The 144179-nt window shown below is 37.9% G+C and overlaps 1 protein-coding gene across 2 annotated transcripts; it reads left to right on the forward strand.

The window, feature by feature from the left end:
- The first annotated feature begins 8821 nt into the window (after positions 1 to 8821).
- On the forward strand, positions 8822 to 77058 carry SH2D4B (SH2 domain containing 4B). 2 transcript variants are annotated; one of them, XM_031602573.2, is made up of 8 exons: positions 8822 to 9005; positions 23925 to 24084; positions 26332 to 26479; positions 35377 to 35521; positions 42887 to 43097; positions 46322 to 46449; positions 72024 to 72244; positions 75115 to 77058. In XM_031602573.2, exons 1-8 carry the CDS (start codon positions 8822 to 8824, stop codon positions 75205 to 75207), a joined length of 1290 nt encoding a protein of 429 aa, XP_031458433.1. In that variant the 3' UTR covers positions 75208 to 77058. The 2 variants fall into 2 exon arrangements, with proteins under 2 accessions (XP_031458433.1, XP_090000736.1); XM_090144610.1 differs by having other exon boundaries at positions 46346 to 46449.
- Positions 77059 to 144179: the final 67121 nt, after the last annotated feature.

Here is a 144179-nt window from a genome sequence, read left to right on the forward strand (position 1 = left end):
GAAAAATAAGAGTGTGAAGAACTGTGTTGAGTGGCACTGCTGGAAAAAGCTGAGGAGTTAACTGAGAGTATGGTGAGAGAAAAGAGAATGAGGAGAAATAGAGATTTTTTTATTATTATTATTATTTTTTACCTCACGTATATCATAAGAGAGTGATGGGGCACATCCCCATTGTGAAACTTGGATCTGTCTTGATTTTGCTCAGAGCTTTGAAGCGTGTGTTCTCTCAGCTGAGTGAATGGAATACAGGCAGGAATGCCAGAGCTGCTAAGTCTTGTATTGTGAAAATGATTCAGCAGGCTTAATCCAGGTTTTGTAGCTTGAAACTGTGGAGATGATTAAAGTCAAAAAAAAAAAAAAAGAGGTCCCAACAATGTTGAGCTGTTCTTTGTCCCACAGTCCATGACAAGAATGGAGAAGATCTTAAAAAGGCTATGAAGTAAAAGAAGTAAAAGAGAAGGATTTTCAGATAAATTTGGTTCCGGTCTTTTAAAACTTTTGCCCAGCACCCAAGTGTCAGAACATGGAAAGGGCTGAATATGACCTGCAGCAGAAAGCTAGGGATCTTGTGGCAGAGGATTTTCCCTCTTACGGGATGGGCAGCAAATGAAGCTGAAAATCACAGAGCGTTTTAAAGAATAATACAATGAAAAAGTGCTTGTGGATATATTTGACATCTGAAAACGAGAAGTAGTCTGACTTTTTATGTTGAAATATGTATTTAAAAAAAAAAAATGACAAAAGCAACAAACAGAAATGATCACAAATGGCAGCTAGCTTGTGCTATCTGAAATGTTGATCAAGTCCTGAAAGAAAAAGTCCCGTGGTTATAGGAAATCCTGTCCAGATTGCCTTGTGTAAGTCTGTAGGATTTTATTGCCCGCAAAGACGACAAGAATAAGAAGTGGCTTAAATTATCAAAATTCTATGTCCTGCAGGAAAATCACTTGCATGATGCCACTAAGGCAAGAAAATACATATGTAAAGCTGATGAGTCATTTAAATGATTAAAAATTCTCCTACCGGTGGCCTTCAATTATACCAGTAATCAATTTAGCTGCCATAATGCAGTGTCTAATATGATGAGAAGTTGATATGATATGACTGCTGCATTATACATAATGCAGATAAATTGTACCAGGGAGTATATTAAAGAAAATTAGGCCTCACATGATACGTTTTGATGCACTTACAGTTAGATGGAAAAAGGTGAATTTAGCAAACGTCTTCAAAAGTTAATATATATCTGAGAGAAGAAACTCACATAATTTAGAATGTGGTATCTCTTGGGTAGCTTATTGTAATGGATTTCATTGAAAATGTACCAAACTCTGGAATAATTTAATGTTGTAATTGGGTCATGGTATTCAAAGGTCTCTTGGGCTTTGCAGATACACAAAGTGAATAATTCATGTGAAGGAGAATACCACATTCCTTCTTAAAGAAATGAATCCTGTTGTTGTGCAGCCATGTGTATGCCGAGGGGTAGGGAAGAGAAGAGCTGACAAAACCAGTGTTTTTAGGAGGATGTCTGTACTTTAAGTCCCACCTTGGTTTAAGAGTTCATTACAAAGAGAGGTGAGTTCACTGTAGAGAGGTGAATAAGTAAATAGAGAAAAAGAAAAGATGTGCAGGGTCTTGGGAAAAGCCTATCGATCCTGAGTTGAAAGGCAACCAATTCTGCTCTGAAGAGCCACGGATGGCCTCCCTCAGCTACGGAGACTTCTGCTGAGAAACAGATGGACTGATGCATTTTGTACTTAAGTAGCACCAAGCTGAACTGCATCATGCAGGGGAAGCACATGCTACATCTAATACAGCGTGGTGTAACATCGGAGTCTGACATAAGCAAGAAAGTGTAAATACGGGAGCAAGGGGCATTGTGTTCTGCATATATTTTTAACTAAGATGTTCCTTGGAGACAGTTGCCCTTGGGCCTTTTAGTCTACTTAAGGCCAGAACAGATCCCTGCAGACACTTACTGAGCTCTAATTGCTTCCTAAGCAGGACCTGCTGTCTGCCAACCAAGTACACCCTGCTCAGAGCTGAGGGGCTGACCTGAAAAGCTTAGTTACTGTTTTGGAAATGAGATATAACTGCAAAGACACCAACTGAATTAGACAGCACAGTGCAAGTGAGAGGACAGCGTTACACTGAGAGCTGTGATTGGGTTTGCTGCAGTACAAGTGTTTTCCCTTCCTCTTTACCCCCTACCCCGTGAGTTAAATTTTTCCAGTGCTAGGCTTATGGGATGGGACCTTTGTTGCTGCAGGCCAGCAGACCGTGTTTTCTTAGGGTGACTCTCTCAAAGAACCATGACTTTTTTCTGTTTGGTTTACCTTATTAGCTTTCACTCGGAATAATTTTTATGGGGATTTTTCATTCTCCAGTTGAAAAACTGTGGTGGGACTCAACAACTCTTTGATACATCTCGTTGTTGTGAGTGTATTAATAGCATAAACATGCGATGTTCTAGTTTGGGTTGTGTCCATGTCTAATACCATAGAAGCATTAAAGTTTAAACAAGACTAAGCTCAAGAAAGTTGACCAACTTGTGTTAACCTCTGACATTGGTGACATAGGTCGGAATTTCATATATCAGCTATCAATTTGAAAAAAAAAATTGGAGTGCTGCCCTTTCTATCCGGCTTCTCAAATCTTTGATAAATTGTGCTGAACCATGGAGGCATTTTGGGCTCCAGTGTAATTGTGCATACAACAGCTGTAGCACAGAAGGCAAAAGGAGAGCCTGAGGTAATCTTGCTCGGTAGCATTGCTATGCTGCTAGGCAAAAAATCACTGATGTGACTTCTTCTGAAGGCTAAGAGGTGTTGCAGAGTGCAGAATTAACCCTAGGGAAGTGATATAATGACAGATCACTCTATAGTCTGCATCTATGGACTGCTCTCTCTGGATTAGTTTCCATCCCTCTTCTTTCCCTATTGTCAGTGCCATCTATCTTTGGGATTGTCTATTTTTTCTGCAGAGGATGGAGTTTTAAGGGGGCTGTGGCATTGCCCCATAGAAATACCAATCTTGAACCAGTAAAGAGGTGATAAGCATACAGAATAAGTTCATAGTCCAAAAAAACATTGCTAGCTCAATCTGGAGAAGGAAGGCCTGGAAAACATTCACTCATCTTTATTCCCTGTGATGCTTTGCAATGAACAGCAGCTTCAGGGGAATGATCTGCTGATCATTCTGATCCCTCTGCAGATCACGCTGTAGACTTCGAGCCTTAAGAGTTTGTCCTGAGTCCCAGCTTGTTTTAGCCCTTAGAGGGAGCCACAGACTTGAATATGGAAGTGGAGGAGAAAGACACGTTTTGTTACATCCCATCTCTGATGGAGGAGGTGGGGAAGGGATAATTCTCAGTCGCTTATTTCTAGTTTTTAATTGGCAGCAATATGCATACCAAACGCAAGACCGGTTTGTTGTGGTGAGTGGACTAATGTACTTAATTTTCTAGTGACAGGTTTGTTCGTGTTCAGAAGGCCTCATACAAAAAAGATTAATTTTACCTTTCCCGTGTCACAGTCAGCTCCTTCCTGCACTATTCAGTTCCAGCTTCTTCTCTTCTCGTTTTGATGCTGACGCAGTGGGACTTGAAAAATATAGGTACTGTGCACTGCTTCATCTTGGACGGGGGGGGGGGGAAATAAGGGGGAAGAAAAATGTGTTAAAAAAGGTACAAAACACACACTACAGAGTTCAGCCACATTTTTTTCTTTATGCTTTCTTTCACAATTTCATTCCTTTCTTTATGGACGGAGGTGTATTACTCCTGCACTTCTCTTCGTAGTATGTAGGTTATAGCTGAATATTTTTATGTAAATGACATGGCTAAAGTAGGTTAGGTAGCTGTGTTATAAAATCTGAAAGAAAATGCTCTTCTGCTGGTTCAGCATTCATCAGCATTGCCAGTGAGCTGTTCAGCCCAGGGAATAGAGGATGCATGTGCTTGGAAGAAAATGGATGAAGAGATGAAAAAGCCCTGGCCAATTAAACACTTTACCCTTTTCTTGAAAATGGGGCTAAAACATCTTTGTGTGCTTCTTCTTCTTCCTTACTTCCCCAGCAGGTGAATTCTAGTGACAGTGCTGAGCATTGTTTAGCCAGAAAGATGTTATACCAGAGGCTGTGTGTCTAGTCCCACAAGATGCTGTTAAAGATTAAAGGAATCTCCAGTCTTAAATTTTAAATAGCTCTGAGCTCCTTTCTGGACTAATACTAATTAGAGCATCAAGTGGTATGGAAGTTATAATAGGGTAACAACTGCCAACAAAGATCTGCTCTGATAGTTATCTTCTATTTTGTTCATAGGTTTTTTGAGATGTAATCCTTGTGTAATTATTTTAGCTTAGTTTGGAGTGTTGCGGTAGGGGTAACCAAGGTGAAAGGGTAATGGAGGAGTCATTGTCCATATAAATTTCTCAGAAAGGCTGGGGCGATGAAGAATGCCCACAGTCAGTCATCCTTTCTTCAGTTCTCCTTGCTCTTGCCAGTCATTAATTCATCTATATCGTAATCAGGTCTGAGACAGGATGGAAAGAGAAATTTTGTTTGTCAGTAGGAAGTTTAATTTCATGTTTTCTCTGAATAGCTGTCTTCTTCATTTGAATTGTCTGAATCTGCTGAGCCAGGCTATTTCTAACTGTGAACTAATCCTGGAAAAGGGAAAAGTTTTTAATACTGGATTTGGTGTCTCCTCAAGGTTGCCTTTTGAGTTTCAGACCTTGTAAGGTTTCTACATTTTCTCAGAAACCAGAAGAAAAGATTGAGGAAACTGGGCTTGTTTAGGTTGGAGAAGTGAAGGCTCTGGGGAGACCTCACTGTGGCCTTCCAGTACTTGAAAGGAGCATATAAACAGGAGGGGGAATGGCTGTTTACGAGGGTGGGTAGTGACAGGACAAGGGGGAATGGTTTTAAACTTAGCCAGTGGAGGTTTAGTTTACATACTAGGAGGATGTTTTTCACCCAGAGGGTGGTGAGGCACTGTTCACAGGTTGCCCAAGGAGGCTGTGGATGCCCCATCCCTGGAGGCATTCAAGGCCAGGCTGGATGTGGCTCTGGGCAGCCTGGTCTGCTGGTTGGCGACCCTGCACATAGCAGGGGGTTGGAACTAGATGAGCATCGTGGTCCTTTTCAACCCAGGCTATTCTGTGATAAGAACACATGGTGATTTCGTAAGGACAATTGAGACTTAGTTTACCAATTTGGATTATTTAAGATCTGTTAAACTATATAACAAGATCAGTATGTACTAGGCTAAAAATTCAAGGTTAGGTTTGCATAGGTGAATGTCTCACATACTGTCAACAGGTTCACTGAGGTAGTCAAGAGAGAAGCAGCCCTTGCATCACTTGAATAGAGTCAGACATCTCTCTTAGATGTTACTGTTAAGCAGTCTGTGAAAAGTCTACTTTTAATGATCATCCAGGGCTTAATGTGAGAAGAACATCAATGTCTAAAATGATTCCAATGGAGAAAAGAATTTCTGGAAAGATGATTCCAATGGAGAAAAGAATTTCTGGAAAGAGTATTGCTTAAAAATGTTCTCTTCAGGACATTCTACTTAGACGGAGTGTCAGGTTGATCAGCAAGACGCGGGCAACAAGGCAGCTTTGCTTCCTCTTCACCCTCTTACCTAGGGCGATAGAAGTCAGACTAAACTAGAGGAAGTTTAGTGGTTTAATTTCTGTACTTATAAAATAACACTTCCAATATGAACTTAAAAAAAAAAAACAACAAGCAACCCAGAGATTAATAAACTAATTCCACTCTTATTTGGTTAGTGTGTTAGTGTTCTCATATGTTTTGAGTTAATAATCTTCGGATAGTGGGTTATTCATGAAGTAGTTATTTCATCTCCTTGTTTTTGCTGTTTTTGTTGCGATTGATCATTAAACATTACCAGTAGCTGCAGAAAACTTATTTGTGTACTGTTTTGCATCTCCAGTCTCCATCCTGAGCTACTTCTGTAGCTGAATGCTGTTCAGAAACAGCTCTTGCTTCTTATCACGCTGAAGCGTACGTAATCCTTGATGAAGAGTTTGTTCTTTGCACTGTGATAGCTTGTGATCACAATTTGATTTTTGTTCTGCAAAGTCAAGTAAAATAAAATTGGAAAGATGACAAATGGTTAGAACAGCAAAACTGCTTGCCCTGAAGCCTTTACAAAGGCGAGTCTTTTTCAATTAGTGCCAAAATGTGAAGCCACAGTTTCAGTATAATTGAATAAAAGCAGAGAAAGGAAGGCCAAATCCCCCAGGCTCTCCTCTTTCTATACCTGACCAAGAAAAATAGAAGAAACAAATAGAAGCCAAGTGTTTCTTCCTCTAGGTATTTTCTTGCCAAATTCTATTTCTTTAAGGAAAACAAAAATGTACAAACAAACAAAAACCAAATAAAATTGTAGCATTTTGTTTTTATGAGACAAAATCTGAGCATAAGAGATAACCTGAAGCGCAGAGTGAACTGGACTCTGTACAGAGCAAACAGCTGAAGGCCTTGTTCGAGGAGAATCTTTAGATTTTGTGCTTTTACGTGAAACAGTCTCTTGAAATTTAATTTAGATCAGAAGTATTTTCTGCTTCAATTGTGATATTTTGTTTACTTCAAAGGAGTTTAACATGAGTTAACACAATAACAGTGTAAATTTTTGAATATGAGGACCGTGAAAGCCATGTAAGAGTTTAAGACATCTATAAAGCTATTTTCTTTGTGAGGAAGAATGTATCATATCATGCAGTTAAAAGATAGTGTTGTTAAAGGCAAACGGAGCTGGGACACAATTTCTTTCTAAGTAAACTCAGAATTCCTTGAGTGTTTGTTTTAACTTTGTGTGACTGCATATGAATGTCACTAAGGTAAGTGATACTCCACTTTGCAGCATAGACAGCTGCCACTGTAATTGGGAATTACCTGCATTAACAGGGGAAGAGAGGTCACTGACTGAATACAGGTGGTTAGTAGGTTGTGTTGAGACTGGTGAGTTTGTGTTCTTGCCTTCTAATCCTTCCATTTAATTTCTGGAACAAGGAAAACAGGGAAGAACCCTGAGGAGTAGGGGAAGGAGGAAGCAGACTCCAATTTTGTGTCCTTTCTGCTCAGGAATCGGTGCCAGGGGCCAGAGGAACTCTACAGGAAGGCACCTGCATGTGAATTTCCCTGGTTTGTTTCTCTGTGCAGGAGGAATGCATCATTTTGTGTTAAGTGTCTCTGTCTTGAGTACTGTCTTTGTAGCATCGTTGTGAGAAGATCTTAAGCTTTAGAACTTTTCATTTCTGGTTTGAGTGAGGGCAAGCACCAGGAATAATTAGTAACTCAATACTAATTCATTAAGTGAGCAGGCATCTTCTTGTCACCTGTTGTGTACGCCAGAAAGGAGCCATTGCTGGTGAGGGATGGGGTTAAGCATATTAGCAATAAGTGATAGTATCTAATTTGAAAAATGATACAGGTGTATGGTGGATGGATCATCTGTGTTTCTCTTCCCTTGCAGGCAATCTAGTGCTACTGCAAATTAGGTATCTTGCTTCTGAAAATCGTTAATGACAAGGAGTGGAAAAATAAGATGACTGCTCTGCCGTTCTGCTCCATGGCAGTTCCATTGCCCTGCTCTCAATGCCACGGGAGTGACACTCCTATCCCTCTGGCAACACAGCATGTGTCTTCCCTGTACAGTGTACCTTCTAGTGGTAGACCCTAAAAGAGATAGGTTGTGCAAATATCATGCAATGGGGTGCTACAGCCTGAGGTGTGTTCTTCATTTTGTTTAAACTCAGGATGGCCCCATCTTCTGTCTTCTTGGACAGTGCCCCCTCTCACGGCGTGATGCTGCTCCTTGGAGGAGTGGCCAGGGAAAGCTGGATGTGGAATTCAGTGTTTACTTTTCTCATCTAATTTAGTGGCTCTTGGCCCTGTTGCTGAAATATTATTTTCCAGACTATGGTAAAAACTCTGCTGAATAGCAGCGTTATATCTTTCTGCAGTCACAAAGAGGAAAGTGAATTGCCAGCAGGATGTGCATGGTCCACACGAACTGCTGAGAACTACCTCTTGTTTAATTAATATTAATTTACTATTTATAAAGTGATAACAAGATTCTTGCGGCTTTTATTACATCTGCTTTTAATTTTAAAGACATTTTAATCACTTGCATGACCATATTTGTCAGCACCAGGTAAATATGAGCTGATATGACCTACCCTGTTGAGACCAGTTAACAGGTTACACTGGGAAATAATATGCAAACTCATTTCTTCTCTCTTATCAGAAGAGATCAGTTCCCAAAGTGACATAGATATTGTTGGTGTAGGTGATACCTTAAACCATGACATCACTTTAAACCCCCAGGGCAACACCAGCACCCTTGGGAGTGTATTATCGCTTCAGCCGAAAGTCTCAGACTTTCATTATATTGAATTTCCTTCTACTCGAGGGAGCAAAAATGATGGGTGCAGTCAAGAATCCCTTATTTTTACCTGTTTGCAGTCAGGAACACTGAAGGGTCTTATTTCTTTTGGTCTTTTCATTTATTTCCTCATCATTCTCTATTCCTCCCCCCTCGTTTCACTCGACACCTGTCGCTACCTTTGGTGGATGAGATAAGCAGAGAACCCTGTCAGTGTAAGAGAAGAGGAACAGAATATGCCTGCAAGAAGAGCGACAGGGCGAGAAGAATCGAGGCTGTGCTGGGCTGGCAGATGAGGGAGAATTCCTTTGCTGCAGGTTGCTTTCTGGAGCGCTGTAGGTGGGATCTCCTCGCTGTAGCGAAGGTAGTTGGGAGCGAGTTTCTCTCTTCGCTTTTGGAGTAGTCATGCTGCAGCAAATTTTGCGTGATATGTATATCGACCCCGAGCTCCTGGCAGAGCTGAATGAAGAGCAAAAGCAAATCTTGTTCTACAAGATGAGAGAAGAGCAGCTGAGGCGCTGGAAGGAGAGGGAAGAAAAAGCACGAATGGAGGAGGCTATGCTGACAAAAACAGCAAGGCGCAAACAAAGTAAGCTTGTAACCTCCTCCTATGCTTGCTCTGGAGCTGGGGGAGATGGGCATGCAACTGGCTGTGATACAGCATTTCTGAAACAGATTACAAGGAAGCTTGCCAGCTGTCCCCATAGGCAAAACAGGCTTGGGCAGCAAAAACACTTTCCTGCTCTTTGTCTCTCAGGGCTGGTTCTTTCTCCAGGGAGTAGTTTAGCGTGGGAGCTAAGGGAGTTGTTTCAAAGTGACTCTTTCAGACAGAAATCACTGCTCCCATTTTCTCAGTGGTAACTGGAGATTACCAGGTCTCCCACTACTGAGGCTTTTTTCTTTGCCTGCCATCCCTTTACTTGCTCCTCAGTCAAGCAGAAGCCAGGCTTACCTATGCTGTTGAGGTTTCTTAACTTGGCACTAATTGTTTACATGTGACTGGATCAGAAGATAGATTTTTGAATTGGAGCTGCTTGGGAAGGGTTGACTACAAATAAGGTGTTATGTAAGAACAGCAACACCATGTGAGTTTAAATGTCCAGCTATACAGTTTCGAATAGATGACAGGAAATAGGACAAAAACAGAGAAATTGTGGGGAAAAACCCACAAAGATGTGTTTTCATGGAATATGTAGTGAAGCTGCAGAGCTCCATCCTCAGCCTGTTATGAATGTTGAATGTCTGTTGGCTTAGAAAGCAAATGAAATCATGGGGAAAAAAAAGAAAGAACTTGGTCAGTACTGAGTGTTTGATCTTGGGTTTGAGTGGTTTAGAATAAATAGAAATATTTCCTTCTTGTCCCTTTTGGGTAAGTGGCTTCCAACTCTTTCCTCATCTAGTGGATGCATGATAGAAAACAATTTTCTCATGAAAATGTAGCAGCCATTCCTCACTCAGCAAGGAGATGTCACAGAGATGTGTCAAACACTCCCTGTGAAATGCTAAAGATCTCATCCAGTCTTTAAATCAATTCAAGTCTGAACATTCAAAATCACTAATAATCCTGGGTAGCTGATTACAGCTGCAGTCACTATGTAAAGCGTTGCTCCTGTTAGCTCTTAGCCATAGCAGAAGGTTTTGCTTTGAGCACCTCAATGCAGATACGTTATTGGATTCAATTGTCAGACTTCTTAAAAAGTTCAGAGCAGCTGAACCTTACAAAGTAGTGGGTATATCCAATCAGATACTTAGCAATTCAAACACTGTGACTAAAGAAATGTATTTGAAAGCAAAAGTAGTTTTCAAGACTCACTTGAAAGCTAGGGCCTTTATAAAATGACTCCAGGGTAGGAAAAAATGGTAGCCTAGAAGTAAGTTGGGGAACATTAAGAACAGCCTATTTACCTATAGTGAGTTTGAAGTGTCCCCTCACAGATGACAAGATAAAAGTTGGGAAACCAAATTCTGTTTAATTTCTGTTTTCTTCATCTTAGTGTTCTTGCAGTGAATATCTCTCCTCTAAGAAAGATGGCATCAGGATCGCTTCTCTCATACAGCCCCGTAACTTTGTTCATCTCGATTGATTTGTAGCTGGAAAAAAATATTAAAAATGTCTTTCAGATCCTTAAACCAAAACAGCCGTTTATCATTGAGATAATCTGCATTATGCTCATTCTTTGGGAAAGACGAATGCAGCAAACTCTAGCTGCAAAAATATTTATGTGATGATTTGTCACAGTGTTGACATCTAAATTTCCATATATAAACTATGCATTAAACCTGTTCAGCTTCCTACTACAGGAGACTATTTTCTGGGTAATTAATTTTCTGATTTATAAAGAATTAGAGGAGGAGGAGAGGAGCAACACAGTAACTTGTAGACTGTGTTTGTACTGACAAAAATGTTCACATTCGCATAGAGTAAAATGTCACATCAACACCTTTCTATTTCACATTTTACAAAGACTGCTCTGAAAGTAGTGCCTCGTATTTTACTCTGTTGTCCCACAATGTCAGAGGCAGATGCTCATAATGTGGCAGTAGAGGTTGAAACTTCCCACCGATACCAGTTAGGTGTTGTTGCCACGAGACAGATGGCAGCAGAGGGGCAGTCTGACAGAATGGTGTCTGACATGGAAGGGCACACGTAGCAAAGATGTGTCATTCAATTCTTATGTGTGGAAAAAAATTGCAGTTGACATTAGTTGTCACCTGCTGAATACTTACGGAGACCAAACAATGGATGTGAGCACAGAGAGGCAGTGGGTTGTGCTTTTCATCAGTGTTACAGTGATGTGAAAGACGAGCCACATTTCATACACAGCTGTCACACCACCAAATGAAGAGCGTCTTGATCAGCTCGTCCATATGAATTGATAGATTATGATAAGAGAACTATGGATGGAGAGGGATATTGGCTTCAAGGCATTGGAAACCATGGTGGCAATACACAGGAAGAAAAAGAACACCATATGATGTCTGTGAGAACCTACTGAACTAATAGGAAGTTGCAGATAACAGTTGCCTGAATTATGTCATAAGAGATGATGAGATGTGCTGTTACTAGTATAAGCCACTGTCAAAACAGCAGTACGTGGAGTGGCTACATGGGTTCCCTGCTGAAGAAGTTCAACACACAGCCCTCAGTGGGTAAAGTCGTGTATTGTTTGGGATAGAAACAGGGTGATTCCTCTGGATTTCCTGAAACTCACTCAAACCATCAACTCTGACTGCTACATTGTGACCCTGACTAAGCTGAAAGCTTCGACTTCCAGAATGTGGCAGGAACAGAGGATGACCTTTCTCTTGCAGCGTGATGATGCCAGGCCCTATACTGGTTTGAAGACTGTGGAGCGCACTGCCAGTCTTGGCTGAACTGTACGACCATGCCTGCTGTATTGTCAGGATTTGGTGCCTTTGTGAGTTCAATCTGTCCGGGCTAATGAAAGTTGGACTGCATGGGCAACGTTTTCTTAGCAACAACGCCATAACCACAGCTGTGAAACAGTGGGTCACTTTGCTAGTGCGGATTTTTACAAGTGTGACAGATAGGCTCTTGTTTATTGCTGGTGAAAATCCATAACTAGTGATGCTGACTGTTGAAAAATAGTGTTGTGTAGCTGAGAATGTGCTCTCTCAAATAGCGTTATTCTGCTCCGTGTATCTGTTGTAGTTTCCACGGAAATGAATAGGAGGTATTACTTTTGGAGTGACCTATGTACCTTCTTAAATTAACAGTTTGAGTTATCCTTTTTGTTTGACTTAAGATAAAGCATACCATATCCAACAGAACTGTACCAGAGAACTGATCTTACAGTAGTTTTTGAGAGAGAACTATTGGAATTAGAGGTTGAGGAAGTCAGGCATTTGGTTCCACTGAAAATATATCTTAACTTTCATGATCTAATGTTTCTAATCTAATGGTTCTTCCACTTTTCTCATAGGTGGAATATTTACTTATGAAGTCCATACCCTGTCTCTTTGGGAGGGAGTAGAGTGAAACATTGCAAAAGGAATTGGTAATAGTAAGCATTTCTTTAAAAGTGTTCCAGAAAGTGCTTAGGCTTGAGCTGCAGTCCTATGCAACAACAGCTACAATTCTCTTCCAGTTCAAGAGGTCACCTTTTATTACTCTGCAAAATGAACAGCAAATCAGAAGGGGTGCATTTCTCAAAATTTTGCAATGACGGTGAATGCAATTTTGATTATTTTGCATTACCTTAATGTCTCTCCAGGAAGATCTGCTCCACGATCTTCCCAGGCACAGAGCTGAGGCTCACCAGCCTGTAGTTCCCTGGCTCTTCCTTTGTCTCTTTCTTTAAAATGGAAGCGATGGTACCAGGGGCTTCGCTTGGCAGCCATGACTTTTCAAATATGATTCAAGTTGGCTTGGCAACCACATCAGCAAGATATCTGTGAAAATGAGAGTGTTGATGTGAGGTGAAGAGTGGTTACACATACCTAAGAAGGTTTCTGCTCTCTAAGTGCAGGACTCAGAACTTACTGGAGAAGGCTTACAGGAGATGCCTTGTCTGCTGCAGGCTGCTGGAACCACTCCATTCTGGTTTGCTTGGGTGTCATCCACATCAGCTCTTGCTTGGAAGGTTTGAAGCAAAGCAAGCTGCACTGTGTAACTGACTTGCCATATAAGGCAAGATATGTATCTTGCAGAAACCACCAGCCCAGAGTTAGGGAAGAAAAAAGTGGCTCTCATAGGCCAAATAAAACGATTACCTTTGTTCTCGAGTTAAAACCACCCACAGGTTTAGGGAATGCTACTCTGTGTGATAACTTTTCAGTTGTTGTGGAAACTAACTAGCAAAGTCCCAAGGCCTACAATGATTTGTTTTTTTTTTTTGGTTTTTTTTTTATAGGGACACCAAAGGATAGAGATTGTCTTAGATGTCTTGTTAAATGCTACGATGCTTGATGTAAGTTGTTGAGAGAGTTTAGCAATAAAAACAGTATAGCATTCTACATGAAATCAGTCTCAGTCTTTGTGTCTGAAGAAAATAATATTAGCCTTCTTCAGTAACAGCTAAATCATACCTGCTTTTTCGTTTGAGTTGGTTGGTTTGTGTGTCTTGAGAAAAAGGTCACAATTGAGATTTATATCAGACTGAGCCAATGTTAAAGATAGTATTTCATTTTGAGCGTGAATGAAATGTTTCCGTGGTCTTCAACAGCTTAAAATTCCTCCCTTTTAAAAATATAAATCAATGTGTTAAAGGAATACTATAAAGGCGTCATTTCTTTGGGATGAAATATTTCCTTGAGCTGACAGTGAACTGCTCTGATGCTTTTACTGTTTCTACCAAGCCTGTGTTGGTACTTTCTCTAGAACGTATTGGTAGAATTTGAGCATTGCTTCGGGGTCCTCCCAAAATTACAGTATTTAATGAATTTATTCAAAGTTAAAGGAGTTATTTTGTAGCTTTTATTACGACTGATGGCTTGTACCAGAAGAACTTGAAAAAGGAACAGAGTTATTGGAATTTAGAGGTTGTCTTCTATTTATAAATTATTTCTCTGCTGAATCTTCCAAGGATATTTCTTCATTGTAATAAAAATAGGTTGCCTTTTCTCATTGTGCTAATAGCGCTAAGGGAAGCCTCTTCAAAAAGTCAGGATTCCTTTGGGATCTTCTCAGCGGACTGACAGGCAGCTTTGCAATTTGCAATGAAGTGCATTTATGTCATTAGGCAGGAGCCCTTTAACCAGTATAGTGGAGTTGGGACTAAGCGAAGAACGCTGCCAGTTTGGATTTTGACTCGTGCTATCCAAAGCTGTCAGAATACCTAACATGAGGTTTCAAAGCCTATTGAGCTCTAGGAAGCTGAAGAGCAGCCACGTGGGAAGTAAGACAGTGTGGGACTGCTGCTACTTATGCTGACATTTACTCATTCTGAACTGCAGCTCAGGATGTTCAGACAGCAGCTATTTGTAAACTCTGTTATTTACCTGTCTTTAACAAGCGTAGCTGGGAGAAAATTAGGTAGGTTTATCACAGCATGGCTAGAAAATAATTTCTCCATCTAAATGACATTTGTGTTGGAAAATCATTGGAGAATAGATGAAGCAATTTGAAAGCAAGTATTTCAAATGTCACAAATGGATAGTTGGAGGATAGATCACTGTTGCAGGTGAAGACCAGCGAGTGCATGTTTCAGTGTTTGCATTTAAGGGTGCCTGGATGTACACAGTGACATTCCTCTACATCTCTGTACTCAGGAATGTATTCCTCATTTGTAGTAAATCTTCTCCACGTCCTGGGCTTAGCTAAGGCTTGGCTAATGCTACAGAGGCTTGCTCCTGGCAGCATTCTTTGTCCTGTTTGCTGTATAGCTGGATACAGGTCTAACCAAAACTATCAGGCTTGAGTATTTCCAAAGTTTCTGGCTGTATGTGGTCTTGAATTCTGTCAAGTTTCATATTTGTTTTGAAGTCAGAGAGGACTGAAAATGTAACGAAAACATTCAAATAATTTTTATTAGGGATCTGAGCCAACTAATTTGAAATTGTTGGAAAAGCTTTGATGTAGTCTTCACAACATATATAGCAGCCTGTGATGCGATGCAATGTTTTTAGTATTAGATACCTCAGGGCAGAACTCAGCTGCTCGGGGTTCATGCCGAGTGTGGCTCTGTACTGAGCTGTGCTTAAACAGTGGCTTCTAAATGTTTCTAGCCCCAGCTTGAGGAAAGCAAACATCTCTGTCCGCCATGTGACCCAGATATGTACCAGATGGAACAAATCCAGAGGGACTTCTCTGCCCTCCTTGGATTAGCCCTTAAGTCTGTGCTTTTTAGTCTCATCCTCTGCCCTGCAGCTGACTTGGCTGTTTTGCAGAAAACATAAGAGCAGAATATTGCTAGCTACCTAGGTCTTATTTCAACCAAGGTTTCTCTTGCATGTGTGTTCTGAGAGGCTTCTGGGTTAATCGAGTCATTGGCAGGGAGACAATTGCTGTGTTCCTTTGCTGCCCGGTGCTGCTGAGCCTGCCGGGACACAGTGGTGGTAGACAGGCTTTCTTGTACACTGTTGTGCTCTGGTAATGATATGAGGTTGTGACTGGTTGCAAGCTCATGAATACTTGATATGGGAATAGAGCAGCACTGCAGCCAAGGGGAAAGTGAGGTTTGCCAAGCTAATTCTATATTTTCTTGCAATTTGTCCATGTTTTCAATGGAAGCACTGGGTTTTGAAGGCAGGATTTGGAAAAGATAGGAAAACTTGATGAGTTCAAGCGAGCGATGGGTTCAGTCAGACACTGATGATGGTTCGTTAACCTCCCAATGCACTTCTGTGCCGTGATGATGGAAAATCTCGCTGTAGTGGGATACCAGAGACTTTCCATCAGCCTTTGAAGTAGCCATGCGGACTTGCTGTAATTTATTCTGTAGTAGCAGGTAAACTTGGATGCTTTGTGATAGCTCTTAGTGAGAAATAAGCTTTGCATATAACTTTTACTGTGTATAAAAGATAATTGGGATTGGGAATCAGAAATTATAGTGTTTTTTTCTTTCTTTTTTTAAGGAATGGAAAATAAATGAATGCTGTTGATGCAAATGAGTTCATAAGCTTCTTCTCTGATCTCATGTGCATCTGCACTCTTATTCCATTTCTAATGAAAGGGACATAAAAATGGACTGATTTGAGCTTGCTGCTAAACTGTAATTCACAGAGTTACAGCAACGTCTTTAAGAATAAGCTCTGAATGTTACTTCCCAGTTGAAAGTGGGCAAAACATAAAATTAATAGGCATTAGGGTGCTTTGCCCAAGGAGCCAAGAAAATATTTGGGGCATACTGGATAGAGATCACTTAAGTGCTATTTTATTTTTCATTTGTTTGCAGTATTCAAACGTTGAAAATGTATTATCTGATATTGCAAACCCATTTACCTTTGAGTGTTATGCATGGATATTTTTGCCACATTTGTTAATTACCGAAGTCTTATTTGGGTAACTGTTTCCTCGCTTTATGTTTGCTCTCTTGCAGTCACTCTTCCTTTATTTAATCCTGCAGGGGTATATTGCAGCATAATTATTTCCATGGCAACAGGCTGTAATTCCATAAACATAAGATTGGGTTTGTTATATGATCAGAAAGCAGCTGGAGAGCCATGAAGGCTCATTTTTTCAGCAGTGTTGAGATCCCGCAACCCTTGCTGATAAATTAATGTAAACTAGCTGAATTTTCTTGCTCCCCCCTGCAAATCCTCCTTCAAATAGGAAGGCACACAACTCAGTGTCGGAATCAGACAGCGTCTAACGTGAAATGCTGGGGGGCTGCTTGAGAAGTTTAGAGTTTTTCCCCATTTTGTTACTGTTTCAAAGATTAGTTTGAAGCAACAGAGCTCTTAGAATGTATTCTTGGAAGAGATGCGTTCGTGGCCCTGTGACTGCTAGCAGGAGTGGACCACATAATTAATTGTAGTAGATCTGCAGTTTATTGTGGGATTATGTTACTTTCACTGCTTTCATCATTACCAAATGCTAAGTCGGAGCCTGAAGCAGTGATGGAGCACCTGGTGGGAAGGCAGGGCCAACCCAGGGGAGCTCAGGTGCACACAGGGTAGCTGAGTGACCTATCCACACCTTACAGACCTCATTTAAGGGTTGGCAGTAGAGGTGAGGGTTTCTTGTTGGAGATCTCTGCCTACCTGAGGTCTTCTGAAAGTAAGCAGCTTCTTTCTAACAGCTTGTAGCTGTTGTGTTTGAACAAATTCTTGCTTGTTGCAGCCTGGGACCTTGCTGCTGCGCTGTCATTGCTGTGCTTTCCCTTGTGTTACACCACCTAGTTATTCTATATGTATTTTTATGGATCTACAGATGTCAGTATTCAGGAAAGTGCATTCTGTCATTTTATAAGTCTTTCTGAAGCAGTCATAGAAACGTGGATTGTCTTTTCCCCTTAAAAACAAGGGAAATAGTGAGATGGATTTTAAAAAAGCTATTCATAAGATACTTACAGTGAGTAGGCACAAGAAACTGGTAGCTCAACATCCTCACCTTCATCTTTATCAACGTGTTTCTCTAGTATATGCCTGGTACCTCATAAAACTCTGAGCACAACCTTATGTACTCTGCTGACTATGAAAATGCAAGCGTCTACCTTAAAGTTGTAACAATTGTTTTTTCAGAAAGCCAAGGCTAAAATTTTATATAAAACACATAGTGCTCAGACTGGAGTATGCCACATATCTGCATTCCCAAAGAACAACAACAGTGAAAGTAACCCCACAAACTGCATTTATCTCTGACCAACGAACGCAGATCAGACCGATCAGCTTGATGTCAGCAGTGAATGCTCATGCAGCCTATTTCAAATGCAGAACAAGATTCAGGAGAATTCTTCTAGTGCAGAGTGAGAAAAGGAATACTTTAAAAGAGAGGGTCAAAAGATATTTATCTGACTACAAAGCTTTTCAGCTAGTGAGGAAATCAAGTAATTTGCTAGTGCAGAGATCTGTAGCTTCCAAGTGGGAGAGCTGTGGTGGGAAGCCAAACCTTAGAGAAACAAGGCTGTTCATTGAAATAGCAGGCTGTTTTGAGAAAGTGACTTTTTAGCAGACTTTGAAAGCCCTTCTGTGCTTCTGAAATTATAAATCAGCGATCTTTCCATTTCCTCAATTTGCACTTGACAGAGCTTGTAATATTCCCTGTGCTACAAAGGCGAGGGGGATTTCTGGTGCTCCTTGTTTGGCAGGGCTGATTGGGCAGGTGTGGGAAAGTAACAGCACAGCTGGGAGGCCTGACACGGAATCAAGCCTCTGGGCCTTTGAACTCCTCCCCTGAAAACCATGGAGATGGATCACAAATAGGAATTGTCAAGGGTGTTGTAGCTGTTAAAACAATAATGAGTGAGCTCAGAGGATGGAACCGACTCCAACGATATCCTGTTTGCTCTAATTATTGCTATTTTTAAAGCCCTTTAATTGCAAGCGTGTTTGAAAATGAAGCTAGATAAAACCTAACTCATTAAAAAACCAACTGCGATTCTGCTCCTCCATCCTGATCAGCAGAGGCGATGAAAGATGGAGATTTGTGCAGTTGCATTTGCTTTAAGCCTCAATCACTGCTTGGAAGCCTGAACTAATGCAAGCTGAAGCCTGGTTTAATATAAGCATTGCCTACAGTGGAATCCCTCTCCTTGGCCCCTTCCCCTGATGGCTTTTACTCTTGTCTAATGTGGTTGCTAATGTTCATGTTCTCTGGTTGTGCTCAGCTGTGGCAGTAACTATATACTGCATACACAGAGGATTTCTTAAGGCAGGCTCAAAGGGCATCCTGTTGTGATGTACAGCCCAGCCCATGGTTGAGCTCCAGCTCAGCACGTATGTGTATGTGAGATTGGCAGTATTGCTGGTAGAGACTAGCTGTTCTTGCAGGTGAGACACTTGATTGCTCTGTAGGATGTTGTTTTATGCTTACATAGCTTTTTTGCAGTTGACTGAATAAATACAAATAAATAGAAAGATGATTTGGTATCATTTTTGATTGTGTGTATGCATTTGTGTTTATAAGTGCAATTTTATGTTGCTGTTGCTTCAGGTTGTAGGTCTCAAAGTTTGCACTGTTATCTCTTTGTGCTGCAAATTTAGCATACTTGATTTTGCGTTTGCCTAGTGTAAGTGGTTGTATGCAGAAACCTGTTTACTGATCTTAAAGCAGTATAGCTGCAGCTTAGGGAGACCTCAGTAAGAGATGCTCTTCCGTAGACAGGTTAAGAGAATTGCAAGAAGTTGACTTGATGAGTTACTACAGAGTTGATTTAGACAAAAACCACAATAATATTCTATACCTTTACAAATGGTTGTTCTGAGCAGTAGAGCTAGAGAACAATCTTGGTGAATTATTTAGTACATTTTCCTGATAAGGTAATGCTTGTTTCTAAAATGTTTTTGTTTTTTTTTTCCTGGCTTTCTCATCTGGACTAATCTTGATGTCCAGTACTTCCTAACGATAACTATTCACAGCCTGCCACAATCTGCAGGAAAAGAGAAGTATTTCTGTAATCTAGCACCAGGCTGAGACTCAAGAGATATGATTTTATTTCCTGATTTTGTATTAGGTTTTGTTCCTGGGCTCAGATGTCTCTGTTTCTGAGGAAGAGAAATGAGATTCCCTGGCTGCTTTCTCACTTAGACTTTAAATTCATTTAGTTAGGACCTGCCTTTCCCTTTTAGACTTATTTGAGTTTCTCTATTTCAAATTTGTTGCATTTAGGAATAAATTGTATGAACAGGATATGTATATTCTGAAAAATGTAATACTTTAGACGTGTCTTAAAGTATAAATTATTTTATTATAATCAGCCCTCAATGGTAGTAATTCTGCACTAGTGAGGCAGACAACGCTAGTTTCCTAAAAATATTGAGGAAAAGAGTTTTCTGTGCTCTCAGCTCATATCTTGGAATTGGTTCTACAGGTTGAAAATGCAAGCTCAGTATGGTTGGCCCAAAAGGCCTGACACCATGAGCTTGATCTTGAGGCTGCAAATGCCTCTTGTATGGCAGGAATTCCATTTTCACAATGTCAGGTCTTCTCCCTGACTTATTTCTTTTCCTGACCACTCATCATTTTTTGGTTGTTATATTGCACAAGGTTTTATGATCTGGTTGTGCAGTAAAGCCGATCTCCAACTTTATGGGGAATGAAGCTCAAGTAGATTTAAGTTATGATTTGCATGGGAGTCATTTCTTGACGTAAAATGGAGGATAGTTGAATTTGAAAGTTTTTCTCATGCTCTAAAGAAAAAGGTGGATATAGGTATATGTGCTCAAGTTCAAACATTATAAAATTGTATGTGTAGAAATCTATCTAACACTGGAACTTCAAATTGACGGATTGTTTGATAGTTCTTATCTTTCAACTTGAACTATGTCTGTCTATATAGCAGTATACAGTACTGTAAACCTACAGTATATTGCACTGATTTTTTTCAGAATGCTTTGAATCTGTTGTCTGTAGATTTACAAGACAGATTTATTGTTTTAAAAGGAAGAAAGAGAACAATATCTCAGTATGTGTCTACAAATCAATTACTTGTTTTAAGTGGCTCGGTAATTATGGTTGTGTGCCTGAGAAACATATTAGAATCTTAGAATCACAGAATAATTTGGGTTTGAAGGGACCTTAAAATCATGAGCCACCTTTTACTAGATGTGGAAGCCCCCCACGCTAGCATTGAGCATCTCCAGGAATGGCACATCCAAAACTATTCTGCACAACCTGTTCCAGTGCCTTGCCACTCTCATAGTGAAGATTTTTTTTTTCTTATTTCTTATCTAAATCTACCTTTTTTTTTTTTTTTTTAAAGCCCTTATCCCTTTTCCTATCACAGCATGCTCCTTTAAAAAGTCCCTCTTCAGCTTTCTTCTACCTCCCCTTTAGTTAAGTACTGGGAGGCAGCAGTGGGTGTCCTCAGAGCCATCTCTTCTCCTGAGAGAAAAGGTTCTCTGAGCCTCTCTTTGCAGGAGAGAGGTCCTCCAGCCCACTGAGCATCCTCATGACTCTCTTCTGGACATACTCCAACAAGTCCGTGTCTTTCTTGGGCAAGGGGGGCCAGGCACAATAGTGCGGGTGAGGCCTCATGGAAGTGGGGCAGAGGGAGATGACCACCTTCCTGACCTGCTGGCTATGCAGTTTTTCATGCAGCCCAGGACTCAAATGGCCTTCTGAACTGCAAGCATATGCTTGCTTTGTCATGCTGAGAAAGTAGCTGACACAAGTGCAGGATCTTGCACTTAGGCCTTGTTGAACTTGATGAGATTTCTGTGGCTCTGCTTCTTGAGTTTGTCATAGTCTGTCTGAATGGCATCTTCCCCTTCAGCATGCACAGTTCCATTTGGTGTTGTCCACGAACTTGCTGAAAGTACTCAATCCCACTGTCCATGATGACAACAGAGATATAATTAGTGCTTGTCCCAATCCCGATCACTGATGTCCACCTGGACGCTGAGCCATTGACTGCAAAAACTGTGAGTGATACCATCCAGCCAATTTCTTACCCATCAAGTGGTCCAGCTGTAAAATCCACATCTTTCAGATGTAGAGACAGTATTCCTAGGAAATCATTCTGTACTTCTCAGGATGTGAAATGCATGAAATGCAGTATCTGACAGCCTTAGGGACACATACTGATATGACCAATCTGTTCTTGGTAGATGGTTTTCAAATGTTGTGTAGGAAAAAATATAATGCTAACAGAACATAACAGAACTGCAGTAGAATACATTCACATTTGTATCCTGAGACATAATCTGATAGACTGTGAAAGGACAAAGCGTTTGGGGGTTATTGAAGGAAAATATTACTAGCTTAAATTTTTCCACTCAATGAAGTTAGTACCATTACGCCAACAGAGGGAATTCTTACAAATCACATTTCAAATTTGATGTAGGATATCAGCTTTCATTGAGAGATTTGATATTTTCATTGCCTTCAGTTTGCATTGTAAACATTTATGAGTGTGGCTTGGCACTGGCATGGCCTGCTGCCTACAGCCCCGCTTCATTCCCTTCTGCACTTTCCTCTCTTCAGTCTGGGATCTCAAAAATATTATTGATTATACACTGGGAAGCCTTAATCTGGTTAAGTGGACGTTGTCTTGTTGTAGAACAGCAGGCAGTTGAAGATGGTAGGAGCAGCAAAGGTAATGAAGTGGAGAAAGTTGTAAAAAAAACAAAACAAAAAGCAAGCAAACAAAAAAAGTGAACGTTCAGTTAGAACCAAATTTATTTAAACTCCTACAAGATTGATCAGGGAAAAACTAGCTAGGAAAATGTGGGCTGTCCAATTCTTCGTATCTTGAAATGAGGCAGAATGCCTTCTGGAGAGTAATTAGTGGCCACCAAGAATTTACTTGGCCTCAATATGAAGGCAAGAGGGTAAAATCTAGTGGAATGTATGAAGTCTGCTCTGAAAGTAATGCCTTTTATTTTATTATGTTGGCCCACAACCTCAGAGGTTGGTGTTGGTGGTATGGCAGTAGAGGCTGAACCTTCCCACCAATATTCCATTATGTTTTGTTGCCGTGTGACAGATAGTAGCAGAGGGGCACTCTGACAAAATGGCTTCTGTTATGGGAGTGCACTTGAAGCTAAGATCTGTCTTTGAATTTTTCCATGTGGAAAAAATGGCACCCATTAACATTAATTGATGTTTGCTGAATGTTTATGAAGGCCAAACAATGGATGTAAGCACAGTGAGGCAATAGGTGGTGTGTTTCAACAGTGGCAATGTTTGGTTACTTCTACTGATGCAGATTTGTACAAGCATGGCATGCGGGAGGCTCTTGTTCATCACTGGTGAAAATGCATAGCTAATGGTGGTGACTATGCTGAAAAAATAGCCTTTGTTAGCTGAGGATTTGCTCTCTAAAATAATATTATTGTTTTCTTTATCCGTTGTCCTTTCCATGGAAATAAATGGAAGGTATTACTTGTGGAACAACCTGCTTAATATAGAGCAAATGAGATTAATTGCTGATCCCTTGTGGCCTTTTAGTCTGTATTTTTTTGAAATGATTTTCATTATCTATCTTGGCTGTAGTGTTTGTGGTAGAATGTTCTTTTGTGAAGGACAATTTCAATAAATCAGCAAGAAATAAAAATGGATGCAAAGGGTGCTTCTGCTTATTCCTTCTTATGAATTTCTAAAATGCATAGAAGTATATGAATTAAATGTACAAGAGTGAGGTGGTGTATATGACTTAAAGTTTAGTCACATCGGATCTAATCAAGTACCCTTTGTTCTCAGCAGGAAGCCTTTCGCAGATGTTTTGGAAATGAATGCTTGCCAAAAGTCTGTATTGTCAAGAGTGCACAAGCTGTGTTGGTGAAATCCCTCTGCCAACACAGCAGCCATAGATTTTTGCATAGTATCTTTCATGAAAACTGAACCAGAAACTTAATCCCCGTGAATTGCCTATTGGAACAGCAGTGCTTCTACTGTTGAGTGGTGTGCTCTAATGTGTATGCTTTCTGTAACTCCTCCTTCACACTCTGGAAGCAGGGAGTTCCTCAAATTTTGTGAAGGTTCAGCTCAGTCTCTGTATGCCCGATGATCAGAATTCCCTGTGGGCTAAAGTATTTCTGGTTGTATAATGCTACTTGTTTCTATCTCTCCATCTCTTTTTCTCTTCCCTTTGTTCATCCTTCGCTGAATTAAGCAAGACAGTATAATTTCTGCAATTAAAAAGGGATCATAGTCCCTAAATTCTGGGGAATACATGTCAGAATTTTTTTTTTCATTATTATTTTTGGTAGGGCAATGAGTCTTTGAGGATTATATGCTTTGAATTGTACAAACACTTTCTTCCCCACTTCTAGCATGGTGGATTGGTCAAATCTACAGATTTCATCATGAAAATGAAATGTCTTATTCTGAATAGTAAATTGTTTCTAAATTATGGTTTTCTGGTCTTTCCCTCTATATTTATGTAAGAATTTGAGCCTGCACTTACATGCTTGCATTTTTCTTTTTTTTCCTCTGCTGTTGCAGGTAATGGCAAACACGTGCAGTGGCTGCGTGGGAAGGATGGTGAGGTCTGGGTCTGGGTTATGGGAGAAGCCCCAGGTGACAAGCCATATGAGCAGATATCAGAGGAGCTAATAGCTGAACGCGCCAGGCAACAAGCACAGAAGGAGGCAGAAGAGCTATGGTGAGGATTTAAGAATCTGAATTCAGGGTCCACTTGGCATTATGGGACACCATAAAAGGTGTGAGGTAATGGTGGGTAAAAAATGGTAAGTATGTCTTGTCAACATTTGTTTTCATTTGTTTTGGTGATTTTTCATCATATGAAAAATTGAATTTTATTTTAATAGTTAAAAAACAGAAATCCTCTTGCACAGAAAATTGTAGTGAACATTCTTCTGTTGGATAATTTTGCTAAATATTTGTCCAGTTAGAAAGTAAATAAAAAAGAGGGAACTGGCAGAAGAGATTGCCAAGTTGCTCTCTACTGACTTGGAAAGGTGATGGAGAATGGGAGAGATGCCTGAGAACTGGAGGAAAGCCAATGTATATCACTCTTCAGAAAGAAAAGAAAGAGGACTCACCTGCATCTCTGGGAAGGTGATTTTTCTTAATGTCATCTCCAAGCAATGTCATATCCAAGCAGGTGGATGAGAAGCAGGTTATCTGGTGTGTCAGCATGGATTCACCAGGGGAAAGTCGTGCTTGATGAGTCTGGTAGCCTTCTATGAAGTCATGATCTGCTGGGTAGGTGTGGGAAGAGCAGTGGATGTTGCAACCCTTGACTTTAGCAAGGCTTCTTACACTGTCTTCCATAATATCCTCGTAAGTAAGCAAAGGAGGTGTGGGATAGATGAGCAGACAGTGAGGTGGATTGAGAACTGGCTGATTGGCAGAGCTCAGAGGGACCTTCAACAAGGGCAATTGTAGAGTACTGAACTGAAAGAGGAATAATCGCACACATCGGTATGGGTTAGAAGCTAACCTGCTGGAGAGGAGCTCTGCAGAGAAGGACCTGGGTGTCCTGGTGGACAACAGGCTGGCCATGAGATAGCAGTGTGCCCTTGTGGCTGAGAAGGCCAACGATAGCCTGGGATATGTAAAAAGAGTGTGACCAGCAGGTTGAGGGGATTAATTCTCCCGCTCTGCTCTGTTGAGGACACACTTGGAGTACTGTGTCCAGATCTGGACTCCCCAGATGAAGAAAGACAGGGAACTGCTGGAGGCGATCCAGTGGAGGGGCCCAGAATGGCTGGGGAACTGGAGCATCTCCCCAGTAATGAAGGACTGAGTGACCTGGGGCTGTTCAGTATGGAGAAGAGAAGACTGAGGGTGGGTCTTACCAATGCTTATAAATATTTAAAGGGTAGAAGTCAAGTGGATGGGGCAGATTCTTTGCACTGCTGCTGATGACAGAACAAGGGACAACGGATGCAGGCTGGAACACAGAAAGTTGCACCTGAACACTTCTTTACTGTGACAGAACACTGGAAACAGAAAGTTTGTCCTGCCTCAGCTTTCACTGCAGCCCCAGCCTGTCCTGTGATTCTGTGAAACAATGTGGTTTTGAGATGGTGAAATCAGAAAATATTTGTTGCATCGCATTGTTGCATCTATGCCCACAATAAGGATTTTTTATGTGTAACGCTTTTTTTTTCTTTTCCAATTTACTTCATGTGCATACTGTTTGTATTAGTTCTTATCCCAGCAGTTCAGAAGCTGATTACTACAAGTGCCATGCTGGTGTTTCCAGTAGGGCTGATTCCAGCTTTGGTAAAGATTGAAAAGTCTTTTGATGCTCGATGCTGTGATGATGTTGGGATATAGGCCACCTGCTTCCTGCACTTAGTTTTGCAGTTCAGTGCACAGAAGTAACACATTAAATATCAGATTATTCTATATTATTGCTTTTCATATCAGATTGTTCTTGCTTATAATGATTGTATATTTAAGCAGGGATTAAAACTTCACCCTGTGCTCTATGCTCCTTTTAGGCTGTCGCTACTAATAAATGCTCTACTGTTAGAATTTGGCAGACATTTTCATTGGTATTTGAGAGAAAACAAATTCCCACAGTTTGCTAGATGGATAGGAAAAATCTGTTTTTGGCCAAGGAAGACAGGGCATGACTGGAAAATAATACAAAAAAAAAAAAAAAAATTGATCTCATTTAGAAGATGCTGTATTAATGGGACATTTATCGGAAATTGAAGAAGTTTCTTGTCCGGATGGTTTTCTGAAATCAATTCCTCACAGGTTTCTTGTTAAATGTGTTTTCTTTTGTATTTCCATACATCTTATTTTAATTATTTGTTGCAAATAAGGATCTACTATTGACTAGAATTTGATGTTCAATTAAAAAAAAAACAAACTCAAAAACTGTGCCTTAAGATATCTTCAATCATTTTTATTTTCAAATTCTTTTCTGAAGGAGACAAAAAGAAGCTGAAATTACAAAGAAATTCCGGGATGCTATGGCTCAAGAAAAAGCCAGAATAGTAGCAGAAAAATGGAAAATAGAAATGGAAGATCGAAAAGCAGCAAAATTGGAGGAGGAAAAGATTCAGGAGGATCTGAAGGTTTGCACAATCGTATTTAGGCTTTAAGTGTTCTTACATAGATTCAAAATTCTTCTCAGCTTTGGTGCATGTTTATTAATAAGTTTTAAGAACCCAAGTTGTGTTTTTTCATCCTGGAATATGCAAGAGCTACATGGTGTTCACCGGCACAGCTGGGTGAGTGATGGGGAAAAAAATTACATATCTCATTTGAAAGTGTCGGGACAATCGTATGGGTTATTCAGCTCGCACACTGATGGAATTGTTTAGTCAGCTCAACTGAGTGAATCATACTGGGGGAAAAATGTTCAATTGTGGAACCTATCTTTTTAAGCTAGTCCGCTTGAACATATTTGATGGATTTTGTGTGCATTGCTCATAGATTTGACTTAAAAATTCTCTTGCCGCATTCATTGAGGTAATGAAGAGCGGATCTTCCTCCTACTCAACATATGGGAAAAAGTTTTTTTTCATGAGGTTCATTTACCTGATTTTTATTGACACCATTGTGAATTTTCCATAAACTTAGTTACAGTATTTTAATGTTGGTTTGAAATACTTTTTTCAAGATTCTCTTGTCTAAGATAATTTGAAGACAAGACAGGAAATGGAGGTCTCTGTTACTTTCAATTTATTTTGTAATGATAAAAACAGCAAAATACAATTGTCTTAGTATTATCACGACTTCTGAGACTGAGATGTGTACTGTGGGACTGCACAAAATTGATGCAGCTGGGTTTCCATGGAGAAAACCTGTAGCAAAGTATGACTCCGAGGAGATCTGCATGCAGTCACTTCCATCTACGCCCCGTTCACTTTACCCAGCTGACAGTTTGCTAATGTCATTTTTCTCTTCTTGGGATGGTGATTAAATTCCTGGAAACTGTGGATGGAATCCTCACCTTGTCCCTCTGTAACAGGGCAAATTTTGAAAATCTCAGTTTTTATTTGTATGATTTGATTCCCAACTAGAGTCAGCAAGTTACTTGTCTCTCTATAAACCGTGGGGCTGGGATTTGAGGATGGATATATAGCAAAAAGCCTCTGCAGCACAAAGTTGCTGATTTACCTTTGCACAATTAATTTGAACTCATAGGAGAGAACAAGGCTTTTGAAAATTGATGTCAATGAGTAATGAAACTATACCTTTCAAGTAGCTTTATTAATGTATGAATAATGAGCAGAGCAACTAATTAAATTGCTTCCCTTCCTCTACTTTCCAGAAAGCAAAGCGCTATTGAACTAAGACTGCTGCAGGCCTGTTCACTTGTGGCTCTGTGGTTGTCTCACAGTGCATTTGATGGTCTAAATGTCCACAAGCTCACTGTTCTTCTGTTTCAAAGAGATTTTTTCAACAAGCTGAATGAGCAACTTATGAAAATTCAGTGGCCAGCAGTTGCATTCTTTTTAAGGAAAACTAGCCTTCCACGATTTGAAAAGAGTGGCATTAAATTCTGCTCATTGTACTTTGCTTGATGAGAAGGTCATGTCCCAGCAGCAGCAGCTTCTCTGTCCATCAATTTATTTAATCTCTCTCGATTCCCTGTTGGGGAAAAAGATGAATTTATCAGTTTTGTTATGTATGACTGCAATCATTGAAATCAGGAAGAAATGCACCTTTCATGAATGATTCAGAGTGTGGAATCAAATGCAGATCAGTTAGCTAGCCCACTTTAGCAGGTTTAAGATATTTAATGTGTTGGTAATCATCCTGCTGTGATAATGACCAGTATGTAGTTAAAGCAGTCCCCAAAACCTCAGTGTCTGCTCAGGCTTTGTTCTCTTGAAGAATTTTGACTTGAGAGATTGGAACTCTGTCTGTTCTGCTGATATGTTTAATTTCTGACCGGACTGTATCACAAACTCTCCTTTTTAAAACACTTTTATATTCTTGACCTATCAGGGGACTTTAAGGCTGCCTGCGCTAGATAAATGATATCTCACATATCAAAGTGAATGATGATTCCTGTCTCCTTTTTGTAACACTATTGAAAAAATATTGCATTCCTTGGTGTTTCTTAAACAGAAATGCCTTTAATTTACGATGCTAGAATGTAAATGTTCACTGCTCTATTTTTGCAGTTCAAGAACTGCTATTCTTTTATGCATCTATTGCAAAGGACAAATAAGAGAGCCAATTACTATCATTAATCTTTTCCCAAATTCACAAAGGCTATGAGATCATAGTCATCATTTCCTGCTTTTATCTGTCATTAAGAGTCTTGAACAGTGTACAGAGCTAGGATAAATTAAAGATGTGATCCTCGGTGAGCCAGAAGAGGAATAATATCCTTCAGCTACATTTAGAATTGAGAGATACTGTCTCAGTTCTTTGTGGTCTCCATAAAGCAAGAAAATATTAATAGTAAAGTGCTATCTGTATGACAACATCAGATACCTGTCAAATGTGATTATATAAGCACAACTGACAATAAAACTGGATTGTATCTTGTAAAAATCCATGGGTATTAATCAAAAATTATGTATCAGGTTTAATTGACACTGCGTGTCTTCATGTATAAAAAATATTTAGTGGGACTTTTAATGACAGTGGCACTTCTGGAGAAATAATGCTTATTTTTATCATAGGCAACAAGAGGGGAATAGCGTTACAATTTCCTGCCATTATTTTAATTTTTATTCAAGTGTTTATGACTAATTCCTATTGGGACCGTGTTTGAGTGAAGGGAGAGTTTGTGTGTCCTGCCTGTTTTCATTCTCATGGAAGAAGGCAGGTTTACAAACAACCTTCTGAGAAGAAAAAGAGTAATTAGTGCTCTAGTTCAGGAAAGTAATAAGGACCACTTGTGCTTAGTAGACAGAGCACACTTCTGTTCCACTGGCTTGGATGGGCTTTCAACACATGTTTTGTGAGTGCTTTCTTGTGCCCAGAATGCTGTGGACCTGTTGTTTTTTTTTTTCAGGTGGTTGCTGCCAGATATAGGGATTAGGAATACAGTAAAATGTCACAATATCCACTTACAGTACTTTGCACTTCTTACGATCTAGCAATGAGCATTCTGTCCTACTCTAAAAAGAAAAACAAGTTGTCTCCAAGTAAATATCAGGTAATTAAGTGGGCCTGTTGTTATCTTTAAGTGCAAATAAGCTGTAATTTCAGCTACGTGCTCTGTGCCAAGAGAACACTGAACTCTTTCCCAAGGATAAAATATAGAGAATGCAAGAATAAGACAACAGCTTCTTGACAGTATTTTGCATCTAACTCGTTCTGAAAATCCTTTCAGTACATTCAATACCAATTGCAAGATTTTGGTAATGCTTCATTTCTGTGGTTTTTTGACACTGTAGTTAAGTTTTTTTTTTCTATTTTTTTTTTTTTTTCCTTTTTTTTTCTATGTAGATGTTTCTTTAGTGATACTGGAATGAGGTTGGTTTTTATCTTCAGCTGGGAAACAGATCTTAAAGCTTTCCTATCCTACATGCAATGAATTGTGACATTAACTTTAAAGAAAAATCCTTTCCCTAGTAACATGGGTACTGATTGTGTTGCTGAAGCTGATGTCCTTATTCTCAATGCAGCATAAATGTGACCATTCCCGTGGGTAAATGGGAACATACGAACCACCCGATGGGGATAGTTGATGTACCAGTATTTTGAACTGTGAAAAACAAACAAGCCATTAGGAGATTCTGCTCAAGAAAGGTCTGTTCCAGCACATCTAATAAATCTCAGATCCTTCCTAATCAGAATTAGTCCTCACCTTTCTTTTGTACTTCATCTAAAACATGGTCTTTGCAAAGCAGAGCGTGATGTTGGCACCTGCCCATACGAGCTGTATGTGAATGGCATGCCCTGGGGCTCATCTGTTAGTGAAATGTGAATTTTACATAAGGCACAACTGCACTGATGGCGTTTGTCTTCATGCAGATGCGTGCATGGACTAGTGAAATGATGCAAACCCCCTGTTCCTCTTGAGACACTGATAGTAGAGAAAATGATATGTTTCTGCAAACGTTTTTCTTTCTGAGGCAAGTGGGAGGATTTTCTCAGAAAAACGTTGGGAAGTGGTTGGACGTATTTCTGCTGATACGTGCACGCAGCTCTGCTGGAAACTGCCAGGTGGGTTTGTGGAGAATGCTGATCTCTGAAGTCAGTCCTGCTGTTCCAGCTCTGCTAACAGCACACTGTCCTGGAGCTGAGGAACCTGGGTTTTTCAGATTCTCTTACTGAGAGCTGGGAGACCTCAGGCCTCAGATGTGAAGATGAGCTGTGCTCGCAGTACTCTGGCAGGTGGCCTGGACATCTGCCCTAGCACAAGGCTGACTGCAGGGAGTCGAAGTAAATGCAGAGCAGCTGTGCTGCAGCAAGCTGCCTTCGGCTCTCAGGCTGCCAGGGACATTTCCTGACAGCCTGAAGTGTGGAAGGAATCCCAGGTATCCTTTGTCTCAGAGAGGGATGCTGTAACAAACCCTCTGTGTGGGTTTTGCCCCGAGCAGAGCGGCAGTCGTTCAGCTGCCCTGCGTCCTGTAATGCTCCCGAGAGAAGCCCCGAGAGCTTCAGCAGCCAGAAACTCCATTTTCCATTGGAAAACAATGAGGTGATGTATTTGTCTTGTCCCAGGGCATTTTAAAAATCATTCTGCAGCAGAAACTGAATACTGACCTAATCTTCTCTCATCCGCGTAGGACTGAAACACCTGAAGCTAACCCTTGCTAGGATTTAATATTATTTAGAGCTGGCTGAGGTAGCACTATCAAACACTGTGTGATGCACATTTACAGTAACAAGTTTGTGGTAAATGCTCAAATGCCAGGGGCTAGATAAGATCATTTAGCATGTTCACATTCTTCAGTGGAGTTAAAGCTGTAGAGGATTACTCCTGCCTATTGAATTGCCAGCATGATTTGTTGCAGCAGGTTGGTATTTCTTGGCAAGTTGTAACCATGCACTGAATTGTCACCTTCCTAATTATTCTGGGAAGACATGAAAGGATCACTGCACACAGTGCAGTCTCTCCCAGCTGCGAGGCAGAAGGTGATGGTTGGAGATTATTACAGCTCTTTTCTTTCAGCTCTATGGGAAGGATTAGGTTCCCAGGGAGAAGCAGATAAACTTGGTGCTGTCCTTTTTCAATTGTTCTAAGTGTGAAAAGTCCAATTGTTGTCCATTTTCAATAAAAATTCACACATTTTATTCATACTTATCCAAATGCTTACTCATCTTTCCTATGTTGTGCTATGAGTTGTCATTTCCTCTCAGACTGTTGGGGGCTGTGCCCAAATATACTCACACATGCATTCATGCACTAATTTGAGTAAATGCTATTTAAAATCAAACTTACTCAGAGATATAAAATGGTGCAAAATGAGTTTTGTCAATTCAGAGTCAAGTGCTAACGTTGAATGCTTTTGTTATTATTTCTTCTTTGACCTAGAGATCCTTGTTCCCACTAAAAAAAAAAAAAAAAAAAAATCTACACTTAATAGCCACTGCTGCTTTCCTTAAAGAGCCGAATTGAGTTCTGTTTTTTAGGGATTTTCATCTTTATACTACAAATTCTTCAACAACAGCTGCATTGAAAACAAACTTCTGACAAATCCCTTGTGTGATTCAGGGAAATTGCTAAGGTGGATTCTTGTGGGTTTTGTTCTGGTAGTTTTTGTTTGGTTTGTTGGTTGGTTTTGTGGTGTAAGATGTTGAATAGAAACATTTTGATAATTGAGGATTACCTCTATGCTGATCTGCTTTCCTGAAAAGATAGCCTCCATGCGGTGGAATTTTTTTTTAAGCAGTGCAGTTTGGTGGATAACATTCACCTCATAAGAATAAAGAATGGCTGCTTGGATGCTTTTTCCAAGAAGAAATTAAAAACATTTGCTAGCAACTGAAATAAGAAAGTCTACATCTAGGAGATGTAAAAGGGATTTTTTTTTTTCTTCTGAAAAAGCTTCTGGGCTTTGAAATCAGTGCTTCATAAAAGCATTGACATTTCAGAAATAATGAAGTGTCCACTCAACTAATCTTCTTAAGACTCAGGAGATAACAGTGCGAGGACAATGTTAGAAATAATCAGAGAGTCTGGCATTAATATAAGAAAAATTGAGTGAAGAACAATACTGGGCTTTTCTTTCTCAGAAATAATAAGATCAGCCTAATTTATTGTTCATCATGTGTGCTATAAAACCCCTATTCATTACGCATGTACATCACTATCAATAAACAGTTTTTCAGGTCTTTTGATTTACTTTAGTAGGATCAAGGGGACCTCCTCTGCTTGTGTTGTAAACTCGTGGTGCTCAGCTGAGCTAAATGGAGAAATGTTGTTTTCATTTACTTGAGGAAATGGAAAAATAACAGAATTCTTTCAAGGGCGGAGATTTGCATTTGTTCCATTTTCCCACTCTGAAAACGATGTTTGATTGTTGCTGCTAAATTGCTTACTATTTCTCAGTCTTTTTTAATTATCAATGGACAAAAGCATTACAGAGCTGTGTCAGCTGTCTGACTATTCAAAAATCAAAGCACCCTGGTGAAACTCAAGGCATCTGTCCTTGTTTATGCACTCTTATTTCCACATTCCTGTGGCTACAAAATGTCATTTTTACTTAAACGTGCCACTGTGTCATTTCTAACTGAAACAACCAAACAGTATTGATTCTTTTTGCTGCGTTGGGTCTTCATTAAGCTTCCACAAGTCACAAATGGCGAATATTATTTGCTTTGAAAAGCTGTCTTTGGAGAAGAAGTTGAATCATACTCCTTTAATTCCAGGTTTTCAGTTAACAGCAAATAACTTAGGCAGAGCTGGAGAGAATTAAAAAAGCAAACCTATGAACAAACAGTAACCCTTGCCATTGTGGATAAAGTTTTTCTTGATTCTCAGATGAGTAGTCCAGACACGTGTTTCACCACTGGAAAAACACAGATGATGGTCACTCTTAAATGTGCTAAAAAGCAACGTTGTCTGGTAACACCTTCCAACAGGAAGAACCAAAATGTGGAAAATTAGATGACTAAGACACTTTTTTGCAGGATTAACAGCAACATCACTTCTTGAGCTTGGCTGTGCATCTCCTGATGCAGCCTGTGAGTTTAGAGCATACTCAAAGTCAGGTTTTTCATCCATCTCGCCACTTGTATTTGTAGTTCCTATTACGATAGACCACGTATTGTGTTGGTCGTGCTGTGAATCCTGCTGTGCTGAAAATTATGAAGACATCTGTTTTCAGAATTGTAAAGTATGGCCTTCCAAAAAGTACACAGTGCACAAACAGGGTGTGAAGGAAGCTAAATATATCTGATTCCCCTTTGAAAGAAGGAGCGGTCTCATCGGAACTTAGTTTCAGACTGTGTCTTAGGGAAGAAGAAGAAATAACTCATGCAAAGCCCCGTAGTTAAGATCTGCTTGCTGAAATATATGAGCTCTGAAAATCGATCAGTCATGTTGGTGCATTTGAGAAAGTTGTTTTCTGGTTTAATCCTATTTTTTTCTTTCTCTGTGCTGACCTATTGCCTGTCTCATTGAAATTAAACATTAAAATCCCACCCAAAAGGGAGAAGTTAGGAAACTTCTGGCCTTTCACAAACAAAAAAACCCCACACACAATTGTTTAAGGAAGACTGAAGTATCTCTCCCAAGTCCCTAATGTAAAAGCAGTTTCATCATAGTTTATTCAGCTGGATCAGTTGCTTGATGCTAGATATTTGATAACAATTTACAATAACTGACAGTCTACCTGGGCTGCATTTCTAATTTGGGTTGAGTTTAGCTGAGTTAGTAATTGAGGGTGGCTGAATACTCAGGGGCTCCTAATTAAGGTATTCTGCATAAGTTTCTTATTGTTGTGGTTATAATGGTTTTGCCATTATTCATTCAAGATCTATGTTCTTAATGAGATAATTATTTACACAGCACAAACTTCGTAGTTTGTAGTAGCAGTCTTCTTAGTTCAAGAAAATTAACTTACTTCTCTTCCTAAAGTAATAGTGAAAAATATAGAAAAAGAGATGTGGATTCCTATTCCTGCACTAATTAAGCACCCCAGTTATTGATAGTATGTAGAAGGGTAGCTGTAATGTAATTCTATCAGGTTTCTATCTCTTCGATGCTCTTCTTGCACAGGAAATTTCCGTGTGTTAAGCTACATTTTGCAAAGTGTTTGGCATATGCTGGAGGATCTGGCTTTTCTTCTGGAATGTAATGGTCTTGATATTTGAAGAACATTGTTCTCTGTGTTGGTTATGAAGACACATGCTGACAGTTGCTCACGCAAGAACAGTAGTAAATCTGATTCAGAATAGTACAGATCTTAGAAAAGATGTTGTAGCAGAAATGCTAAGTCTGGGCTTGAACCAGTGACTGAGCACCTGGTGGGAAGGCAGGGCCAACCCAGGGAAGTTCAGGTGCACGCAATGCAGTTGAGTGATTGGAAGGGCTGGAGCCAGGATCCACCCCTTCCTAGCTCTTACTGAAGTGTTAGTAGTAGAGGTGAGGTTTTCTTTTTGGAGATCCCTGCCTACCTGAGGTCTTCCAAATCTCTTTTCCTTCATTTCTGTTTTTTGTGGTTCCTGCATTTGTGCTCCTTCTTATTTGCTGTAGCTGAAGACTTTGCCACCTTGCTGTTATCATCACATTATAGCATTACAGATGTGTATCAAGCTTGAGTGGGAGCAATGACTCCAGTAGGAGTCCGTGTGTATTGAAAACAAGAGCTCTACTTCTGAATTGTAGGATAGTACAAGTTCTGGTGCCATGTGATGAGGTGTTTTCCTTATAAATTTCAGCTCTTAGGTCCTTTGAAGTTCCTTACTGCTGTGGTTTCTATTATATCTATTATGAGATAGGTGTATTTTTTCAAAGTACCATAGCTACTTTGGTCAGAAACAACTGAAGCTGTGTCCTAACTTGGCATATTCTTCTGCTTTAGTCATTTCTGTTTTGCTTCATTTTGCTTAGAAAAGAGAAGAAGAGGAGAGACAAAAGGGTGAAGAACAAATAAGGCAGCAGGAGGAAATCCGAGCAAAAGAGCTGTATTTGAGCCTCAAGCAAGCTCAGCAGCACAGTCAACACAGCGATGATGACCAGGAGTGGGAAGAACAGTGTGAGTAAAACGATCTTCACAAGATTTATGTATTTCTGAAAGACTTCTATTTGCTACTAGAACAAAAAGAGGTGTTGCAAAAAATCTCTCGTACCCAGAGCAATGCAAAATGCTGTATTATTTTTCAGGAAATCACAAACTTATTTTAGAAGTGAAAGCTTTTATGAATTTACCAATTTCACATTTCTGAATAACAGTCCATGTCAATGACTGAGAAAAAATATATCGAGTAGAATGAATGGACACACTTATTCAGACGTCTTGTTCTCTGCTGTCTCTGAAGAGGTAGAATCTGTCTTCATCTGTGTTTTAATTCATTCTATATGATATGAGCTATGATTTCAGCTCTTCAGTTTGAGGGATTACAATAAATAATACTTAGATTGTTTCCCTGAAAAAAATGCTCGTGGTGATGCTCAACCCTGTACCGAGACCATTTCTTTTTAGCCACTCTGAAATTATTTATTTTTGTCTTTGTGATCAATTTATAAACATAGTTGTGTTTTTCTAAAGACAATAAAGAACAGGACAAGCATGTGACTCGATATATATACATATATTGTAAATGTAACCTTAATAGTTTGCTGTGAAAAAAACTTAGGTCTGCTTGATCTGGAGTATACTGTATAACTAACTGAAGAATTAGGAGATTTGCATTTTTCTTGGAGGAAGAATATTATTTCCTGCAGTAATATTGTTTGATTATTTTTCAGAAAATGCGATGTTTGTAATGTTATAGCTCACATGAGTGTATTCTATTAATTATATACAGTGCAAAGTTTAATCAACTAATACTGCAAATAGAGCTTTATGGAGGTGACAAATAGCATGTGATATGTGAAATACCTCGTGAAGTAGGCAAAAATATTGCTGTACTGTTTCAGAATATGCTATGAGTTTATTTTACAGTGTTGGTAATCACTTCAGCAGTTCCTGAAGACTAGTTACTGAAGTCCTATTACCTGAGATTGATGTGACAGTGAATCTTTCTAACAAAATGAATTAAGCTTATATAAGATACACTGGTGCTATTTTCCAAGGTGGTAGCAGGGTAGGCTTATTTTTGATCAATAAAACCTCTGCATATTACACCGTCAATAAAGAAAAGGTAATGATTCTTAAATCATCTAAATCTAGGTGTACGTATTTATTCTGAAAGGAAAACTGTAGCTTTCTATGTTTGGACTAAATTAGGTCAGAAATAGTCTTTAGTTTTGTTGAAAATTAGATGTTGTTAATTAGTATCAGCTAGCAACTTAGCATAGAGGATGGCATTATGTACTTAAATATTTCTCCTGGTAGGTAAGAAAAGAAAATACACCTGCAACCATGTTACAAAGAAAAGTGCAGCCTATCTTTATACTGAGAGTGGCAACAAAAAATACTCTAAACATTACTAATAAAATATACAAATTTTTTATTACTGCAATTATTTTACTTTGATGCATTGAAGAGAGAAGTGAAGTTTCTGAAATCGTTTCAGTTTTCTCAAGGAATCCTGGTTGTACAGGGACAGATACCAGAAATCCAACAAAGGAATTATGAGAAGAGGCAGAGGGAAAAGAAACAAGCTGTGAAAGACTTGGACTATTTCTTTTAATGGCATTCGGTGTCAGTCCAAAAAAGATTTCAACTACATCATATGTTGACTGACATAATGGTTATTTTTTCTTATGTACCCTTTGGTTGGAGTGTTCTCTGTGTTTTGAAGGAACTCAAAATTACTGGTCCATCCTTTGTCCCCCTCACTCTGTATAGTTTGCTACCTGTATGGATGTGTCTTTGTGCTCTGAAGAGTGACTGACTGCAGCTCAGATAATTTGAGATACCAAGTGTTATCACCAGTAACAGTGCTGCTGTGGCAAAACAAAAGGTCAGCACGGTCTGGTTGGCTGCACCATGGCTGAGGTTTGCAGCCTGCTATAAATTCTGTGCTCTCAGAGTTTATGCTCTTATCAGGAATTGATTTAGCATTAAACTAACTGCAGGGTAATGACTGGAGTGTATCATATCTTTGTTTATCCTCTTATGCTTATCTCATTGTCTCAATTTATCCCAGTTGATTTGAGGGCTTAGAACTGCGTTCCATTAGCAAATAGCTGTGACAGTTTAAGATATGAAGATGTAGTGTTTAGTGCCTCGGTTGAAACCAGTTCCTGGGCTGGTTTAAACTCTGCCATCCGACCACGGTGAGTTTCCTGATGCATGTTCATATCTTTTGTTCCCCTAACTTTGCCCAAACATCAGAACCTTCAGCAAACAGACAGCAAAAAATATTTGGAAGAGGAAACGTGTTAACCGCTAGGGAATGAGCTAGTGTTCGGATTCACCAGACTTCTCAGCTTTTAGTTCAGTTCAAATGACTTCTTTTTTCCCTGTTTTCATGGCAATCCTTTCGTTGTGTCTTCATATATTTCTTCAATGCACTGAGAGGAAATCTAGGCAAGATGGGCAAAGCTATCCATTTGTCGTATTTCCTAAGCAAGAAATAAATGCAAGGTCTAAGCAGACATAGTATTAACATGTTTTGTCTCGTGCCAGCCTGCAATGGAGACCATACTGCCCAGTAGGAGCAAGGCCAAGCTCCTTTGTGTCTTCTGTCCTTGTAGTCAGCCCTTCATATTCAACAGTGCTGGGGGTCAGTACCGAAGAGGAACAGCAGTGCTAGTGCAGCTATTGTGGAGAGCAAATGTAGCAGTGATATTGATGACAGTAGTAATTTATTTAGCAGATGAAATTTAGAATGTGATGAGGATTCATCTCTCTTCGGCGCATTATCCCCTCAGTTTACTGCCAATGTGATAAACAAAGTGCTGCTAATATTAGTTTCTATTGTCCTGTTCAGTTTGCTTCTGTGGTTTGCTTGATTGTGCCAAATAACAATAAAATCCCGTAGAACTGCTTTGTTAATTGAAATAGATCATTTCGGTGCTTTTTAATATAATAAATGACAAATGTGGAAAAACCTGGAAAAGCACCACTTTAAGGAAAAAATGATTAATAGCAATTATGCGCATAATATGTGTTGGGTTACTATAGAGAGCAGTTGCAAGTTAATATGTGGAGTATATTGGTTGGCAAATGAGAAGACGAATAGTAGAAAGGAATGATTGAGTCTGATTTCCCACGCTCTTATTCTGAGAAGTGAGAACTGAGGCTAAGCTTGGATAGGAGAGTATGTATTCTGATTGGTTTTGAATCTTTCTACAGGCTGGTAGAATTGTATGCTTCTAGAGTATTCAAGAAACGATACTCTATGCCATGCTCTCTGAGTGTGACTCTGTTGTGTGAGACCATAAAGGAGGGTTTTATCATATTTTGCATAATATGAAAACTAGTACCATAAGGATTCCTCTGCTTGAATAGTGCAGAAGGCATTCTGTCGGTACACTGCCAACTTCCTGCAAACTGCACCAAGGAAAGAAGTGCCTGGATACTGTCTGACCAACTGTACCCTTCTCCAGACAGTTAACAAGCCTGAAAAGATGCAAATAGATTTGAGTGACTTGCTCTGTTCATATTCTTGCATATTTTCTGAAGCACCCACCTTTGGTCTCTGTTGGAAATGGGATACCAGGCTGATCTGGTAGAACCTCTTCTATATTTTTATGTTCTACAACAAGGTACCCCTATGAACTTGTTGAGGTTCAAAGGATTTTATGTTCTGGTACTTACCTTTCACAGAAATTCAAGTGAAGGAATTTACTGGCAGGAATATTTGATAAAATGCTGTTTTTTAAAGCAAAGAGCTCCCAGTTCAGCTATGCATTAAATAAGCAAATGCTCAACCTTAAGTATGTGCTCATAGAACTTCAATAGATCTCAGAGCACATTGCTGAATAGGGATGGAATTATTCACATACTTTCAGATTAAAAGATTGCTGAAGTCAAGCCCTGTTGCAGGATATTTGTGGGAAGTTATTTCTCAATAGTGAAGCAGAAAACACCGTGTGATTTCGGGTCTGCACTCAGAAAATCTGCAGGTTGAATTGTATTTATCAAGCACTCATTTTGAATTACTCATAGCCAGGCTTTCAAGAATAATTAACAAGGGTATAACTTAAGCAAAATCTCTTAAAAACAAACAAACAAACAAACATTTATGGCTTTTTTTTTTTTTTTTTTTTTTTTTTTACTTTGGCATATCTCCATCTGTAATTCACAGCTCTTCAAAATCACAACATGTATTATAGAAAATGGAGAGTTCCTAATCTCAGAATTGATGTGCTTCACTGATGGAGCACAGTACAAGTTAATCTTTATCTGAGTTAAAAGATTTGTTAATACAACAAATCCGGGGCTAGATAAGCTGATATAATATAAATAAGGGTTTCCCAGCCCGAACTGAAAATATGAAAGATGGTGTTGCATTTTGATTCGTAAGATTGTTTAGACTGGTAGAGAGAAATAACAGATTCTCAAAAAGTCTCCAAGATGGAGCAAACTGAAGTTAAGACCACGCAGAAACCAGTCTGCATTTCTATACAAGGTACAGTGTGGGGCACATGGTACATCAGGTTAAAAGTATGCTTAATTTCACCTGAGCTGGAGGAGGATGTACCCGTTCTTGTTCTTTGTTCTTGACCAACATCTGAAGAGAAACCTGATGGTGGAGGTGGACGCAGGGGACTTGGCTGAATGGTAAATTTTGTGTGTAAATTTGAAACATCAATCAAAATCCTCCTTTCCCAGTACTGAAATTATTCTGAAGTTATTCTGTGATGTAAGTTTGTGGTAATTCTTGATGCTAGATAGATACCTATGGTGATGATTCAGATATTTTCGAGGACAGGAGGTATTTAAATATCTAGTCTTCTTACAGAAAATACCGATTGTTGAATGTTGTGCTTTGCATAGGGGTCACGTCAAATGTACATTTGCTGTGAAAGTATCTTCTGTCAGCAAGTCAATAATGCAAATAATCGATCAAGAGACCTTGCACACCCCCATGCTCAGTGATGCAGTTCTTCAGACACTTAAGCTGGAGAATTTTAATGAAAATTCTTCATCATGGGGAAGAGATGCTTATATATATGTGTGGGTTTGTGTGTGTGTATATATGTGCGTGTGTGTGTATATATATACACTCGTGCATATGAATACCTTTATGCGTAGATATCTGACTATATTCTTCTCTATTCCTACGCATGTGTAGATGTGTATGCATATGTATATTCATTTACATATATGAACACAAGTATATATATCTATATGTATAGGGATGGACAAGGCTGCACATCAGATATCCATTCAAAAATTTTTTTGAATGTTAATGATTGGCAGTTGAAAAATATGTTCTTTCTTCCCTTGCTTTTGACATAAGAAACAGTTATATATATATTTGATACTGCTTGGGAAAACATAGTTCATGTCTCAGGCATCTGATGATATAGATTTATTAGCTAGCAAAAAGACAGTAGGAATGCTGTTGAAAAATCTATTGCTGAGGAAACTTGAGCATGAATACCCCTTGTTTGTTTCCTTGCCAGTCAGTCTGTACATCAGTAGAAAGAAATGCTGAAAAGCTCCACGCAGTCTGCCCTCAATCTGTTTGTAACGAACAATGACTGGTTTCTAAATGTCCTACCCAGCTGTGTTGTACTCATCTTCCTTACTCTCTCTCATATTGCTGCAAACACAAAGTCCACGTTTAAAGCAATCGTTGCTCACTGGCTTTAGAAAGGATAAATCATAGAAATTTTGTATCTAGTACACTTGACGTACTGAAGTAGGGTATTTAGATAAGATTATCTACCCTTAAAAAGAATGACCTGTTAGATAAATAGCAGAACACGGTATTCAGTTTTTTGTGCTGTATGGCTGTTACTGCATTTAGCTAAAATGACAGTGTGTGTATTTAAGTGAAAATACACTCAAGTTGTGTGCACAGGAAGTAACGATGACTCGTTTATTATTCTGTCTTGATTAGTTTTTAGTCGTATATACCTTTCTACCTATAAAAATATTTTATAACTGAACTTAGAGGTCTTCTCTCATTCCTTCATTTGCCTAGAGTGTTTTATTTTGTTTTCTGTTAAGCGCTTTTATTTTTTTATTCCATTAAACCTTTTCGTAATTCAGACAAATCTATTAAAACCTGTGCTTGCTGTAAATCAGGAGTGTAAACAAGAGGCGTGCAGCCTAATGAAATGCAGCTGTCTGATATTATATCATGCATTCCAAGTCACAGGTACAATCACAGCAGAGTAGGAAAGAGCATGTGCACTTTATGAATTGGGTATGATCTGAGCCAGGATAGTCATGGCAGGATTGATAATTGCTACTGGAGGCAATAGCATGCTGCTTTAATATTTGCTTCACTGAATGTTAAAGGTTTGTTTTGCACTGGAATAATTTTCCTGCCTGAAGTTATTTATGTCTGAAAAAATCATCAAAATGGGGCTTGAGGCACCAGGAAAGAGCAGATAGATGACAAATATTTGCATATTCTTAGTGCGTTTAAGTCACACCAGTTTGACAAGGGGATTGTTAGTACGCTGTTTTTCAAATAAAGGAGCTTTAGTGAAAGATGTGTGATCTGCGGTGGCCAGAGCTGCAGTTCCATCTTTTCAGGTTACGGAAATTAGTTTGCTTTACTTACGTATTCCTGGTCAGTGCCGCAGATACGTGTGTATTAGAATGATAGGATATCCTGGGATGGGATATTCCCATAAGGATCATCGTGTCGATCAAATGTGCCAGACCAGGCTCTGGGTCTTTGTATACAGTTTCAGAGACTGAAATAGGAGATAACACCATCTGTAGCATCGGAATACCCTTTACGTTAGCTATTCATTTTCTCTGCTGTTCCTGAAACAATTTTTAGACTGGAGTTTTTAAGATGGAGGTGTTTATGATTTTAAACATCATAATGATGATAGTATCCACTTCTAGAAAGAAAGCAACGTTAACAAATAGAGCAATCTAAGTACTAATGCTTACAATTGTACATTCTGGGAAAACCTCCTGCAGTTCTACTTATGTGCGTAGCTGCTCAAGCAATAATTAATATTCTCTCTTGGAATGTATAACTTGATCAACCACTAGTGGAAAAGATGTCCTGCAGCAGAATTTCTCTTATTACATCCAGTGCAAGCATCAGATGTAATCACGGTCTGTGGAGGCTCAGTTTTTGCCCGTAGCAGTCAAGCCATTGATAGCACAAATTTGGCATGCTTCCTCTGCTGTTGGGTCTGTATATGAAGCATCAGGGAGGTTATCTGCTTTGTTTTCCCACTGACAGCGCATTGTAATTTGCGTGTTCTTAAAATCAGGTATCGTGAGTACTAATGACGTAAATAAGGGCAAACGTCAGTATGTATTTCAAAAGCTTCTCCTCCTGACCCCTCTCCTTCATTGACTCAGTGCGCCGCTCCAAAGCTGCGGATGAAGAAAGGAGCCACAAAGCACGCAGAGCGCGGGATGAGTACCGGCGGCAATCCTTGCGGGCCATCCAGAAGGGCAGAGTGGCTGATCTGAGTAATTTGTTCCAGGGAACCAGCCTGAATAACGATCAGGAGGCAAAACTGAACAGCAACAGTGCGAGTCCTTTGCTATCTCACGCTGTGACATCCAGGTTAGTTTGCACAAGAGTAACTTGAAAGTGCTTGTTCTTTTGAACTGTTCCCTTTCCAATGCCTACCTGTATCAACAAGCTAAGTTTTTGGTTTTTTATGTTCTGACTGTCTTGTTCTTTCACAACAACCAGAGCATGAGTGTTTTTTAGGTGGAAACAACTGAATACTTAATGCCAACTGAATTATTTTTCAGGCAGATTTGTGAGAGCTCCTACTAAAAGATGGGCCCATCAGAAATCATGATTAGATTAGTATGCAAGGCTCTGATATGGACAAAGTCAAATGGACAAATTCTTAGGCAATTCTTGACTCTCAAGCCTGAAACTGTCTGCTTCGCAATGGATCATAGAATCATAGAATGGCCTGGGTTGAAATAATGATCATCTAGTTTCAACCCCCCTTCTATGTGCAGGGTTGCCAACCGCTAGACCAGGCTGCCCAGAGCCACATGACCTTTGAAACACACTATGGACAGTTGTTGTACTCCTAAACTTCAGAGAGTTTTCTCTTGGCAAAATCCAATATTTTCGGTGTTTTCTGCTTACTAATCTTTCATCCAACCGTTCAGGGAGTGTTGTGTAAAGAATTCAGCATGTAAGTGCTAGAATGTTGATTAGTCACTGTTTCCTTGAATACATCTTTTGTCATTAATTTGGCTTCCTGCGATGATGATGACAGTGTGAATTCTGTCAGAATGGTAGCATTAAATGTTACAAGTGACATTGCTTTACTAATTTGTGTTGCATGAGTGAGGAGTCTCCTCTTCTGTGGAAATTTGTTCTGCTTTGATGAGTAAGTTCTTTCCTGTGTTGTGTTGAATCAGAAAACCTCTGATTCAGCAGCAAAAGCAGTTTGAGAAGGAATCAAAATATCACTGACTGAGAGATGGCAGAATATTTAAAATTTCCATCAAATCAACTTGTCAGAGCTGATATTATTTTTCTGAGCTACTTAAATAAAAGTCTTCTCTGAAATGGAGTACTATAAACACTACTGAAAATGATGCCTTCTAAAATAGATGATCTGTAACTTGTAACAAGAAGTTCTGAGCTTCTGGAGGGAGGATACTTTAAGTAGTTTGCCTAAGGAATTTGTGGATGCTCTGTCCTTGGCTGCATTCAAGGCCAGGCTGGATGTGGCTCTGGGCAGCCTGGTCTGGTGGTTGGCGACCCTGCACATAGCAGGGGGTTGGAACCAGATGATCATTGTGGTCCTTTTCAACCCAGGCCATTCTGTGCATTTGGTAGTACCAGACATGAGTGTTTTGAAAAAGGGGTTGAAAAAAATACTGAGGTATGTCCTGATGGTTATACAGTTCATGTTCAATACTGCTTATCTATTATAAGCTATGCTTTAAACACTTACTGTGATACAGCATATAAGTAAATGTATATAGTTCAACTTCCTACACTTAATACGAGTATGGTGAAGAAAGAATGTTGGTATCTAAAATTTTCCTTCTCTTGTGAGGTGGAAATTCAAGAGGAGATATACAGTACATGGTTATTAACAGCTGGTCTGAGGCAGACCTCCAGCCTCTAGGAAACGCAGGTTTAGTATCATATCTCTAGTTTTTCAATGTGAAGCACAAGTCCTGTAGTTTTACCTTTTCCTGTCTGCTTATTCAGTTTTTTCCTTTTGCATACTGTGCTTATATTTTACTTATATTTTTGTGGATGTATTTTTCTCTTCTGTCATGTATGAACATGCTTGACAACACTAACACTATAGAAAATGACAGATAGTAATTTTGAGATTTGTCTCTGGGCAAAAATAAATTCCACAAGCCTTTCACAATTAAATAGAAGTAGAGCAAAATGAGTTGAGAAATGAGAATGGATTGAAGGGCTTTAGAACTCAAACGGTTTCTTGTTTCTATAACGAAGAAAGATATTAAAAAACAGAAATAAGAAACATACGTAGGATTTTTTGTTTCTTTCAGTAAGTGCATATCCGTGTCTGAATCTTCACTTTCTCCATTCACTCGTATTTTTACATCTTCAAATTTGATTATGAATGTTGGTCAGATCTATCCACGTGTTGATGTAATTTAGCAATTACTATTACTTTGGGCTTCATCACTCAGTGTTAACAAACTCAATCGCTATTTTTATTAACTTTCATATCATCAAGCGGACATCATCTATCTTTTTTCTCTTATTCATTGATATGATATTACTGTTTATTGATATGAATTACTGTTTTGGGTTTTTTGGGGGGGTTCTTGATTATCTCACGTCAGTTTAAGGTTTGGTACCTTCTGAGTTGATGTTATATTACTATTTCTTTTATTATATTGTCTGGAAATACCCAATGTTAAATAGCTGCTTCATGGCAGGTGGGTTAAGAAAGCAAGAAAAAACGTAGCTGGCTATCGTACTCGTTCCTATGAAGAGTACGTATGTCTTACCAAATGAAAGTGACATTATACTACAAGTAGACACACATGCACCAGCTTGAAGATTTGATACCTTTCATTAACAATTAGAGCACACAGAATTCCATGGGATTTCAAACAGAAATCCGTAGTAAGACCTCCCTTCTGTTTATGTTACCAGGGTAAATGAGACTGTGTGCTTGACTGGAATGCTATCAGGCTTTGTTTTGATACTATAGAGCTACCCTCAGTCCTTTCTTAGGATTGCTGGATGTGTTTTCCACATGTTTTACCTGACTTGCCTTTTACTAGCTAATGTAATCTAAAATGCTTATAAAGTTGTAAGGGAAGCTGGCAAATTGAGAGTATCGAGGCGACATAAGGGCTTAAACCAAACATTTCCTCTCTCGTGCTCAGTGGTTTAGGTAAACAAACTATTATAGGTGATTTTGGTTTAGAATTTCTTACCAGTGCAAAGGAATATATTCTAAGCAGAAAAAAACCTACTTGTAAAAGTTAAGCGGAATACAGAGGCTGCTTGAAATGCCCCTTGCGTCTTTCGTGATAAATGTTTTTTCAGTTGTAGTTCTTAAGAAATTACTTAGAATTCTGTTACAGTCTGAATATGTTTTTGTTTAAATAAAAGCTCAAAAGAATTTGAATAAGTAAAAAGAAAAAACATTGAAATTGTTCAGTGATCTATATTGAACAACAGTTACTCTGAACATGCTGCATTTTTAGGTGTGTGTTGTAAAATACATTCAAAGGAGATTTCGAACTATATTGACCCTTGCTTTCTTGCACTGCTAATTCCCCATGTGAATGCCTTCTTGCCTTTTAATGTAGTAAAATCTGGGAACGTCCTTCTAGACCCTTTTCAAGAGAAGTCATCATTCGCTGGTTCAAAGAAGAGCAGGTCCCTCGACGTGCCGGGTTTGAGAGGAATACCAACAGGATTGCTCAGTGGTTTCACGGTAATATCCTGATCTTTACTTTCCCATCTACTAGAGCTATAAGTGTATGTTCAGGAAGTAAATCTTACCGACCTTTCCTTTCAGAAAGGAATGTTTACAGACAGTGTGAAACCTGGTGCATGTGCAGCATTTTTTGCATCGTTCCTTTTTCTTAGCATGTGCTTTTCCTATTTTCTTTTTCTGGTTAAGTAGATTTGTGACTCAAATCGCTGATGTTTTTCAGGAATATTTTGATTTAAATAAAAAAATGCTTTCTGTAATATAGCAAGCCAAGCAGGAAGAACAGACCAAGATGGAGTGAGGGGGACTCTAAAATTAAGTGGCAAATACTGCAGTGGTATGTTATGTGAATGTCTCGCATTAAGTCTTTACCTGATTTGCAAACAAGATTTGAACTCGTGTCTAACATCTGTTGCATTTCGCATATCATGGTATCTTTTTAATTGTCTCTTTGTTTTGCAAACAAGGAATACTGAGATGTCTTAATTTTTTTCTGAATGTCCTGGAAGAATACAGGAGAATGTGTCTGTCTTGCATAAGGAACTGGCAATACAAATGAAAGCCATTCTGCAATGCCAGAATTATGGCTAACTTCTTGAGCCAAATAAGCAATAATGTAATAATCATTTGGATAGGTGGTTGTTTCTATGGAAAGGACCGCTGGTAGTATTTAATATTGTTAATATTTTGATAATGGATTTCTAAAACCTCAAGAGTCTCTAAAAATCATTGAAGAACTTCTGTATTTTCTTGTATCCCCTTCTATCTAGTTTTGGACCATCAAATGGGAGGATACTGTTGTGCTCACATTAAGATGTTAATGCACCACATTCAAAAAGATATCTATTACAGCATTATTGAAGAAGTGCATTAATTAGGTACAGAATTACATGGTTTTGCTGAGGTCAGTAGGCCCTTGCTTATGAGCTTTGACTGGCAGGTCCTTCAGCTTTTTATTCAAGATTAAGCACTAGCCTATTTGCTGTCTTCAAATTGTACTATAAATGTCTAATATTTTCTACTCATATAGAGATGAAGGCTTTGGGTTGCTTTCGTTAGGCTAAATTTAAAAAAGACAAATAATATAAGAAAATGTCTTTGCTATTGTACCTTCATCTCGGGTTATATTAATATGATGCGGTGCTGATCTCTTCTCTCTGTTGACCAGTGATAGGATCTGAGGGAATGGTATTAAGCTGCATCAGGAGAGGATCAGGTTGGGTATTAGGAAAAAGTTATTCACTGAGAGGGTGGTCAGGCCCTGGAACAGGCTCTGAGGGCAGTGTTCACAGCCCCAAGCTGCTGGGATTTAAGGAGAATTAGGACAGTGCTCTCTGACATAGGGTTTGACCTTTGTATGGTCCTGTGTGAAGATAGGGGCTGGATTCAATGATCCTTGTGAGTCTCTTCCAACTCAGGATATTCTGTGATAGTATAACTTGTTTGCTCTGTTTTTCCTTTGTCCTTTAGCCTTCCTCTTGTGCTTGAAATCTGTTTAATCATGTTATTTTTTTTCCTATTCCCATTGGTTTGCCAGCCAGTATTTTTGGAGGAAACTTCAAATATATAGGACATTTAGCCATCAGATATTCTGTTCAGCATTTGGTTGTTTTTCATTCAGAACATACAAGAGAGTTGATTCCCCTTTTTTCTGGGGAGTGGTTAATTTCTAAATATTTCCTCAGTTTTACTTGATTCTAATGTCTTACTACTGTTGATGTTATTTATCCACAATATGAATGGGATCTCTCAGATGTATGCTGAGTATAACGTGAGATGACAAAATGAGGAATTTGCGTATTGCCTATCTGTGATTTGGTTTCATGTATGTTTGCTAAGCACTTAATGCAGCATTGCGTCACCTCTGCTTGTCTTGAGGTTGAAAGAATAATTCAAAGGCTGCAGTTCAGAGTATCACAGAATCACAGAATGGCCAGAGTTGGAAGGGACCTCAAGGATCATGAATCTCCAACACCCCTGCCACATGCAGGGCCAGCAACCTCCACATTTAATACCAGACTAGGCTGCCCAGGGCCCCATCCAATCTCAGCCTGAACAACTCCAGGGATGGGGCATCCACACCTCTCTGGGCAGCTGTTCCAGCACCTCACCACTCTCTCTGTAAAGAACTTCCCCCTGACGTCCAACCTAAATCTTCCCTCCCTCAACTTCAAACCATTTCCCCTTGTCCTGCCGCTATCTACCCTTTCAAAGAGTTGATTCCCCTCTAGGTACTGAAAAGCTGCAATGAGTCATCCCACAGCCTTCTTTTCTCCAGGAAAAGAATATATGTAAACTTCATGGTTTGTGAGTGCTGGGGGAAGATACCAAATCAATGCAAGCTGATGGTTATTGCCATCTGGTTGAAGGAATGCATAGGTTGCCTTTAGTCATCATTCCTATTCCACGTAGATATTACCACAAATGTTTTTAGGACTTGCTGTCACCTTTTCTGGAAGTCTTACCAAGAATAGATCTGTAACAAGCTTGGTCACCAAATTATGTTATCATCATGTAACTTTACACTGGAGAAAAGATAGAAGCATATTGTTAGGTATCAGTGAAAAGATGTACATTTCCATCATCCATGTTGACCCTATTCTGTGCTTACACAGAGCACGTTAGTCTCCAAGGCTGTTAGTCTCATGCTTTTCATCACTGCTTAATTCAGACACAGAGATGAATGATGTTCATATGCCAGCTGTTAGCAGGATGAAAAAGAGCCCTCTGTTGGATTATAAGGAGTTCGCTACACGCTGAATGAGGCAAGTCAGGCTGGAAAATCTGTCTAGCATTTCAAGGATTGACGACAGGGTCACTCTGGTTTTGCACCGTAGCCTGTAGATAATAGCCATACTGTAGTTTTAATTTATTTCAAGTAATTATGAAGTAGTACTGTTTATAACCTGCATGTATAGGTTTTATGTTTTGGAACGCTATGCAAGAAGAAGTTTGTCCTTGCAGAGCTCTACATATGGGTGGATTTAAACATAGCTATTAGAATAATGATCACCTATTCACTTTCTGGGAGATGGAACGCTGTTTTTCGTATTCCCAGAATGGTTCACTATCAAATATCTACTGCACTTCTGATAGTGTTTTTCTGAGACAAAACAGTATTTGGAGCTGGGTTTAAATCCTGCAGTAGGTTCCTGCATTTAATTATGGATGTTACGAGTCAAGTTAGATACATAAATTGTGAAAAAATCCAAATCCTTCATCAGCTCTAATTCAGTTCTCAGCTTCTTCCTTAAGAAATAATAGACTTTTTGCTGTTTTCCGAGAACTAAGATGATCCTTCATATACCAAGTCTCTCTACTTAGCTCATAATGATTATTTTAGTGTGTTGATTCTTTTGAAGGCTTTGGAATTGTATTTCTAGTGCCATTACAGTTCCAAAGTGTCTACACAGGCAGGTTATTAGCAAACAAAATAAATGTTTTAGACTCATGGCTCCGCTTGGAAGGGAGCAAAGTATCAAAGTGAGGTAATGTGAGCTGTAGCGTGTGGCAAGGACAAAGGAAGCTCAAAAGAGCAGCAGGGAAATTGTAGAATGAGGTAAATGAATAATTAATGTGAATAGGCTAATTGCTAATGTGAAATTAGTTTTCTTATTCTTTTACAATACATTGTCCTTCTTGACTGCTTGTTAACTGGAAGCTATGTTCTAAAGATGTAGATGAGATAGAGAAAGGCAATTTCACTAAGGAGATACTGTAGAAGCCAAAAATGCGAGACTATAAATCACAGGTGACCACAGGAGTGGAAACAAGTTCAGTGTTAACAGTTTCATTAATACACACTGATCAGGTGCCTTGCCTGATCAAAGATTAAAAAATATAGTGTTTTTTTTTTTCTAAGTATGTCCTTTCAAGTTTAAGCTTGTGCCAGAAAGTTCTTTGAATCTTTTTCATAGAGCTTACTTCTGGGTGAGCTTATTAATCGCTTAATGGAAAAATATTTTGCTATTAAAAATGAAATTGATATACATTCTGGGAACTTGTTGCCCCCCCTATTTAAATCACTTTTAAAGATTTTCTTCTCTGTGTGCTTCTATTAGAACGCGAGCATTTATGATTTCAGTTAGTAGGCCACAGTGATGGCTTAGTGTATTTGCCTGTAATTTTACATTAGTGCTCTGTGTTGTGTCGCCTTATTGAAGTGGACTGTAGGTGGTTAGTTTTTCTCTATTACTATAGCTATTTCATTCAGACTGTACGTAACATCACATTACATAAAGTAAAAAGGAGAGATTGTATAATCATACAATCCATAGAGTTAGAAGAGACCTTAAAAGGTCCAACTCCCCTGCAATGAACAGGAACGTGCACAGCTAGATCAGGTTGTCCAGGGCTTGATCCAGCCTTGCCATGAAAGTCTTAGGGGATGGGGCATCAACCACATCTCTGGGCAACTGTTCTTGTGTCTTCCCATTCTCACTGTAAAAGACTTTTTCCTTGTATCCAACCTAAATCTACCTTCTTCGAGCTTGTATCCATCTCCCCTTGTTTTGTCACAACAGACCCCGCTAAAGAGTCTGTCTGCTTCTTTCCTGTAGCTCTCCTTCAGATACTGAAAGGCAACTATCAGGTCACCTCGCAGCCTTCTCTTCTCCAGGCTGAGCAACCCCAGCTCTGTCAGCCTGTCCTCGTAGGAGAGGTGTTCCATTATTTTTGTGGCTCTTCTCTAGATGCACTCCACATCAGGTCCATGTCTCTTTTGTACTGAGGACTCTGTGTTTGGGTGCAGTTCTCCAGGTAAGCCCTCACCTGCACAGAAGAGAGGAGCAGGATCGCCTCCCTCGACCTGCTGGTCATGGATCTTTTGATGCACCCCAGTATACGTTTGGCTTTCTGGGCTGCAAGGTCACATGCTCTCTTATGTTCAGCTTCCCATCCACCAGTATCCCCAGGTCTTTTTCGACAGGGTTGTACTCAATCCTTTCATCCCTCAGCTTGTATTGGTAATGAGGGTTGTCTCAACCCATGTGCCGTATCTTGCATTTGGATTTGTTGAACATCATGAGGTTTGTCTGGACCCACTGTTCAAGCCTGTCCATGTCCCTCTGAAAGCATCCTGTCCCTCTGCTGTGTCAACTGCACCCCACAGGTTGGTTTTATCAGCAAACTTGCAGAGGGTGCACTCAACCCTGCTGTCAGTGTCACTGATGAAGATATTGAAGAGCATCGGTCCCAGCACTGACCCTTGAGGGATGCCGCTCACCACTGATCTCCATTCAGACATTGATCCATTGACTACCACTGTCTGGACCTGATCCTGCAGCCAGTTCTTTGTCCATTGAACGTTCCACCCATCAAATCCGTACCTTTCCAGTTTGGAGGAAAGGATGTTGTGGGCTACTGTGTCTAAGGCCTTGCTGAAGTCTAGATAGATGATATCAGTGGCTCTTCCCTTGTCCAATGATGCAGGATGTTCCTGAGCTGAGAGCTTTGCTGTTTTTTTTATGGAAATGGAAGAAATATTTATCTAAAAAAACAAACAAGTGAGAGCATACATTATTTGGAAAAAAAAAATAAATTAAAAAACATATATAAGGACCTAAAACTTACGCATTTTAAAGAAAATAAGGATGAATATGTTCAAGTACAATGCCCTTCTACCTACAAAGGTTATGTTTTCTATGACTGGAGGAAATTATGTTCATCACATATTATGATAAAAGTGAATGCAGAAGGCCTTGTTTGTCTGACCAACTCCCTGAATCTGAGATGTGTTTCCCTTTTACATATACTGCAGTCTGTTCCCTAGACAATGGATCGTGTTTTCTCCTTTCAGTGTCAGTCATTGTGTTCTCATTAGTTATTTCATCCACACACACAGTGAGCTTAGATGTCAGCCGTTGCCAGCATAAGGTATTCAGCTCATACTACATATCTTTAAATACTGGATCTGGATATTTCTCTTTTTCTGGATATTTTTCCTTTTCTAGCATAGCACGTGTGTTCTGGGTAGAACCTTGTTAGTGTTGGACAAATTGCTGATATCCTACCAATTAGTAGTCCATATCTGATTGTCACGTGTGCCTGAAACCCTTGTTTCTTTGCCTGCAGGGTTACACTAACGTACATTCTACTTTACAGGCAACCACTTAGCCTTCTTCAGCTTACGCGAGAGTAAGTCACACTTATTATTTTACCTGCAGTATTTTGTCTTTGAAGTACAGCAAATATCTTTAGACTCAAGGTCAGAAAATTTTCCTGGTTGCTCAGCAGATGGCCTTCTTACCGTCTTAATACGCAAAGTACTGAAACCACAGTGCTATTGATCCAGCCTGTAGGCGAAGGATGACATGTTATCAGTTGGACAGCTCTTTTGAAACCATGCTATTTTCCTGCTAAGCAGACCTATCTCTCTCAAACAGGGTATCAGCAGGTACGTTGTGTAGTCATGCAGGGGGGGAAAGCATGCACCTGCACAAAATTATGTTGCTGGTTAGTCTTAACTATAGATCAACCAGTTAGAAGCAGATTGTGACACTTAAAGTGCTCTCACCACGGGAGATAAACAGTAGGAGATGATATGAAACAAAGTGAAGAGATTTCTGCGAGTCTGTTGGTAGCTAAACCTTTATGAGCAGCTTCTCAATATGACTCTGGCATGAAGGCAGAATGAGGTGCAGAGTGGGAAACGCAAATTCACTCTTTTCCTGCAAGGGAATGACAATTCCTTTCTTCCCTCTTGAATTTCAGAGAAATCAGTTCTTCCTTCTACTGTCTTGTCTTTCAGTGAATGGGACTAACATCACCATCTTGTTTAACTTTATGTGGTAAAACTCTAGAAGAGCTCGACAGAATAACACCCTGATTAGCATGTTGTCTCTGTATCGTACCTTACTTCTGCATCCAGGATTAGTACCTGTAGTATAACACATAATAGACCTTAATTCATTATATGGAAGTTTAAATTATATAGAATTCCACAGAACATTCTGCCACTGCTGTTAATGCTGTCACTGTTGTTGTTCTGGAATGCACATGGCTTTTTTAAATCCATTCCACCGTGCTTGATGAAAAAACCTTTTGGATTTGTAATGAGATGCAAACATTTATAGACATTTCAGTGCAAGATACCAGAGAGTTAATTAACCATGGGACAGAACTTGCTTCTGTTTTCACTCTTAGCCTTGCTGTTGTTTTCAGAGTGTAAAAGCATGTAAGCTTTGAGATCATAGGATGCCAGTAAGGGATTCTGCATACTCTCAATCTGTGTCCAGACCCTCTTATCATGTAAAGTAAAATTACTTGATTGATGAAAATTAGATAAAACAGAAGGTTCAAGTTCAGACTTGAGATTAGAAATTAAGAAAACATTTCTGTTTTCATCTTGTTCTGAATGTGAGTCTATCTGCTAGCTCGTTTACTGTAATTCCAGTTGTAGGGAATGGTGACCATTTTTAGTAGCTTAACAGAGAAGTAGGGTGGACTCCAGAGGTTGTCCAGATCTGAATCACTGTAAGGAGCCACATATGGTTATTATCATGCCATTCTTTGGGCATGAAGTTTTTACTATCCAAATATTATTCTCGTTTGACTTTCAACAGTATTTCAGTGTCTGACTGACTAAATGAAAACACAAGAATGTTGCTTGCAGCTAGAAAGGACTGTAATTAGTAAGTTAGCTGAAATTTCTGAAATCTAGTCAATTGTGTGACAAGAAAAGTAACTTCTTAATTTCCCTGACTTGTTTTTCTTTGAGTTAGAAAAAGAAGTACAGTTTCTTAAGTACTTACAGAAAATACCACGATCAAACTGCTTCACAGAAATCTATCTGGAGCAACTATTTTAGTATGAATATGGAAAATGTTCTAAATGCAGCATGATTTAAATTGGTATTGATTTAGGAATAAAATCTTTAATGACTGCTTAGTTTAAACAAACAAACAAACAAAAAAAACATGTAGAAAGATCCCTTCTAAGTCCAGTAATGTGATCGGGAGAACTGTCACAAATGTAAATAGACTTCAGAGTTGACTACTACTAAAAAAAAAATTTGCTTTCTTAAACATAGCATATATTGAATATACTCTCAGGCAAAAATATTTTCCTTCACCAGTGAAGAAGCTTTGAAAGCGAAGAACTCGGTATATTTTCTGCTTAGTTTCCTGTTATAAGATAGATTTAAAATTTCACTTGTAGGACTGCATGTTATCTGTGACTTTGATTTTTCTCCTTATATTGAGTGAGCTCTTCTGTTATTGTGGTTTGCCGTTACAGCTGTCATTGAGATTTCCAAAAAAAGTCTTGACAGCCTCTTCAACATCTATGTGAAGTTCTATGTACATTGTGAAGTGTATTTTTGAAGACCATTATGGACATATTTGTTTGGTAGTAAACACTATGTGATAGGCACATGGCTATTTGTACACATATAAAAAAAAGTTCCTTGAGTTTTCCTATTTTTTGGATCTGTTCATTTCATTACAGAAAGGAGATGGCTTGATTGATTATTTTTTAGTGCTGGATGTATTTTTGTCAACAACCAAATGTCTTTGTGTGTTCAACTGCCTTTCTTCTGTGTCTAATTCACAATGAAGAACATTATCATTAGAGGCTCTGGGAAATTTTTATTTACCTTACATTGTAAAGTAGTTTTGGTGATAGCGGAGAAAATCGAGCTGTATAATTGTCATTACAACTGCTATCATCTTCAGTGTGTTTGTGTTAGTGTGGCTGGCTACAAATTGTGGGCCAAATTTGTAGCGATACTCTAGGTTCTTTCTGAAGTTCGTTGTTTCATGCTAGGATCATACAGCAACTGTCACCTACGTTGTCAGGTGCAAGGAAACTTAACGTGGGAAGGGAGAAGCTGGATCTTTATGCACCTTGTTGACAATGCCTTTCTGGACCCTACCCGAATGAGCCCTGGCTGCCTTCCCAGGGCTGCTGTAGGACAGACTCAGAATGAAAAAGTCAGCTCTTGTTTATAGGTCAAACTGGAACTTTAATGACTCTTGTTGGATGCAGTGAAGAATCTAAACTTTCATAGACACAGATAAAATGCAAACGAAAATTAAAACGACATAGGTCTATCAATACAAATTGGTATCAGTATAAAAGGCCAGTGGAAAATATTAGCAGCTGTAGTAAATTAGCAGCTCGTTCAAGGCTGTAACGTGATATTTTGTTTACTACCATGTTACTCAATTAACTTCTAGACATTTCAGTGTCTATTCATTGGGCAAATGCTCTTACAGTGAGACTGTTAAATTAATGAAATCGTATTCATAATGCATTCTCAGTGTGCCGAATGACAGATCAATACCTGCATAAAATAAAGCCAGTTAATGTAGCAGTATACCAGGAAGACTCTGCGAGAAGGCTCTGAACACGATCAACCTGGATGTCACCTCTCTGTAGTTAACTGGTAGAATTTAAAAAAAAACAAACAAACAACTTTCCATACGTCTGCACATTGTATATTACGCCATTCAGGATGCTTGTTTACAGAAAATGTTGAAGCTTGCCTATTTACAGATAGATTTGCTTTTCATTTTACACATGAGCACATTTTCTATATCTCGTAGTCCTTACTTATGCTGAAATCTTACTATTCTGTTTCATAGTAGTGACTGTGAAGCTTCATGTTTGCTTTAGGTAGAACTACAAATTAATTGCCGTTCTGGAAAGCACTTTAGCTAAGTATTTGTAAATATTATTTCTGCTACAGATATAAAAATAAAATAGAAACAAATTCCTTGGGCCCATAGAACTATCAATCACGTTTCCTAATCTAAAGCTCATCCAGACTTCTTTCTTTTATACCCTATACGTATATCTTAATCTGTTAACTAACAATTATGAAATGATACGCTATGTCAAGTATTCTAGAATCCAGTCAGTAACGCTTATTTTGGAAAATGTGTGCTGTTTTAAAGGACTGCACAGTTTATCCTTCTAGATAGATGTTCTGTCCTTGACTTGTGTTTCTTATTCAGATTAAACACTTGTTGATTTGCAAGTACAAGTATTTCTTCTGGCACTGTTTTTCAAAAAAGAACTTGTGGTTAAATGTACGTTTATAGTTGAGTGAAGGGAGAATAGGCAAGCTGATAAAATCCAATTCGTGCCAAAATTGAGAGAAGTCATCTCAAGAAAACTAAAGCAGTAAAATTAAATGACAGAGATTGTACTGTGCAACTTAATTACTCTCGAGATATTTTCTGACAGCTTCATGCAAAGCGTAATGAGGACAAGATGTTACCTTTACTGGGATGATAAAGCACTGTTAACAAAGGGATCCAGATGTTTCAGGTTAACAGTTGTCTTCACATTTGAAAAGGAGAAATGAAACGAAGCCCATCTTTGGTGGTTTACTTTATGTATTGCTCTGAACATGTCAAGAAATTAGTCTTTTGTAGAGCACTTAAATCAAACTAATTTAGGGGATTAGGATGTACTGGATTTATGCTCAGTGCAGGGAAGGCTTTGTTTGTTTATATTACTATTTCTCTTAAACCCTTCTTTTCTTCTTTTCTATTGCCACATTGAGACTCAACATCTATTTCTTCTTAGTAAGAACTTCTGAGCAGCAACTTAAGTGGAAGCAGCACAAGCACTGTTTCTGTCCGAGTAGAATGTGCCTGGGAGGATACCCTGCTCCTTTCCATATTTTTCTACTCTCTTGCTTCATACTGTATTTTAGATTTATATTTGTATGAGCAAACTCACTTCCATTTTAAACATCTGTTTTCTAACATTAGTCAAGATGCAATATCATCCCTTTTAAGTACACAAAAAACCTTTCAGAGACTTAAATTCATTTCTTCAGGTTCTCGAGCACCTGATCCTATTTATGATGGTGCAAACGTTAGTGATTTTTTTCCTTTCAAAGAGCATAAAATACGATGTTAAACACTGACATTAACAAACATTCTTATTATCAGTTAGGTACATATGTCACCCAATGAAAGAACAGAAGCTCCATTTAACCAAAATTTAAAAGCCTAAACATTCAGATGGAGTGTTATCCAGAAAAGCACAACCCATCTGTATGTCTGTGTTTGCTTATAAGTATACTTAGAGCTGGTTAAAAATATTTCAGTTTTGTGGTACAGGTATATTTCAAAACATAACAATTGAAATATAGTTGATATTATTATTTGTTTAGTTTGTTTCTTCCTTCTCTGTACTATGTTGTACAGAAATGTCATTTACACGATGCGGTCATCCAATAATATTAGCATTGTATCTGAATTCTGACTCTTCTTCTTGTGCTTCAGAAAGAGGACGGTTTAATTCAGTTTGTGCCACTTTAACAAGTGATTGAACCAAACTGCAAAGCACTTTTAGAAGTGACACTGCATGCATATGTCAGCAAAAGCAAAAAATGTATAGTAGAGTTACCAAATGTACTTGGATGACTTCTGGTATAGTGTTTTCTTGCCTGTGGATATGATACATTAGAAATGTTGTGAGCATTACAATTATTGTGGCTTTGAGCACAACAGTAGCAGTGTTGGTTCTTGGGAAAACGAAACTTGGGGATATAAAGGAGAATCATTCTCAGAAGCAGTTTATCCATTTAAGAATCTCTCACTATGGCTTATTAGGATATAAATTCTAAAGCAGCTTTCTGCAGGGGTATTGTTCACTAAGTTAGTTAGGAACTATAGTACTTGTCATGTACAACTCGTAAATCCTATGCCCCCTTCTGCTTTTATCTTGCTCTTTCATCTACCTACTTGTTTCCACAGTAAGACCTATTGTAGTCAATCTGTCTGCATATTTAAATGATTAAAGCTTATTTATGTCAAAAGTGATCAAGTCTCTTTTCCAGGTTAGACATATTTGCAAGTTTTCTCGTGGAACACTTGTAATTTGGAAATATTCATTGAAATTAGAACTGTTAATTAGAAGTTGTTAGCGACTTTTATTTTGTGGTGATTCTTTTGACTTGGAAATACCATAAAAGTATTAGAAAGAATGTTGTCAGTTTTTAAACAAAAGCCATTCCTTCTAAACAGAAAACTTCTGCTTTGAAATTTCAATTAATTTATGGTTTTAAAAGTTGAAAACAAAATGCAGTAGTATTTAAAAATATTATAAAACTGGAATATTCATATTAACTTCCTTCAACATATATATATGGATCATCAATTTGGCTATTTTTTTTCCTGACATGAATGATTTACTGCAAATTATGCTGGGGTAAAACCATTGAATTTCCCCATCTGTCAGGTGATGAGATGCCCATTCATTTTTGTCTACTGTTAATTGTTGAAGTCTTGTTCTGAACAAAGATCTTAAACTAAAATCTGGTTTCTCCAGTAAAGTCTGGTTGCATTTACACCTTTTGTTTGCAGTTGTTCAGACTTGTTGTCTTCCACTTACAGATAGTAGTAATATACTCATACTAAGAGAGCAGATGTCTTGAGTTCTAGGTTCCACATGCAGCTTAGTGCCACACCAGAGAACTTACACAAAATTCTGATTCTAATGCTTTCAACTTTCAAAATTTCCAGTGACGGATAATTTTGACTTGCAAATGGTTTCCACTTTTATATTACTTTTTCTTTAAATTGTTTTTAAAATGAACTTTTTATCCAAAGAATAATTTTCACCAGCCTCACATACTTCTCTAAACGTTATACATGTTCAGAACTGTACCTCCCAGCTTAATTATATAATTGTAAACATCTCTGCATGGATGTTATCCTGGCCAAGGCTATTTAATAGTAGTGCTATTCTATGCACCACTCTTGTTTATTTTCTATCTCTGGAGTATAATCGGACAATGTTGCTTCAAAATTGGTCGTACGAAGCCAGGAAGGAGCTATGTAAAAACGACTGCTTTTAAAATTAATTCTTCAACTTGGTCTTTTTACAGAAAACTCAAGCAAAAGAGTCTCACCAAGAGAGCCATTTTTATCAAGCCATTTGTGTAATTGGCTTGATAAAACCTTGATCTTCTATATTTTCTTGTGTCTGTGCTGCCCTCAGAAGTAGTCAGGAGGAGCAAGGATTTATGATGGCTGGAGTTATGAGAACATAAGCAGATCCTGGGAGGGCTTTTGATCTCTTATCCTCTCCTTTCGCAGACCGGCTTTCTTATCTTTTCCCTTGATATAGATTTGATTTGCATATTGGAAGATTCTCTCTATCTTTTTTTGGAATTCAGAAATTCAAATTCAGTAAATCAAAGTATGAGGATTTAAATTGGAGGTTACAAGATGAGTAACGGATATGGTTAAGAAGAATTGCTCGCAAATGATGCCCACAAGCTAGTATTTCTTTTTCTTTTTCCTCTGTTGCTTGCATGATCAGGACCAAATGAATGCAACTATTTTGTCTGCCTGGAGAAATTATGGTGAGTATTGCCCAGCTTTCTAAGAAACTGCCAAGCTTTTCAGTTTTCACACACAACACTTCATCAGTGACTGTTGTACTAGAGCAGAGCTGTTTCTCTTCTATTACTTGGCCAGGATCAAAGCTTAAATCAGCTTCTTCAGTTTTTTTTTTTTTGTGTGTGTGTGTTACACCATCCTACAGTTTCTAGCCTAGTCGGGCTGCTCAAGTGAGCTATTCCTGTATACATTTAACTGTTTTTACACGTTAGTACTTCAAGATGTACAGTAAGGTTTTAACTTCTACTTTGCAGTAGTCACATCATACATCTATCACAAAAGTTTATTGGTAGTTTGTATAGTTGGCTTTTTCATACTGAACAGGAATAAAAATACACTTCCATTTATATGATAAAGAGGTGAATGTACCCTACAGGAGTAATATTTGTAATAAAGTTCCCTATTTGGATTAGCATATTGATATTCTTTCAAAGACTGCTTGTTTCTTATCTTCAGACTTCTCCATGAATATGCTTATTTCCATGCTATAAAGGCTGGTCTGACAGTCCTTGAATTATAGAATCATAGAATCATGGAGTGGTTTGGGTTAGAAGGGACTTCAAAGATCCTCTAGTTAAAAGCCCCATGCGACAGGCAGGGTTGCCACCTACTAGGTCACCATCTACTAGGCACCATCCAACCTGGTCTTGAAAACTTCAATGGGATGGGGCATCTACAGCCTTGCTGAGCAGACTGAGCACATCAGCTCCCTCCCTGTGAAAAATTTTACCCTGGAATGTATTCTAAATCTCCCATCCATTATTTGCCATGTCCTGTCACTCTGGAGGTGTTTAAGGAACGGTTGGATTTTGTGTTGAGGGACGTGGTTTAGTGAGTACTGTTGGGGACAGGAGGATGGTTGGACTGGATGATCTTGAAGGTCTTTTCCAACCTTGGTGATTCTGTGATATCTAGTCATGTAAAACGGTACTTTCAGAGTGACCCGCGTATTTTTTAGAAACGTCAACTAACTACAATGGTGTCTAGCTTGCTTGTACAGGCCTGGATGTGTTTTTTTCCTTTTGTTTGCTTTTTTTTTTTTTAACTCTCAAAAAACATTTATAAAACATTCATTATCTATTTTCCTGTCTTCCCATCAGAAAAGAGAAAAGCACAGTTATGAAGAATGTTTGCATTGTTTATGAAGGGCATTCCCTGCTATCAGTCTTAACTTGACTTTACCAGAACGTAGAGGCTTCCAACTTAGGTCAGTGCATTATAACATTAAATATTCTTGCCTCTAAATTTTTATTAAGTTACTGATAGTAAGTAGGTAAACTGCACTCACAGAATATGGTTGAAGAAGACGTTGAGAATAGAATAGTAAAGTGTTCCATTTTTTAAATGACCTACTTTTCAGAAATTGTATAGATGAGAAAAACTAAGGGATAATAGCAGAAGTTTAATGCAGGACAGCCCATCTCTAAAGAAAAGCTCAAATATATACATATATATGAGGTAAAATTAGGAACATATGAGGTAAAATTAGGAACATATGAGGTAAAATTAGGAACATATGAGGTAAAATTAGGAACATATGAGGTAAAATTAGGAACATAGAAGATTAAATGCCTTTATTGTACTATCTTTTCTTTTCTGCTAGGCAACAATAGCGTACAAAGAGAAGAGTTTGAAATCTGTTTTCCTTCTGGCTAATGCATTTCTATATGCTGATCTGAAAGTAAGGAAAGAAAGAAACCAGCACTGTGCTTTGAGGAGACATTAACAGACAAATTTATAGCTCTATTATACGAGTGGTGTATTCAGGCAAGTAATGCAAACGCCTATCTTTTATGTGCTGCACTGCTTGTTAGTGAATGCGGTGTAAATATTTTGACAGTGAGTATAAAAGGCTTTTACAGTATTTGATAGTCTGGATGTAGAATGAACTTTAAAGGAGACAATTAATGGGTATGTTTTCAGCAAAGTGCATAGGGAATTAACTCTGAGCCACGCTGGCAACAATGAATGTAGCACATCTGATTTTCTGTAGATCTGAAGGAAAATACCCATTATAATTGTATTACTCATTTAGATAGGATTTTCAGAGATCCCTGGGAGTGGAAGGCACTCATTTCCTTCTGAATTTCAGTAGCTTTTTAATTGCTTTAAGGAATCTTTGCTTCAGGGAATTAAGGAAGCTTCTGAGATCTGAGCTTTCCTTATTGTATGGGCTGATCCTGACGGAACAGAGAGATGAACCTGTATTATAAAACAAATCAAAACATCAGTACTGTGTATTTATTCCTATGACACTTTCTCTTGGTGAATTTCTCCTGTAAGTAGAGGCAAAGGGTTGTTCTATTCACCTTATGTGTTCAAGGAGAGCTTGTTCAAAAGCGTAGTGTGTTATTAATATTCCTCATCCTTGCCTGAAGGGATCTCATGCCATCAGAAGCTCATTATTCCTCCGAGCCTTCATTTTCTATACATATCTGTTTGTAGCCCAGAACATGCTGTCCACACTGAGCAAGGCTTACAGGGGAGGTAGCTGAAATTCACTGAAGTGTTGTTTCCCAACGCTGTGTGTATCTTCTATCTTCCAGGATGGTTAAAAAGAAGAAGAATGAAGAAGAATGGGTAGCGAACTCCCGCTTACTTTTCCATAGTGCAGATTAATCTCTATTTCAGGCATGCTACTTGATACATTGCTGCTGAGCTCGCACAGTAGAAAAGGTTGTGAATCTGGAATAGAGAAAGGTGTCTGCAGAGGCTTCCTAACCAATGTCTGTTCACTTCGCCTCTGCAACTCAGAGAAGTCTGGCTCTTTCCTGACCGCTGAGTACCAGAAATCTGTCTGTGAAATGCCCAGTGTACTTCAAATTTTACATTCTACCAGTTATTTTCGAAGTACATCCCGGTTTTCCTTCCCATTGTTCTTCTTAACATACAGGAAGGTTTTTATTTCATTCAACCTATATTTTAGGTTTTGCTTTATGTGACCTATTGTCAGTCTTTCTTTCTTATCAGCACAAAGGCCTATAAACCCCGGTTTGATAACTGTTGTGGACACTGTACTATTTACTGGGACTTAAATTAGATTATCAACTTGAAGAACAACAATAGATATCTGTATTATCACCGCCTGTAAGTAGGAAAAGCATTTCATAGGAATGCTGCAATCCTGGATTTTTTGGGCTCTTGTGACACTTGTGGTCATGTTTTTGGAAAAAAAAAAAACAAAAAAAAAAACCACAAGCAAAATAACACCTCAACTGTTAATATGATGGCGTGTGGCATTTTATTTTATCTACTATTATTTTAAAACTTGGGCATTTATTTTGATGCCTAAATGGGAGTAGAACTCTTTTGAAGGTCTAGTCCCATGTGAGTTTATTCTGCATTAACAGCAGATGGTGAATGGTTTCAGCAGCTTTGTTTCTATTACCAGCAGTCTTTGATTTACTCCCTTGCTTTGCTTTCTAGTCTTTATTGCTTCTATTCTGAAACAGCAGAGATAGAGCTATTGTTATGTCTCAGCCATAGCTTTTCTCACACAATGCTATTGATTTCTTTCACTATTTGTTTTTTGTACCATATTTAAAAAACAAAGTTACTTCAAAAGGAAAAAGAAAATTAATGCTTTTAGTAAGTTGGTACACAGCAAGATCCCACTGCTGAAAATACTTGTGCATATACTAAATTGTGCAAACTAATTCTGCTGTAAATACCAGAGATTTGACCTAGGTACATACAAGGTCTACTCTGAAAGTAATCCTTCCTGTTTTATTATGTTGGTCCAACTCTGATGTTGGTAGCATGGCAGTAGAAGTTGAACCTTCTCGCCTATGTTCCGTTAAGTTTGGTTGCCAGGTGACAGATGGCAGCCAAGGAGCACTCTGTCAAAATGGTGTCTGACGTGGAAGTGAATCTGAAGCAAAGGTGTGACATTGAATTCCTCATTGTAGAAAAAATATCACCCACTGACATTCATTGATGCTTGCTCACATTTATGTGGACCAAACTGTAGATGTGAGAGCAGTGAGGCAGTGGGTGGTGTGTTTCAGAAGTGGTGACAACAGTGGCTCACCTCTACTGGCACAGATTTTTAAGAGCATGCACGAAGGCTGTTGTTCATTGCTGCTGAAGATACATAGATAATGGTGGTGACTGTGTTAAAAACCAGTGTTTTTCAGGCAACAATTTATCAAATAGTGTTACTATGGTCTTTTTAGCTTCTGTAGCTCTTATGGAAATAAATAGGAGGTATTACTTTTCAAGTGACGTACATGCATTCTGTTCTATTTCAGCTACAGGTCAGTCCACAAGCCTCTATAACTGGTAACAAAGTTCTTTAAACTGTATGTGACATTGGTAGTCTCAAGGATAACATAAAGAACTCATTCTAGACTTCATAGTTTTTTTGATGAATTGTGCCCTTCCCAACGAACACCAGTAATGCGTTCAGTTAACTTCAGAGTTCACATAGAGAATTGCACCCGTGGGAGAGAATTGAAAGTGGCTACCTGAGGAAACTTGCTTTGAATGATATAGAGGCTGCTTTTCTTGAGAGCATGAACTATAGCTTCAGTTCTTGCACTGAGGGAAGCAATCACTTCACCTTCACTGCTTTTATTCTTTTTGTATTTCTGAGTGACTGAAGGAGTTGGATGTTTGGCTTTTTCCTAGGCCAGAGCTCGTGGCTACTGTCATGCATTTGAACATCTATTTTGAGCCTTTTCTGTCCCACCTTATTAGGGAATATTTATTAAGCATACGAAAAAAGGAAAAAAAACAAGCGATATCGTAGTCCTCAGTTCCCCAGCTTCAGTTTTCTTTTTAGCTAGTGTTTGTTTTTTGTATACATCTTCATTTGTTGCAGTCTCCAGAATCTATGACCCCCCTCTTCAGTTAGTTTCATGGCATAGTATTCTTACTAGCTGTTATTGTACTTCTTTACAGTGGTTTATACTACTGCTGGTATGCTACCACTGCCTGTCAGACCATCTTTACCCAGCTGGAATTCTTATGCAGAAGGAGCAAGAGATTTTTCTGAACAACTTGTAGCACTGGTTCAGCATGGGTTCTAAATAAAAAAAAAAAAAGTGAGGTTTGTAATGGTTTCAGTTGTAGATAACCTTTTTCTGCACTGTGTACATGCAGAGTACACTCGCAGAACTTATCCTTCCACTATCAGTAAGGAGGTGACGTTGCTACAGCCTTTATGTCCTTTTAAAATCCCAATGTTTTTCTGGTGTCATTACTGCAGGAACAGATTTAAGTGCTTTTACACTTGCACAATCACAGTTTACTTTATGATTTTGTGCTACTTTTTAAATACATAGTCTTGGCTCAGGTACTGAATATTTTCCTTTTACTGTTGCGTTTTAAAACACAAGAGTGATTTTTTAATGGTATTCTCCATGTTAAATAATGCAATTTTAAACAGTTATTTGCTTTATAATTTTTAGTTGTATGAAATGAATGGGTATATTGTTTTTTTTTTTTTTTCTTAGAATATTAACAATAAACAGATTTCATGCTGCTTTTTAGCTTTTGTAGTACCTTGCTAGCTAGAGGGATGCCTTTACATCTCTTCATGGATCATAGCAATAACCTGTCACGAGTGCTTTCTAAAACTATCTGGGACTCTCAAATTAATATGGAAGGTATCTATTCTTTAGGTCTTTAGATCTTATTCTTTAGGTGAGCTGTGTATGTAGTAATTTCGAATAAAGCAATAGAAATTCACCCCTACTAGATATTTGTCAATATTGATCTTCCATTTTTTTTTCCCCTCTGTATTTCTTCACACTTATGGTCTGTAAGCATTTGTGACAAAGTTTCTTTGTCTTGTATTCAAAATTTGAATGAGTCTATATTTGAAAACAGCTTTTTATGATGGATTTGCAGGATATTTGCAAGACAAGACCATGTAGGAAGCACATAAAACCACGTGGGGCTAATATAAAATCAAAATATTGCCAATAAAGAGATGAATTTACAAGAAGTGTAAGAATTGAGAATTCTGTTTTTCATAGAAGTCCCTTTCGAACTTGTATTTTGATTTTTGTCTACCCTGCTGTAATTTCAGTAAACATTAGGAACAAACGTACCCATGTAGTCTCATCTAAAACCATCCCGGATGCAGTAGGATCCGTTAGAAATCTTAGCTTACTTTTCTCATGATTTCTTTCATAACTAATTGCCTTTAGTCATAAAGTTCTGAGTAGGTTGGTTATTTACATCCAACTACCTGTTTTTATCTTTGGGATCATGTAGGCAGAAAAAGCTATAGAAATTTCCTCAAATCACAACTTTTCTTTCTCAATTAAAAACTATTTTATTCCAAATGTTATGTCTGTCCAGCTCGCTTATTCTGTTCCAGAAAAGCAAAAGTTTAGCTTAGCAAATTATTTTCTAATTCAATTATTCTCTCTCAAAGTACAGTTTAGACCTGCCCATATAATTAAAAAACTACAGTCCTTTATATTATTCTGCTAATTTCTTATATATACTTGTTTGCTCATTTGTCATATATACTTTCTCAAAGTGTCGTGTGTCTGTATGAATTTAGTGTGTGAATTATTCATATGATTGTAGCCAACTAATATTTATGTTCATGTGAGTTTTGATCTAATTCTGCTGAAGACAAAGGAAATAATAGTATTGGCTTGTCTGTGTTTTGGATCTTCCTTCCTAATTTTGACTGTAGAAATAGATCACACACTTCCCTAGTTATATGTCTTAAGTTGCATAACCAGGATAAGTCTCTTTCCTAATCACTGATTATCTGCAAATACTCATGATTGTTCAGCAAATCAATTTTTTCATGAAATAGAATGCTTTTCATAAAGTTAATGAAAGCACTTTTGGCATGAATGCTCTCATAATTATTTATTCAAGCCTGCATTTGTGTTGCTTCTCATCTGGGTGTAAAACCTCTCGCACTGAAGTGAATTCTAACTGAGGAAAAAGTAGATGAAAAGCGAGAACACTTTGGATAAGTGCATAGTTTCTGTTGCAAGTGGGGAGGTGAGCATTTTTGGGCTGTGTTTATACCTATTGTCCCTCCAATCTCAGTCAACCTCTGATTTAAATCAATGCATATGAGCATGTTAAAGATGTCTTAATCATTAAAGGCAAATTATGTTTCTGTATTGACATGGTAGCAGGGCAATTTCAAAAGTAATTTCTCCTATTATGTTGGCCCACAATGCCAACATGTGGAAGTCTGTATGAAGCAGATTCAATTCCTCTATACAGAAACAATGGCACCCACTGACATTCGTCAGTTCTTGCTGAAAATTTATCAAGACCAAACAACAGATGTGAACAGAGTGAGGTGTTTCAGCATTGATGTGAGAGAGAAGCCACGTTACAGATGGCAGTGCAGATTTTTATGACTGGCATGCAGGCTTTTGCTCATCAATTCTGAAAACATACAGCTAATGGTGTTGACTATCTTGAAAATTCTGTTTTGTAGCTCTGAATTTGCTCTCTCAAATAGCGTTGTCGTGCTCTTTGTACCTGCTCTAGTTTCCATAGAAATGAAGAGGAGACAATAGTTTTGGAGTTACCTATGTATTAGGTCACTGCTAGATCACATGGATACTGCTAGTTCACAGTCAATGGACATGACTTCAATTGTATCATCAAAAAATAATTTTAGACTAGTACATTGTCTTGCCTTTTTGGCAAATTTTATCACATTTTTAGTTTGGATTCATTCTTGTTACAGCATTATCTTAACAAATATTTATGTATTTCTTCTCCTGAGTTTCAGTTGAGGATGTGTGTAGGATAATACGGAGAGAAGACTGGGAAACTGAAGTATCATTGCATAATATTTCAGCATAGTATTTTCTTGCTAACGAGTGCACTGCAAACCTGAAGGCAGCACAAGAATTAGTGGGCTGTGCCCGCTAAACTCATAATGGAATCTGCAGTTGTTGTGTGATCTTATTATGCTCTAAATAACAAGATGTTCTTCTTCCTTTTCTGGAGGATTGGTGGCAATAAAAAAAAAAAATCGTGATTACAACAGAATCGTTAAGACTTGCCTACCATCTACAAATTGTCGTGATATGATCTGTACATAAAAAGAAAGCCAGTAATTGGGAACAATTAGTTCGTGATTAATAAGTTCCTGTTCTGTGATTTGAAAAAACTATCTTTCAAAATTTTATTCTCTCCCTAAAAACTTAAAATGCTTGTTTTTAAGCATTGCAACACTAGGATGTTTGAAGTGGGCATGTCGATTTGTATAATATGATGGGTACATGCATTGTATGTAAAAGGGACTAAAGTCAAGCCAGCTACTAGGATTTCTGTTTTTAAGAGGAGTCACACCTTTGACCCTCTCCCAGTCAAAACTACTGCTCTTCTGCAGTTTGCTGTGGAGAATAGGTAGTATGTATTCTCTGAGATACATTATTTGAAATGACAGGTGGAACATGTAAGGGAAGCACTGAAGTGAGTTTCAGTGGGGTAGCTAACTTCTGTTCATATACACTGGTATGTGTTGGAGCACTCAGACTTAAAATGCTGATACTGATGATTGACGAGTGATTTTCTTTTTACTGTCTATTTTAGAAAGCTGTGCATAGAGCACTGATTCCGCTACTTGGGGCCAAATCTTCAGCTGGCATACCTAATTGTAACTCTCTTAATGTTATTTACTAAAGTTTGAAGTATATGCCGCAGTGCTGATATACTGATGATGTACAGCATTGCTGTACACCAACAGTACTTATTACCTTTTTTTTTTTTTAAGAGACTGGCAAGGATCAGCAAAAAAAAAAAAAAAAACCCTTTCAAATCACCAGTGATTTTCTTTTCCAGAAACTGTTTAATCCTAACTAGCACAAAGAAGAACATTGGTGATTCTAAACCTCTTACCAGAGCCTTGGGAAACCAAAGTTTCTTGACTTCAGTTTGAGCTATTTTAAATGTTCATGTAAGGGTTTCACTGATTTTGTTAATTTCTCTAAGCCACTCCAGGAGTGAGCAGTGCCACTTTTTCTACTTGTCCTGAGGATAGTATAATATTTTTGAAAGGGTTAAGGAAGACTTTCAGTGCTGCGATCACCACCCATTGTAGAATTGAACCGTAGAACAATAAAATAATAGGAAGATAGAGAAGGGTGGGGTGGAAGAAACTGCACTATTTGAGAGTCAGGAGAGAAAAAGAGAGGAAAGTCTCTGGCTGACAGTTTATTACACTATCTTTAGTAGAAAAGAGAATAAAACAAAAAGAATTTGGCTGTGAGCAATGTAGCTTTTCTCACCTACTCAATGACAAAACGTGCCCAGACCAAAAATAAACTCTGGCAAGGAAGATAACGTCATGTGGATGTTATCTACTGGTGAGATCTGACAGCGGGTGAGCAGATTGTTTAGTATTAAACTAATTGATGCTAAAATAATTTGATATTGTATACCTGATAGTATCCTGAGACTACTGTTTACCATATAATGCAAGCCATTTTTTTGTTTGATTTTATAAACAATTTTTTGTAGCTGCCGAATTGCCTAGGCCAACTCATTCCTCATCAGAGCTGTGTAACCTTTCAGACCCTGGTTAGGCTTTGATAGGGCTAATTGTAACGTCACCCAGTTCTTATCCCCAAAGTTAGCAGTGTGTTTTTAACCTAGAATTACTGTGTAAACACTGGTTATTGGAGCTAATATGCTGTTCGTTGCTGATGGAACTGTTTGTTCTTTCCTGCACCGTTGAGTGCTGTGAACTCGTTGTGGTCTATATCTCATCTAAATTTGTTTCTAGGAAAGATTTTTCATGGAAGTAGGCATTGTAATAACGATAAAAATCTTAGTGTATTCACATTCAGTCAGTTTAAAGAATGTATGTTTGCTTTAACGAAGAGTTGGATTTCTTGGTGTGTGTCACCTGCTATATGGCTCTGCATAACATGCTGTATTATATGGATTCATACTTGCGCTGTGTTTTCATTTGAGCAGAGTTTGAGAGTTACTTTTAACGATTCATCTTGGAATTCTCCCAGTAACTCCGTTTTTAGTATCGCAAAGTGTAGCAATTGACACTGATAACGGAGCAGTTGCAGGCTGTTCCTAAACAAGTGCATATGTTTGCATGTTTACTGCTTATTTTGCGTGGCAGGTGTAAGGATGATGTAGTATCCTCCAAAAAAAGATTGGTACCTTATTCAGCAGAGCATGTATGTGTATGTTTCTTCTCAGTTCTGATGGTATTTCATTAGGGACCTCTGAGTCCCTCTGGGTCTGAGCCTTTGTCATCATTGTCAGCATTGCACCACGTAAAACTGTAAAAGAAACTCATTGCCTCAAGGTAGGCAAAAATGGAATGAGGAAGAACTTTTCTATCTTTCTTAACGGTGCACACATTGCTTGCTATTAGGATCCGAATCTTGTCAGTCCCTTCCCACACCTCCCAGAGTGATCGTTTTCTGTACGGGCTTAATTAGAGCATCCCACAGTTTGGTCTTTGAGGTAGGCTCTGCTTTGTACTAACTGTCAGTTCCTGGGATATGCTTATTAATACACTAAAAAACTGTGCGGTTTTCAGCACTTGAACTCTATGGAATGTTCACTGGGATGTGTGCAGGGTTATATAATGACAACCAGTTCCCTTTAATGTAATATGTATTGTAATATTTATGTATTTAGCTTCACAGAGAGTGACTTTGGAACATGTATATATATTATTTATTGACATTTATGCCCTGCTTGCATCCAGGATGGCCTAACTCAACATCTGTTCTTGATTAAAGTGAGCATCTGGTATTTTACAGATAATTATGAGACATTTTTATTGTCCTCGAGGTCTATCAGAGAAACTGGAACCAAACTCTCCATGTAGACAGTGAGACATGTTTCTGATCACACATTTTGCATTGCACTTCAGGGTTTATCTGTTGAACCCTGTTTGCCAGCGGAAGTACCAGCAACATCAGTGCTATATCCAGAAAGGAAAAGAAAGGACCAGAAAGGAAAGAAGTGATGAGGATGTATCCAGCACAGAAGAATAAAATGGGAAAGTTGAAAGCTCTGCTGTTGTTAAACTTTCTCCTTTGCTTATTAATCTGATTTTGTAATCCTTCTTAATTCCTGAGGAATAGGTTTGTTGTATAGCAAAGGAATGAATTCAGGGAGGGGGAATGTAAAAAACAAGTAGTTAGTGACCAGGATATTGAGAGTTTTTTTCCCTGACACATTTTTTATAAAGTTAGGTTGGCTCGGGAGGAAAAACAGCATAAAACCACAGGATGACAGCTATGTACTGCAAGAAGCCTCACAATATTTTGTTTTCTCTTGTTTTGAGCAAGGTGCGTAACTCATTATTGCTCATTATGAGCCATAAACACTAGCTCAATTATGATTAATGTATCCAATAGCCACTTATTTGTGTTTGTACTCTAGTTCATGGCTACAGATATATTAATTAAAGGAGGTTATTACTCTGAACTTAAGCCTGAAAGAAGAGGACTGCAATCTTTGTTTCTTGTTCTCCTCTGTAACAGCATTTCCTAGAATAGCAAGCCTGTGACCAGATAACTTAATACATTCATCTCTTTTAATAGTTCTGATAGCTGCAGGATTTGGTTTCGTACAATCATAGAATCATAGAATGGCCTGGGTTGAAAAGGACTTTGGAGTTCATCTAGTTTCAATCCCCCTGCTGTGGGCAGGGTTGCTAGCCACTAGACCAGGCTGCCCAGGGCCAGTCTGTTTTTGCTCCAGTTTATCTGTATGCACCTGAAAGAAGTTGTTGCGTCAAGAAAACCCCAGCAAAACGCTTTTTCTTCAGGCACTGGCATAGTTTACATTGCTTAGGATCTGTTAAAACACTTGAAAGTCAGAAGGATAGCAATGCAATCACAGATATCAGCGAGATAGTTCAGGTTCAAATTGCAACGCCAAATTGTGCTAGTTGTGATAAATGATGTCTTGTTCACAAACCATGTGTCTGATGTACCAGTTGTGTTTATGCACTTCTGAAAGTGTGATAAGGTGGGAAAAAGTGATTCTTAACCAGATTGTTTAAAGACGTATCTAATGCAGCACCATCACATCTTCTATAGCTAACTCTCAAAAGCAGATAGCGGTTACGTAGTCTCCATAGCTGTAACTCCTCCTACCATCATTTGAATATTAAGAAGCTAAGCAATTTTAGTTTTACTTATACTCTGCAATTGTTTCATTGGTTCTGCTAAGTTCTGCCAATCTGTTGTCATCTTACCTGCAGCTTTTTTCTTTGCCATGACACAGGTATTATTAGTCGCCAGGAGGCAGAAGAGCTGCTGATGAATAAATCTGAAGGAACATTCCTGGTGCGAGTCAGTGAGAAAATCTGGGGCTACGCATTGTCTTATCGCCAACAAAGCGGGTTCAAACACTTCTTGGTTGATGCTTCGGGGGATTTCTACAGCTTCTTGGGGGTAGATCCAAACCGACACGCAACACTGACAGACCTTATTGATTTTCACAAGGTAACACTCGCTAGGTAGAGATCGATAGTTGAGTGGAGGTGATTAATAATTTAAAGAGTAACCACGTAATTTGAAACCACACTAGAGAGAAGTAAGGATAGCAAGGAAAGGAATATATGTGTGTGTATATTCTAGAGAAAGCCTTGCTTTAACATTTATAGTTGGTATCTTTTGTTGCAGTGAATCAGAAAGCTGTTCCCCTTCTTTCTCTACAGACGTCTCGTGTTCATGTTTCCTTCTAAGCGGAGTCTTCTGCAATGTAAACTTTCATAGGCTAAAAACGGATTAATAAGGGTTGAGAGAACTAACACTTTTTGAGCCTCCTTGCTTTATAGAATTGCATGGGAAATACCACAGAAAAGGGCTTTTAATGAAATTTCAGCATTTCTAGCCTTTGATGTGAGGGCTGTAATGTACGAAAGCAGAGCAGTGGAGCACTGCAGGAGAGGAATATGGAGGTTTTCTGTTGTAGGGAGGTGCTAAGAGTTGTTCCTTATCATCCAAAACAACTTTATGAGAGTAACTTAATTGAGATCTGTGCTAAGTTTAGATGGGTTTGAATTACTTTGTCTCTAACTCATGTTTCCTGTTTAGCTAAGGAGATGAAATAGAAGCGCTGTTTCTGCTAGCGTAGGCTCTTTCCATCACCTCATCTCTTTCTCCATCCTCTTCATCAGTTTTAATTCTCCTTTTCTCCCTTACCAACGCTTTCAGTTTCTCTTCAACCTCTTTTCTATTTTTCTGTCCCTTTTCTTTTTTCATCTTTTTACCCCTTATCATTTTTTCACTCATACTTCAAACTAATTCTATTATTTTTGTTCTTTAAATCACAGCATTTAATTTTTCCCATATTCAGTCTCACAGACACTAAGCAGAGATTATTTTTGTTCTAATCTCCCTTCCCTTCTGAATCTTTGGTATTTCACTTAGTTTGCAACTTCTCTTCAGTGGAACCTGCAGCTGTAATCCTTAAATTACAACTATTATTAGCAGTACAGCGTACTGTAAGTCAGTTCTTTTGGATTTTATTGGTTTAACAAAATGAAGCTGAGTTTCTCAGAATTTGCATTTTATGAAGGAAGAGGAATTATAGCGTGATATGCTTCATAGAAACATAGATGGTCATCAAGGGCAGAAAATCCCAAACTCATTTGGTTTGACTGACAATGATTTATTTGTTCTATTTTTGTTATGACTTTTCTCATCCCAGGCAATCTCTGTACTAGAAACCTATCTATTTACAGACAGCAGTAGAGTACTTTTCAGAAGCTGAATAGCTTGTAGTTCCCGATGTTTAAAGGTTTTTTTAGATATTCCTTGATAATAGGTATTAGTTCCCCCCGTATTGAGCCTGTCAGAGCAACTCTTTCACCTTTCCTTTAATGTCACCAGACAGTTCTCTTTTAAGTGTCTAGTTTAACAGCTACATTAAAACTGCTCCCTTTGACAACCAGTTCTGTAGGCTTCTTATCCTCTCTCTCATACAGTTTTCTTAGAAGCTTCTCTGCCTACCCATCTTGGTGATGTACATTGTCAAGTACCCTACAGCCTTTTGGTAACTGGTTATGCAATTTTGATTTCTCCAAATCGAAAACCCTTTCTCCTGTAGCTATTGCTATATTATCTGGAGGAATTGCTGCCTTCTCATTACTGTTTTTGCCAAGAGTAGAGCTTCCTAACCTAAAAGATGCCAAAACTCCTTGAAGGTTCCTTTTCACTTCCAATCAAAATGAGCAAGGCTGGCATAACTAGTCCTTCAGTTATTAGAGCTTATTCATTTACAGCTGCTTCATTTCAATTAAAAAAGTTAATATGAAGAAATCACTCCACTGATTGTTAATGGGAAGAACAAGTATCTTGCAGAAAGAATGTAAATGTTCCTTTTCAGTTATTTGCACCTACGTACTGTGCAGCAAGCAGCAGTAATATATCCAACCTAATTGCTAAATCCTTGTATTTGCTTTCTCATAACTTTCTCAAAAGTATTTAATTTGAGTAATAAATTTTCAGAACTTAGCCTGATGAGTGACTGGATGGAACCACGTCTTGGACTCTGTATGCGTTCTGAGGAAACCGGGCACCAAATTTCCACTGCATTTTAATGGAAACTGGATGCCTTTTTAAAAATTTAGGCCTAAAACTTGGATCAAATTTTATGCCATTGCAGTCAGTACCAGTGCATGTGTAAATCTCCAACTTATGCAATAACAAAAATGAATTATCATGGCTCTAGAAATAATGCAAAGACCGTGTTCTCTACTATTTTAGTAAGTTCTTTATTATTATTATTAGTCTTAGTGATCAATTACTAGAAGTACAGGTTTGTTATGTGGGTATCTAATTGATGAAAAGAGGTGCTATTTTTTAAGATTATTTTTGTCTTAGCAAGATTACTATCTTTTGCTTCTCAGCCAGAAAGCTGTTACACTGTTGTGTGTGAGCACTCAGCATTGAGCTCCTGCTCAGTCTTCTTGGGAAAGTTTCCTGCATCGCAAAAGCTGTGGGAGTAGCGCAGTAGGACTGCTATGTCTGTTAAATTAATCATTGAGAACACTTTTTACAGGCATCTATAGCTGTTTGTCTTAGCATAGCAACTTAGAGGTGAGTCAAATCACAGCACTTTTTGTGTATCAGCTATTTGATATTGGCACAATTTAGCATTGACATAAATACAAATTAAAGCAAGAAGAAAATACATAGTTGATAGGATCCCTTAGCTGATCTTTACTTATTTTTATCAAGTATGCTTTGTAGCTGATTACTAATCAAATGTTTTGTTTGTTTTTTTAACACTATCAGCTTCTTTTCTTAGAATTCAGGGAAAGACTTAGATGTCTATGAATGATCTCTAATTTGTTTTACCTTTCTAGGAAGAAATCATCACATCGTCAGGTGGGGAGCTGCTACTGGAGCCATGCGGACAGCAGAAGAATCCACCAGACTACAGCCCTTTATTTGAGTAACCAGGACTCATTGGAATTTGCTCTGGGTAGCTGCAGTAATAATAGAAAGCCACAAAAGTAAACACCAAAAAGTAATTAACAGACTTTCTAAGCCACTGGTCTTGTGGCCAAAGAGCGTCCTCATTAGAAGACCCCAAATGTTTCTGCTCAACATGTGATTTATCAAGATTATTCATATTGCAAGCTTTTTAAAGATGAAAAACTACTGACAGATTACAGATGAGGACTATTTCCAGGAATTTTTAAAAGGTTGTGGCCAATTGTAGTGAAAGCTAAGTTGCTGTCCTAATTTTCCTGACGTTTAAGATTGAAAATGCAAAATCATATACTTTTAACAGATTGAAGTATGGCTGGGAACTATTCGTTGAGTCTTGTGTAATGTACCAATATTGTTGAACAAGCTCTTTTTTCCAAAGCAAAATCTGTTAGTTTCCGTTGATGATCTCTTCACTCAGTTGTGCACTTTTGGAAGCAAGCAATGCAGTCTTAAAATGTCCTTTTCCAGTTTGTGATTGCTGAAATGATTAGATATAGCTGAAGTCTTTCTATCCTGCTTTTCAATACATACTGACAGAGTTCACTGCAGCAGAGACAGTCGGAACACTCATTCTCATTGTGTTTACAATTACATGCAGTTGAGCTGCCTTGGAAGGAATTCTTCAGTACAAAAAAACAGTCAGTTTAGAATAAACTTGTTATTCTAGTAACCACTTTGATTTGTAGCAGCAACCACAACTCAGACTGACCTTGTCATGTTTAGGTTTTTTTCTGATGTACAAGATGCATGCTTGAGATTCCTACTTCTACTTTGCTATAGTACTAGTTATCTTCCTTGGTAGTACCAGATATCTTCCTTGGCTGAGCTTTAAGTGGTTACTGTAACACCTCTTAACAAATCAATTCAGGAAATGCAGTAAATAACCAATGCTTATTAGCTGGAGTTGCTCTTAGCATCCAGTTCCCAGATAAGACATATGGGCTTTTCACAGCAACTGAGTTTTCTGAGATAGGACATTATTTAGCTGCAGCTGATATCTTGAGATACCATGTGACTTGGAAGCTAGATAAAGAGCCAAGATACCCACGGTGTCTTTGATTTTTTTAAAAGTATGCTTTTGTACAGATCACCAGGGTCTGGATCCTCAAAATGGAATACAGCTCTGCTATTCTGAATATAGACTTAATTAACTCCTCTAGTATAATCTATGATCTCTGTTAAAGGAGAAGCCTGGTGTGGTATGTCTGATCTGGGACCACAGTGCTCCAGAACATGGAGCTCAGCACAGTGGTGATTCACTGTGCATTTCAAATATGGACACTATAAAAGCCGTAGGGAAGCTGCTTTCCTCTCTGCCCTCAATAGAACGTTTAGCAAGAGCTATCTAAACCCTCCAAACAGCTCCCGTATCTACTAGCTGCTTTCTTACCTTTCAGAGGTAAGTATCCATACTTGTGAGGACCCATACACACCTCTGAGGCCAGAGTGTTGAAGAAAGGAATTCACATTCACAGAGACTGTTGAGAATAGTTCAATTTATTTCTAATTAAACAGAATGTTCCATTTATGTATGTATGTATGTATTTATTTTAGGGCTAAGAAGGCTTGAGCATATAGCTTTCTATCCTATGTGTCCTGTTCTGATGTAGTCAACATCATAACAGCATCATCATTTTCACTTTGGACTACGTTTCCTAAGTTACCTTCGTGTTGTTAATTTTTCTGCTGATTCCATCCTCTTCTCATTCTAGGTTTTACCTGGCTTTCAAATAATTTTTTTTTAAGTTCCTCTGCAAATGAAATTGCTGTCTGGAAAACTGCAATTTCATCTGAGAAGTTTATTATGCTAATAAATGTCAGAATTCTCAAATAAAGGAATTGCTTTCTTTCTTCTGTAGCTTCACAGAAACAATGAAAAACAACCAGCCGATTCATAGAGTATCAGCAAAGAAAAACTCAACAATATATAACCAGAAGCAGCAGCAGCAGCAGTGAAATAGAGTGCAGCTTGACTGAAGATAAATTTTGAAAGAAACAAAGGGAGATCATAGCAAGGAGAAATTAAGAACAGAAACTTTCCTTGGTAGAGATGTGCGGTTGCTGTCTGCACTGATAAAAAAAAAAAAAAAATGGGAAAAAAAACACATTGATAAATAATAGGGAAAAATGTGCTTATCCCATTGTTTTGGAAGCATTTTGGCGTTTTGCTGCTCTTGGAGGAAGAATAGGCACTGCAGCCTCTGCTTTAAAGGTTGCCCTTTTCCTCTGCAGGCCTCAGAGCTTTCAGCAGTAAGGTGAGTTTGAGCTCAGTGTACCTTTCACAAGAGTTGGCCTGGTCCTTTTTAAAGCCTTGAACACTGTATCTGCTCTATCCTGTCTACCTCTACATTTGCTGTTTTCTGAAGCTGTTCATCTCTGTGTGCAAAATTTTTTCTTCTGCTGCAGTTTCATTGTCTAGAATGGGCAGTTTTATTCTTTTTTGCAGTGACCTTTAAGCCTCGCTTTCTGATCTGTTTTTCTATCAGTAGCTATTATTGGGTCATAAGAGGTAGGTGTTATGGATTTTCATTATAAAATTTCCAGGCATTTTTTTTTGTCAGTGAGACCACTGGGAATATGATGAGAGACCTACTACAGTAATTCTGTTTCACAGGGAAAAATGTTAAGGCAATAAGGTAAACTTCTAAACGCTTTTCTTTATGTCTGTTTCATAGCAATAAAAAAAAATGGCATGCAAGTTCCCATGCTTACTTGCACATATCTTTAAAAAAGCAGCTCCTGAGGATTTATTCTTATTTTTTCTTGCATTTGTTCCTTCTAGTTCTGTTTTATTCTTTGTATGTGCATACATAGATATTTCCTATTTGCCATTGATGTCTCCTCTAAGGAAGAGCAAAAATCAAGCAAAGGAATTGACAGTAGTCATGGATGAGATTTTCAAGGCTCCTCCAGGAATATAGGTGGCAGTCTATTATCTCCTATAATTACTGTAATGAAATAACTATCTAGAATGAGTGTATTTATATATTACTACTTGTACAAAAGCATAATCCAAACTAGTTATTAAGTTCTGAATCCTTTTTGTGCTGATTAAGTGTTGAACAAAAGGTAGCTCCTGCCTCAACAGATATCTACATAAAAATGCTAGCTGAAGTGGAGATTAGTTTTAGACTTACTGAGTAGAAACTGTTCATAAACACCATGAATTCAGAGAGAGTTTCCACTAGATTTCAATGGCTTTGAATCAAATCTGTAAAACACATTTCTCTGCTGAAGTGAACCAGGGTTAACACACTGACGACAGTAAAACAATTCAGTTTTCAGAACTAGAGATCTGCTGCTGTTCATTCTCCTAAGTCCCCGCAAGCCTGGCTGCAGAGCATTAATGGAGTTACACCGCATTTCACTGCAGTCTGAATTCTTCTCTTTACTCAATGCAACAAAACAAACTTGATCTCAAGTGAAAAAGGGCTGTTTACAATGAGATAAAAATTTTTTCTTCTTTTCTTTTAGTGAATTTATTTGCATTGTTTACTAGTTTGAGTCTGTTTTTCAATGATATTCAAGGACTGACTTTCTTTTCTGTCTTATTCTGCCTTTGCTTTAGGATTTCTTTTTCTGTTCTTGAGAGAATGGGGTTAGTGACCTCTGTGAAGTAATAATGTGTCCCTGGCTGGGCTATCAGTTACAGAATGATGTGTTTGCACTTGACCAGATGTTTGATTTGTGTTTCCTGAGATGAATCTTTTGACATGCTGTCTGATGATAATGATACTTAATTGATTTTTATAGCTCGTTTCTTGCTACTCAAGTGCTGCATGAAACCTCTTCAAATATTTGTTTACTGCTAGCAATTAGTCCTGTAGCTTGTACACTTAAATTATGATCCGTAGCTAATGCAAATTTTCTAGTAGGCTGGAGCCTTCAGTGAATTTTGTTTCTATTCTCTTGGAATTTCTGCCAGTAGTTTTAAATTAAGGTAATAATTTTATAGTGTCTTTATTAAACGTTGATATTTGATTTTTCTTATGGAGAATAAATCGGTTTAAAAGAGGTTGGACATTTAGTTGGGTCTTAATTGTGTCCTTTTGTGTGTGCGAAGGAAATGCTTAGCGTGTTAACGTCTCCTTTCAAGTTGTGCTGCCATTTCTGCTCTGTTCTCAGTTTTAATGAGAATTCTGTGTGGAAGAAGGTCATGCAGTCATGAACAATTGAGAGAATAGGAAAGAAAAGGAGCTCATATTGTCTTTATTTCACACAGATTTATGTATAACAGTTGACCAAGTCTTGCATTTAATATTTCATAAGACATGGTGTTTTACTTGCTTAGCATGCGGAGGATCTAGGGTGAGACTTACTGACATTACTTTTATCCAACAGCAACAGGAAAATACTCATACAGCATGTAACTCCCAAATGGAGTTGAATGAGTAACATTAGGTACTCCAAGAGTGGTACAAAAGTAGCGTACAGAAAAAGTGAAAATCTAGATCAAGAACACGGTAAAGACAGTTTGTATATAGCTATGTAGAGCTAAGAGTGTTTACATATCCTCATTTGGTAGAAGTTCCTTTTCTTATCATTAATGCTCAATCCTTGTGAAGACATGAGCAATATTAATGCTATTTCTATTATTCTAAAAATTCCTGGGATGTAGATTGCCTGAAAGGGAAATCAGAAATAGTTCTCGCAGACAAATTATTATGCATTACTATGCGGTATTTGGGGCAGATAATTTTTAGATTTATTGTACGTAACTGCTGGGATATGAGAATGTAGGAGATAAACACTGCTCACCACATAAACCATAATGAAATTTTGTCATTTTTATAGCACTTGAAATTCAACAAGGAATAAAGCTGTCCCAGGTTATACTCCTCTCTTGTAGGAAATGCTGTCCGTGTCATAAAAAAACAGAAACTCATCTAGGAGATTAAACTTAATAATGGACTTAAATACTACAGGAAATAATTTCAGAGGCCTACGCTAAACATTGCACCGCTCTTAGTAAGATAACCTATTGTGCTTTCTTCTTAGTTCTCAAACCCCTCTTGTTTGTGACAGCAATCTGACTTCATGGAGGATGTATTACAGTATGTGAGACGTTATCATTTTTACCATTAACTTTTTATTTCAGAGTCTCTGAGAAAAAAAATCAGAGAGCAATGACGAAATGCACACAGTTCTGGTCTGACTGTTAGAGGGTATTTCGTTACCCCTTCAGTGCTGCATTTGCAGCATGCTGGTTGGTCTGTTTTGAATTTTGGTGTGCTATGTGCTGTGTGGCAACCTATTTACGCTTAAAATAAAAAACAAACAACAAGACAACAAGCCATTAAGTGCTGTGCATGTGAGTAAACTGTTGCGTAGGTCAAAAATCTTCACTCGGTTCCAATGCTGAGCAGTTACAACATCCACTGGAATTCGTGTGGCAATTCTTACAATCACCCTTCATTTTTCCCAGAAAGAAATGGAGTTTTAAAACCTTGCATTGACGTTTTTAAAAGTAGAACTGTCCTATTTTTGAAATACTCAAAGCTTTTCTAAACGTAGCCGTGTTTTATAATTAAATAGCTTCGAAGTATCTACAGGTATTTTTTACTGGAGAAAATATGAGAAGTACACAAAAGTTTATCTCAAACCATTTCTGTGCTTTAATAAGTTCTCAAAAATGTGTTGCGTTAGGCACCAAAGTCAGTACAGATATTCAGTGTTTTTGAAATTTGAATAGGTATCCATTTGCTCCTTATTTTTCCTTTTAGGGAGGAATGGAAAACCCAGTGAATAGCTATTCAGAACTTCAAGCGCGTTAAATAATCTGAGTTGACAACTGAAGTGTATATCTGAAGGCTTAAATAAGACCCCAGGTAGTGTTTTCTTCAGAAAAAATCAAGCTAGCAAGTTAGATGATTCAGGAAAAAACAAAACAAAACAGTATCCATCACAATTTTGAATATTTTTGTATTAAATACTTAGATCTTTTTGGTACGATTTCAATTTATTTTCTTTGTTTTGAGTGCTGAAAAATCATTAAGAGAAATGATAAGTAATAAGCTGGAAATTAAAAATACTATTCCAATTTCTTAGAAAGTGGACAACACTTTCTACGCTGTAGTTATGTAAAAGGCTAAGCCTATTAATTAACTTTCTGTTGGAAAAAAGATCTAATTTTCTAAGTTGTCATTGTGACTAATCACAACAGCACTCTCCTCGTGGGTGAAGGGTTCTGATTAAGAAATATAAAGTTCTGACTACACAGCCAAATGTTCAATGAAACATTTGCAATGAACATGTTACATGCAAATAATAAATATTTAAAAACAAAAAAAACAAACCCCACCTACATGAGAATTTTTTTTATAGGGTACATTTCTTGAGTGAGATTTTGCGTGTAGTTTTAATATATAGACATGCTATGTGTAGATGTGCATCCTACAGAGTAGCCATCATCATACAGGAGAAATGGATAGCTTGACCTCAGTCAAGCTAGAAACTTTGATTTCAGAGTTCCAGATCAGGCTGGTGTCAGATTCTCCATGAAAGATGATTGGTTATTTGAGAATATGTGGGGTTATCAGAGAACAAAAAAATGTTTGAAATCTTGAAATATTTTCCTGATAGGAAAAAAAAAATATTTTCCCCTTCCTGCTTTAAATAACAGCCAGTTTGCAAAGGACTAAAAGGAGGCTTTACGAAACTGCTGCAGCCATCTTTTTCCTATTGGTGAGCAGAGATTTGAACAATTTGTTGAAGTCTGTGAGAGACAAATGGGTAATAAGGATTTCACAGCCAGGTCATTTTTTATTTATTCTGTTCTACAGCACCGCACACAGAGTCGTGAAGTGCTAACCTAGCTGTTCTTAGAAGTTGCTCAAAATCCAATGGGCTAAAAATATTCCGTCTGCCAAACACTCAGGGTGATTTGAAGGGGCTTGGATGCTTTTTACTTTGGGCCACAGGCTGCAGATAAATTAAGAGGCATCAGGGCTTTTTTAATTTAAATCTGTCTTTTTCTCCTCCAGCCCTATTAATAATGAACTAAATTCACAACAGTGAAGGAGAAGCCTGCTTGCTGGCTACCGCTCTGTTTGTAAGGTGGTGTCTGCATCTCCCCACGGTGCTAAAATTCATTTCAAGTTACACTTTAGTAAATGATGATCGCTTGCCATATCCCCTTACAAAGCTTTTTTATCAATGTCTTTGGTGGTTCGTTTTATATCAGCAGCAAATCAATGAAATTTTAATGGAACAGAGCTCCTACTTGAGGCTGAATTAACATCGCTTTACCTATTTCATTATCAAGTGAAGTTCTCAAAGTCTGGAAGGATAACTTTCTCTGACAACTGCAGACTGACAGAATAAAGCTGGTGAAATCTAAGTAGGAAGTGCACAAGAGCACGCTGAATTATCTTGGTTTGTGGGTCTCCATCCTCTGAAGAGCACTTGTCTAGTTTGGACTGTAGAAATGGGGAGGACAGTAAGGAAGCACGCTGCCATGCTGCCTCAAGCTGAAGGAAGGAGCCCGTTCTCCAGCAACATTCAGACTGTTAGGTGAGGTTTGTTTTTTGTTTTTACTCTCGGCTTAGCTTCCCACCATTGCCAAGGTAACTGTGCTGGTGTTCAGGAAAGCTGTTGCATGGTGTGCGAAACAAGAATACCCATGTGTTGCGTGTTTGTTGGTTTTAACTGCTTGGTGGGGATTTGTTGAAGACTGAACTTCAGCTTATTTGTAGAATAATAGAGGGTTGGAAAAGACCTGTAAGATCATCAGATCCAACCCATCACTACCATGCCAACTAAACCGTGTCCTTATGTGCCACATCTGTGGGATTTCTTTTTCCTTAAGCAACACTGATTGCAAGTTGTCCCACAAACTGCTTCTAGAGAGTCATGGAAGCCCCTTCAAAAGTCAGCTTGCCCATTTTTTTTGGTGAAAATCCTGGAGAATTTTGCCTTCTTTAAGCTCAGTGCTTTGGAGTGACTGCTGTTGCATGTCTGATAAAACACAGTTGCTATGATTTCTGTAACAGTTGCAGGTACAACTGAGAAAGTGTTAGAAGAGATTTTTTAAAGTTAATTTCAAACCAAAGGAAGTAAGGAAACAATTTGTCACTGTTGACAACAGGAAAATGAATAAATATTGCAATAGATGTATATCTACTCAATGAATTTATATTAGTATCAGAGAGACGTCCTGTCTCAGGAAGGCTAGTAGACTGATGTTATTAACTTCCTTGATGGAGATCTTTCATTTTAGGCTGTGAATTTGTGGTGTGACATCACTATCTCCTTTGTAGTTTTGCTTGTAGTCTTCTACTTCCTAAAGAAGTATGCAAAGTATTACATTATATTGTGTTTTAAAATACTAAGTGGTGGTAATTTTCATATTTGCTTATTCTGAGCTGGGCTTCTGAATTCATCTTTTGGCACCAACATAAAAGTGGCTAAGCTGAGAAGTCTTCAATACTCTATTTGACTTAATGCATACAGTAGATATCTGTCATTTTGGAAAAGTTAAGATACTATGTAGTTGCAAAGATTTGGAAAATGTGGGGCGTATGTTGAGTCACATAAAGCTTTGGTATTCCTTGTTAATTTATTTCTACACGCATCATGAGAGTCCCTCATCAGTAGGAATTGTAAGGCTATAAAAAGGACAAGTGGATTGTATTTTCTGGAAGAATTTAACAGCTAATTGTAGCAAAACAGCCTATGAACTGCTTCAGGGTCCTTATTCAATTCTTCTTCAGTTTCCTGACAGCAGGGTCCTCTGCTTCTCTTCAAAGACCTATGTCATCCCTTTCTTGATTCTTCTGCTTTTTTTAAAATCTTTTTTCTCTCTTTTCTTTTCCCCCACAGCTTAGAAAGCAGAAGTGTTTGCCAGTAAGTTACAGTCACTTGAGTGTACCATTAACACGTGCTTGAAACCTCTGACAACCATGCCAGAATTGTTCAAAACTTGTTACTGTAGAAAAATTAGAGAAGAAAAACACTCAGCAAACAGTTTGATTAAGCAAAGGAAAGCAATTTCAGGCAAGCTGAATTCTTTGTTTTTATCCTGAATAGTACTGAACTCTTGAAATATAGGAGTACCTCTCTGTTTCCTCTTCTCCTGTCCTCTGAGGTTCTCATAAGCTCTTGGTTCTTACTAGTTTTGAACTGAGTGCTATAATAATGCTCTTCCAGTGCCCACCTGACCCAAACCTCCTGGAAATCTGTGCATGTCTGCTTTTAATCTAAATTTTCCAACGTATTAAGTGTCTGATAGAAGGAGATGTATAAAGGATGAGAAATAAGATCTTTCTGTGAATAAATCTGATGAACCCCAGGCTTGAATTCCTTGAAAAAATTTCAGAGGAGTGTCTGAACACTTGTGCTTTGTATAAAATCTTAGGAACATTCTGAGAACAGCCAATCTGTAATGATATTGTCCTTATGTATTTTCTAATCTGTCCTGCTACTTTGGATGATAAATCCTCTAATAACTCTTCGGAGTACATCAAAATGTCATTTTGTGCAGAGTGCCTGCTCTTTTCCCTCTAGATCCTCGCTTAAAAATGAACGCTGTATCATAGGAGATCATTTTGGATTACAGAACAACTTCTCAAAATGTCAGCGGTAAACAGTCAGCAAATCCCTCATTATCAATAATACAGCATTGATATTCAGTAAAAAGCCATTTGTAATGCTTTCCAGTCCGTATCCTAACAAAGCTTTTAGCTAGTAGCAATCCCTCCAGCATCATGCAGGTTTAATGCAAGAGAGATCTGTTGTTTTATTCCCTAAAGAACTCAAGTGAAGGTCTTATAAAGTCCTGTTGGACAAGGGATTTGCATTTTAATACTGTTTTAAATGAAACCATTTAGAGATGTTTTTCTCCTCATCTTTACTCTTTTTAAGAAATAATTAAAAAAAAATCCTTCATTATGTGCTCAGAAAACATTTTTTAAAAGTAAAAGTACATTACTGTTTATAAATTTGTTTTGTGCACTGAATACTGACTTGAATGCCACTAAATTAATCTTGTTGAGAGTGTGAGTCTCTGACTTGTGTTTAGTTCCCTTATTCTACACCTTTCTTAACAGCTTGCTTGTATGAAGTAAAAGAGTCAGCGTTCTTATGTTACTTGTTGTAACGTTACTCGAAACTGTAATTCAATAGGTATAAAGCTATTATTTTTTCCATGCATATCAACTTCATAATTCTCACTGATTGCATTGGTAGAGAGTTAGGTCTATCTGAGGAGCAGAGAAAAAAGCTCGATGAAAAAAATACAATGAAATCTTATACCTTCAGAAAAAAATGTGATCATGTTCAAGACAATGAACATGGTGATGAGCTTTGGTATTGGGTTGAAGATTAAAACAATTTTTCTGCATTGCTGGGCTTCCAGCACCGTGTTACTGTACATTTCATCTTGTTTATGAAAATTTTAAGGCTGGGAGTATGAATTTGACTCTGTTTTTTACTTACTTGCAGAGGTTTTCTGACAGGATTAGGTAGCTGTGCACTGGGAACCCTGTTAATATAAAGCAGTTCATCTTATATTAAATTGTGTAAGCCATTAGCCTGGACTGAGCTGTCCTTGAACAAATGACTCACAAGGGCTGGTCTAGATATCTGATTGCCAGCTGCTAGCTAGTCAATCATACATGAAACATTAGGAGAGCTTGTAAAACATAGCTCACAAAAAATTAAACTCACTGAGAGATATGTGGATATATACATTTCTTTTTAAAAGAATAGCAGTGAAAATTATCTTGGAAAAGCATCTGTTTCACGTTGCTATCACTGCTGACAAGCATTCTTCCAGTAACGTGCAGTGCTAGACCTTCAAATAACGATGTTTTTGGAAGGAAAAAGCTCTCTATGTTTTTAAATCAAACTTGGCTAGCTTTGATTTCCAGAAATGATTCAGTAAAACGTACTGTCACAAATATATGTCAAAGTCATTGTCAAATACCAAACTATTTTAAAACCAGATTGATGAATAGTAGTAGCTAAGCTTCAAACACACGTTCTTTTTTATAGTGTTATTACTCATATGCTTGTGACCTCTAGTTAACTTCACTAGAGCCTGGAATGCCTGCACAGATTTTCTTTGTCATACTTTTGGTTCTCCAATGTATTTTATGATCCTTCCTTCAGCTTCTTTCTCCTTCTACAGTGCTCGTCATGGGCAATTATTGTGCTATTGGGATGCTGACAGCTAGGGGACTGTGACTGGGCAGCTGTCACTGCAGCAGGAGTTGTGTGCACAGCACAGTTGAATCTTGAAGCACTTTTTAGCAGGAGTACAGATTGTAATCATACATACTGCAGTGGTATGCCTCGTTTAACACCTGAGAAGAATTGGAAGCAGCTGGAGTTGCATTTTCTTCAACAGCTCCATTCAAAAGAGGGACAGAGAATGCGAGCTCCAGAGAATAATCTAGACAAACTTCAGATTGCAGGAAGCAGGATGTTGATATAAAAAATAATTATAATGGGGTTGTAAGGTCAGATGGTCACAACAGCCTCTGTGAAGTAAAAACCAATTAATGTACATCAAACCCTTTCATATTCTATGCCTTGGTATTATGATTCTGAAGAATGTAATCCTTTGCTTCAATTCGCCCGTGACATAGGAATTTAGACAATTTTTTTTTCCTTTGAGATTCTCTATTCCTCTTGTTCCACCAAAGAAAAGTTCAGTCCTATTCAGAGGACCAGGATGCAGCTAGCAGAGTTTTGAAACAGTACAGTTTCAAAACTCCTGAGTGCTGCAGGAGAGGGCTTAATATACTGTGGATACTGTGTTTCCACAACCTGTAGAAGAACACATTTGTACATGGACTGACAATAAATATTAAAAAAAAAAAAAAAAAAAAAAGTTTGCTTCATGATGGACTGCGTTCCAGTGAAGGTCCACCGCAGCCATAAGTTAATGATGGAATAACTTCAAGCCAAACGGTAAATAATGTAATGCAAACTGTTAGGTGACAATAGTTTGCCTTACTGTCACGTTACACAGATAGCACAGTATGTTTCTGATAATGTTCGTGCTGCCCAAGGGAGAGAAAATGTGATGAGAACAGATGTAAAAAGAAGGGCTTCAAAAAACTAACTCCATCAGAAGTTCAGCTCACCTAACTTCCTTTGGAACCTGGTATACACATTCTGAAAATAGGACTGTAGTCTGAACAGTTCTATTTATACAGATGTGAATGACTTCCCGTGCTCTGAGTATTTATGCAGCAAGCAGATGGGAATGTATTTGTCCTGTACTCAGAGACCTGAAAGCAGCAAGGAAGATGCTGAGTCAGACACGTAAATCCTGAAACAAGTGAGTATATGTTAACTCAGATCTGACCCTGTGCAAATCATTAAGAAAAGCTCATTTTGGATGCTTAGTGTGATGATCACTTGTAATTCTAAAACAAAAAAACTCCTGATGGGCCAAATGTCTGTGAAGGAAGAAAGAGGAAAGAGATCTTGCCAGAGTGCTTCGATTTTACTATCATCACTTTCTCTTTTAGTGTGCATTAACATGCTACTTGGTTTTGTTCAACTCGCAGAATTCAACAGTGATACTTATTCTCAAAACTCTGTCACCAGATTTCTCGTAAGCTTTAGCCTTCTTTTGAAAAACACTTGTGTGTCAATATTATTCATTTGAATAAATATTCGAGACTTTTATTCACCAGGACAAGGTTTGTGAGTTCGGGTTGTCCTGCTCACACAGTCCTAGAGCTTTGGTAAGATTCTAAATTGGTATTTGATTGAACCAAGCTGATGGGTGAACTTTTTTCCCACTTGTTCATGTTATAAATAGTTTTTCTAGCAACTACAGCATCCAAGACCCCTCGCAACTAGCTTTATTTTGTGATCTTACAAGATAGGGATCCCATGCTGCCATATGCTGTCAAAATTTGTCAAGTATGCATAACTCAATATGTAATTGAAGTAGTTTTGACAAACACAATTGGGTAGGTTGCGTTCTGTTTTTCTGTGGACATTTGCAATTTAACCCCTGTCAGAGTTTGGCAGACAAATGACTGAAAATGTTTCAGATGGTGCTGAAGCTGGAGCCAGGCACAGAAAGTCCCCTTTAGCTGGTGTGTCACAGAGAAAGGTCTGAGTACTGAAATGTCAGTGAATTCATTTTCTTTTTGCTTTTCTGCAATGAGAGACAAGTAGCTAGCACATTATTTCAAAATAAATATTTTAATAGTATTTTGTACTTTGTTGTGCATGCGGTGTTCTGTGTTTGAAATTAAAGCCAGAGAATAATAGAAAAATTGACTTGTTTTGTAGATGCAGCATCCTTTTATGAGCTAGAATGATTACATTCCCTTCCAAGAAGTGTAAGAAGAGAGAGGGCTGATCTTGGCAGACAGCGTTCTGCAGTTCGTATGATTTGTATCTCAGTGCCTATTTCAAAAACAGCCTTTCATCGGGAGCATACCACAGCCCAACTTTTCAAATGTGACGAGTTGTTTTGCATTGCCTCGTTTTGTTAGTTGGAGGCATTTTGTAAGTTTTTATATTTGCTAGTGTTTTGTAGAACAGATTCTTTCAAAGGAACTCAGGTGAAAAAATTGAGGTATCTAAAATCATCAGTTGCTTTTGAAAAATCTTTCTTTCCTTGTTATTTGATCAAATGCTTCTCAGCAATTTCTGATTAGAGCTTCTGTAGGAAATTAAGATCCAGAATATGGATATCAACGAGAATACTCAGCTGACGGTCTCAATTTTGATTGATAATTTTTGTGTAAATATGGCACACAAATGAAAATACATTGGCCAGCTTAATCAAATAGATGATTTTTGAGAGAGCCTGGCTCCTGTCTGGCTCACCACCATCTTTTTGAGAAGATATAGGGGTGTGTTGCCAGAACAGTAAATTCTGCTCCTGGTCCAACGATGCATATAGAGGAGGCTGTTTATGCGGGATCAGAGATGCATTTGCCCACAGAATAAATAAATGCTAAGAAATATATCAGCCCTTTTGCTGACTTGCCCTCAACTGTTTGTGGAACAACTGGAGAATAATGCTGCCTAGAGAGTTGGTGTGCAGGATGAGCACTGTTTTGAGCCGCCACTTCATTAGTATACCTATTGGCAGTATCTACTCCCTTTAGTCTGGGAATTCCATAGGAATCATTGGTGCAATGTAGGGAGACTTTCAAGCTGAGATCAAGTGGAAAGAAAATCAATCCCTGCTAGAAAATCACTAGGCAGTAATTCATCCAGGAGTCAGGCTAAAGTTCCTGTCTGCTTTTCATGATTTGCTGCTTCTGCTTCTCCTCTCCTACATTATCACTGCAAAGAAGTCTCCTTTCAACTATGCAAGATTTCAAGGTCTTCAGAGAAGTTTTATTAGGAAAATTTCCTTTTTTTTTTTTTTTTTGTTTAGTGCAAGAGGGACCGACAATATTATCTATTTTGATATTGCAGATTCACCTCACCCTTTGAATATTTCACTAAAAATTTGGAAGAGAAAGTGTTTCACAATTCTGACTATTAAAAATAATTATGAAGACCATTGAGATGAATTACCAGCGAGGCAAGGGAGGCGATTGTCCCCGTTTTCCTCTGTACTTATGAGTCCCCATCTGGAATATTGCATCCAGGCCTGGGACTGTCAGCACAAAAAGGTTGTGGAGCTGTTGGGCTGGGTCCTGATCAGAGCTACCAAGACGATCAATGGGCTGGAGTGCCTCTCGTACAAAGAAAGATTAGAGGAACTGGGATTGTATAGCTTGGAGAAGAGACTTCATTGTGGCCTTCCAGTACTTGAAGGGAGCTTATAAACTGGAGAGGGACTGACTTTTTACGTGGTCTGATAGCGATAGGATGAGGTGTGACAGCTTTTAACTAAAAGAGAGGAGATTGAGGTTAGATGTAAGGAAGAAATTTTTACTTAGAGGATGGTGAGGCACTGGTGTAGGCTGCCCACAGATTTTGTGGGTGTCCCATCCCTGGAGGAGTTTGAGGATGGGGCCCTGGGCACCTGATGCGGTGGGTGGCAATCCTGCTCACATCAGGGGACTGGAACTAGATGATCTTTAAGGTCCCTTCCAACCTAAGCCATTCTATGGCTCAGTGATTTTGAGAGCTGCCTTAATACTTGAATTTCAATCTCTTTTATCAAGTTGCTCTTTTAACAATTAGCAGGCTTTTGAGTATTTGTGATAAAAACTTTTCTTCCTTCCCTCTCTTCCATTTTTTTTACTTCTGTATTCAGACAAGCTGAATATATGTAATCTAACATACAGCTTTCTGGCTGAGATATTAACAGTAGATGAAGAAAACAAATAGATTTGTTGTTTGTGTTTCTGTGTTGGTTTTTTTCCCTTGATGTATTTTGACCTTTTATTCCACAACTTTGAGCAAGAGATTTCTAACTGAGAAAGACTGGGTTCATTAACTTAATCAAGGAGCAAACTGGAGGATGGTTGGCAATGGAGGGAGAAGAAAGTGCATCTATCTTGTATTATAAAGATTTGTCATGTGATCAGAAGGCAGTTGTGTACATTTGTGTGATTGTTTACACGTCTCAAGTGAGTAACTACAGGGATAGGAAAAACACAAAGCAGTCTTAAATTTGGGGAATGTATTCTTGTGATACAGCACAGCACTGCCAAGGCTGAATTATGAACCTAATGGCTTAAATAGTATAGTCTTATTAGTCACATTCACCAAATGATAAGATGGCACTGTGGTTCCCCAAATACCACTGGAGACAAGTTATTGACATTATTTGACATTTCTATGCAAAATCGACATTAAAAAGTGTTTTGTTTTGTTTTTCCGTTGGTAAGTAATTAAAGATGGACAAACCCTCAGCAGCACTTGATTGCATGGCTCTCAGACATATGATATGAACGTACATTGTGAATCAGCACTTTGAAAAAGTTGCCTAGTGATTACTTCTGTGGTTGGTTGGTTTGTTTACTGCATTCGCCTACAAAACACCGCAGATTTAAGCTATTAATTTTGACTAGCAGAAAATGGTTGAGTTGTTATTCGAATGCTTTAAATAGCTAAGAAAAAAAGCTTTTTTTTTTTTTTTTTTTTTTTAAATATAAAAAAAAGGAAGTCAGTAAGTTACTAATGGGCAGAATTTTAATTCAATAGTGACTTATCTATTAATCAAAGATTACTGATACCTATCAGTTTCCCTGTAAAACTGTACAATAGCTGCAATCTTCACAGTTTAAAGGTACAAGAGAATGTTGACTCGATGCACAAAGAAGGTGATGAATACAATTGAACTTCAGGGACATTCTGGGCTTTTTATTGACTGCAAAACTGCAAGTACCAATGTTTTTCAGTACTTTTTTTTCATAAAAGATACGAAACTATGCATGTAAGTAATAGAAATGTAACATTAGAGAAACCTCTTTATCTAGCTCTTATCCTTTCAATGAGATAGGCTTAATAGCAGGTGTTCATCCTTCATTTTCTAAGCATTTTCTGGGCAGTCTGGTCTGGTGGTTGGCGACTCTGCACATAGCGGGGGGTTCAAACTAGATGATCATGGTGGTCCTTTTCAACCCAGGCCATTTTATGATTTTCTAACAACTTCCTTTCTGTTCTGATGACGAACACAGGATGCTTCTGAATTAGATATTTGTTTATTGTTTATCACCAGAGTATTTTTACCAACCTTGATGTTAGAGAGCTGTTGTCATTGTTACCTGTAGGATTTATCTGTTCTAAACTAACCCTAATGAATTCCTGCAGCTTTTCCTTTTAGGTCATAATTTTAAAACCTATTATTTTCTTTTCTTTTTTATGTTCTCTTTAGGACTCTGTAATTCACTTATGTCTGCTTTAAGCAAGCTGGCCAAGCTGCAGTGGGTGTTCTGGCTGAGCCCTCACCAGAAATGCACAAAGCAAACCAATTTGCTCCATTTCAGATTTACAATATTCTTTCCAGTACAGTTCTTAATAATTTCCCTGTATTGTTGACTCTCACTTAGGTTTAATCTTGACAGCCAGATTCTTTCCTGACATACACCGATTGTTTGTTTCCCACTGAATTATGCTCTTTATTTCTCCTCCTTATGGACACATTTATAAGGCGTGCATGTCTTAAGGACATTTCTCCTTCTTACACCCTGGCCTTAAACGAATGGATCTTCAAATTAGTTCCTCTTATCCAAAATAGATAACAAATCTCTCAGTATGATGCTTTGATTGCATTATTTATTTCATTAGTCAGATAATTTACAGAGATTATGATTAAAATAGTTAAAACAGTTAAAAAAAAAAAAAAGAAGAAAAAGGAAAGAACAATTTCAGATTAGACCTCTGGAAGATGTCACTTAAAGTCTCTTAGTCTGATAACAAGAAATAAATAGTTAATTTTAGAAATTTTGATTGCAATTCTGCAAGTGCTTTCAGTTTATTGCACTTCTACAGTCCCAAATGCCTCACTAAGGCCAAACTTTGTCATCAGAGCATTCGGGGGTTATCTTGTAGGCAAGCAGGTGTGCTGATTACGCTACTACTTGTTAAGTCAGCTAGAAAGGTTGCTGTAGTCAGGTATTTTTTGATAAAACAGGGCATTATGAAGGGGATGATCTTAAGGGTTCTTATTTACAGAACACTTAGCAACTCATCAGGTTTTGAATAAGACTGAGCGGTCTGTGATTCTCAGATATTCCTTTAACCTCTTAAAAGTTGGTACTGTTTTCTCCTTCATTTGCAAACCATGTGAAAGTGTTCTCTAAAAATTAGGATGATTTTTTGACTTGAGCTACAAGCATATGCACCTGTGTTTCTTGGGGAGTTCCTTCCAGCTGTAGTTTTATTCACCATGCAGGCCAACTGAATTTCTCATCTAGCTGTGGCTAGTTAGATATGTATGCATTCAGTCTCTTGCAGAAGCCTTTGTATGAAAGAACTGACTTAAGAAAAATCAGGAGAGAGTTCAAAGAGTGATATAAAATTTTCAAAAAATCTGCCACGGTATCATTTTTTGAAGCATATTTCTAAAGAACTGTTACTGAAGTTGGAAATTTTGTTATACTCTGTCAAATGGGTGGTTTACTTCCTAAAGTTCCATACATAACGTTTCTATATATAGATGTAAGTGAATATGCAAAGGTATTGAATGTAGAATAATTATTTTCTTACCTTCTACACCCTAAAATTACTCAGGAAATGAACAGAAGCTTTCTCAAAAAAACATGAGCTGTGATTACCAGATTCCAAGGGATCCTTTCCAAGATGAGAGTGTGCAGAAAATTTTGGAAGCCCGTACTGCATGAAAGCCACAGTAGCAGCCTGAATTATCTAATTTGGTCATTTTCACTGAATCTGTGCAAGCACATAAAGTGACAGCAAGGTAGAATCATAGAAGAAAATGCTCAGGTCAACCCGAAGACCAATTGAAAACAGGAAATATCTCATGCATGCAAAAAGTATGAGTAATGCCAGGTCATATTTTTACGTTATAAAAGTGGGAAAGTATGCACTTAATAAGCTCTGGTAAGACTGTGTGGCTTGATTATTGCAGGTGAAATAATTCAGCTGCTAACAGATGGAGCAGACCTTTCTCAAAGGTCTTTCCCAAGCCCTGCCCCCACTCCTGCCTGCCCTAAGATGATTCTGAGCACTGCCTTACTTCTAGTGAGAACCCTTATGGCAGGCTGAGGCTGATACAAGGTTAGACAGAAGATTCTGAAGTCAGGATTGATTCTGAAATAAGTAATTTGAATGACTTTTTAGGCAATCAATATACAGCTTGGAGCAAGACATCTAGAAGTAGCCAATACTCTCTTCCACATCAAGAATTCACCTGGAAGCTTGCAAGAAAGTTTTGCAGATTCTAATAATGAGAAGTCAGACCATCAGTGCAAGTTGCCTGACTCCTCTAGAATAAGTTGGATCCTATCAGTGTACACCAGCAGAAGATTTCTACTATGGCGTAGTGGAAAAGCTAAGTTGGACCTGAAGCAGTGATGGAGCACCTGGTGGGAAGGCACGGCCAACCCAGGGGAGCTCAGGTACACACAGTGCAGCTGAGTGATGGGAAGGGCTGGAGCCAGGATCCACCCCTTACAGACCTCATTTAAGGGCTGGCAGTGGAGGTGAGCAAATCTTTAGTTGGAGATCCCTGCCTACCTGAGGTCTTCTGAATGAAGTAGCCTTATTTCTTCTTTTTCTTTCTCCCTCTTTCATTTCCCTGTCCACGACTGCTACACTTGGGCTTGTCGTCATTTGTTGTAGCCAAAGACTTTGCCACCCTGCTATTATTACTGTAGTTTCCATCAGGCTGTAGCATTACAAGTGGTACAGAGAGTAAGAAAGGAAAATTCCATTTTGGGAGCTACAGTTTACCTTGGAATTAAGCTTTAGCATTTCATAGGGAAAAATGTTTTAAATATGTAAATAATTAATGAAATTTAAATGCCAGTTTAAGTTAAAAGTAGGTGGTCTTACCTTTCACTGGTGTTCAGATATAATGCGTTGTTTATTTTTTTTTCACTATACTCAGTCAAATAGACTGAATAAAAGAGAAAAGTAAGAAAATAACAGCTTCTTACTTTAGTGGTACATACTGATTTTTACATTAAAGGTTTTATTTCTGATTTCAGTACTAAAATGAGAATCTTTCAATGATTCCCTCCCTCCTTCCTCCCCCCGCCCCCCAAGCCTGGCTAAGCTTTTCAACTCCAGAATTCCTAAACTGATTCTGTTCTCCCAGTATGTGGTCTTTCATCACACTCTGAACTTAGAAAAAATTCTGTCCAACATTTCAGAAATTCTCTAATAGTATAAACAGCTCTGGTTACAGAAAATGTCTCACCTAGCTCAGGGGGATTCTTGCTTCTGATAACTGAGGAACAAACATGTTTCTGATAACTGAGGAATGACACATTCAAGCTGCGGTACATTTTATTGCTTCAGACTTCATCATGTTCGTTAGGCCTTGAAATTAAATTTTCTTGTAAAACTGAATATGCTGCTGTTAAGATTTGCCTGGATAGATGCAAGAACGTAGTTATAATGAAGACAAAATGAGTGGTTTGGTTTTTTTAGAACATATGGAAAATTAAAAAGCATATATGTTCAATTTTTAGGTTCGGCCAAAATGTAAATATTGGTGGTAGATCAGTATTGTTGTCTTTGCTGTTATTTTTATTTATGATTTTTTTTTTTTTTTACTTATACGTGTTTTTTGGTAGCGGTTATTTATCAGTCCTTAAGTGGATATAACTTCTATGTCTTTTTATGGCTATATGATGCTCCCAGAAGCTTGTGATTCAAATAATAATATTAACAGTAAAAAAGGCTTTAACTTTTCAAAAGTATAGGTAGAGAGGAGGTAAAAAAGACAGATTCCAAAAAAAAAAAAAAAAAGATATATCCAACTTCCTATCTCCTAGCCAAGTGTATACAAACTTTCCGTGACCACAAACTATCATTCCTCTTGCTGTAGTTTTGAATTGTTTCTTATCTCAAGTAGTAGTTTTAAAGGTATACATTGTGATTAGCATTAAACTTATCAGTAGTTAGCTGAATCAAGAACCTTTCTAATTCCCAATGATTTGATAGAACACCAAGATATTTTGCGACCACCCTCACTTTATGCTTTCTAAATATAGAGTTGCATACTTGCACTACATGTGTATAAGTGTATATAATCTGTTGTGGTGTGTGTTGGAGATGAGAGGAACTGATAACTGTTCTCAGTCTGAATTCTATCCTTCTGGAAGAGGAAAGCACGTTATCTAAGCTTTACTGTGAAACTCTTATTCCAAAAATCACGTAGGGGACGATGCCGAACCTGGAGAGCGGTGTAAATGGTGAAAACAGACAGGAAGTAACAAATGTGCAACAGTCCCACTGTTAATGTAAAAATCAGATTTTCATACTTTGAGTAGTTTAAGTTCAGATTTCTTTTATTACTTTAACCTTGTGAAGTATTAATTTATTACGAGCCGAATGAGTCATCATTGAGAATGATAGCTTTGGATGAAAACATGTCCGTGTATCTGTTGATATTTGAATTAGGTGTACTGCATGTGTAGTGTATGGGCAAACCCATTTGCTTGCAAGGCTTAATTATCAAGTTCATACTGCAGTGCCACAGTCCCTACGTAGTGAAAGAGCTTCATGCTGGTTTTGCTGAGACTAGAACTCGAGCAGAGTAATCCGAGTGTTTTTACTCCATTTCATCTACCTCTGATCCCCATAGTTAAGGTCAAGTCACTTCATCAGTTCTTCGGGAGTCCTGTGTATCTGATTTCATGTTGACTTGAGCCCTTTTATAGAGAATTCTTGCAATCTCTTACTGCTATTGACACCAAGAATTTCTGTGGGCACCCAGAAAAATGAGGTCAACAGAATTGAAAGCAAGCCAGGAAAAATTCCGTGCATTTCAGGTAATTGCTGTTGTACTTCAGTGGACACCTTGCGGGCACACAGAAGAATCAATGTGAATAGTGATGCTGTTTATTTTAGCAGTTCAACAAAACTCAATGAAAAAAAAAAAATCCCTTCATTACTTTGACATCATATTTGGGAAGAAAACACTTTCACTTAGAAGTCTGGGAAACTGAGAGAAGTCTGTCATGAGATCAAGAATGGAGAATTCAAAACTAGGCAAAAAATCCCACAGGATGCAGAGTCAGCGATAGCTGCAGAGCAAAACCCTGGACTGCATGTCCTTGAGATGTTGCAGGTTTTTCTTGCATAATGTTACATGAGGGATAATGTATTCTGTACTGTTAAATGTTCATCTTTGCATTGTGCTTGTAGTTGCAGTTTCAGTTTCTAGTTCTTTTCTAGTATTTGCAGGAGCACTGTGATTTTTTGGGATGCTATAGTGTAGCACGATAACACTCGTGAAGTAAAGGCCTCTTCTATGCAGTGCCAAAGTAGTTGTACTGGGAAGGTGCTGAGCATACCTGTTGCTGCTTTTGTGCAGATTACAGGTCTGTCAAAATACTAGATAATACGTCTGTGAAAATTGTGGAACTGCTGCTGACTGATAATCATACTACAACGCAAGTTTTGAATGAGGCAGGGAGGAGGGAGCATGTTGTATGCTGAATGTATGTGAAATTCCTAATTGGTGGATGACCCTGATCACGTTCTTCAGAAGTCTGCGATCTAGAAGAACTTACCAAGTAGAAAATCGCTTGTTGCTCTTCTGTTCCCTTAGCATGAGACAGTAAAGAAAAACAGTGACTCTTCACAACTACAGATCATGCTGCTCATTCAATTCCTACGTCTAATGATATTCTTCTTTGCTATTTTATGTGTGTGTTCCCTGGCACAGAAGGAGACACGTCCTTTATGAGTTTTGGCTACTTCCCATCAAGTGTTCATTTCACTTACTCAGCAAGGTTTTAAGATCTATATTCTAGTCTAATATTGTTCGACACATTTGAACATGAGGGAGTCTGGCAGCTTTCATTGTGATAGAAATCTGTTGTTCTTGGCTTTCTTTGGTTTTGGCTGTAAAATTATTGATAAAATTAAATCGAGTCCTTGCTGAAGCCAATTGCAAACTCCCGAAGACTGAAATAAGGCCAATATATTTGTGGCTGAAGATAAAATTTATTAGGATGTTTTAAAATCATATAGAATTTTATGTTTCAATTATAATTGTGAGGACAGGTCAAATAACATTTAGTTAAAATCCTGTTCTCTATTATTTTCTACAGCGAAACCTCATATTAGAAGAACTCTTACAGCAAGAACATTAATTTTCTTTAGTGATCTTTAAAGGGCTGCTCACTCATCTTTGCGCAGGGTGATTTTGCTGATCAGAGACAATTTAGTCCCTATGTGTTTTTCAGCCTGGGGAAATGGAACTTCAGTGACTTTTCAGAAAAGCTTTGTGTTGGACCTGGGTTATTTTTGTTAATATATGAATTTACACGTATACCAGAAGAGACTTGACTAGCTGTTGTTCTTCATAGACTTGGATAGCTTTGGTCCCTTCAGCTTTCATTATTCGAACATAACAGCGTTTTATTGTCATTCCTGAAATTTCTCTCTGATCAGAAACAGATGAGACCAAAGTTTTACAGGTGAATATTAAAACAGGTTCTATTTGATACTGGATTAAGCCTTGCAACCACGATTTGTATCTTGATTTCATTTGGGATAATAATGAAGGTCTGCAGTCCAAAATAACCTTTTGTGAAGACTTTATTTCATAATTGCATTGTGCCAAGAACACAAAGCAGGGATTAGCCAACCCCTGGTAGATGGTAGGGAGGTTTTCTGAAAGAAATTAGTGCAGAATTTTCTCAGAAAGTCCATCTTTTCCCATATCCAGCTGACCCTAGGTGATAAAATCTAACTGGAGTATAATTGAATTAGCTTCTGCTTGAATGATGATGTAAGGTTTGATTCCTTTGCCAGCTCACTCAGGTTATATGGCTTAGTTGTGTATGCTAACAGGTAGCTGTTAGTATCTGGGCAGGTAGCTGCTGATACTGAGAGCCACTCTGGATGCCCACCTAGGGCAAGGCAAGGTCTTTCTGGTGTTCTGTTCCATCAGTACTTACGCTGTATTACAGCATATGTCTGTATTTCATGGCATTTGGCATATGCTTTTTTTTTGTTTGTTCCCTCTTGGAAAACTTAGTGGAAGCTTTTTGTAAGAGCAGACGCTTCTGTGACTCTGTTTGCTGGCTTTTTCTCATACCCCACCAACACAGATATAGAAAATTGTGCGGAGAGAAGGCTTTTATTCTTTCTGCCAGCACCATACAGAGGCAAAAGAGTTATCCTGAAAAATGAATGCGTTATTTCTTTGCAAGATTTCATGAGAGTTCCTATGGGCAGAAAAAAAGTGCAGAAAGTAAAGGTTGAAAACATACTTTCTGCCACTACTTTGCCAATTAACGAGGCATTAAGTTTAAATGAAGTTGAACTCAAAATGAGTTTGTAGTGTTATCTCTGGAAGTATAAGAAAAAACAAAGTACTGAATAAAAGAGATGACAGAAAATAGTTTCTATGACTACGTTTTTGAAATGATTCTGTCTACCATTGTCATTTTAGATAGCATTCCTTTTTTCTGTTCTCAATTTCTAGCTTAAAAGGACTATGCAGCTTTGAGGAGAAAGTGCAGAAAAATTGTGAGCTCTGGTAAACTAGTGAGATGGCAGTTGTCATCAGTTGACTTCAAGAAGCTGCCTGAATAACTTAAAGAAAACAAGCACTGGATTGAAACCTTAAGAATTTATTATTTTTTGGTTTTAAAATAGGACTTCAGAACAAACCATCTCATTTATATTAATATCAGAGTAATGTCCTACCTTTAATTCTTTGCGTGATCTATAGGATATGGAATTCACTACTTTGCTCTGGTTGCCCCTGCTGTGAAACTAAATAGGCACTTTGGTTGATTATTTAAGGTAACATGTCATAGAAATCAATCCTCAAAAAATAGTGCTTCACTGGTCACTTCAATGCATGTATTTGATACTCACACGTTAACATTTGCAAACTTGAAGTCAGCTGACAGCATCATCCTGTTGATAATTATAACAAAATTTCCTCATCATATGAAACTGAAGTGGAAATTATATTTTGACAGAATGCTCATCAAGACAGAATTAGTACAGACTGAAATATGTCTGTAAAAATTAAGTGCATGTGCCTGATGAATAGATTCATCTTGCTCCAAAACTGCATTGTATTTGTATGCGTGTGATAAAAGAAGTCAGGAGTAGCATGGGGGAGAAAAAAAAAAGGAACTTTTCTCCTTTGGAATAAATTACTTTAAGCAAAAGACATTTTATGTGGCATGCTGGAAAAAAATGAAATGCAGTGTGTTTATGAAAACAGTTCTGCATGTCACATTTGAAAGCTTTCAAACACAGTGCACTCCTGTGCGTACCTCTAAACATTCATGTCAGGGTTACACAAAGGAAACAGAAAACTGGGTGGGAGACTGGGATAATGCTGTGAAGCTCAATGGCAGCCTGCCCATAACTTGATCTGCTTAATGCATTGTTGGGATCTGCTATTCACAGTGTAATTCATTCTTCATCTTAGGAATATGCTCTGTATTTTTTTTTCTTTCTAGATAATTGTTATAAGTGAATGGGTAGACGAACATAGTGTGCTCTCATATGGCATCATCCATGTACATGGAACCCAAATATTCATGGGAAAAATACACTGCAGAGAAGAAAAAGCAAGATTGTGCTCTACATGTCAGGAGTAATGTTACAGATATCAATACGGTGTTCCTGCCTACCTTCTACAACCAGCAGTCCATGTCTGCTGGAAATAGGCAGGATTTCTGATGTTTGGATTCCTTTCAGGTACTTGAAAACATCTTTCCCTGGTTCTGAGCGAGCATGATGCCACGAGGAAATAAGTTCATCCTGAAACAGGATTTACGTCTTTAGCTCTGCATTTGCCCTTTGCCGGTGCACGACCTTGACAGTAAGAGTTGTGTTTGGAGGTTTAGCAGGAAAGCTGTGTCGACTGATGTAGAAGCTGAGCTGTGTTTTAAAGACTGAGATCTTCTGATGTCAAAACGGAAACACTCAGAAAGAGGTCTTTGGTTCAGTCTGTACTGCGGTCTCTTTAGTTTTATGAGCTTGACGGTGTAAACTGTGCTTTGTGTCTGCCTCCCTTCCTCTCTTTACCTCTGTGCTTGCCGTTCTTGTACCTTTCTCTGCAATAACTTGGCTCTGTGAGCTGTAACAAAGGAAAAGAGAGAGTGCATTATGTGAGAAGCTAGCATCTACTAATACAGGGTGATAGAAGCCTGATTAAGCAGAAAAAAGGATGTCATATAAGAATAAATAAACAATGATTTGAAGATAGATTCCTCAAAACTGCCGTTGTAATACGAGGGAGAGACTGATAAACTGCTACCGTGTAAACTCATAGCTTATCTGCACCTCAGCTGACACTGATTTCTGGGCGACTGCCAGGTAGATGCCGTTCTGGCACGTGTTTGTCTTCCTCTAGAGGAGGATGAAACCGCGCCGGGGAAGAGAACTTGGCTGTGTGTGTTACGCACAGCGGGACTGTGAAAAGATTCGGTCGTGAGCAGAGCAGGCGGTGTAAAACGGAATTGTAGGTGCGAGCCGCTGGCCTCGGAGGTACAAGAGCACTGAACTCGGGCTCAGCAGGTGGCACTCTTGAGCTTGTCATTTGAGCACGGCCGCTTCCTCGACACGTTAGCCCTCCTGCACGTTTCTTTTCTAATAATTAAATTATTTTAATATCACGGTGATGCGTTCTGCATGAGTCTCAAAATGCAAGTCATGGCAGGGTATTCTTCTACCACTGCAAGAGTCGACGAAGTGCAAGAGTGAGGTTTCTTACGTTGATCATTCCAGAAGCACATCGCTTTCTGCTGCAGAAATAAAAACTGTTCTGTTAATGCGTGAAATCCATTTGTAGGAGATCTATGTTTCTAATAGCTAATCTTATTCCTTCCTTACCTGAAAGAAGCTGTATGCATTGAGATGGAATGCATAACGGCACAGCAAAAAGTTGTGGAAGGCTGAAGTCCTCTAACTTATCCTGCCCTCCAAATGTATGAGAGGTCCTACAGTGGGAACCTGCTTTGTCTTTTGTTTGCTCCATCCTTGTAAGTAGATGCCTCCATGGCAACCAATTATCTAAGCTTTCAGTGACCCTTTGCAGAAGTATTGACAAATGCAATACTTTTTTGATAAGGACTATCATGGTTACTCTGGCTCATGCTTTTCATTTCCTTGTATATATCAAAATGGTTTCCAGTGGTTGAATGCTCACATATCACCCCTGCTGCTTCATGACCAAGAGATGTTAGATGCCTTTGATGTAAACCTGAACCGAACAAGGCTCTAATCTTCTTCTTATATTGATTTGTCACAGCAGAGTTTGAGTTTAAAAGAGCTAACTGTTCCTGACTCATTCTTGAATGTCTACTGTCTGAATTAGCTTCCTCTATTTGTAAAGAAGTATAAGGTATTTGAGTTTTGTGTATTTTTTTTTTTTTACTTGAAAAGAGCAGGGTCAAGGGCACATGATGACTAAGATTATTAGCTCTGCGAGCAATTCGTCAGTGTAACTTGTGGGAGATATTCTACCTTAAAGAAAGTAGACAGTAGATAGCTTGTCTCTTGAAAATGCTTACAACTGAAATGTTAGTATTCTTAGCAGGTAGATAACGACATCCTTCCTACATCCTCATTTATGTGCGTAACACTTTGCAAGCTGGCTCCGCAATGCAATTAAATATGCCTGCGTTCAGCATTGCCATCCAGGGTAACCTCCATTGTTTTTTATGTAGATCACATTGTCTCAGGAGTGAACTGTGACAAAATACAACGTAGATGTGTCTGAGTTATTCCTGTGCATGTACTTTGATGTCTCACTCATTATTTTTAACATCTTTTTTTTCTGCAAATGTCAGCTATATCCCTATGCCCAATAAAGTGAAACAAGAACACATTGCAAGTTTTGTGTTCAGTTTTGCTCAACTTATTTGCATGGACAAATAATAACAAGTGAAGGTGACTAAGAGGATGATATTGGTGGTTGACTGTGGTCATGATAGATTTAAAATGTACCATGGTAAGCTGGAGTGATACTGACCACTTCTAGCAAGAGTCTTGGAACTGCATTCAGAAAACATCTGTTGACCTATCAGTTACTTCCCAGGTTTTTCACTTCGTAAAAAAGGACATTTACTCTTCACCTATGAGAGACCAGCAGTTTGGGGACAGATATTCCATCTGATCAGTAATACATATGATTTTTAGCACAGGTGTTTCTGTAACCTATGAATAATCATGGGAAATTGCTTCAGTAACTAGAAGGTGATACTGATACATCAGAACCTGATTTCTCTTAAGTCCAATAAGAAATAACCTAACTGCAGAGGTGCTGCCCAGAGACAGCACGCCTTTCAAGGATCTGCCTCCAATCCTATGTTGCTCAAAGGATTTGTGAATCCTCTAGACAGTTTTTTTCCTACCATAGCATAGAATAACATCAGCACTCTCGTAATGCACAGCTGTGTGTCTTGTACCCTGTGGAGTTTAATCTCTGCTCTGGAGAATTGCTTACATGACTGCCATCTGGATGCATACAAATTATTTTGTTCTTAGTTTTATAAAAACATTAGCCTTGCTGCTGAGGGGAGGTCATTCAGGGTGTCTTTGTCAACACGTACATAAACACATGTTCCCTGCCCAAACAAGCTTACAGTGTATTACTGCAATGATGCTAGAATTACTTGGTGCAAACCGTAGTGGCGGTAGGTAAAGAATACAGCAGTTTGCCCAAACATATTTTACTAGTGAAGACTAGCACTGCAGCAGTCTTGTGCTTGCTGCAAACTTCGTCTTCTGTGATAAGTCCAGTTTGCTAGATATGGTGTGAAAATGTCTCGAACTGTACATTTTTGTCATTCTGTGTTGTTATTTGTCCAACACTGCCTTTGCAATTATCAGACATCCTCCTTAGTGGATTGTGCTTGATTTATTTTAACAATTAATTTTAACAATTAATTTTGTTTTCTTTTAAGTCTGTAATGAAAAAATGTATTAGGACATGTTTGTATGTGCAATGATGCACGCTTCAGGAATTTGGCATGTTGGATGTGATGAGAATTTTGCCAACCTTGGAAGAGAGATTATGTTCTCCTGTGTTACTTCCGATCAGAGAGGAGATTGTGATTGTCACCTTCTAAGCCTTTGTTCCCTTGTTTTTTCTTTTTCCTCCAAGCTGTTAAAATCTAATGATGACAGCAGTGCTGAGACATGTGAAGGCTGAGATTTGAAATTGCTTTTGGGAAAAGTCATAACTTAAAACATCGAATTGCTTCACACCTAGCTGTGCCATCCTGACTGCTCCTCTTGGGTGGTGTATTAATCTCATTTCACACAGGGAAACTGAGGCGCAGAGGAGCCATCATCTGCTACTGATTACTGTACAGTAAAGATAGATTAACTGTCTTGAGTCTAGTTACACCGGAAAACTACAGCTGTCTGAGCCAAGGTTTGGAAACGTGCCCAAGGAAGGATTTCCATTTGACTTGCGGTTAGCAAGCAACTACGTAGGGTCACATAGATCTGGGCAGGGAGGGATCTCTAATGGTCATTTATCTGGACCATTTATGCTCGAAAAAGGACTTTAGTCAACAGTAGATTTAGCTAGTCATGTCTTTGGCTGTCTTGAGAAACTTGCAAAGCTAGGTATTACTCAGTTTGGTGACCTGTTCTGGTGATCTGTTATTCTGTTAATGAAACAAGTTTTTCTTAGATGTCCATCATCATCTTGCTAGCATGCAACTGTATATAAAGAGATAGGGATGATGTAGCACTCTTCCTGTGTTGAACTGTTTGTTGGCTCTTCTACCTGTGCTGAGCTGTTTGTTGGCTCTTCTACCTTCAATTAATAAAAAGAATAATCAGATACCCACAAGCACCGAAGCTGACGTAGTACTTTTATTCTTCCCTATCTTATGAAAAGGAAACATTTAGGTTATGTAGAGAGTTAAAACTGAAAATAAATTCTAGGTGAAAATAATACTTTAACATTATACAGTCTTAAATCTAAGTATGCCAGAGTACTGAAGTTATTGAAGTCATATACTGAAGTCACGACAGAGTTTGTTGGGAGCTGCTGGATGGTTATTTAGTTATCTATGGATTGTTGTTACTGTCCCCGAAAGTTATTTTCATTCACAGTTCTCTGTGAAATCATCTTGCCTGTCTTCATAGGATCATAGAATGGTTTTGGTTGGAAGAGACTTTAAGATTAGCTAATCCCTTAGGCAGCGACACCTCCCACTAGACCAGACAGCTCAAAACCCCATCTAGCCTGTCCTTGAAGTCCTCTAGAGAGAGGGTGTCCGCAGCATTTCTAGGCAACTTGTTCCAGTGTCTCAGCACCCACACGGTAAAGAATTTCTTCCCAACATCCAGTCTAATCTCTACTCTTCCAGTTTAAAGGCATTTTCCCTCATCCTGTTGCTACATGCCCTTATAAATAGTCCCTCCCCAGCTTTCCTGTAGGCCCCCTTCAGGTAGTGGAAGACTGCTACAAGGTGGCTTGGGACTGTTCTCTCCTCCAGCCCTCATAGCCTGTCCTTGTAGGGGTGGGGCTCCAGCCCTCTATTCATGGCCCTCCTCTTGAAGTGCTCCATCAGCTTGATGTCCTTCTTGTGTTGGGGGCCCCAGAACTGGACACACTACTCCAGGTGGGGTCTGGCAAAAGCAGAGGGACAGAGGGCTGTAAACCTCCATGCTACTAGCACGATAGAAGATGAAAGGATTATACCAATATACTGAGTATTAGTCAAAATTGCTGATTCATCTAGTATTACCATCAGGTTATTATCTAGAACTGTTTCAACTCTTAAAGAATAGAAGCATGAATTTCTTTATATTTTGTGTGCTAATCCTCATGATGGATGTTATATGGCAGTCAGAGTGGGAAAGAGAGAAGGAAGAAATGGACAGGGAAACAAGGAACCAAGAAAAAATCATGCTAGTCATTTGCCAGTAATGTAATGAAATTCTCATTTTCGATGCTCAGTACTACCTATAATGACAGCTTCTGTAGTTCTTGATGGCTTGTAAACTCACTGTAAGGTACAAATACAGGCAAACTGGTTTGGAGATAATTTGTTACATCCTTCATCTCAGTAGTTTCTCCAGATGAGATTTTACTTAGGTTTTCCTTCTTTCTTTTCGGGCTCCAAAGTTTATTCTAGGCTATTATGAGTCTTTATAGGCTAGTAAATTCCCTTCCTCTGGTCCTAAATGTAAGATAAATGCTAATTTCTACTAACTGTTGTTGTTCAAGTTTTTTCTTTGTGTAAATGTGCCAGCAAATGGCAAAAAAAAGAAAAAAAAAAAGTTCATCAAATGTTTGATATGTGAAGTTATTTAATCTTCCTTTTGGACTTGCTTTCTTTTTGTCTTGATAGTAAAAGAGCTGTTCTATTTGATCATGCCTGCTTTATAAATAACATGAACATTAGTATCAGTTTTATTGGTTCTACTGAAACCATGTAGCCTGTTAAATGTCAAAGACCGAGGCCATTCTGGTCTCTATTTATTGTACAGTCAATCATCTAAAGAACTTGGAGTGGCTAAAATATTTATTGATTTAAATGTGGCAGTTTATTTAGTCAGCAGCTCAATCATAGAACTTCTCTACAGAATCTATGATCCTGCTTATTAAAAAAGCTACAAAATCTCCTGATTGCACAATACCTGCTAATATGATGTGCAAATGACCTATGTGCTTAACACGTACAGCACAGGCTGTCCTCATTATTGAGAAAGAATTGGGCGAGTGATGTGTCTGGGCAATTAACTAGAGCAGTAGAATGATTATGGCTGGGTAAAAAGTTTCAGAAAGAGTTGTTATTAGAATAAATATTCTTAGAAAAATAGAATAAAGAAAAGTCTTTCTCAGGTTGCTCTCATACTTCATATTGTTACTCAGCAGCACTATGCATAAAGTTTTTTTCCCTCCTACCTCCCCTTGTTCAGAGTTGTTAACTGCTGAGGTCTTTTTAGACATTAAATGGTTTTACCTGAGCTCAAATTAAGGCTTACACTCTTGCAACTTTGACAGTGACATGTAATAGGTTATGAAATTGTGCGAACTTAAGTTCCTTTATTTAGAAGATACTAAGAGAGAGGTGGTGGATTTGGGGGATCACAGTAACCTTTTAGAAGCAGATAGAGGACTATCAAAACTTCCTTTGTATTCTTATTTTATAAAAAGAATACAGAACAAGAGGAACAGGTGAATTTGTTTCTCTGTCTCTTACAGAATAATTTTATGGATGATTACAAGAGACTACATTGAGCTGAGAACTGCTCATCTTGTCTCTTAGTTAAATCAACTGTCTCTTAACAAGAACACTTCTCAATTATTTTGGGTTTCTCAGGAAAAAGTAGGAAGCAAATAGGTTTCTCATTACAGAATGGGACTCCGTACTTCCTTTTTCTACAGGGAAATAGGCTACCTAAGCTGCTTCCTTTAGCCAGCTGAGTTCACTTCTTTACTGGCACAACTTTTCTTGCCAGCACAACCTGTCCTCTGTTCTCTGTAGAAATCCACTAAATTCTGTTTTGGCCAGAAAAGATATAACAAAAAAAAAAAAAAAAAGAAGAAGAGCAAAAAGTCCTAAGCAGAGGTCTATTACTCTCTTCTTCCTTTCCTCCTTTACTATCTTATTATATGTTGACTTCTAGAAGACATAGCTGCTAAGAGTATTTTAGGGTTTAGAAGAGGACTTATTGGAAGATATTAAGTGCTCTCAACTTCTTTTGATCAGTAATTCTCTAAACTACATTGGATTATTGCATCCCTGGTTGGATAAATGATTCAATAATTTTTATTAGATGTGGATGTTGAAAATGGTCTCCGTAAGATTCTCTCTAATTTCTCTGAAAAGTGAAGATGTTACAGCAACCTCAGATGTTAGGGTAGATAAACAAAAACAAGTTTCAAGACAAAGCTCTGGCAAGAGGCTTAAGGGAGTTCTTGGCTGTTTGCTGTGTAAATTAATCTCTCTTAGCCAAAGGTAACGGTGATACTGAAATTCCATGTGAAGTGCAAGTACTCGTGTACTTCAAAGGATGTTGAAAATCTTATGATGGTGAAAAAAATGAACCCCAAACCCTGAATTGGAGATGATGGTTTGTAGACAGAAACAAAGAGGCTAACTTGATTAGTTGACTACCAGGGAAGACTGACAAGTGGCATCCATTCCAGAGTTATGAATGCTTTGAAAGCAAAAAAGTGTTGAGTAGGAAAAGGCTGTTCAGTGGAGAATGACTTCATGAAACTGGATGTTAGGAAACTGAATCTTGAATGATGAATGAAAATGAAGTAATCATAAAATGGAAACTTCTAACTTTGAGATTGTATTTTACTGTTCCTCCACATCACGACTCTTTGGCTAACCATATCACTGATGCAGAACAGAGGGAAATGTGGCAGTCACCTTGGAAAAACGAGAGGGAGACATGTTAGAAGATTCATCAGGATTTTCTGTGTTTCAGTAATATAATTTATGCATTGCAATTATGCCTGTCAAGGGATGTCTAGAAATTCAATCAGTTAATTTCATAGGTAACTTTTAAAAGTACGTAATTGAGAAAATGACACTTTTCCATCTGACCTTAATGAACACTAACTTTGTATAGCTGCTCGCATTTCAGTCTACAATCAAATACAATTAAGTTTAAAAATAAAAAGTAGGGTGGGTTGAGATTTGGAAGAAATTATGACAGACTTATGGGCTTATCTGCCCATGCAAACTCAAGAAAGGACTCAGGGTCTTAACCGATGGAGGTTAGTGAAGGACACTCCTTACCAATCTGAAGATGATCAGACCCTAGGGTCATCAGACCTTATCATGGCATCCTTAAGCCACGGGTTATGAAAATGTGAACAAAACACTCAGTTCAATATTTTGACATAAAATAATCCCTTTTACATGAATGTCTTCAATGACTAGCTGCAGTGCATAATAAATCAACTAAATTATATCTAGAGTGTCTTAGTATTTTATACCCACTGTAACAAGGTGTTTTGTATGCTATGGTAGTCTTCTACTATGCTCTTATTTTGCTTGAAGACATCAAAATTCATATTCAATCAGATTTTTGCTCTTCGCTGTTTCCTAGGCTACACATAGGACAATATATATGTTTTTGTAAGAGTGGGGATCAGAAATGGGAAGGAGTGTGAAAAAGTGAATATGCTGAGAAACAGCAAAATATGTTGCCTCATCAGAAGTAAAGCAGTAACGTTTTGAGCAATAGCTAGGGTTTCTTATGATGATTTCTTTTCTGTTCCTCCAGTGAATTATGCATCAGTGTACAAAGTGCAAACTTTTAAATACAGTGCCTTACTTCAGAGATCCTCACAGTCAGCAGAGCGTACCAGAATTTATTGGGATTTGGAGTTCTGTAGTCTGTGATTTTCTGTTGTTCATCTGTCTCAAGCAATAAATTTACTATCCCATAGTAAAGGCTGGGTCACTCAAAGCAAACTAATACGGGGCTTTAGGCAATGCGTAAAGTAATCTAACAGGAATGACAGCCAGAAAATTACTCTGTTTTCTTTTTCAGTATGGAGGCAGCCTTTGATCCTCTGAATTAGCAGCCTTATATTCTGAGGGGCTTCAAAGATGTGTGCAAGTCCAAGCAATACACCACCATCAAAAAGGAGGTCAGCTATTGCTTTCCGAGGCTCAACAGTTGAATCAGACATTGATGGAAAACAAAATATTGTGATCATTCTGTAACTGCTTCATTAGTTATAGTTTTGCCTAGGTGAAGAGTACATGGTCCACGACCAAGTGAGGATTCGCAACTCACTAATGGCTCTTGTAATGTTGTGTATTCTCTTGGTTCAAATTGAAGCAGATATTGAAGACTAACAGACCTAGAGAATCAGGCTTACGTGGTATCAACCTTTTAATTTCGTGTAGTATGCACCTTCAGGGACGCCCTCAGCATGATGCTGTTTTAAAATAACATCCATATTTTGACGTAAAAAGATTTAAAAGGACACTAGTGCAGACTTGCATTAGAGGCATTACAAGCAATTCATTTGCAGTCAGACACAAAAGAGATATGCCTAAATTAAGCTCTATCCTGGAGCCTATGTATCTTTAAGTTTTGCATCTTATTCATTTGGAGTAGTTGGCTTCAAATTTAATGTTACTGAAGCAATTTATAAAATATAGTAGTGTACAAGTATGTAGTGGAGTGTGCTGGTTTTTGATGTGGAGAATGAGTATGTGAAATAGAGCAGAGTAGAGAGATGAGTGTGAATGGCTGTACTCACGGAATGCTGGAATGAGGGTGTTTGGAGTGTAGGGGAAGGGAGAACAAAATTACTGTGTTTGCATTGCTTCAAAACTGCTTGAATAATTATTAAAGTTGCTAGATGGCTTTCCATCTTCTGTCAGACTATTTGAGTGAACGGAAACCAGCCTAAGAAAAGAGAGGTTTCCTGTCATGCTTAATGATTTTGGAGCTTTGATGTTGCTAATTCCTGTTCATAGTTTATAAACATGCATGTATGTGTACGTATACATATACGTGTCTTTAACATTTGCCCATAATTGAATCCATTTCTCCCTGAAATATTTGGACCGCTCTAAAGAACTTCCAGCTTCTGAAAATGAAACTATTGAAAATATTCTCAGATAAATTCTCTAGTCGTCTTAAATGTTCTAAATTGTCTAATCTGCCTTTTAGGTGGTACATCTTTAGCTATCCTAAAAGGCGAGTACCAATTTATAAAATATACTTGTAATGACTTTAACAAATATTTAGAAGGAACGGAAAACATGATAGGTAAGAGTGAATTTTGCTGAGAAGTTGCTTTGAACTTGTCTGCTTGTAACAGATAGCACATGTATTACGTTAGCTCCTCAGAATAATACGTGCCTATGTAGATGTTGTATAGGTGAACTGGCATACGAGAGAACTGAATCTATAGTAACACAACAGTCAACTCAGCTGGGAATCTGGAACGTTGCATTTCTGTTCTTGTCTCTGAATTTCCCTGAGTTTCTGAAATTGAATGTGATTTCCAAGTCCTGTTCGTTTGTGCTTTTAATGCTTCAAAACTTCAGAGAACAGACAAACTAGTCTGTTTTGTCGCCTAGAAAAAACTGGCATAGTAGACTGTAGCAGCTTGTTTGGATCCATTACCATTCAGTTTGCAAATAAATAGTTTTGAACTTTTAATGTCTCATATTATTTATGTGTGACTTCTCTAAGTAGCAACAAAATAACAGGGTTAATTAAGAAGTTGTTATTTGGTGGCCAGAAAGAGCCTTGAAAGGGTTAATGTTTTGTGCATTTGTGTAATTATTAAGTTTTGCAAAACAGTTATTTATTACTCCAGTATTCATTATGGGTCTTTTTAGGGTGGATGTGCACTGCTGGATGAAGATCCAACAGAGTCTGGCAATTTTTGCTTTGTTGATCAGCAACCTTACATACTGTGCAGTGTTCCATGTTTGTTTCCTGAGCTTGTTTGTCAATTAAAATCAATGGCATTTGATTGGCACGTGTAGTATGTAATGATTAATAACAAGAACTAACTAACGCTAAGGCAAATCAACTCACATCCCTATCAGACTTAAGCAAACTGTATTTAATTTTTTTTTTTTTTATGTTATTCTTTGGTTTGTTGCTAAGGTATTCAATAATCATGTGCTGATTCTGTGTTTCCGTTGCTCCCTGCGGAGCGAGCTATCTACTCTTGTGTAATTATGTGATTTGTAGAAGACTGCTCACCTTGTTTGTGCAAGGTCTTCTAAGCCTAGGCTTGGTCTGAACTGTTGATGGTTGGAGTGAATGATATTGTGGGACTTGAGCACTTTTTGCAGACGGAATAGTACTAGCAAAGTTGCAGTTTCAAGTGATTATGCAGAAGTTTTTTAGAGTTAATTAACTATTGGCACAGGTGTGAAATGCAGAATCTGTTTTCATAATGCTGAGTGACAGCTGAAGTTGCTTATAAGAAATTCACAAATTCTGTTACAAACAAGGAGAGAATGGTTGGGAAAGTTGGGGGCAGCCTTGGAAGCAGCGACCATGAAATAGTGGTAAGGATCTGATATGGAAGAGACAAGACAATAAGGAGCTTTGGAACCCTGGATTTCAGGAGAAGTCTATCAAACTGTAACAACTCCAAATATTTTTGCCCTTTTATTGTAGCAGGAAGGGACAGTTCAGCAAGACCAGCCTCTAATACAATTCTTTACCCTATTTAATTACTTATGATGATGCAGAAAAGAAGGTGATATCACCAGTAAAAAGCAGTATGTCACAACCTGCCATCCTACTCAGATTCAGTAGAAGTAGTATTTGAAAATAGAGCCTTTGGGTTAAAAGGTATAAATATCCGAGTCTTTACCACTATATATGGTTCAGAATTGCTTAAGATGGTTCACTGAGTGATGACAGCATAAAAGTTCCCTCCCATTTATTAGTACTTTTCTTATTTTTAGTCAAAGTTAAGGAAAAGGCTGGAGCGAGGATTAGGAAAAGATGGGGAGGGAGAGGGGGAAGGTGGGCAGGGGGGAAAGGTAAAAACCCGTTAAGATGAAGTAACATAACATCGTGACAGTAAGATTTCAAGAGCTTAGATGCTGACTAATATTTACAAGTATAAGTCGAGCCAAGATGCTTAAGTAACAGTAGATCAGACCTTTGCTCTTTATGGAATCGCTTCAGTGATTTTGTTACTAGCCGGTCTTCAGGTGTTCAGGTAAACACCATCCATGGTTCCATTACAATTATATGCTGTTCTGTCACTTACTGTAATTGTCTGCATGTATATCATTGAAAAGTGTAATATAGAGATTTTCTTAATCTTTGAGACGGATGGAGCGAAACAAAGACTATGGGATTTGCATGAGATTAGATACCTCTAGGAGATAATGAACATTTGTTTTCTAGACCGACTTCTTCATTGAAATTTCTTCCTTGAAACAGCTCTGAAGCATTGGAACAGGCTGCTAATGGAAATAGTTGGGTCACCATTCCTGGAGATATTTTAAAAAAACTTTTGTGTGCCTGGGACATGGTTTATTGGTAGCCTAGTACTGCCAACCCTAATAATTGCACTTGATGATCTTAGAGATAATTTCCAGCCTGAATATTTCAATGACTCTACTTCACGTGATCCAATTACAAGAGAATATTTATTTATACAAGAAAGCTGTGGGATTGTTTGATGATATACTGCAAACGCATCAAGTACTATCCTGCAACTGTGAAGAAGAAAAAAAGATTTCATAATATAGAAAAGGAAAAGAAACATCACTCAGCTTCGTGTTTCCCAGCACTGAGAACATTAAGTGTGTCTTTGTTAAGAGGCTGAGGAGAAAAAGTGACCTCTTTGTTTCCTAGTGACAGATAACAATATTTGTGGTATATCTAGAGAGCTGCCACTGTTTCTCTAGATAAATCATAACAGGTCCGAACATTTGAAATGTTTTCTTCTTTTTTCTTTTTTTTCTTTCTTTATTATTACTATTATTGTTTTGAGATGCACTTATTTCTATGAGTTATTTGCAGAGGTACATTTACTTAGAAATTGAGTCAATCTATTGTACCTTCTGGATATTTGCTCTTAAATAACTGGTTCTGTGGGTAGTTTGTTACTTCCCAGTCAGGATCAAACAACTCACTCATTAGTAGAAATTATCTTGGGGATTTAGATTGCTTTTCTTCATGCCACACTGCAGAGCTTCTGCCTGTGTGATTCTGTTGAAGTGCTCCACCTTGCTCTGGTTACTGTAGTGGAGTGTGCTGGTTTTTGATGTGAAGAATGGGTATGTGAAATAGAGCAGAGTAGAGAGATGAGTGTGAATGGCTGTACTCACGGAATGCAGGAATGAGGGTGCTTGGAGTGTAGGGGAAGGGAGAACAAAATTACTGTGTTTGCATTGCTTCAAAACTGCTTGAATAATTATTAAAGTTGCTAGATTGCTAGATGGCTTTCCATCTTCTGTCAGACTATTTGAATGAACGGAAACCAGTCTAAGAAAAGAGAGGTTTCCTGTCATGCTTAATGATTTTGGAGCTTTTAGGTTGCTAGTTCCTGTTCATAGTTTAAAAACACGCATGTATGTGTACATTTACATATACGTGTTTTCAACATTTGCCCATAATTGAATCCATTTCTCCCTGAAATATTTGGACCGCTCTAAAGAACTTCCAGCTTCTGAAAATGAAACTATTGAAAATATTCTCAGATAAATTCTCTAGTCGTCTTAAATATTCTAAATTGTCTAATCTGCCTTTTAGGTGGTACATCTTTAGCTATCCTAAAAGGTGAGTACCATAGCATTAAGACTAAATGCTCACATTGCTTAAAATAAATGACCTTGACAGCAGAAATGAAAATGTTTTGTTGCAGAAGAGTAAATATCCCAAGTCTGATGTCAGCCTTTCGGGTTTTCACATTCCTGCTAGTAATCCCGTGGTAAGTAAGGAATAGTGCTGTGTGCGATCATAACTTAATCAATTCTGAAATGTTGTATCTTATGCGTATTTAGGCGGTTTAACTAGTAGCAGTAGCGGCATAACGTAAGTCATACACATAATTTAAGGTGAAAAAAAAAAACAACTAAGAAGCATAGATTATATATGATTTATAGTATTGAGCGTTTCAGAAATGAATTGTCTGTGAAATATTCGAAGGATTGTCTTTAGCTCTCTAAAGCTGGAAAGGAAAAGGAATTTCCATTCTTCCCACGTCTTCAGCACTTCCATCTCACGCTTCAATCTTTCATTCATACATTATAATTAAAAATTAATTATTATTGCAAAAAACTAATTTATTTCAACCAGAACAAATCCTAGTCTCACAGGATTTAAAATATTTTTCATCAGAAGGGAGAAACCAATGATTATCTCACATGCTGAGAGGGCGGAGATGCTTCTGTGTGCCATGTTTACTTGGAAATACCTTCCTACTTTGAAGTAATTATTTCTACCTTTACAAAAATCAGATCAAACCTCTTTTTGAGTTACGCTACCTCATTTTTTCATCACTAGCAACAAAACATGGAGGATAAGAAAGCTTTTTACTTTTCAAAATTCATTTTTGAAGTTTAAACGTAAGGGAGTAGAAAAGGAAGAAAAGCTTCAAATATTCAGCTAGAATAAAGAGTTTCTTAACTTATGAGTGATCAAGGGGAGCAAGATTAAATTCATAATCATCTTATAATTACCCTGCTTAAGATAAAATCCTACTTTGCATTCAAAAAGGCTCGATGGTTGGATCTGTCTTGTGAGATCCAGTTGACAGATATGTTAGTGGAGTTAGCCGAGAATGTGTTGGTCTTTAACTCAATACTAGTGTTATTAACACGAGTGATCAGACACTAGTTTGCTAACCCGTTTTTCCTGCTGTCTGTCACTGAAGTGTTAAAATAGCAGATAAAATCAAAGACAGATGAATATGAAGCAACAAATAGTGGGGAGAAGAAAAATCCTACCTTTACATATATACAGTAAATTCAGATTTGAATGAGCTTTTGGGCTTTTAGTAGATTTTTGAGGCTCTGACTCAGTGCTTAGGAGTCAAATGGAATAAACTGAGTTTTGGAATTTTTCAGGGACTACAATGTAGGAAATGTGATTGTCTATTTCTACAGCTGTGGTCTGTCCATATCGTCAACATTTTGAACATGTGTTTCTTTAACCCAGTAGCGAGAAAGACCATCCCACAAAAAAACTAAATAGAGGATGAGAGATTTCTGTTAAGTCCTGCATGGCCTCCTGGTTTTGAAGAGTATCATCAGGAGGCGGGCAAATCAATGATGAACAGGGTACAGCTACAAAAAAGCATTATCTTCTGATGATGATGATGATTAGCACTTTTATTTTATTACGAGAACGTTTTATTTTCTATTTTCTCACTGTTTATTCTAATTGTGGAAAAAACTAGATTCACGTGTCATTTCTCATACACTTGGAGATATTTGTACTCAGAGTAATGCAACCCAAGATTTGCCATGTATTTGGTCCTTGAAAGGTGTCAAAGAACCTGAAACCGTTGCATTATATAATTTTATTGAATTTTCTTTTACTTTTCCTCCTGTATAACTAATTTGTGAAGAATTAGTAGAGCGGGCGCACAATAAAATAGATTTAACAAAAAAAAAAAATTCTGTTTCTGACTGAATTCACTGATGTTGAAATTGCATTTCAGAGAATAAAGAACAGTAGTGGTAGGAACAGCAATTAACAAAGTATTTTTTTTTTTTTTTCTATTTTCTATTGCTAGTTAGGTTTTAAATTTCATGTATACAACTTCTTGTCTTTGAGCTATTTATCCTTTCTTAAGGCTATGGCACTTTTAAAGTTTTGGGAACAGTACACCAGAGAATTCAAATGAGAAAGTACAAAATGCCTTCTGAAAATGCTTGAGAAATTTTATCTTGTGTTTGCTTAACTGCAGACTACAGGCTTTTTTTGCATCGCTGTGAAGTTCTCTGTGTGGACATGCATATTTTCCACTCTTACTGTTGTATTCTGTGCTGTAATGTTTTCCACTATTGCACAGTTCATTTTATGTGACATAGCAGACTTTCCCATAGATGTACCAAAAATTCTCTGGACTTGTTTGATGACATCACTGAGCCAGGCTTTTTAACAGAAGGCTGAAGAGAGCAAAAGGTTTCCTAATTATTCACTACGATCCTTGATGAAAACATCTGCTTATCAACTTACTAATGGAAAGGAATTATATTTATATGTGTAATTAGTCTGTAACCTTTTCACAGCTTCTCTGCATCTTACATTCCTGATGTCTTTTTCAGGTCGCGTTCTCAAAATGTCACAGATCAGATCCTTCAGTACGGGTGGAATATAGAGTGTACCTGACTTGTTATGACTTGGAGATTGGTTTTGTTGAGGTGTTTCCAAAACGTCACTACCTAAACTAACCTAAGGTAGCTTTTGTTTGTAGGTTAGGTTGATTTTTGTATGATTTGGTTTGTTTGTTTTGCTTCATTACATTTTAACCTAGCATAAAAATGTTCCTAGCTAGTTAGAAGAAACACTTTGCATAATAACTGCTTATTTCCTTAAATAAGGGGTGAGTGGCAGGTGTGGATTTACATGACTCTTTCAGCAAAATATCTCCCTGTATTCCCTTCATTTATATCTACACTAATAAGGCTTCACGGGAAAGAAATAAGCTTGTAACTCTGGTTTATGTTTATTTATATTTTTCCAATTGCTCTGTCAGGCCATGGAAAATATTTCTTCTCAATCTCATTTTCAATTCAGCCAAACTGAATTTCAAACAAGTATTTTTATAAAATGCATCAATAACCGACTAAGGGTAGCAGCTGCTCGCTAATGTGATTATTCCTATCAGTGATATGAAGAGTACCACTGTCACTTCTGTTTGATACCAGAATCGTAGAATCATTAAGGTTGGAAAAGACCTCTAAGATCATCTAGTTCTACTGTCCAGCTACCACCAATATTGCCCACTATACCATGTCCCTAAGTACTGCATCTACCCTTTCCTTAAATACCTCCAGGGATTGTGACTCCACTGCTCCCTGGGTATCCTGTTCCAATGCATCACCTCTCTTTTTTAAAAAAAATTCTTCCTAACGTCCAATCTGAGTCACTGAAGTCTAGAATTTAAAATCTAAGTTGAAAGGCTGAATCAGGAAAAGCTATGCTCGTGTTGAGGAACTGCAAATAGTGTAGCACTGATTAATCTACAGGGTGATGCTTGTTTAGATGTTATTGGTTTTGTAGATTTTTTTTTCCATTGTTGTAGCACAATAGTTATAAAGCATGTTCTAGATATTGTCATCAGTTGTCGTAATTGTGTCTTCCTCAGAGACAAGTGCCATTGTGAACATAAAACGTTCATGCTGAACCGAAATAGGAAAAAAGTACCATATGATACAGAGCAGTATCTGTGAAAAGCAAGAATTATTCCTATATTACTTAGTTATTTAGCAAGTACACTCAGTGTACTTCTATTTACTAGTCTTCTGATGTCTACTTCAAGAATGTCTGACTTGATTATAGTAATTCTTGTTGCAAAATTATTTCTTGTCCACATACTCATTTAGAGGCTTGGGAAGATAGTGATGAAAACGCTTTGTACCAAGTGCAAATTATCTAGGCAATGTCTTTCCAAAACCAAGCCTTTAGAAGGTCTTACTCCTTAAAACTTGTTTGTACACCACGGTGGTTGCCTTCCAGTGTGAACTTGATCTGTACTCCCTAATTGCTTTCTGGTTCTGGATTCAGGGAGAAGATCTATTCTACTGATGACAACTTTTGGCAGTTCAGATTGTACTGTGTTATGGTGGTAACCTGTAATCCAGTCTGATTATTTACTCAGAAGACTGAGAACCCTCTGCAGAATGTGCTGTGAAAATGGAACCCGTGTCTGCTCTTTAACTCCTGCTTTGGTAGCCTGTTAAAGAAGGGTGTTGTGGCATCATCCTGGGAATGCTGCAGTGTGGGAGTAAGTGGTGTCATCACTGCCCCAGGAAAAAAATAATTGGAGCCCCGAATGATTCACTTTGGCTCTTCATTTTTTTCTGACAACAGACCATTTTGTAATTTGAGAGTGGTGTTCCTCATGACCTCTAATCCATTTATGGCTAAGATGTTAGAGAGGGTTTGAAACCTCTGTAGGCTTATCCTCTAACGCTGCCAAATAACCAAAATCATCCTGTCATACTGTTACATCACCCGGTGTTCTAATTAAAACATAATGAGACATGTTAGTTTAGTTCCTTACATTTCTAACTGCTTGTTTAAAACTCTTTCTTTACGTGGAAGGGTTTCCATTTGAGACAGATGAGGGAATTCACAAGCTGTTCTTTTTTTTTCTTCCCCCGTGCAATTTCTACTCTGCTAGTATTTGAGTGAAAGTAATTAATTTGAATTTAATCGCAGTAAAATTTTGTCCATACAGCTATAAACAGTATGGTAGTTAATTACAAAAACACTCAAATAATTGTTACTGAAGGAATATAAAAGGAGGAAGAGTATAAAACTAGCAAGCTAAAATCAAATGAACCAAAAAAATTAAACAGAACCTCCTCCTCTTCCTTGCAAAAAACAGGTTTTCAGGAATTCATTCTTTCCATTCCCACTCTTTTCCAAATACTGTCAAAACAAGTTGGCTAGGAAACAGTTTTTTTTTTTCCAGAACTGTAATTGAAAAGGGCATCTCATTTGCACATGAATTATGTCACTGAATACATTAGTGAAATATACAGCAGCCAAATCACTAAAGGAACATGTATAATGAAGAGACTGTGAGCAAGTTCTAGTGTGATATCTGTACATTTGTCTGTAGAAGGCCTTAAACAATGGTCAAATCTTTATCTCACTAAAAAAGTGGGTACCTGTTTGACTTCATAGATTTTTTTGAGGTCCAAACAATTCTATCTCACTGATAGTTATTTTCCAGAGAGGGTCAGGACACCATCGAGTTCATAACAGTGACAGAATTAAACGTGTTGACATCAGTTTTCCTTATGCAAAGTTCACATGGTTGCAAGGTAAGATGAGGATAGTGAAAGGACTTTGCTGTTGTCCAGCAAATCCCAATATCAGCCTTCTTTTCTCCTGATGTTCTCATGGGGTCGTTGAAACTTGTAAGCAACGAAATAGATAAATTTTTCTACTTTTCTGAATGTTGATTTCAAAATACATACTAATTTTAAAAGAAGGAAAATGGCTTAAAATGACAGATTCAGAGCTGTGTGTAACTTCAAATTTAATGCAATTTTTGCCTATCCAAATCTAGCACTTTTGTGAGAAAATTTACATGCCATGTATGCAGAGACATTCTGCATACAGAATTCATGAAATTTACCCTGTAATTGCTCCGTGCTTCGAAGATCCAGTTTAATTTCAGTGCTAGTTAATACACAATGCTTAATTAGAATAATAATGAAAGTAATGCCTCCTATTTATTTCCATGGAAACGATAATAGATATAAAGAGCACAATCAAACTATTTGAGAGAACAACTTCTCAGCTACAAAACACTATTTTTCAACATAAAGACCACCATTAGCTATGCACTTGCCAGCATGGTCAAGAGCTTTGTACAAGTGCCACACTTGTACAAGTCATCGTGGCATCCAGAATGTGGCGTGTCATTCACATCACTGTTGCTAATGCTGAAACATGCCACTGGATACCGAAAGACTTAAGCAATTTATGTAGTAGTATTCAAGGAATAGACTTCTTGACCTGCCAGACAAATAAAAATGTATTGATATGTTAAAAGCATACAATGAAGATGAGCTAGCTCTGAGATGCACATGCTCTGGGAAGAGATTCCATGCACTCAGCGTTGTAATAAACCCGTGTCAGCTTTCTAAACTATCGTTTAGGTTGGAGAGTTTTCTTGGTTAACCTTTTTGATAACGCATCCACCACCTCTCTGTTCTCTTATCTACTGCTTGGTTTCCATAAATGTTCATCAAGCATTGAGGCATGTCAATAGGTGCCTTTTCTTTCTGCGTGGAGGAATGCAGTTCCATACTGAATCGAAGGAACTCATGCGTAGGAACTTAACAGCGAAGTTTCATTACTGTCAAGTCAGGTATTCTTTATTAGCAGCATCGGGAAGAACTTCAAAGATGATGTAATTCAGAGCCCATTGTATTTCCATAGATAGTGAATATTCATCAATTACCTGCAAGATAATTAATGTATAAACACCTATCTCAGGTAGTGATTTATGAGGTTTACAGTCTTCTATTCCATGGTCTCTTCTACTGTCTAGCATCCTTTTAGTATCCTGACAGTCGAACTGACAGCCTTTTATTTTCATCCAGAGATTTTCTTCACTTGCCTTCTAGATGAATTTTATTCACTGACATATATTCAGCAGGAAAATGCCTATTGTAAGAATTTATAGATATCAAAAACATAAAATTTGCTTGCTCCACACTCGGCCATTATTTCTGAACATCTGCTCTTCCTTGGTTAGAGATAAGTTTGGCAACCTGTCTTTTAATGATATATACTGGGCTGTTGTAAGATAAGGAGGATAGAGGATAATATCTTGACATCAGCCTTGTTACATCCTGATCTACTCCTGGAGTGAGAAAATTTGGCCTTGTGGGAAGGCCCTGGCAGTGATGAGAGTTGGTTAGGTACTGCTACTGATGACAGCCTTTCTGTATGTGATTGGGAAAGCACTGACTTGTGGGCATACAAGCAGTGGTGTTTTTAATTTTTGTAATACTCTGTGCTGAGTAGAAGATGGTTTTGTAGAATGAAGCGGCGGAAGAATTTCATCACCAATTTGAGCATTAATTTCAGAGTGATTTTAGGGAAGAGTGGTGTCAGAGTAATGACTGCAGTCTGACTGGAACCTCTCCAGAAACATTGGCCTAGAATTACATTTATTCTGTTTCTTGTTTTATGTTTATGTGTAATTTAATCACATTGCACATTACTCAGACTTCTTCTAGGGCTGAAATGAAAGGTCTTAATTATAGAGTTTGCGAGGAGATGAAAGAGTAGATGAGAAGACTCTTGGCATCAGAAAAGAGATGGTAAGAGAGCAGAATGGCAATATAAAACATAATATTATTCAACTTGATAATGTGTTTGGTTCTGCTATGTAGCTATTTTGTCTTCAGATCACTTCCTCAGGCCCGAAGTTGCTGGAGACAATTGGGATATTCTGCACCATCAGGAAGAGATAATTTCAGAGGGCAAAAAGCTGTATGTAGCATAAATGTAAATGCAGAGTTTATGGCATCTCTACATGTTTAAGAAGTTTATGATTAAGATTAATTGTATTCATTGTCATTGGAATTTGGATGCTTTGTATGCTTAAATGAAGGTTTTTTTAGCAGTGAACTATCATCTTTGTTTTTTATCCACAGTTACATTCCTTGGACAAATAGAAAGTCAGAGAAACTGCAGATATTATGAGTATACTGACTATTGCTAACTTCAGCTTTGACAACTGAAGATTTTTGTTTAAAAAAAAAAAAAAAAAAGGCTGTCTGTGTGGTATGCTATGGACAAGTAAGTCACCACCTGAGAATGGGGGTAGGAGCACGTATGTTGTTAATAATGGAATTGATTTTTTTTTTGTACTTTTATAAATTAGGCAAAAAACAAATGAAAAGAACAAAACAAAACAGCAATCGGGCAAAACTAGAATCTAATTTGAAAAGAAGACACAACACAGTTCACACAGAAATCATGTCACAGCTACCACGGAGGGTCAGAAGAGAAATTCAAGATTCCAGTGAATGATGAGCAATATATCGCTCCCACGATGTATTAGAAGCTTAATGAATTCTAGCAACGATAATACATCCAGCACCAGGAGGCTAAGGAAGGTAAGGGCTACTAATGGGACAAACACAATAAATCAGTGAAGCCTCCAGAGCCACAAACTAGCCACGAACCTCATTGATTATCCAGCAGATACCTGAGTTCCACAATTGTTCCTTTCTCATTTAGAAGCGATGGAGTAGAGCTACCATTAATGAATGGAAGGATAAGTGACTTGCAATTTGGTCTCATTTATTCACATGAGATTTCAGGCTGCCGTATGCTTTATCTTGGAGAGAACACACGTAAGATAACACTAGCTGTCTTTGGTGGAATAGTGTCTATTTCATAAATTGAAGATTTAGCTTATGTTAGCATTGAATAGGTAGGATTGGTTGTGACAGATTTTTAAAATTTCCAACGATGGAAATTTCCAAGTCTGACTGTTGTTATCATACTTACAAATAGGCAAAACTTGAAGTACGTGTACCTGAACATTCTGTTAAGTTGCAAAACATAGGAAATGTGTTAGCATTTAAATCCTTTATTACATAGCTTTAAAGAAAGGTGAGGAAAAGAACAGATAATTGATCTAAAACAACTTTTAGTTAGATGTTATCTATGTTTATTTTCCCCATTAGTAGTGAAAATGTTTTAAAAATTACGCCAATTATTCATTTAAGAATTTTCTTCTTTTCTATTTCATATTGCTTCTTAATATGCATCATTTTCCCAATTCAAAGATCCATGAAAGTAAGTAAGGAAGGAAAAGCTCTTTGCTGTTTTCCATTAATGGCAGTGTTCAGGAGAAACACTTTGAGAAAAGCTTGAAAATTACACATTTGAGTATTTTATTAAAATAACTTCTTTTTTTTCTATTGCTTTATTAAATTAATTCTATGTCAGGCAGTATGTCAGAATCGTTGTCATTCATAAAACAAAAAAACAGAAAAACAACTGCTTAAATAATTCTCCTAAGATATAGGTATCGGTTATAGATAACTATACCTAAATATTTGGGAAGTTACATTCCATAAACTTACGTACTCAAGTGTGAGACTCAAATTTGTATATATATGTATGTTTAAATACAATAAAGAAGGCTTATTTGGTTAAAATAACATCTAAAGTGGAGCACCATTAATTTAGTATCGGCAAGAAAGACGACTGAATCAACTGTGCTTTTCCTGTTTCTATATAAATTTTGCTTCAAATCTGTCTGCTCATTTTATGATGAGTTATATTTGGCTTAGATTACACTGCAGATGGAAGTATTTCTTTTTAGGACATATTAAAATGAATCATTATATTACTAGCTTATCAAAACGCACTGTGCTTATTTCTCAAAGGACAGGTGCTGACACTGAGGTTCACTACCACAGCTGGCCCGCCAACCTCCATCATGTTTTTATCAGCCCAAGACCAAGTGCTGAGCTAGTTTTGGTGCCTTCAAGACTGCATGGACATACACTGATAGCATTGTTACAAGCTACCTGACTCTGCCTCTTAGCGCTATTTTATTTTTTCTTTTCTTTTTTCGTTTCACAAATGAAGAAGAGTTTTCATTGTTGGAATGCTGTGCCTGAAATGATTATGTAGGCCTTTCTTCCCACATCCATCATATCATGCATGGTTTTCAGTGGTATGGGTATTGGTAAGAGAAGTTGTTTGTTTTGGATTTACTATACATAGGTAGAAAATAAAACTTTCACACTTGTTAAAATCCTACTATGATCAAGCATTTTACTGCTTGTCCCAGACTAAATCAGATCATTTCTTCAATAAGCTCAAATTTACATGAGAAATATTATGTGGAGGTGTTTATATGGAGGAGAACAGCCATTAAAATAATTTCTGATGAGATTATGTAGCTGCAGTGAGACTGATGCACGGTGGAAATTCTCAGGAGACCGTTTTTTATTTACATACCATAAAGATCTTCAGGTTAGAGGAAGAGCAGAATTAAAAAAAAAAAAAATTAAAAAAAAAATCTGCAATGCTTGTTCATCCCTTTGGGTAATTCTTTGGAAACGGGTGAAAGTGAGTATATGGTTTTTACAAATTGAATTTATGTTTAAAGAATCAATGTTACGTATTTGTGACAAAATCTTGTCCTTCCCATTACTATTATTATTATTATTATTATTATTATTATTATTATTATTATTATTATTATTATTATTATTATTATTTGCTTTGGAAACTATTGATAAAGCCCCAAGGCAGCAGAAGCATATTTCAAATTTGGGTAGCTATGGCTGACAGTGCAGTGAACCGGTAGAAAATGTCAGGATGATGAAGTAGCACTCTGCAGTGCTTCATTTGTAGAGTAGAAGGGGGGAAAGCTGGAGTGAGCTTTAAGTAGGGGCAGAAGATCCCCATAGCCATAGATCATCTGCCAAATGCAGTGTCATGGGATGAATATTACCTTGAATCATTAGCAGAATCTCTCATGTGCTTACAGATGTCCTTTGTGTTCTGTGGAAACATTTCACTACCTTCAGTAACCTTGTAAAGAAAACTATTCAACTGTAATTTACAGAAGAGAAGGGAAACTTCTTAAGAGAAGGGTATCTCTTAAGATACCATTATATGTATGTAAGAATATGTATGGTATAGTAACTATGACCTCTTTATTATTTGGCAATCTGTGTGCTAGTTAGGGTGCTGCTTGGTATTATATATAGCTTTTTGTTGCCGTAATTTTTACGTATAAAACTGAAAGTAAGATTTTTTTCCTTTATCTTCTTTCCTTACCAATAAGGAAATCAAGTCAAGATCTAACAGAGTTAAGTTTAAATTGATTATTATACTCTTTACAGTTGTAACACTGAATGAACGAGTCAGTAGTCGATATCACAAAGTGACTGGAGTATCATCATAATTTCTTTGCCTGAGTGCTGGATACCAAATTACAAATGGGCTTATCTTTTCATTTATCACTTATATACTATTTCAGAATCTGCATTTATTTAATAGCTTTGATATTATCTGTAGAAAACCAGTTTTTTTTTTTCTTTTTTTTTTTTTTCTTTTTTAATGGGAAAGCAGCATCCATAGTCACTGCTTTTGGGCTATGACATAACTGTATCATGTAGAATGAATTAGAATTAGGACACGTGATGTTTCAAATATGCTGTGGCTGCTCTTAGATATGTCTAAAATTAACCTCACAGGAGATTCTGTCACTTACTCTGTGCAACAAACCACAAAAAAACACAACCCACTGCCAAATCAAACATCAGAGGCTTTGAGTTCTCACTTTCGTTTCCAGAAGGGAATGCTGCAAAACTCAGTTCCTTAACAATGTTGCTTCCTCTCTCCTTCAGTCTTGGTCAAACCTATTTTATACCTTTCTATTTTTGTCAGAGCTAGGCATTTCTAAACTACCTTAATTTCATAATATTTGTTTTACTGATACAGTAATCTTGGAAACACTGCCTTTTGATAGTTCTTACCTTAGAATGGTGTCAAAATAAACCATACTCTACCAGTAGCTGTGATACCAAGTAATTAGCACATATCCTACATGGATTTTCTGAACGCTCCCCCCGCTTTGTTTAATAGCTGTAGACACAGAACCATGTGATGTGTTCCGGCCTCCATCTCTGCCAACTGTGTAGAAGTTTCAGCAGCATGAGATACTATTCATTAAGAATATTCTGGGTTTATCAAACCTGTTATTGTTACAATTTCAAATCAGAAGGTGATGCCTGCTCTGTCTTACAGAGTTTGCTAATCAAATGTGAAAATCTGTGTGCTAATTGCAGTATTCAGAAGTAGGGTTTGCCAACCTGCTAGAGAATTCTAATTGTGAATCTCACTTGAATATCATGGGAAAAGTGTGGAAAAAATGCAGTACGAGAAGCACTTTTAACTGATAATTTGGCATATAGAAAATAATTTTCTTTTTAATTCTTATATGAATAATTTTCATGAATGAAAATGAGTAATTTTCATTCTTTTAAAATATGTTTTATTTCTTTCTGTTAATTGTTACAGTAATTATCCATTCAGGACAAGGCAGTTACGTAGTGTATTAAAACAAAGGTTAGCATTAGATGCTAGGGGAAGTGGTGAATCAAGAATCCAAACAAAACAAGAAATGCATAATAGTTTTGAGCTTTTCTTCTATGTGTTGTTGGGTAGAACTTGTTTTGAGGTCATAATTAGCATCATTTTATATCTCTTCATTTTGATGAAATCCAAATTACAGCTGATTTTTTTTTCTGAATTTCACTCTCATAATTTAGCTGCCTTTATCTAATGTTTCATTTAAATATTACAGTTCTAAAAGTTGCTCTAGTATCTTTGGAATTTTCAGGCTTTTAATTTGTTGTCTCAAGAGCAAGTCGCGTGACATAGGATGAGTAGGGCAGCTGCTATTCTACTGCTCACCCTCATTCCCAGAGTGAGAATACACTGAGCTGCATGGTTAGATCAACAGTAAACAAAAGCTGAAATATCTCAGTTTCAGAGCACGGTGTATTGAGGTAAACCAAAAACTGCCCTTTGGGTTTCTGTAATGCATCGTGCCTTAATTTGTGGTTGTTCTGTAGCTGCCATGCAAGCAGTTGATTTTTCCCAGAGGATCTGCTATAGGCAGCTGAAGCAGGACTGTGTGACTGCCACCTCAATGCAAGCCATCCATGTTCATGAATGAGAGCCCTGAATATTTAAAAAGTTTTAAGAACTAGTGAATGATTCCCATTTCTCATCTCTCCTGATTAGATCTATGAAGTTCTGCGAACGAATTGGCTGACCAGTTAGTAAGTGTGGGAACCAGCAAATTCAGCTGGTTGGCAGTTTTGGATTAAAGAAGGCAGCTAAGGTGTACTTTATTTTGCATTGTAGGTAATCAAGTATTGCTGCATCTTTCTCAGTGGTGGGGAAACTGAAATCAAAGAAATTATACTGGTTTACAGGAGTTCCTAAAAGTATCGAGGGACAGGTTTTCATTGGCAAGATGAAATAACTTGCCTGCAGGGTTAGGCCCCACTTGCATCACTTTGGACTGTTCTTCCCTTATTCCCCGTAAATTCCCCACTGCAAACAGAGGTATTAATGATATGTAACTTCCCAACTAAGTGTTCCGAGAAGTAGTTAAACAATTTTGATGGAATTGTAAAAAGTGTAAAGTTATCTAACTAACCCAAACTTTTAGATAACACACTTTCAAGATTGATCTTTATTTTGATTCATTTTTCACCGTGCATTACGGTACTTCAAGTTTTGCGTTATGTTTACATAATAGGCTGAAGCATTATCTGGCTTACGTGAATTAAGATTGTATTTTCCACTAGAAATGACATACACTGTTTGTTCTAATATATCTTTGCAGTGATATTCTGTAAAAACTGCAAAATGAGGTCCTAACTGGCTTTTCAGGCATATATTGTGGTGATATCAAAAGAATTCCTTCCTCTTAGTAGGATCTGTCTTGAATCAACTTGTAATTTATTAAACGCAAGTAAAAGGATATTTAAAGGTTTGATCAATTAAACTTTGAAATCTTTTTTGTGAGCGTGTTTACGTGCATGTGTTTTACAAGTTTATTTATTTGTAAAACTTAAATGGTGAATGGGGAACGATAACTCGGGAGCTCAGGAGAGCATTGCTGTCTCCCTAGCTTAACCATAGTTGGTACCATCAGAGATGCATGAAAATGCCCAGAGTTTCTCTTTCTTAATCTTATTTATTTTATCTCAAGGCTTTGAATGCATTACGTAGAGAACTCGGGTATTCTTTGCAGTGCTGATAGTCTGTAGGAGTGAATAGACTTTTCTCATTTAGCACAAGGCAGAATACATTCAGCACTCATGACAAGGCTGTAGATGGAAAATATTACAGCTCCTCTTGTGGGCTTCTTGTGGATCTTTTGCAGTGTTTCAGGGAAGGACTGAAAAAATGTGTCTGCAAAGACTTAAACTCCGAATTCGTGTGAAAATGAAAGCAAAATAAAGTCAGAGTCTTTACAATCCAGAACAGTGATATTTTTTTCTCTCTTATAGCAGTAGAAGATGGAAATAAGAGGAATGAATTTGCGGAGCAGAACATCAGTAGCGGTATCCTGAGACCAGAGTAAACTGTTTTTTCTTGTCCCAAGAGGAAATAATAGAAGAAGGGCTACAACAAGATAAGAGCTTTTTCCTTTTCTTTAGTGGTTGGCATTTTTCAGCATTATGTCCATCAGTGATACACACTTATTTTGATACCAAAAAGATTCACGCATTCTAGCAGGAATTACTGATTTCTGGCTTCTGGAACCTCCTGAGATAGTTTTCAGTCACTGACATTGCCATGTGTTTCTCGTTTGTCTTTAAGTAAAGCATCTAATTGCTTTGTACCTACTTTTTCATTTGTGAAATGGATATCGAAAAATTTCCTTTGCTATTTTTTTTTTTCCTTCTGTAAACTCCTATGCATATAAAAGAGCGCTGTGGGCATTAGACTTGTATTTCAGAATAAGCCATTAAAAAATCCAGATAAAAAAGTACAATCTTCATTTGCTTGAGACTGTTTAGCAAAGCAAATCTGACTGGACCAAGGGCCTTCCTTATCAGCTTCTAGAACATTTAGTGAAAGGAGTCCCTATGCATCCATTATATAAAAATAAATTCTTAAAATGTTCTAATGTAGTCAGGGATCGTGTTATCTCAGAAACCTGTGATGATAATATGCTAACAATAATCATATTCAAGACAGGGAGCTGTTGGAGAGGGTCCAGAGGAGGGCCGCAAAGATGATCAGGGGACTGGAGCACCTCCCCTATGAGGACAGGCTGAAAGAGCTGGGTTTGTTCAGCCTGGAGAAAAGAAGGCTGCGGGGTGACCTCATTGCAGCCTTTCAGTACCTAAAGGGAGCCTACAAACAGGAGGGGAATCAACTCTTTGAAAGGGTGAGTGACAGCAGGACGAGGGGAAATGGTTTTAAGCTGAGGGAAGGGAGATTTAGGTTGGACGTCAGGGGGAAAGTCTTTACGGAGAGAGTGGTGAGGGAGAGAGTGGTGAGGTACTGGAACAGGCTGCCCAGGGAGGTTGTGGATGCCCCGTCCCTGGAGGTGTTCAAGGCCAGATTGGATGGGGCCCTGGGCAGTCTGGTCTAGCATTAGGTGGAATGGTTGGTGGCCCTGCATGTGGCAGGGGGGTTGGAGATTCATGATCCTTGAGGTCCCTTCCAACCCTGGCAATTCTGTGATTCTGTGACTTGAAGTCTATTCCATTTTTTGCACAACAAAAACATCACAAGCATTCCCCATAACCAGAAGAAAAGGAATAAATGGTGTGAAAGCTGAGCTTAGGGTGCCAGTGTGGTGTCTCCTCTGCTTAATATCAGAAGACTCTGTATATTAACCTTTAAGTTATTAGGACAGTGGGCATTCCTGAACTGTTGATTGTGTAGTTGCTGAGTTTTAAAAAGCAGTGTAAAAAACCTATGTGTTTTCACTTGAATTTTTGGTAACAGTGCGGTAGGGACGAATGAAAAGTTTACTGGTATATGCACAAATGGGATATTTGCATAGGGAAGTTATCAACAGAGAGTGGAGACCATAGGTAGGAGAAGAAAGTGCTGTCAGGATGTGAAAAGATGCCAGAGCACTGGATTTTCAGGTAACTGCTGGCTGGCAGATGATTGGCTTGTTACTTCTAGCATAATTTAAATAACTTAGAAAGTGATCTAAAATTTAAGTTCCTAGGTTTAGTAAAGGACAGTTTATTTTAGCTTCATCAACTAAACTGATCCAAGAACTGAGCATGTTTTTTTCTCATTTGGATCTGTTTAGTACTATTTAGAATCGATTCCCTTCTGCTATGACAAATGTATTCATTTGTTGACTTACTGCTGTACCCTTTGCTGAGTCCATAAAAAAAAAAAAAAAAAAAAAAAACAACCACCAGAATGTGACAAAATTGCCACAATTGTAGTTTAACATTATGAGTTCTAACCCTGTAGCAGAACTATTTGTTGAAAGTTGGACTGGGCAATATTCTACTGCCAATAGGAAAAAAGTAAAAATGCATGTTAATTTCATTGATTTTTTTTTTTTTTTAGTGTGAACATAAAATCAGAATGCAATATTCTGAAGTGTAATTTTGTGTTATTTTTTACTATTAGATATTAACAGTTCATTTACAGACAGGTTTTTGTTACTGGCTGAAGAATTCTGAAGACTTCAGTCTTCATTTGGAGGTAGGATGAACATGCCTTTTGAAATCTCAGTCTTTTAATCCAAATGATTATATGACTATTATATGACTATGATTCTATGATCCATTTTATCCTCTATACATTTCTGATTGCCACTGTTATATTATGCAGAGTGATTCTTGCTTTTACTGTTTGAAACAGGGTTCAATTTGTATATAAATATCTCCAGATTTTTGCTTTTAGTCTCTGTAACCACTGAAATGAAACACCTTTCTTCTTGGTTATGAACCTCTCTTCATCGGTGGACAAGCATAGCTATTTTTCTCTGACCACATGCTGAATCATTCTTTGAATCATTTGTTTTCTCTACACTTTCCTTGTACTTCCAGGTCCTGCTACAGCCACGACAGTTTGCTAAACTGTAAAGAGAACATGTAAAGGTGATTTTTATTTTGTAGCCATTGAAATTCAAGGTCAGTCCAAAGACAGTGTCAGATGAGGGCAATGTATTCAAGACAAAACCATGAATCATCACAGCTGGAGGGGTGGTTCATTTGCAGGTCTTCCCACTCTTTTTTCCCTTCTTTTGTTGCTCTGGGACGTGTTCTGGACAATGGTGTTTACTTAAATGCACTTCAGTGCGGAGGTCAAATCTGAACTCTGATGCATTGTTGTTACTAGAAATAGGTCGCAGTAAAGCTACCGCTGTCAAATAGCTGCTTAGAGAGGTGAGGTAGTTTTCTGTTGTGTCTTTTCAAAGTCTGAATTTCAAGAGGCAAAGAGACTTACATCTATTTATTAAATTTGAAAAGGTCTAGTGTCTAGTATCATTTAATTTGATATTCAATCTGTATTTTAACACCTTTTAGACAGTTCTTTCTACTTCGTATTTCTCTAAGTAATGTCATTGGTGAAGTGAAAAACTGATATCCTGAGGATCAATATGCCTTTTCTCCCACCACTCTGAATGGTTTGAAGCTGAAAGCTTTGAATTCAGTGCAATTTGTGTTAGAAAAAAGCTTGTGATGGCGTTTTGGTATAGATAGTGCTAGACATAAGGAATGCAGCGGAGACTAAACTGGAGGCTGAGGATCAAGTACCTTATTTTCTAATGCAAATAGTTCTAAGCTTGTTTCCTGAGATCAGCTGAATCTGGCAACATATGTCAAGACAAAGATTATTTTTCTATATTATCTAAAGACCTCAACTTCTATCAGGATCCTAGTACCATGGAAAAACTGCGTGAGAACAAAGAGCCTCTCCCTCAAAAACACCTATGTTCTCTATGTTCTGCAGAAACATAATGACCTCAAGTAAGAGCCATCTGACAAAAGCCAAGCGGGAAGGTCTGGCTGGAAAGTTACCTTCCTTCCTGCAGGCACAGGCAAGATCCCTCAGTCTTCCTTCACAGTATGAGCTAGTCAGAGGGCTGCTGCACCCCAACTGCTCCATCAGCTTTTCTTCAGTTGGCACCTTTCAACAACAGTTGGCTTAAAATCAATGAAAGTAAAATAAATAAATAAACAAAACAAAACACTCTTTGAAGAGTGTTTCCAGAAACAGATTGGATTTTCTGCTTACCTATCTCTCCTCCCTAGCCCACCTCTTTCAAGTCTTCAAGGATGCAGTATGATTTCAGTCCAAACTGGGCCTCTGATGACAGATTTGAAGCAAAACTTATTTGGAAATTTGTTCTTTACTTACGTTATCAATTAACGTGGAAGTGGGCTTCAAAGTGCTTTAAAATACCTTCCAAGTCTAATCTAAAAATGTAAAGCTATGCATATTTTTCTTAAACATTTCATGAAATTGGGAACAAATAGATTAGTGCTGCAAAACTATTTAAACAAGCATAAAGCAAGTAATAGAGTAAAATACTAGTAGACAAAAACATATTGTGAGGTTATTGGAGTTCACTGTGCTGACAAAACTCATTGCCATACTTTCTGCGTAGGGATGAATTACATTGTCAAGGAAATTATCCAGATAAAAAAAAATTGAAACGAGCATTTCCACCTTTCAATTTTGAAATGTTTCTCTCTTCAACGCAGTTTTGCAATTTGCAATTTTACAGGAGGTAAATGTTAAACTTCTATCATTTATTTTTCCTTAAGTTTACCTTCTTTTTACAATCTCTTTTTGATTTAGCTACTGTGCCAGAAAATAAATGATATACGCAATTTAACTCAGCACAGAGTTGAAATAGTTCTTTTTAGTTACCTATTAGTTGTTGAAGTATTATTATTATTAAGCCTGTGGAATAGGGCTTTTTTTGGTCTTCTGGACTGGTGCGTTCTTATGGGAAGCAGTTTTCTTTAGTGAAATGCAAACTGAAGTTGTTTTCCTTGTGGGGAAACAGGGCACTGTGTTCCTCAGAAGCTTGAACAAAAGCCAAATGGTACTTGCCCATTGTATTTACAAGATGCCAACTGCTATTCTTTACAGAGCAATCATGGATTTGATTCATGGTTTGTTAGGTTGTTCCAGTGTATCAGTTTTCTGTGGATCAGACTCTGGAATCCTGTTTCAGTGTCTTGCACATTTGAATAAGACACTGAGTTAAGATCAGAGGGCCATTGTTTATCCAGCTGGTGATAGCAATGCGAAAGAAAAGCTACGTTCTAGATAGCCATGCACATTTTTACAAGCGTAGCATGCAGGTTCTTGTTCACTACTGGTGAAAATGCATAGCTAACGGTGTTGATTATGTTAAAAAATACCGTTTGGTGGTTAAGAAGTTGCTCTGTCAAACAGTGTTATTGTGCTCTTTGCAGCCGTTGTAGTTTCCATGGAAATAAATAGAAGGCATTACTTTTGGAGCAATCTAGACAGAAAATTAAACAGGATTTTCATGATGTCAGTCACAATCTCTTGCAAAAGCAAAATATTTAACAATTGCTAGGCCTTCTCAGGCCTCGCTAACTTAGAAACATTTGTAGCTGTTCTTGCCAGTCAGCACAAAGCCCTGGGTTGTTTGAAGAAGAACTCTCTAGACTGTGGTTATCTGAGGGCTTGCAGTCTCAGTTGTTTTCATTATATCCTGTTTATCTGACCCAGTTTTGGCAGACAGGTTTTACAACCTGAAGGTGTGCAAACTCTGTAACTGCCCCATTTTGGCAGAGCCTCGTCACTCCGCTGCTCTCTTCTATAGCTGTAGTAAATAAGCTCCTTCAGATTTGTTTTGATTTAAATTGTAATTCTGGTTATTTCTGTGACATTGCTATGAATAAAAATGTGCGCTTGTGCAGCTGAGTGGGAATTCATCAAGTGAATTCAGATATGTTGTTCCTGTTTTGTTATTTGTCTCTGTAGACATGGTTATGCAAACTGTATTTACATGAAGTTTCAAATATGTTTTGGATGTGTTTTGAAGTACCTTCAGAGCTTTTCTTACTGTCATCTGTTAACTGCAAAGCCACAAGGAGACCTTACCACTAGAGTATGCTAGAGTGCACGTAACACACCTGTTTATTTAACAAGATTCTTCTTCTCCCTTGTTGTTATTTAACGTAGTCCACTGTGATTTTTTTTTGTGTTCCAAGATGGGAAGCAACATATTCGCAATGTACTCTGTAATAGGTGGTTGTTTTTTTAAAATATATTTGTTAACAAATATTTACAGAAACAGTCCTGGAATTGATATGCTTGCGTTTCAATCCACCTTTGTTCAACTGGCAACTTCTCACTTGAGCTACAACTGAAGGCAACAAAAGCTGGTGTGCTGCAGGTACTCCAGAAGCTTTTGCAGTACCACTTAATGCAAGTTCACCACCTCTGATTATTTTCTAGATGATAAAATTTCTTTCACGTTTGGCCTATATAGATATTCAGGAAGACTGTTTACGAGGTTGTTGTTGTTGTTTTTACCTAGGCCATTCTTTACTGTATTTTTTGCATTTAGAAAATGCTTCCTTTCCCTTTCAAGAAATTGTCAAAACAGTGTAATTCTGGTATAAGAAGTCCTTCAAACAGGGATTTACTTTTGATCACCTTGTTGGAACAGAAAGGGAGTTTTTAAACCACAGTAATGGAAATGATTAAGTCTTGCCTTTGTACGAATTAGTGAAGAAGTACATCTTTGTACTACATCTGCAAAGACTCTAGCTACTTATGCTTCATAAGAATGGACCATTGGGTTCAAAATTACCAACCTTCAACTTTTCTGCTGCTTTTTTTTTTGTGTGTGTGAAGCTTGTAGTCTGTGCACGGCCTACTTGGCTTACTCTAAAATGAGATTAAGAGAGGTTTTTGTTCATGTGCTTATATAGTGAAGCCAATTTTCATTTTTCAGCTTACGTGAGCTAATTAGCTAAAGGAAACAATAGCACCAGATTGTCATTGATGGAAAGATAAGCACAAGCTATACATTGAATGCTGTGTACATTTCCATGTGAGGCTTGCACAACTATGTAAAGCAGAAAGAGTAAAAAGATGAAAAAGAATTAAGAGAAAAAACAGGCAAGTTGAACAAAACGTTTAGTTACTCATCTATTTATATCTTGTAATGTTGGAGAAATGATTATAATCACCCAGTTTCACTTCTTGTATAACTCCTTGTTTGAAACCTACTAAGTAGAAGGAATCATTACAGGACCTAAATGACTGCGTGTTGTCCTTCCCTGGAACTAATAGGGCTCTCATTCACTTGCAGTTCCCCTAAATGCAGCAGGGTGTGAAGGCACCTCTCTACGTGAGGTTGCCTTCTCCTTTGTCATTGGCAAATATATTCCCTATTTTCATAGGCAACTGAGTTCAAGTTTGTTTTATGAATGTTATTTCACCAAGGCAACTTTTACCTGATTTAAAAAGACCCATAGCAGTCCAGAGATACCAGCAACATCCACGCTGATTCTAGTTTATGATAGAATTTGTTGTTGATTTATAAACCTTGAGGTGATCTGTTCTACGTCTTCCTCCTCACTGTGGTTTTTAGTTGTTATAAATATCGAGCATTTTCACTAGTAAAATAACTTAGATCTGTATTGGCATTCCAAACGGAGTTTGATCAGATCTTAATCCTTTCCCATGCAAATTGATTCGTAGTTTTCAGATGATGGATGAATAAAGGAATTGACCATACTGTTGAGCTTGGGAAGGAAGACAATATAGAATGTCACAAATTTTAAACTAGTAAAATTGTTTGTTTGAATTCGGATACTTATAAGACAAAAGATGAAAATATACACGTATATATATTTCATTTCTTGTGAGGAAAAACAGGTGTTTGACCACTGTCAAAAATTATCTTTTCAACTGTGAACTCGTGTTCACAGTTTTCCAAAATCTGTGCTTGATAAACAAACGAACAAACTCTGAGCAACTCTTTCCTGCTTCCCCAAAGCTTTCAGATTTTAAGAAGGAAATGTTTTTTTCCCTTGGATGTTAAAAAGTAGTTTTCTCCTTTTAAACTCCTTTGTTACTACTGAAAGTACATAGGATATAGACTACTGTATACTGCAAGTATACTACTCCCCCTTTTCTTACTTTTGTTTCACATTTCTTATGTCTTAGTTTGAAAATTCTCTACCAGTCCCTATCCCCAAACTACCTGCTTTATTGTATTATTTTTTTACTAAACACTTCTCTTGTGCCATGCATACCTATGCTCCCATTACTAATGGAACAGGACAACACGTAACTTCTCCCATAGCTACTAGTGCAAAGAGATAAAAGAAGGGTGCCAGTATCTTTTACTGTGGGAAAAGGTTTACGGACTAATGTCCTTGACGTTCTGTTCTTGTGTTTATTTACTTTCAATTTCTAAAGGTTTAGAAAGAACACTGAGCAGTTCTTGCCTGCTGGCCTTGCTCCTGTGATCATCTCCAGTACAAACTTGGACAGGTTGGAGAGCTGGGTGGAGAGGAGCTTTATGATGTTGAACAAGAGGAGTCCTTTAATGGGGGAGGAATAACTGCACACAGCAGTACAGGTTAGGGACTGATCTGCTGGAAAGGAGCTCTGACAAGAAGGACCTGAATGTTCTGGTGGATGACAGGTTGGCCATGAGCCAATGTGCCCTCCCGTTGGCTGTGAGGCTGTACTCTATGATCTCCAGAAGTCTCTTCCAGCCCCTGTGATTCTGTGAAACAGAAAATGAGATGAGAAGCATCCTTGGCTGTTTCTTCTGAGCCTTTGCTGGTTCCAGTTCTTTCTAGCACTAGGTAGCCTGCTTTGCTGTCTCTGGCAGTATGTAACTGAACCAGGTACTCTGAAAGTGAGCATGATCGATGGCTCATGGGGATGACAAGGATGTTTCATTTCATTCCTCATTTACATACTGTACCACTGAAACTGTGAAGTAGAAGCTGGTAGTTAAAAAAAAGAAGAAGAAAACAAAGCTAATGAGTGTAAAAACCATTATTTATTTATTTTGGATTCTTAGTAGAAAGAAATATACATGGATGTCTTTTTTATTACTCTTATAGTGGAAAAGAACAAAAAATAAAGTATACATTTTATTGCTTGTGGTGAGGATAACTGCATTTTGCAACCCTAAGCATCATCACCAGCGTTTGCCTCAAGAGTTGTAATTAAGTAATTAAGTCTGGTATCACTGGTAAGAATTTTTGATGTTGTTAGCTGAGCTGAAGGCTGATGCTGCTGTCATTAGTCTGAAATCTGATAGCTTGATGGGAAACATGACTCTTTCCCCTCCTTGCAACTGTGAGATGTGGCAGACAGACCGCATCCTGTGTGCAGACAGCAGCACATTTTCTCCAGCTGCAGAAATGGCCTCTATTCTGTTCAGCACATCAACAATTTGCAGATGAAAAAGTCGAAATAATGCGCTGGTATCTTATCAGTGATAGGAAGATAAACATTTCAAAATGAAAGCCAGTGAAATTCCTGTGCTGTTGTGTGAATTACGTATGGCAACCAGGAGGTTTGAGCTCCATCATAGCTTCTAACAATGCTGCCTCCCAGTCCGTTTTTTGTTTTTTAAATGGTCACGTTTTGTAAAACTCTGGTTGAAATAATCAGAGGCTGTGGACAAAGATTTTGCTTCTAGAATGGGCTTGCTAACCACTGTCCTGGCTTCATGAACTCTCCTGGCCTTCTTGATCCTGCATCGCTGGACCTTGTCTTGTGGTTATGTCTTACAAAAATGAAGGCAGAAACTTAGTTTCTGAAGAGAATTCTAAGTTGTAATTCTGTGTTTTAAGAAGCACCTTTATGCAACCTTTGGCTAGCCTTTTCAGGGGCTCACTGGAGAATTTCAAGCAAAATATGTAGGAAACAGGTCAAGCTGTTGTGTGAGATATAGGTCATTACCTCCCTGAGGCACTGACCTGTTGAATTGTTGATTTTTAAAACAAGCGTTGCTCTCTGCTTTCTCTGGAAGTTCAGTCATTCATTCTCTTCAGACGAAGAACGCCCTGGTGCCACTTCATATTTTTCCAGAATAGAGCGCAAGACTGTTATTTAGTTTTAGCTAGGTAAACTAATGGCAACGTTTGCATGAATAGAATGGGCAAGAGAAGGCAAGAGAAAACTGTTTAAATATGAGTGTTTCTCCTTTGAATTCAAATCTAGCATCTGAGAAAATAGGAACTGACTGCACCATGTATTTCTTTTCAAAGTTCTTCTACTTTCACTTACTTTAAGCCTGCATTTTCCTCCAGTATTGAGTGTATTAGGGGAAAATACAAATGAATACCTTTCAGGTACTCACTACAAGCAACAATGACTTTTTTTTAACCTTTGTCAGTTAATAAATTTCATCAAAGATACACGCTTTCAAACAGTAGAGGTTAATAAAAACTTACTGGCAAAGCTGTATTGTTTTCTGTTATGAAATCATTGGAACCTGAAAATTGAGTTCTACAACTGCAGAAAAGTTAGGGAAGACAAAAACATGAAATCTGGATGAAACGTAATTCAAAAGCAAGAGGAATGCCAATCCCATGCCCTGTTGAGCTGTCCAACTCTATATATTGAATTATTAAGCAGAGCAGTTAAATGAGAAATGCCTGGTGAACATTTAATAATAAAGGACATTCTGTGACATGAAAAAGCATTCATTATGCTCAGCATCTTGAATTTGCAATACAATGAAAAAAAATAAGATTTTTGAGTAAGAGTAAGGCATGTTTCTTGGTTTTCCAAGTTTAGAGCTTTTGTCTTTTGGGTGCGCATATATAAAAAATAGGCAATTGTATTTACTAATATTAATAACCCATACATTTTATGTTATATGATGCAAAACTTGTTTGACCATAAAATTGATAGTTTTGCCTCAATATAATGATACTGAATTAGACACATGATAACAGGGATATTCTCAATCTTTTGAGAGAGATTGCTCAGCTCTTAACTCTGATGTGAGATTATATAAATGTAAAAACTTTGAGTGGAGTTACGCTGTAACTATATTCATGTCAGAGCTGATACGATGCATTGCTGATTTCTCTAAGTCTGTGCAAAGGGTAAACATATTCAAGTCTCAACAATATGATTAAACAATTACATTAACGTTCCCATGGAGGAATAAAATATGTTTATGCATGACCTAGATCTCTTGGAATGATGATTCAGTTACAAAATAATAATGTCATGAGTTGCTTATGTTTATGCTATCTTCAAGGTACTCAAGTGGTACCCAAATAAGTCTTTTTGATAATAGCTTGAGACTGAAATGCCATGATTTTGAGTGATGAGTTACCACTGCTGTTAGGGATATCAAAGGCTATCTTTTACGTAAATGCACGGTGATATTTTGATTTCATTTTATTTTAGTTTTCCCTGAATTCTTAGCAGCTCTTTTCAAGTTTTTTGTTTTCTTCATTTTCTCCTCCATCATCAATTACTCTTTTCCTTTATTTCCTTATTCCATGCTTTCCAATTAGGTAGAATATGTAAATGATGCCATTAATTTTCAGAAATGCTCAATAAGTAAAATTAACCTATTTCGTTTATAATGTGAAAATGATTATCTTTCAGCAACAGTTAAAATTAAGGCTAGGTAATTAAGGGTTTCCTGTTGGCTCAGGGAATGATTTCAGTAAAAGCATCATGAGTGGTAACTACATTTCTGCTGAGTGAAGTAGGCTAGTGTGTGGGAACTGCTGAATCACGACCTGAACCTCTGATCACCTGAAACTAGCAATGAGTCAGCCACGGGAGCACAGGTGAAGGCAATTCACCTGTGCTGCCAGAAGGGATGGAGTCTGGCTGTACCTCTCCTAGACCCATTTAAGAGCTGACTACCAGTGGGAGAGGATTTCTTTTGGAGATCCTTCCTTTGGAGTTTTGCAGCGAGCCCAGGATGTGGGTAAGCATTCTATCTATTCTTTTTTTGTTGTTCTGCTTAGCCAAACTCTCTTGTTTATTTCATAATTATAACATCTTTATATTCATTGATTACACACCTAGAGTTTTTTTCTTTTTAAAAAAAAAAAGCAAGCAAAAAACCCAAAAAACAAAGCCAAAAAGCCCGATGATGATTACTGCGTAACTAATAGTGCAATTTGTTTCACGAGTTTAATTAAAGTATTTGACATGATGGTTAAACTAAATATTTATTCGCTGTTGCATCATTGCCATTTTAAGTCCATCTTAAAAGATATGGAGAATTTTTCCCCTGTTAAAACAAACGACTGATAATTGCAGTAAATCTGATATTTTCAGTGTTGTATAGTAATTAGAAATAAAACGAGGTTCCTGCTGACTGTTAGCAGAAATTGTTCTCTACAAAAAGAGAATAATTTTCTGTAATACTGATGAAGCGGCCAGTTTAATAAAACATAGCAACTTCTGTACTAGTTTCATTTACTTTGTTCTTTAGAATCTTTCATTCTGTTCTGAAAAGGTTCTCTAGTGCTCAGGAAGAAAAAGAGTTGGGAAAACATAGCAGAGATTTCTGTATAAGAAGAAGTGAGACTCGTATGTATCTTGATTAGCATGAGTCATCACCATCATACAATGATCTACCTTCAATACAGAGCCTATATCCTTTCTAGGATGATTTCTCTGTATTCCCTCAAGAACATATAACCAGTTTCAGATTCTGAAGCATAACAGTATAAGAAGGAAAACTAAACCTCTGGGGAATATCTTAGAGGAATTATGAAACTGTTGTCTCGTATCCTTTGGTAGAGTTATATCGTATCAAATTCATGAAGAAGGTAATGTTACAAGTCCACGGTAGTCTATGTGCAGCAGCAATGTGTGAAATTATCTCCCAAGAACTACAGTGGATGAAGAATGGCCAAAAAAAAAAAAAAAAAAAGCTGTTGCCTTTCATTATTTCTTCTCCCTTTTGCTCCTGCACGTGCACAGCAATACGTACAGACAGAAAATGAGCAGTCCAATAAGTTACATATTCATCCTCCTGATAAGAATGATAAAAGGATTAGGGTCTTGATTTGAAGTTTCACTGCTCCTCTTGCTTCTGTAAGAGATTATTCTTTTACATCACTGTCTCAAAGCTTGCTGAGGACACAGACGAACAAGTTCTGGCAAGTCCTGGGCTGGGGTTAAGAAATCCTTTGTCTGGAGAACTTTGATGGACAAGTGCTGGGCAAGGGCTGTGAAATCCTTTGTCTAAGGGACACAGATGGACAAAGCCAGGGGCAACGAGAGAGAGATAAGCTGCAGCTTAACGGCCGTGAAACGGTCTTTTGTGTGGGCTTATCTCGAGGAAGATGGCCATCTCAGGGGGTACTCACATGACTCCTGCTCAAGCACCCAGGGATGTCACGTAGGCAGAGAGAGAAGGATAAAATGGGGACCTACAATCATGAAGAACGTGAGGTTTTCTGGCAACAGATTACTCATGAAGAAGAAGAGGTTTCTGCCATGAAGAAACCTCACGACCTGACTCTTCCTCCAGAACTTGCTCTGCACTCTCTCCCTCCTGGACTTGCTCTGCGCTCTACCACGATGCTGAAGAAGAACAAAGGTGTCTGCCCTCAGATTCCTCACTACGGAATTCCTGCATGCTGACGGACTCTCCTGGGCCTGCTACCTGAGTCCTGCTGCTTCCCCCCGGATTGACTCTGCGAATTGCATCCTGCTGCCTGCTTGCTGCCCAAGGCCGCCACGCTGCTGCTCTCCCCCCCCCCCGCTGCTTCTGCCTCGGACCTTCGAAGCGGCGTGCAACGGGACCGCCTCTGGATGCTGGTGGTGACTATCCCCGCTTTACGCGATCCTTGCTTCTTTCCTATCTTTTCTATCGCCCTCCTTCTCTTCCCCGTCTCCCTGATTAGGATTTATAATAAACTGGTCGGACTAACATATGAACCGTTGTTTCTTAATCTCACGTCGGGTATGGAGGTGTTAAAAGAACCTCATCTCCCTCCTATAAATTGGAGCGAGACTTACCACAAACTGTGCTATCTGGAATAATACTGGTAGGAGGCAAGTACAATTTTTACGCATCAGAAGAACTCTGAGAATGATAACTGAAAAAATATAATATCTATATATTAAATGTGTAGCAATAACAAGAGTGCAATTTGACTTTAACTGACAGTATTTAAAAGTAATATCCTTTATTTTATTTTAAAAGTTGGTTCCAGTTTCTGAAAGCAGGTGTCACTGGATGCATACATGAGGGCTGAGTTGGCAGAAGCAGCCCCCATTCATTTCCTGAAAATCATAACGCTAGTATTTGTGCACTCCAATACATATCAATTAAAGCCTAAAATAAAAGAGACAATCCATGTCAAATTCTTGAGTATATGATAGTTACGAAAATGAATTTTATTCTGGTTCTCATTGGGCAGTCGTTTTTCTTCAAATAAGATGCCTTCTTAAGGTGACTGCAACGTGGAGAGCTGCTACATGGAAAGCAGATGGAATTAATGTTAAAATCTATACGTCCCTACAGTGCTCCAATGCAATGTGATCGCATAATATCACATTCTATGGATCAATTAGATCTCCATTTACTAAAATCTACATTTCACCGTTCATTAGCCTGACAGTTACAAATGGAGTGCTTACGAGTTAAGCATCATTTAATCCCAGGGCTATCAAAATGTAAAAGAACGTGACAGCCTTTGTGCCTCTGTATGTTTTGAACTTTGGTCGGGTTTTTTGGAATATTTAGTAAAATTCTTACAGTAATAACAGAGGTTACAGAATATTGCATTTCTGCGAAGAATGAGTTATCTGTTTTGTGGATATTTATTTGCCCTTTTATGTATTATGTACTCTGTAAATATGTTCCTAAAGATGGTAGATGGTCTTGTTTCCAAGTTATTTTAATGAAAAATGAAGCAGCTTTGTTCGTTTCAAGAGTGGAAAGTTACAGTTTGATGCCTCACAGAGTAAAAGAATAATTTTTGAAAAATTATTCCAGTGTCAAGGGAGCAGTATTGGATTTTGAAGTGAATTGAGCAACTCACAGTTACGTGCTGTGATGTTGGGAAAAGATGCCTCTGTCTTTTTCAGGTGAAAGGGAAAGAATATTTTAGTTTCTTTAGTTACCTGAATCATTTTTTGTTTTTCAGGTGAAAAATTTATTCTAACTGAATAAATGAGAACTGCATTTGTTTGTCTCATATGCAGGATGGTCAATTCAATAATGGTTATTGGATTGTATTAGTGCATTTGTTGTTTCCTAAGTCAGAACATACAAGAACTGTGAAGTAAGATGATGATGCTCAAGGTCACTGGCACAGTGATGATCAACATACTGCAGGGTGTGAGACGTGCCAAGTGTAATATATTGGCAGAGCACGTTGACATTGACGACATCTCTGAATGGGTTTTTGCCTGGGAGTTCTTAAAAAATAATGGTAGAGAACAGATGTCAGAAGCACATAGATTTTTCTGAGAAATGAAAAAAAAAAAATGCTGGAAGAAGTGCTGATTACACAAGAACAGGTGATCACAAAATTAGGATGTCTGCAGGCTGACAACTATAGGAACAGATGGAAACAGCATTCAGACTGAAATGGAAAGGATATACAGAAAAAAACGCAGATGGTCTTAGAGTATAGTGCACATGTGATTTTCTGTACTATACATATGTAGGTGTGAATACAAAAATAAAAAGCATAAAATAAGCTCTGTGCGTGTGAATGAGCCTGTGCCTTGAATGCTATGGACTTGACAATGCTTGGATCAACAGGCCCAGTTTTAAGTTGTTTCTTACATTTCTAAGTGGATCTAAAGCATTGCTATAGTTATTAGATCCAGAATAAACGACTTCCAAAAGGGAGAACAAGAAGCAATAAAAAATTCAACACAGTGTCAACATGAGTGAGATTTGCATAATTACAATTTTGTACAGCATCTAGTGCTATGATCAGAGTTCTCCTGAGCTGAGCAGTTACATTAGTGTGATGAAAAAGAGTTGATGGATGAAAAGAGGTTGAATGATGTGACTGAGAAGAATGAAGAAAGGAGAGGGATACCACTTCCTTCGTAGTCATGATGGCATGGATATGAAAAATTCATCGTTTCCACTGATATTCCTATACCAGTGAAACTGCTCTGGAAAGAGAGCTGAAATATTTAAGCCATCAAAAAGGCTTTCCCTGCCATGACATTCTGATTTCCCCATAAGAAAGTCTCTCAGCACTGTTAAAGCAGCAGAAGTTCAGTCATGTCGGTAGGCCCACTAGAGTTAAGTTGGTTGGCATAATAGTTTTCACAGGCTGAGACTAATAGGTTCTTCCTAGTGTTGGAAAAGCTTTCAGAGGTTATAAGTGATAATTTAAGGATGAAATTCTGTGCTTAGTCTTCCACTTGAATGATGCCTAATCTGCAAGTACTGTCACTACCATTAGGGCATTAAATGGCCAGTGTTTTTACATCTCTCCTCTAATCTAAGGTTAGTTCTCTGCCACTGAATCCCTTCTATCCTTGAGTCTTTGTTATTGAAATGCAACTGATCCCGTATGGGTCAACGGTATTGCAGCTAGTTCTTCATTCAGCACACAGCTGTCTGATATTGTAACAGAAAATGGTTTTGGTTGTCCCGTATTTCATGAATGCAAGGGGCAATAATGAGGACTCGTATTTGAAAGTGTCTGCAATATGTGGGTTAGCAACCTGTCAATAGAAACTGTTTGTGAGTGTGCTA

The sequence above is a fragment of the Phasianus colchicus genome, chromosome 8 (assembly GCF_987193195.1).
Source record: "Phasianus colchicus chromosome 8, bPhaCol1.hap1.1, whole genome shotgun sequence".
Lineage (NCBI taxonomy): Eukaryota > Metazoa > Chordata > Aves > Galliformes > Phasianidae > Phasianus > Phasianus colchicus.

What these genes read in the sequence shown, in the direction of transcription:
- SH2D4B (XM_031602573.2), top strand. Translation starts at nt 8,822, where the DNA reads ATGCTGCAGCAAATTTTGCGTGATATGTATATCGACCCCGAGCTCCTG. An exon ending in CCAGGAGTGGGAAGAACAGT is followed by an intron (nt 35,522 to 42,886) that starts GTGAGTAAAACG and finishes TCATTGACTCAG; the next exon opens with TGCGCCGCTCCAAAGCTGCG. An exon ending in TCTCACGCTGTGACATCCAG is followed by an intron (nt 43,098 to 46,321) that starts GTTAGTTTGCAC and finishes CTTTTAATGTAG; the next exon opens with TAAAATCTGGGAACGTCCTT.